Source organism: Vanellus vanellus (assembly GCF_965231255.1).
Source record: "Vanellus vanellus genome assembly, chromosome: 1".
In the NCBI taxonomy this organism is placed as follows: Eukaryota; Metazoa; Chordata; class Aves; order Charadriiformes; family Charadriidae; genus Vanellus; species Vanellus vanellus.
This window is the reverse complement of record NC_138905.1, coordinates 2,023,509-2,166,201: the sequence shown is the minus strand read 5'-3', so window position 1 is coordinate 2,166,201 and position 142,693 is coordinate 2,023,509. Positions and strand designations below refer to the sequence as shown.

Here is a 142,693-nt window from a genome sequence, read left to right as displayed (position 1 = left end):
CACAGTTGTGTTCTTTGAAGGCTTTTCTTTGGTTTATTTCCTCTTTTATTCGGTAAAAAAGGAAGAGGCAAATTTTGAGCAGGTTTTTGACTGACTGCAAATGGCTTGAAACAAACGGCTGCACGTGACTTTATTCTATTACAAAAGCAGGACGGGCAAAAATTGCTGCTGAATTGTAAGCGAAGGGTCACCCTGCTCTGCAATTACCGCCGTCCCTAATGCACTGAATTGCAAATCGTATCCGTTCCTGGAGCGTAATACTATCTGGCTCTGCGTGCCAGACTGAAATGAGCTCATAGAGCAAAGCAGCCTGAGAAAACAGCTTTCAGAAGAGATGGGAAAATGGTCTTAATCTCCAACCTGAGTGGGAAAGTAATCAGCCCGAGTTCCTTAACTCCGCAAGGAAGACCTTTGCACAACAGCAAGGGGCAAAGGTACCACTTGCAAATCGCGCTGTATTAACGGCTTCGCTGCTGGATGCTGCTGTGCCGCGGGAGGGTGTTTTCAGGGACTGGTATCCCGTTGGTTTCAGGATGGAGCAGCTTGCTGGGAACATCTACAAATGATAGATTTCCCTGTCCCGCACTCCAAAATGCGCTTTGAAATGGCAAGTGGAAATGCATCGCATGGATAAAAATTTAAATGTTTCGATTCTTTTGATTTTTTTTTCCAGCCAAACTAATTTTTTTTTTTTTTAAACAACAGAATTTTGCCCAAATTTGTCCTTCCCCCATGATGGAGTGACCCAAACTGAACAGCAACTAAGCTCCTGAACTGGACTGCTCACTGAAATGGGATGAGTCCAGACCTTGCTGCCACAGTGTGGCAACATCAGTGGTTTCTGCAACCACAATGCATAGCTGTCTCAAGAGCACAAAATCTCTTGAACTTCTCTTTTTTGGCATTTTGCTTCTGATAGGGGCTATTTTTGTGAGGAGGACTCCCCTGGGAGCGTGCACCAGGACTGAGGCCGGGACCTCTTGGCTTAAAAACCATTGCATAGTTGAGAGAAGAGGGTATGATTGTTGTGTTGGAAATTCGGAGCTCAGTCTGCTTTGGAGCTCAGTTACCAAAATGAGGTCATTTTTTCATCCCTGGCAATATTTTTGCCAAATTGCCCACCATGCCTGCTTGGTTCATGTCTCTGAATTGCAACGCGACTCTGTACCAGTATCCCCAGTTAGCTCTGGGACTGGCAGCAACACATCCCAACCTGGCAACTAGTGATGCAGATGTGCTGCTCCTGTTTCTGGAGTCGGGGCCTCTGGATGCTACCCTGTGATGTATCCACTGGTTCAGAGCTACCACGGGATTTGCCCCCGAGCTCTGCGTGGTGTGATATAGATTTCCCTTTATTTTCCTGGACACACATGTTTAAGGGTCCCCGGTGAAGTACTGTAACAGCTATTTCTGGTTCTTGAAAAGAAAAACCACTTTTCCTGTGAGATTTATGTCATCCTAAATTTAGAAGACCTAAAAGGTACTAATGGTCAAAAGGAGATAATTTGCATGATTTTTCTTTTTCTGTTTTTTTTTTTTCTTTTTTTTTTTTTTTCCCCTCTAAGTTGGTGAATAATAGAGTGGAAACATTTAAAGTTGTTTGCAATATATCCTGTACAGGGCACAGAATGAGGGTCACGCTTTGATAAGTACCGGTGTCACATACCAAACTTCTGCCTCCTTTAACTAATCCGCCTGTGCACGCTTGCCCTGATACCCCGTGGTGAGTGGCTGTGCTTGGTTTCACGCTGGAGATCAAATGCGGCTCATTGCTGCCGACTGTGTAGGGAAGTAGCTTTGGTCATATCGTCTTGTTCTGTAATTCTTTTTCCAAAGAGTTGAAACAAGCCCCTTCTTCCCCAAACCACATCACTGCTTTAAGGGGGGCTGCTGTTGTCTCCCCAGGTACTGGTTCAATCTTTTGGGTCGCTACTGGCATTTTTCTTTGCAAAATGAGCAAATCTGAGCATGGTAATAAATAAGTGAAGGGGTGAAAAGCGTCTGCAGGGAGAACCAGTTAAAACTGCACTGGTCAGGAGGACCCACTTCATGTAATCCCATTTCAAACTGGAAAAGGGGAGATTTAGATTAGATATTAGGAAGAAATTCTTGACTGTGAGGGTGGTGAGCCCCTGGCCCAGGTTGCCCAGAGAAGCTGTGGCTGCCCCATCCCTGGAGGTGTTCAAGGTCAGGTTGGACGGGGCCGTGAGCAACCTGGGCTGGTGGGAGTTGGAACTGGATGAGCCTTAAGGTCCCTTCCAACCCAAACCGTTCTATGATGTATGTACATGTATTTTTTTCTCTCTAAGCAATGCTCCATGTTCCACCTCTGTGTTTTTGGTTAAGAGACCTTGGTGCGCATCCAAAGGAAGTTAAATCATCTTTGTTCTATTCCTGGAGACATCAAGGTGTGGCAAAATGAGATGGTTTGTCCAAGCTGATACAGGACAGGGAGGTAAAGGTGGGCGCTGCTGCTTTCCCTCCATTCCAGTGCTATCTACCAACAGTGGGAGCACCGAACTGGCTACAAAACCCATGGCTGTTGTGACCTAGTAGGAGATGGGCATGGATATGAGCTGGTGCTTTCCACCCTCTCCACCCAGAAAACACCTTCACTCCACACCAAAAGTCAGTCTAAACCCTATCCTGCTTCCCATAGCATCTCATGGTTGTTGCCCTTCAGCCCCTGCCCATGGGTCTCAGAGCCTGCAAGATGTTTTAGAACAGGGTACATGGAGTGTTGTCTCCTGGTGACGTCACTGTGTGGTCACAATGAGGTCAGGCAGCTCCCCAGGCTTCTCATACATTTTTTTTTTTTTCAGCCTTGGTGCAAACTCTAGTGTTAACACTTGGGTCATTTCCAAAAGTACATGGGCTCAAGAAAGCCATGGGCAGCTGCTGGCTGCATTATGCTGGCTAAGGAGATCATCACATCTACTAAGCTTAAATAACAGGTTTTTGCAGAGCAGCTGTTTTTGATTGAAGAGGGCTAAAATTTACTTATATAGTAGCTCCTCTGAGAGGCTGGGGACAAAGAGGAGTGGTTAAAAGCAGGTGGGAGCGATTCGAGGTAACAGTTCTCCCAGGTGCTGGTGGAAGAGGATGGGAGCCGAGATGCAGCTGACCTGGGCATGGTCACTATAAAAGCGCCATAGCCTTCCTGCTAGCTTTGTTGAGGAGTTTGAGTGTCTGTGGGGTGTTTGGTGCCTCTCTTGCAGAAGTCCTAGGTCACCTCATGTCTCAGTGCAACCTTGTGCTTTGGAGGTGATCCCACAAGGCTTTATCCAGAAAGGAACAGACTTGTTCTCTGCAAGGTCAGATTTTTCTCTGTTTCTATGTCCCTTTTTGTTATGTAGTTTTTGTTGGCCCTTCTAGAGAGAGGAGTTGAGGCTGAAAAAAGAAAAAGGTTTATTTCTGTCCAGGTGCTTCTTAAAAGGTCTGGCTGTGCAGAAGTACAAAGACCTATGAAAGAAGTGACCAAGTCAATGTCCCAGATAGCTAAAGGCATCTCAGGTGTCCTTCACAGTATGCTAGGGATTGGAAGGGACCTCAAAAGATCATCTAGTCCAATCCCCCTGTTGGAGCAGGAACACCTAGATGAGGTTGCACAGGAAGGCGTCCAGGCGAGTTTTGAATGTCTCCAGAGAAGGAGACTCCACAACCTCCCCGGGCAGCCTGTTCCAGTGCTCTGTCACCCTCACTGAGAAGAAGTTTCTTCTCAAATTTAAGTGGAACCTCTTGTGTTCCAGCTTGAATCCATTACCCCTTGTCCTATCATATCCTTAGATGCCAGTGTGCTTTCATTTGAATCAAGCTCAGCATGTGTGACTCTCAAACAGGTGAAGTCAGTGGAGATGAGTCACCGAATGGTCAGGGTTGGAAGGCACCTTTGGAGATCATCTAGTCCAAACCCCCCTCCCCCCCCAAAGCAGGTTCCCCTAGAGCAGATTGGATAGGAATGCATCCAGGTGGGTTTTGAATGTCTCCAGAGAATGAGACTCCACAACCTCTCTGGGCAGCCTATGAGTCCCAGTGTTTGCAGTTGGTTTGCTCCTCATTTGGAGCTATGATGTGCCATCAGTGTCCTTGTCCTGGGGAAGTACTTCTACTGAGTTCAATGGAGACAAGAACACGTTAAACCATGGAGGGCCTTTCTGGAGGACTGTGCGGTTGGATGGAGTTGTTGAGGTGCCCTAGGAAACCGGGGAAAGGCAGTTAGAGAAGAGGAGGGAGAAGCCAAAGAAATGAAGCTGTTAAGGACTTTCATGTGAGAAGAGCAAAGTGGTGGATAAACAGAATGGATGGGGGAGATCTGCAAGAGGTGGTGGCGAAGTGGGAAAGCTCAGCAAGAAAAACAACTGGGATGATAATTTTGGTCCAGAGGAAAAGCTACTCCAGTGATTTTGGGGCTGGGTTTATCAAATGAGAGCATTTATCTTGAAGTGGGGGTGGTGATAAGAACCATCCTGGGAACTGTAAATCTTCCAGGCACAACTGGTCTGAACTAGACCTCACATAGCATCTTTATTCAAGCTCTTGTTTGCCTCCGGGGAGCATGTCTAGGCTCTCAGCCCCGTGAGGTGAGGGCACTGCTGTGTCTGCGCTGGCCCTACGGCTCCTGCCTAGGCCTCAGGCTAACGAAGAACAAGGGCATGAGAAACAAGGGCTGGATTCCTTTCTATAGGTTTTTCAAGACAAGAGGTGGTCGGGGATAAGAAAACACTGCTGAAGCTTTCCTGGCTTTTATCTGATGAATTATGTGTGGGTGCCGAGACATTTTGCTAAATATTAAGCTTGAACTTTAGAAAATGGAAAGTCTTTCCTCTCCAGAAATGGTTGGCATTAAGGCAAGTGACGATTGCACATGAATGATCCTCTTTGTTTGCCTTCCCTTACCCTCACTTGATTGCTTTAAAATATTGCTGATTGCTTGAGTAGCTGAGAAGCCTCTCTTGGAAACCTACCAAATAAGCTTCAGCACAGTTTATTTTTATGATTTGCATTTGGCCAGGGTTTGGTATTCCTCCCCCCCCCCCCCCCCCCCCCAGCCTTTTTTTGACAATTAAAGAACCAATTTCATTCTTCACCCCTGCCTTATCCTTTTGATGGAGGCTGTTTGGCTCTAGGGTTTGGTAACAACATATGGCACCATTCAGCTCCAGGTGTTCACATCACTCCCATCTACTGCTCAACAACCTAACATGAAGCTACCATGTGGCCTGAGACCAGTTCCTCAGGGAAAGGTGGCCCACCACACAAACAGGTTATAGGCTAAACAGGCCTCACCTCAACAGCCCCAACACCAAGTGGAGATGCTGGACGCTCTTGGCTTCTTCTCATTGCTCAGGGTGGTCCTCTTTGTGGATTAGGACAGAGGATGTGATGCAGGTACCTGCAGGGGTCCCTGAGCTAGTGCTGAGCAAATGAAGCTTGAGAATGGGAAAACTCTGTTGTCCTGGTGCAGTGCTGTGCTGGGATTAACTCTGCCACCTCGGATAGTGCCTATACGTAGCACATAGATCGATCAGGTCGTACAAGTTTGGGAGCTTCTTCCTTGGCCTTGCCATGCTTGAACACAAACCATGCTACCAGTACAATCCCCAAGACACTGGTTGAAGCCAGTGTAAGGCATGTGAGTGTTATGGGTCTGCTCCTGTGTTGAGTGCAGATTTGTATATCCAAAGCACTTAACTATGTCTCTTTTGAGGTGTAAATATGACTTAAGAAAATGGGAGTTTGTCTGCCCACCACTTGATTGTCATCCTCCTTGATCCCTGTTGTCACAGCCTGGTGGGTTATTTAGGCTGAGAGATCTCTGGCTGCCCGAAGGAACAAGCTCTATCTGATCAAAGTGGTGTGGGGGTATCTCTGCTTTAGAGCTTCATATCTGCATGATTTTGAGAGAATGAATTGGCTGAGTTTGAGGAGAAAAGGCCGGTAACTGAGGGAAAGCTCAACACTTTGCATATTGAAGAGGAATCTGCTGTAAGTGGTGCAACACGACATTGCGTTGTGTGTTCACTCTTTACTAGACAACTGAGAACCCAACCATGAGGTCTGGTGACTCTTGGTGCAGGTTGTAGATGAGACTGACCTCCATCACGCTGCAAACTGCCTCGTCATTAGTGATCCCGGAGACAGTGAAGGGCAAGAGAGCCCATTGAGTTGCTCCTTGCATTTCTACTGAACAAGCAAGAAGCCAAATATGCTCAGGAGAAACCTTGATGGACCTGGATTAAAACCACAACTCGGTGGTCTGACACCACTTTGGGCACCTCCACATGGCAATCAGAGCCCTGCTCATGCTGGAAATGCAGTTGAGCCGCATGGTACAAACATCTGATTGCCCCACTCTGGGGTTGTGAATAGATTTAATTGCTGAATGCAGATACAATTGCAATTAAGCCTATTCAGCTCCATAACGAGGCATTCAGGGATTTAGGAGTTTTATATGGTTCAATTAGATTCAATTGTTAAGCCTGAGCCTTATGGAGTGCTCCTCTGAAGTCTGCGATCTGCAGGCAGACTTGCAGGCAATCCTACTGCCTAAAACTGCGGTGGTGTAATTCTGGAGAGCTTTGGGTGATGTTTTCAGGTGGGAATAGTCTGAGTCGGGGGAAAAAAATGCCATAATACATGGACATGAAGCAGTTAATTCCTGGGATGTTTTGCTGGAGTGGGGAAACATCAGCCTAAGTGTTTTCCCTTCGGGCTCAAGCTGGTGCAGAGCGGTGGGAGGAGCTGTGCTGCACCTATCCTTACTTTGAAACCTGTGCCTAAACACCTGGAAACAGGGGCTGATTAATAATTTGAATATCTTTTAGCAGCCGTTTGAGATGACTCTTATTTATTAATGGGGCTGTGGTGGTCCCATAAGCAGTAATAAAAGGTGGAACCCTGAGGACACTTCGTCCTGTTCGCTCCCCCATCCCTTTTGGCTTCACCTGGACCTGCAGGGTCAGGATGGGGCTGGGATTCATGTTGCATCTCAAGCTGGTGTGATTCTGTTCACCCTTGGGCCTCCTGTCTTTCACTCTGCCTTTCTGTCTTTGACCTTTTTGGCCTGTTTATCTCTTGGCCAGAAGATCGCTAGCTGCAGGGATGGTTACGACCTTCCGCGGTGAGACCTGATCTTCACTGGGTCTGAAGTTCCCAGGACCCCGGGCACTGCAAAATAGCCATCGGTGTGGGGAGGAGACCCAGGAGCTCCCCTACTTTGAGCAGCAAAACTGCTTGCAGTTAGGGTTGTGAGGTCCCTGGTTCTTCCCCCGAGTGTCTTCTGAGCTGAAATCTCCTCTATTTTGTGTGGTATAAGCTCTAGGGGTGGCTGGAGGGGGGGTTCACCCTGCTGCTGGGCTGCTGTAGGGTGCAGCTCCTCTGGCTTTGGTGGGTGCAGGAGGTGGTTGGAGCTGGGGGTCTCTGTGCTCCCGTGAGGGTGAGATGTCAGATGTGCTCCTGGGACCCTGTTTGGGGTTGATTTCCCTCCCAGTAGCAGGGGACCTCATCTTTCATTGTCTCACCTATCTGCCCATCTCGCCCAGAGCTTTGTGGCCATCCCACCATCCCCATGCCAAGGAGGCAAGTGTGGCACTTGTGTCCATTTTAGGGTCATTTCCCAGATGTTGGAACGGAGAGACTGGACACCAAAGACACCTGTGTTCCCTTCCCTGTGCCTCAGTTTCTTGCTGCCTGTTAATACCAACGCTAATGTCCTCCATCTGAGAGACCACCCCTTAGAAAGCTCTCTGCTGGTGTGAGATAAGACAAATAAAGTGCAATCACAATTTTGTTTGAGATGTCTGGACTCATGCCCCTCCATACCATCCTAGCACCCACACAGCAATGTCAGACCCCTGTATTTGAACCATAAATTCATTTTGCACCCCACTTCTGGTGTTTCCTATCCTCTCCAGGGGCTGATAACCAGCCTATGCCCTTTGGCCCCCTGGAAACGGAGACTTTCTCTCCCCCTCCCAACCCTTTCCCCAAGCCGGCCCCTTCCTTTGCAAACATCCCAGTTATTTTATTATTATTTTGTGCCCACGAGGTAAAGATTTTTTTTTTTTTCCCCTCCATTTCGCTCCCACATTCCTGCCAAAAGCGCGCAGGGTGGCATCCCCCATCTCAGCCTCCCCTCCGCCACTTCGGTCCCAGCTGCCGGCCCGTAGAGAAGTCAGAGTCGGGGGGGGGGGGGGGGGGGGATGCCCGGCGCAGCCCCTCCTCCTGCCTCATAACTTCTTCTTCCAAGCGTGTGGGGAGTTTCACTGCAGCCCGGACGACACGGACGCCCGTTCCTGGGGCCGTCGGACCTTCTCGCCCACGGGGAGAAACCAACGCGTGGCAGCTTTGCCCAGGTAAGCAGCACTGGCCGCCTGTAGCTGTCCGTCTGTCCAGGAATCGGGTTTTGTGTGCTTCGTTGTGTTTTTTTTCCGCTTTCCCCATTCTCGGGTTGCAGTTAAATGAACCGCGGCATGAAAGATGTGAAAGCAGGCCGGGGGCGATGGGGAGGACGAGGAGGTGGCAGCCCCCAGGGCTGCAAATCGCCTCCTGGCTCCTCTGCTCATTGCACAGGTGAACCCCTCGGAAACTCTCAGAAGTGCCTGAGATGCCCCAAACCTGTCCGAAATCTGAATTTTGGGGGTGACTTTGCGTTTCCCGTGATGGGAGGTGGCTCCAGGGCATCAGCTGGTCTCGGAGGCAGGGAGAGGTTGTGAAGAAGTGTTGTCATGTGCAGCACATGGTGTGTTGTTTGGGGGCATTTTTTGAGGCTTTCTGGGAGGAAGCGGGTTCCTGTCACCTCCTTTGGTGCACCCAGGAGGTCCAATGGGCAGAATCTGGCCCCAGTAAACTTCCCACCGGCGGAATAAGGAGCTGTATTTTTCTTCTAATCTTGTTTCGTTGGGTTGTGTGAGGTGGATGCTGGTAAAATAGCAAGTGCTGAAAGCAAGTCATGGATCAAAGCTACAACAATAACGTAGAAAATTCCCCCCACCCTGCCCAGCGGCAGGGTGAACCCCCCCTCCAGCCACCCCTAGAGCTTATACCACACAAAATAGAGGAGATTTCAGCTCAGAAGACACTCGGGGGAAGAACCAGGGACCTCACAACCCTAACTGCAAGCAGTTTTGCTGCTCAAAGTAGGGGAGCGCCTGGGTCTCCTCCCCACACCGATGGCTATTTTGCAGTGCCCGGGGTCCTGGGAACTTCAGACCCAGTGAAGATCAGGTCTCACTGCGGTAGGTCCTAACCATCCAGACAAAATGAATATTTCGGCGGGTTGTGAGAGATGCAGCAGAAAAGGTTGGACTGGGGCCATTCTGGGCTGGGAAAGTCGGATCATTTCAAGCGGAGAAGTTACGTACTTCAGGGCTGGATTCCACCACTTTTCCTACAGCTGGACCGGGCTGGGTCTGCAAAGGATTGTGGCATCGCAATGAATGCAGTGACCGCTCGGGTGCAAACCACAGGTATGCAGCTCCAAGTTGTGGCTCCGCTCCTTTCCCGACCCAGCAACAAGTCGTGCAACCCATGTTGTCCTGCCTCAGTAGCACCAGCGGTTATGGTGACTGACGTCCTTCAGCATCAGTCCACCCATTCCCCCTTCCCCCTGTAACCACTGAAACGATGCCTCCTGGCTAACAGCGGTGATTAACAATTTTGTTTGGCTGCTATCCACCGTAGGCCCAAAATAATGCACTTTCTGCTTGCCATCAAGAATTACAAGAAAGTCCCTTTCTTCTGGGGAGAGAAGAAAATTAAGCCGCCAGGCAGATGGTTCATGGGGTGTCTGAAAAGTCTTTGTGGCTCTAACGAGGAGGTCAGTTCGGGGGATGAAGTCTGCAGAAATTGCTCCGTGCATCGCGCTGTTGCATGTGTCAAGAGGAGCAGAAAGGAGACAGATGATGCTGTTTTTTTTCAGCTCCCCAATGCTTCTGCAAAGTATCCCCTTCTGCAGACCTCTTGCTCTGTCTCTTCTCCGATCCCTCAAGCAGCGTCAGGTCAGGTTGTGCACGGGGAGGTGTGTCAGGCCAGGAGGAGCTCAGGGTTGTGTTTGAAGGGTTGGCACATGAATGTGGGGACCTGCAGGTCCTGGCACTGTCCTCAGCCTGGCTGAGGGTGTGATGTTTATACAGCACGGGACTGGGAATTGTTGGGGTGATATTTCCTCTCCGGAGGTTGTTTGAACAACAGTGCCTCAGGGGTTTCTCACTGGAGCAGCTCTGTCAGCTCTCCCCGGTCTTAAATACCGGGGCTCGCGGCTGAAAGAGGGTTTATGTGCAGGAAAGCTTGTCTGCTTTTTCCACCTAGCTTTCCTGAGCATGGCTTGTCTCATGTTTCAGCTGTTCTCAGATCCTCCTGTCTCAAACGGTGCCTCCCCGCCAGATTTGTTCCTCTGACCATGCTTCTTCCAGATAGTGGACAAGGGAAAGAGGAGGAGAATGCAGCAGGACATCTCCAACTCCCTTGTCTGGCTGTGTGGACCCCTGTCCCAGGCACGATGTCCCCTTGTCTATAGGGAAGGTCACCCTGTCACCACCCAAGGCTTTGCAGCCATGGTGGGGAGCAGACCTGCAACCACTGCTGGGGGGTGCCAGAGCAAAGATATAATCTGGGGACATTTCAGGTCTGTGTTTTGGGAAAGGACTTCTCCTGGAAACACCATGTCATAGCTGGGAAAGCCCGTGAGGCAAGCAGGGGAAGGATGGATGAGTGTAGCTGCGGAGTGCAACTGTTTGCTGGGACAAGTGATGTTTCGAGCTTGCTGCAGAGCCCGGGAGGTGGTGCAGGTGGTGGTGAAAGGTGGGTGATGTGTTCATCTCAGGTTTTGCCCTTGAGTGGAAGGAAGGCAATAAAGAAATAATGTCAAAAGTGAGAGATTTGGGCTCAAATCCTTCCACAGACTCTGGTTGGCTGCTGAGGGCTCCAGCTCGGGGACTGGATGCTCTTGCCCTGCCTGGGAGAAGGTGCTCTTGCCCTGGCTGGGGAGCGGGTGCTTCTGGCTCAGTCTCTCCAATTCTCTGTCCGTAAATCCTCTTTCCCCTGTGTCTTGAAAGAGCACAGACGCAGCAGGACTTCTGGGAGAGTGCGAGGAACAGAGAGAAACATCCAAAATGGGTTTAGCTGCATCCATGGGAGCTGCAGCAGGAGCATCTTCCAGTGTCCCAGAGGAGCGGATGGTGCAAGTGGGCCAGAGTCACCAGGATGTGCTGGTGGCAGGGGCCAAGTTGTGACCTTGTGCCACGGATAAGTGCTTTCTGGGAAGGTTTCACTGCTGCCACAGCCTGATCACAGAGTCACAGAATGGTAGGGATTGGAAGGGACCTCTGGAGATCATCCAGTCCCACCCCCTGCCAGAGCAGGGGCACCTCCAGCAGTGGCACAGGACACGTCCAGGCGGGTTTGGAATGGCTCCGGAGTGGGAGACTCCCCCACCTCTCTGGGCAGCTGTGCCAGTGCTCTGCAGCTCTCAAAGGAAAGAAGTTCCTCCTCATGTTAAGATGAAAGTTCCTGTCCCTCCTGTTTGTACAACTTGCCCATTGACGTACCCCTCGGCACCTCATTAACCGATTTTGTTTGTACAGTCAGTCCATAAAAGCCTGTCTAGATGGATATGGGGAGCCAGTTCTCTCTTCCTTAATCATTAACACCAGTTTATGGTGGGTATAAAATAAGATTGCACCAGGCGGCAGGTTTGTAGAGAGGTAAAAAAAAAAAAAAAAAAGGCATATAGTACAATGGCAAATTATGCCAGTGATGTCTGTTTAGGGAGATGTCACACCACACTCGCTCCAATGCCCCAGCAACTCAGCCAGTGCTGCATGTGAGGCCTGGGAGACCAAAATAGTTCAAATCCAGATTCCTACCTAGTTGTACCATCTCAGCAGCAAGAAAATGCCAGGGAAGTATGGGGAGGCATATTTGGGAAGGGGTTTCACTTGCCTGATAGAAACAGAAGCCAAGATTTATGGTGGCTCCAACCCTTTCAGCGGGGACTGTCAACACAAGAGGGCAGCTGGTATTTGCATCGTGATCGCGGCAAGAGACTGCAGGGAAGATTTGGGGCCCGTCCTTATCATAGGAGGCTTTGTACAAACGTAGCCCATAGGGTTCATCTTTTATGGTGGGCTTGTGGTACCCCACTGAGGAGGACTCCTGACCAGGGCAGGGGACATAGAGTTAGACTGTAGGTCCTGGGAGGTCTCTGTGGGATTGGAGGAGCAGATGGACAAGGTCAGGTTGCCCACAAGGGGTCCTGAGTGGGAGATGGGGGCAGACAAGTCCCATGCACAAGCCCTTCTTCCCTTGCTCGCTCCTGTCGTGCTCAGCCATGGTCGTTGTTCCGGCAGGAATGAATAGAAACGGCTGGAAGCAGTGAAATGGCATCAGCCCAGAGGCAGCAGGGCCCAGTTTGGAGAATTTATCCTGCCACAAAACCGAGAGGCTCCCAGGGGACGCAGGACCTCAGGCTGGGATCTTTATTTTCTTTGTCCCTGGCTCCCAGTCCCCTCAGCCGTGCCAAAGGGGCACGGCTTTGCAATGCGAATAACCTCCTGGAAAGGATCCAGCCCGAGCGTGAGTAACCTGAGAAACGCAGACCTGGCTGCCAGCCAAGCAGTCAATCTGTTGATCAATTGACTTCCTAACCATTTTTTATTATTATTTTCACTCCCCCACCACCATCTATTGATCTCTGTGTCGGTAACATCTGCCTGCCCACCTGGAAATACTGTCTTTGACTCCACGGATACATAATCCTGCAGGGGTAGACCTTTCACCTCCGTTGTGGGAAGACAGATTAACGAGCATCGTCTTGTGAATGCCCCAGATGGCAGTAGGGTGAAAAAACTGCAAATATCCTTAAAACTGTGATACCTGCTCGGTGGGCAGCTCACGTCTCCGTGCCACACACGGGGAAGGATCCCCCCTCGCCTCGCAGCCGGAAGTAGGATGGCTCATTTCAAAATTGAGCAATTAACTGGACAGAGGTGGCAGAAAGAAGTTGAAGTTGGTTTTGAGGTGTTCCTCAGTTCTGGGAATGTACCCAATGACTGTTTGACCATTATTACTTGCCCCTCTTTTAGCTTTTTCCCTTTCAACTGTATTATTCATTTTTTTAAGTAGGATTCGCATTGTGATGCTTCTCAGCTGGTGCATGCCCAGATGATGCTATCAAAGGCTGCATTAGGATCAGAAGCCCAGTGGGGAGGCCGCTGGGGTTGTTTCATGTAGACCTCTGACGAGCAGTGATCACCAGCAAAACTCTTCTTCAGTTATCCACTGCAAACCTTCACTGCGCTCGTGGTATCCTTGCAAGAAGGAGACCTCAGTGGTGGGCATCAAACCCTCCTTTGCTGTTTGCAACAGCAATGCAAGCAAAAACATCAATCCCCGCCCCCCAGACTAGGTCTCTTGGAGAGTAAGAGAGACTGGCTGGAGACAGTCTTCACAACCACCATCTGACTGTAACTTTCTGCTTGGAAAAGTTTCTAAGTTTAGCTAAGAAGGTATTTTTACTATTGTTAATGTGAAAACCTGATATGTGAGGAGTTACTGTGGTGTGGAGGAAAGGAGAGGGGGGCCTAGCTTTCATTTCCAGGACTCATAAGATGCTTCTCTGCTTTTCTCCTTGGTGATTCTAAGCTGAAATGCTTCATGCAGCGGTCCCAGATGCTGCTTGGATCGTTTCTGCAGGAGGTGGAAGATGGCAAAACAAACCCCAGTTGGACACGACTCTGCAAGTTGTCCCATACCAGGGAAAGAGGAATCACCTCCCAGTTATCTCCAGCGACTTGTCACCTTTGCATTGGTCTTGCTGCCCTCTCCTCAATTGGGAATGGCCAAAAACCCAAGGAGGTCTCTCCTCCATGAATTTTTTGCCCTTAACTGGCTGTTTCCATCAGATCTGAGCAAATCCTGACCTGTGCTTCGCTCCATGGTTTGTGACCCCGATGGGGACAACTGCAGGATTTGTGGAGGAGGGTATTGGAGCTGTGCTGGAGCCTGATGGATGAGGAGAGGATGGGGCAGAAAACTCCCTGTGCCTTGACTCCCACCCTGGAGGACAGTTGTAGCCAACCCTTGCCATGGTCTCAGAAGACCAACTGAGATGTTAATTCAGCTGCTTTTATACATGGCCCCCCATCTCCCCACCATGTTTCCTAGGGAAACAACAGCTCTGGGGTCTAAACCTCGAGTTGGTGGGACTGGGCAGCCAGCAGCTCTTGTGGGTCACTGCCTTTGAACAAGCCAGGCACGTTCAGCTGGGTGCCGAAGCGGAAAATAGGCTTCCTCCAGCTCTCACTTCATCTTATTTTATTGAGCAGCCTCACAAGATTTACCCCCCTTCTCTCTCCATCATCTCTGTTAAACATTACTATGCGGAGCAATCACTTTAAATCAGGAAATCAATGGTATTTATTAAAAAAAAAAAAAAAGATCCAACAAAACACTTTCTCAAAGCTCTTGCTCTGAAAGAGGGAGGGGAGCCATTTACCCATTCTGCAAGGAGCAGCAGTTTCTTGTGATTTGCTGACGCTGCTGTTTAAACAGGCTCCATGCTGCAGCGTGCGGGTGAAAATGCTCCTTGGAAAAGGTTTCCTTGCTTTAAAAATCCTTCCATTTCATGACAGAATTGCCTGGAGCTGAGAGGGAGGTTGTCCAGGTGAATCAATGCATCTTCAGAGGCGGAGGGGAGCTGCAGCTCTGAGGACGTGGTGTTTGCTGGCCCTCCAAGGGGGCCTGTTGGCTACCAGAGCTGTCACCCCTTGCCTCCAACACCATCACCCCACCACCGCCAACATCTTCTGCTGTGTGGGCACCCATGTGAGGAACATCCTAACCCATGCTCCTCTAGCTTATTCCTGGGTCTTCTGGCTTCCTTCTAGGATGTTCATTTTGGGCACACCTTGACCTTGATGGTGCTTAATCAGAATTCAAGCTTTGGTCTAAAAACCATGTGGCCAAATGCAGCCACCTGGGGCATCAAGGGATAGTTGTCATGTGGGCAAAATCACATTTAGCCCTTCATGGAGAGAACTGCAACCAGAAGCCTAGGGAGCTTTGTGGTCATCTTTGCCATGCAGGTACCATCGCGCTTCCTCCACCAAATCTGCATGATGGCTGAATGCCAGGGACCCAGCATGGCTCTTTGGAGAACTCAGCTTCCTTCTCTTCTGCCCAACCTACTAGCCCTGAGCAAGCCGGTAATGGGCAGAACTGGACTGTGCGTTGCCCAGATGCTATGGTAATAGGGGACATGGGGAGGGAAACCATGGGGGCTGTGCAAAATGCTCTCCTTAATGCACTGAGGATGCTTGTGTCCCTCTCTTAGCTGAAATGAAGTAGATTCTTGGATCCAACCTGCTTCACTGTGTCATTCCAGGAGGGCTAGTGAAGGTGTAGATACAAACACATCCTGGAGATGGAGCTTAAATTACCCAAAGTGTTATATACATAGGGTTTGGAAAGCCGTGTGGCAGCTCTGAGACTGGAGGAGTGTTTCTGGAGGATCCATCTACACTGGTCCTTCCTCTCAGCAACCAGAGTGAGAGTCCATCTGCAATACTGTGCTCCACGGTGTTAGCACCCTCATGTGCCAGCAAAGCACCTCCTGGCTCTGAGCCTGAGATTGCTGCTCCTTCATCTCCTGAGAGGTCCACACAGCATGTTCTGGGCAGGGATGCAAGTGGTCCCAGGGGACAGAGGTACCTTGGTTAGGGAACATTTATTGCTGCAGGGCTTGCTGGTTGCTTTTGGGGGCAAACAAAAATCAGACGGCTTCTCGGCAACCCCTTCTACTAGATGTTCTGATGTTGGGGATCTCAGGAACCAGAGCCACCCAGCGCTGCTTGGAGAGAGCCCAGTGCTGGGGTCGAGGCGCGTGTGGCACCTGGCACCCAAGATCTCAGAGCAGGAGAGTTGCATGGTATGGAGGAGACACTTGAGATGGGAATTAGCTGGGTGAGCATCATGTTGAGACAGATGAGCCAAAGGCCCACTGATTTTTCAGCTCTCTGCTCATCTAAGAGTTGCGTGAGATAGGAGCTTGCTTTCACGGTGTTGTAAAGTTGCTTGTGAGTGCTGGGCTGAGTCAACTGACTCCATAATGGGGATACAGACCCAAAAGCATCAGTGAGTGAGCAGGAAAGACAAATCACTTTCATGTACCACATAAGAGCTACCAAAATCTCTGCTGTCCACAAGACTGCTGGTTGGAGCCCGGTTTTGATGTGCTGACGATGGCCCAGTTGGGATGCGCTGTCCCGTTTTGATATCAGTTACTGGCATTGTTAAGAATTTAGGAAATCCCATTTTTCCTTTCCTTGTCATGTGGCCAAAACTTCACTGTAGTGAAAGGGATCTTCCAGAAAATGGAAAATCCCATATGAAAATGGCCCCAAAGGGGTGTGAATGGCATGAAACGGCAGGACATGGCCATTCCCGGCTCACACCACCTGAAGGACATATGTTCAGGTGGAGTTAGTGCTCCTGGTGCACATAATGAACTCTGAACACTTTCAACTGTGTCAGTATAACCCCAATTTAGCCTGAGAGGTGTCCAAGGGGCTTCCAAAAAGACAAGGGACAATCCCAGCCCATTTGAACTTAATTTGGGCTCTGGTACCATTTTGCACCTCTGCTTGCAAAGGGAGCATCTCCTCCCCATGGATCAACCCCTCCGGCTGCTCCTGGAGAGTCCCATGTGTTTCAGGAGTGTGCCTCCAGCTACCAACAAATCAGCGCATTCATATTTCTTTACAAAAAAAACAGCTTAAATTCTGTATTCGAGGGATTTAGAGAGAAATCAATTACCATAAAAATCTATTAACTCCATTAAAAAAGAAACTGTAAACTTTTGACCCCCCGAGGCTTATTTCTGTCAAGCGAGGAACAACCCGTGTTTAACCAGATTTTACCTCCCGTTCAAATCTACCGTTTTCCTTGAGGTTTGAAAAGGGCTTTAACTCCCCTGCAGCACGTGGTGCCGGATCACAGGAGAGGAGCTGCAGAAATGCCCCGACCACGTTCTGCCATGCGAGCATTTCAAAGCCGAAGGAGAGAACCGACATTTCCCCGGCAGCAAATTATGAACATGTTTGCTTGTGAAATGGACGGACCCTCTAACTGGCACCGGCTATCGCATCTCCATCCCGTCTCCTGAGTTTTTCTTACGTTGGAGATGACGTGCTGCTTTCAGATGGGCTGTTGATACCTTTTTGGAGCTGGCAGTGGTTGTGATCTTTGCTTTCCACCTCTGTGAGCCATTAGGTTTGACTCCATCCTTTGCCTCCTTGCTGCTGTCTTAAGCCTCAAGCCTTTTTTTTTCATTTTTCATCTTGCCTCCAAAATTCAATCGTTTGAACCCGTCCTTTGCTTTAGTCTGGCTTCAGTCTGTGCCTTGTTTTTTTCCAACTATCCTGCTAAATTGCATATAGATGTGCCTGGATCTCAGTGACCTGTTAATGCTGGTGCCGTCAATACCTGGACCATCTCCAAACTCTTCTCCTGCCAGTCTCTCTGGTGCTTCCACATCCTGACGTTCCCATCAATTCTCCGTTCAGGCCAATCTCTATATCACAGTCACGCATCTCAGCATGATCTCTTTGCGGGGCTGCTGGGATCTGTCTCCATAGGATTTTGTGGTGTACTGGGCTGGGTACAGTGATGTCTAGTGAGGTGAGATGTAGCTGCAGCCCTGTTGGGTTCTCCATTGGCTAATATAAGGTTGGGCTCAACCTGCGGTCTTTCAGAGAGGGCTGTAAATAGGCTATCCTTCCTCTGTCCAGCTGGCTGTTTTGGGGAGAAACATTTGAGAATGGAAATGTATGTAATGGAAATGTATGGAAACATTTGAGACCTGCTTCTCTTTGTGAGATTGGGCTGAAATTGTCAAGATTTTGCCAGTTGTAAGGCGGAGGGTCTGTTGTCTTGTGTGATATGTGCTGTGGCACAGTGGTGGGTGTTGGGACGTGGATCCACATGGCTCCCCTGGGAAGGCTATGCGATGCCCAGACGCAGCTCTGTAATGTAGTTCCTGTGTCTACATGCAACAGGGATAGATATTTGGTGGATGGAGTTGGCAGCATCTGGCATGGATGATCCTGGAGCAGGAGATGCGTGAGATCCAGCTGGAGCCGCAGGTGGGCACCAGCCAGATGGGACTGCAAATCCACAGGGTCTCATCCCTTTTAGACAGACCTAGCTGACAGAGTTTATTTATTTATCCCAAAATTTGTTTGGGAGAAATAAAAGGAAGAGGGGTTTATTGCAAACATACACACAGGCAGAATAAATGGTGGGGAACAGCCCAGCTTCTGACACTGCTCCAAGCGCGTAAGACCTGCTTGTTTTCCTCTCTTACCCTCTTGCATCTTGCCAGGCTTCCCATAGATCTCTCATCTGATCCAGGTGAGGTAAAGAGAGAAACTGGACCATCAGCTTTATGGGGTTTGGAGGCAATTTGTTCAAGGAACTGTAAAACCCAGAGAAGTTGCCCTTATAAATTATTTACCAGGGGCAGTAAAAGATCAAGGAAATTGCTGGGATTCCTTGCAAAACCCTGAAGTTTATGGGGTCGTTTCCCTAAAGAACTCCATAGCCGTTTTAGGAGGTCTTTGACAGGGGCTGGTGGCAGCCAGTGTCTGCAAAGATCATAGAATCACAGAATGGTTTAGGTTGGAAAGGCCCTTGAAGATCATCAAGTTTAACCCCCCTGCCATAGGCAGGGACACCTCCCACCAGACCAGGTTGCCCAAAGCCACATCCAGCCTGACCTTAAACACCTCCAGGGATGGAACCTCAACAACTTCTCTGGGCAACCTGTTCCAGTGCCTTACTACACCTCAAAGATCAGCTAAGACCTGCTGGATTGAAGCTTGTGAACACATAATGTATAAAATGAGCGTCACGGTGGCACCTGAGTGAACTGGTGGCTCTAAGTGACCTGAGCTGCCCCGAGTTGGACAGCGATGGTAGAGCAAATGGCAGTCCTCCATCAGCCTTGTTACCCAAAATATATCCTGAAAGATGGAGCGTGCGGAAGGAGCAAGCCCAGCTGTGATCTTGGTCCGCTGGTGAGCTGTGGATGGAGGGAGATGTTGAAGCAAGTGTCTGGAAGCTGCAGAGCAGCTCTTCACCCTGATATCCATGTCCCACACTGCCTTTTCTCACCTAGGGCTGGTATTTCATACCCAAGTGAACCCTTGAAGGCAGTGGGATTTTGGAAGGAATCAGGAGGGGGAAACCAAAAGAGAAAACGGCTCATTTTCCTTTCAAAGCCAGAAAAGAGCGCCCTGGAATTTGGGATCATCTGTAATCTCGATGTGCTGCAGTCATCCATCAAGGACCCGTGATGGCAACGCAGCAGCAGGAGTTGGGTGGGTTTTCACCCCCGAGTGAGCACTTGCAGCTCACTGCTAGAAGGCAGAGCACAGCTTTAACTAACATTTTTTAAATATATGTGATAAAATGTAGAAATACTCAATGCATTCAAAAATTGAACACGTAAAATTTCAACGTGCGTGCATGTGTGCATGTATGAATTCCTGTCTGCCAGGAAATTTGTTTAGTTTGTGGCATCCGGGTCATGAAACCCCTTTTGAATCCTTTTTCCTCCCCTTCGCAATGGGAATTCAAGGTGTGACTGTTCGGAGCTCGAGCCTTTCCGCACCCGCAGGGTCTTTGTGCTTTGTGAATGTTAACGCTTGCTCGCTGAAGGCCTGGGGCTCACCGCACTTTTTCTTTGCCTCTACAGCCTTCTAGGATTTATTCCTTATATGATTATTTTCCTATTTCTGTGTTATTGTGCATTTTTCACTGTATTTGTTCCGTGCTGAAGCTTTGAGCAATATCAGACCTGGGTAAAAAAAAAAAATAAATAGAAGAATCATATGTTAAATTTTTATCCGCAAAGACATGCATTGCCTTAGCTGCCCAAAGTGACTGCGCAAACTCAGACCTACGTTTTGTTGCTTAGGCCTGTTTTTTTCTCATTTCCTGCATATATGTGAATTTGGGTGACAAATGCTGAAGATCCAGAGGTGCTTTTTTTTTCCAGTCCTTTGTCCCTTGCCAGCTCCATATCCCTCTCAAGGTCTCACCACGACAGTACATACCCCTTTCCTGTGGGTCAGCGCTCTGGCCGGTGGTGCAAGGAAGCCAATGCTCTGGAGTAGACCTGCTGTAGGATGATGTTGGCACATGCCTTATCGTATCACACAGGCGTCTTAGAGGGACTCTCTTATTCTTTAAGAGTAAACCAGTATTTTCTGGGAATTACAAAGAGGAATGGAGATTTCTGTTAGCATTTAAGCTTTTTCGGAATGATTTTTTTTTCCATGCGTTTTGAGCTCAGTCTATCCCAAGGGGTCATGCAGCAAGGAAATTTCATCCTTGATATAGGGCAGGAATGGAGAGGATGGGGTGGGAGGGGATAAAATGTCACATTTGGAAAGGCAGGAGGTATGATTTAGCTTGAGTCCAACATCAAGCCTTGTGTCTGAAGGTAGAAGCTACTCACAAACCTGTTCTGCAGGCAATGAGTTTGGAGCTTGTTAATTTGCTGCCTGTCTTCTCTTAATTAGATGGGATGGATTGGTGACTGCCAAAGGCAATGAGGGCCATGAGCACTGGTGGCCTCCAGGGATGGTGTGTGTGCTAGAGGACCTCGACGCCAGGCAGGTCCCCATGGGGTGACACGTGGCAGTAGATGTGCTAACACGTGCAGGTTCCTTTGCCCTGGGTACAGCACCAGGGATCCACGAGGCACTTATGAAAATCAGCATTTTGGAGGATCTTCTATCTCAATGTGGCAGCTGGTATTTTTGGGGCAGGATTGGGTGAGCTGGTCACAGTGCCGTTTGCAAGAAATTGGGGAGCCTTCCCCATATAGACCAGTAAGACCATTAGGACAGGCTTCAGTGCCAGCTGTTGTGATGGACATGTGCTCTTGAAGGATCTACATTAGCTGTCCCAGAACATGTTATATCGCATTTCTGGTGTTATCTTAGGTATGGACATTATCAGAAGAGTGCGTTGTATTTACAAGCTAAGTTATCCTTCGCTTTGATTGTATTTTGGGCAGGTGTGAATGATGGGAGGAAGAGGAGAAGAGAGAATGGAAGGAGGCACTTTTTGAAAAACGTTGAAATAAGGGTCTCTGCAGGAACATTTCTGGAGGGACGTGTGGTCTTAATAATATTAACACAGAGCTCAGAAATCTAATCAAAGGTTTTGCTTTCTGCTCCATGAAGGGTTTGTTATGATCCCAGACAGACCCTGCCCTGCAGAGCTGAGGATTAAACGGGAAGGGAAAAGGGGATGCTGCCAGGTTGGTGTTGCAAGAAGGGTGCTGGGATCTGAGGGGCTATGGGGTGATCTTGCCAAAGCTCGTAACACAACTCTTGCAAAAGAGGTGGTGGTAAAACCTAGTGTTCTTGAGTCTCAGCTCTGCACTTCTCCTCCATTACTTGATTTTCTAGAAGCTTATTAACTTGTGTTGTTAAAAAGCCTGCATTTCCTTGGTTTGTTTTGATTTGGTTTTGTGGGGCGGGGGGGGAGATTATGTTTTTGCTTTGAAGCCATCTCCACAGCGACCAATGGTAGCACCACACAGAGGTTTTGACAGGAGTTACGAAGGAAGGATACAGCACAGGTTAACCGCTGCACAGCAGAGATCTTGATTACATCCACGTACACCCAGCAATTAGGAGAAGAGAGAGGGAAAATAAGAAACAGAAAACACATTAGGGGAACTTAAGTCCTGAGGGTCTCAGGGATGGTTGTACCTACATGATGGGCAAGGTGACCACGGCCCTGGCGCCCCTGCGGTCTAGACGCACACCAGGCTGCTCCAGGCACTTGACCTTCATCTTACTTGTTTGGGGATTCATTTAGGTGGGGTTGTTCCACGCTGTGCACAGGAACTCGGCTTTGTGTTCCAAGAGGGCCCTGATCTATAACCCAGTGTGACTTTTGAGGTTACATGTTTTTAACTGGAAGGAGCAATCCAGCCCTGGCAAAGAGCTAGGCTGGATGAAGTCATCGAGCTTGTCTCTTCGCCCCGTCTGTAATTTCCACCCTGGAAATCATCCATGTCTCCCTGTGAAATCTGCTCGGCCCGAGATGAGCAGGTGAGGCTCAGAATGGGAGAAGAACTTTTTATTGCTCATCAAAAAAGAATAAAACCCCTCCTGGCAACCCCATTTCTTCTGCAGTTGTTGCTTCTTAGAGATAGTCCGGCTTCACAGAGGAAGACTTCTGTAACAATTTTGGGGAGTCATTAAACCGTCCATAGGCAGTAACCAGAGCTTTCTGCACCTTTTGGCTGCTCCACGATGGTGGGCTGGATCTCCAGCACAAGGCTGGAGCCAGCGCAATCCTGCACAATCCTCCAGCACAATCAAGGCTAAATCCAGCACAATCCTGGATTTAGGAACCTCAAGGTTAATTGTAAAAAAGGCTAATAAAGACTCGAGTGCTGGTGATTGCTGTCTGCAGTGATCTTCTACTGACCTTTCCTCCCTCCGTAACTGAGGGTAGCAGATGTTTCCCTCTGCCATCACACCACTAATATTCACATTTAGGCTTAATTGCCTAAGGTGGTTGTTGCCTGAAGAAGGGCGCTGTTAGGGAACAGTGCTGGGGGAGCAAAGCTGAGCTCTCCCTTGTAGCCGGCATCAGCAAAGAGATGAAGGAATTAATGGGTTTATGGACTTTAATGTCGATTGCTTAAGCCAAGATGAGCCTTTGTAGCTGGAGAAAAGCTTTCCTTGCAACTGTAGGCAGGTGGGAGCATCATACACAGATGGCATGAGTTAAAGCCTCTTTCCCCTGCAGATGAATGACTCTCCAGACTGTGTGCTGACTCCAGGAACCAAGAAGGAGCTTCTTCCTAAAGGAAAGGAAAATGTTGTACGCTCAGATCCTTGCCCTGGCAGCGGCTGTGGTGCAGTACAGAGCCGTGGCCGTTCATGAAGGTATGTGACAAGTGGGCTACCATGAATGCAGAGCAACTGGGGGTGATGCTAAGACATATCAGGGAGAAAAAGACCTTTTCCAAGCAGCTGTTTCTGCTGATGTCGTGGATACACACAGAGATGCTGTAACGGTGGAGCTGTAGTGCTGATGCCTTTAAGTTCTGCATAGGGTCCTTTTAGGTTGGGATCATCTGGCTAACCGAGCATCTCAGCTGGGTCCAAAAGGCAGGCAGGACTTGAACTGGTCCACTAGGGTTTATGGGGAAATCAGGGCTCTGCTCCGTGTGCTGCCTCTAAGACTGTTCCACCTAACTGCTCCAGAGGAAGGTGGGGAGAAAGGGAAAATGTGTCCCCTCCTGATTCCTCTTCTGATATCCAAGAGTTGGGACAAGCCACCACACAGGGGATATGAGAGAGAAGACCTCAAGGCAGCCTTAAAACCTCCTGCTGCTGATTAGAGAGTCGAGATGGCACAAGGGCTCACCTCCTCCCTGGCTCCCTGTCACCTGTGCAAGCCCACAAAGAACTTTTGGGGAGGAGAAGCTGGGCCCAAAAGGCAGGAGACAAAAGGAACCCAGAGAAAATCCTCATGGAGTTACAGCACGATCCACAGCGTGTCTCTGTGGGCTCAGGGTCCTGCTAGGAGGGGGGGTTCCTTGTGAGCATCCTACAAAGCTAAGCCAGAGCTCCCAGGACTGTCATGGGGCTGGGTATGAGCCCGTGGGTCCCCTCTCTTCAAATTGTCCTGCAGCAACAAGCCCCCAGGCTTTGAAGGTATAAATTCACCTGGACTAACTCCAGTACATTCAACAAGGAGTTAATGGAAGCTTTGGCATCAGCTACAAAATTAACTTGATTAAGTTGCTGTCCGTCAATTAAGCCAATATACTTGACTATAATGCTATTTAATTCAAAGCTGGGAACAGCGCAATAAATCAACGTTTACAGATGTCTCTGGCAAACCTGTGATTGATGAAACATGGTAATTTTGGAGGTGCATGGAAAATTTCAAATAAAATCATATCCCCCTGTGATTAATATAGCTGTCTGTGTTGGTATTTTCTCCAGAAGGTACCAATCCAAATATGCTTAACGTCACATATTTGCAGACAGCTTCAGGTACCTGATCCAAGCAGCAAACGCTCTCGGGGTTTCATTGCCAGACTGGCCCCTCTGGAAAGGTGCTGAGGTCCTGGCCCAGCATCTCCAGGAATGGGCTCTGGTTGCCCCTTTATAGAGAAAGGAGCACCATCCTGCCCTTTTTAATCCTTAAACAGAGGCTCCTTAAACAGAGCTCTTGCTTGTTGTCTTTCTCCTCATTATCCCTGGATGCAAATGAGGGCAGGAGCATTCTGTAGGGTGAGCAAGACTCCCAGGGGCCAGGCACGGGTGGAGGACGCTCTCTGGGGTTTTGGGATGTGGAGAGGTAGGTAGCAAAGGTCCCCCTGATACCAATGGCATTTTGAGCGTGTTTTCCAGATCAGGGCCAAAAAATGCAAGTCTCCCAAGAAAAACTGTCTGCACTGCCTTGAATAGCTCCAAGAAGTGGTTGATTTTGGGAGGGCTGGTGGGTGGTCTTCTCCATCTTATTGAACGTTCCTTGGGATTTTCTTGTGATAATACAGGTTGTGGTTACCCTGGGAAGATGTTGAACAATTTCCACCAGTTCTGAGGTCAGAGCCAAGGACTGGCATTGCCTTTCCTCCAAGTCTTCTGGGGGAACAGGGATGTCAAGGTCAAAGCTAGGGAAAAGGGGTAGATCCAAAATAGAAGTGGCAGCTGGGAAAAGAGCTTATGGTGATCTGCTGTTAGCAGCTGAGCTGCCTCCAAGACACCCCTGACATCTCAGCTGAAAAGCACTTACGGAGGACTGAGAAGGGAAGGGAGATATCAACAGAGCGCTTCAGGAAGGAAAATTGAAATAATTGTCTCCCATTTTTGTTAAGGGAAAGGGCTTTATATTTCCAGCTGGGTACAAGTAAAAGCAAAAAGAGCCAGTCATTATTTTTCTGCAGTAAACATAACTGTTAAGTCGTGAAGAGCTCAGTGTCAGGAGGTACAAAGAAAGATGGAGAAAGCAAAAGCCTTGGGTAACAAAGACCCTTGGACTGCCACCCATCCATAGCTGGCAAACGATCCTCTGTCCTGCTGTGTGGCCAAAGGGGATTGATCAGGGGCACAGCAATGAAAGAGAGCATGAAACCTGCATCTTTCCAAGCCCTCTGGGGACCCTGCTTATAGAAATGGGGTAAAAGTCAGGTAAATTGAAGAGGCTGAGCTAAAAGCAGGCTTTCTGTTTGCAGCAGAAGCATGAGAAACCCACCTAGCGCATCTCCCCAGCAAACTGGAACAAATGCTGCAGCCCGGTTGGGTGCGAGTTGGATCTCCAGACCTGCAGCTGAAACTCAAGGCAGTGGCTGGGTAAAGTCCAAAGCAGCAGTGACACAAAATGAAAAAAATGTGAAGAGGTTGAGCCCAGTAGTGGTGAGCAAGACACAAAAAGCTCTCCTCCAGTAGTCAGCACGATCTGCTTTTTAGCAGCCCTACAGTAATAACTCAGCGTCTATCTGCAAGGGAGAGAAACACCGAAGAAAATATAAATTTTGAACACCCCTTGTAGAGCCGTCGTTAATTTAAGCATCCCTAAAAGTCATCAGATTTCAGTCCATGAAATATATTTATTGGAGGCCTAAGGAAAATTAAATTCAATTGAGACTGAACACCATATAGGGAAATATGCCTTGATGTTCGTTAAACAAATTTCCCTGTACACCTGTCCCTTCCCTGACAGCTGTCATCAGATAGCTCTGACTTGTACAGAAAAAAAAATGCTCAAATTGTTCGTTCTTCGCACAAGATACTTTTCACGCTCAGGGCCACTGGCAGCTGGGCAAGAGGGGAGTGTTGCAAAGCTGAATGCACGGAGCGTCCCGAGCTCGCTCTGTGCTAGACTGGAAGACTTGGTTGTTTTAGGGTTGGCAAAGCATGGGTGGCAAGGTGGCCCCGTGTCTGCACACGTGTCTCACATTGGCTCTGGAGACCCTGATGCAAGAAGTCCAGGATGATGTGGCAGAGCTGCCACATTCCCAAATTTCATTTGTGTATGGTTTAGGTGTCCGTGTCTACCTCCAGGCATATGAAACCCCGGGCATCCCATTGCTTCCAGCAGGTCCTACAGACCCGCATGCCTTGATGGATCTGTTTGTGCTTCAAATGAGAAACTTCCCCTGGGTAAGAACAGCAAAATGGGCAATTAGGAGGAAATTAAAGAGAACAAAGCAGCCTGTTGCTCTGGGAAGCCCATGATTACCCACTTCATTGGGCCGAAGCAATATTCCTTAGCTGCAATATCTTGGGGGTTCACCTGACTCAGAGGGGTTTAGCTCCTGGGTGGCTCATTGCATGGTGTGGGATGAGCCTTCTTGCCCTTCTTCTCCCTCAGCATGCAGGACGGCGGAGGTGGCTGATATTTTGTTCCTCGTGGGGCAGTCACTGGGCACAGGGAGGGAGAACTCCCGGCTGGTCAAGGACTTCATCAGCAGCATGGCCCGTTCCTTTGAGAACGTGGTGATGGGCAAAGGAGGCATCCGGCTGGCAGTGGCACTCTACGGGGAGAAACCAAGGTGGGTCAGTCCATCCTCTACCACCAGCACCTGGGTTTCTATAGCCCTATGGCTCTAGATGGGCAACCATGTCCCCATGGTTAAAGAGCTCTTCCTGCTCTGCTGGACCATTACAAGAGCAGAGCAAGAGTTCAACCTCCAGCAGTGTCACCAGAGTCTAGAGGTGCTCGGCCATGGGGAACTCTTTCAGGGCAGGGGGGCTGATATTTAATGCAGCCACAAGAAATTCCTCACCATCAAATTTTAGATAGTGTTTTGTGGTAACAGGGCTCTGTGGGGCTCACACCCTGGACTCCCTGACCAATGTGAAGAGGACCCCTTGCCTACATATAAGCCTAGTGTGACCAGCTAAATGTCAACATTATTGTAGACAGTAGATTATCCATGACCCAGCAATGTGCTCTTGTTGCCAAAAAGGACAATGGGATCCTGGGCTGCATAGGGAAGAGTGTGGCCAGTAGGTCCCTCTGCTCTGCACTGGTGAGGCCACAACTGGAATACTGTGTCCAGTTTTGGGCTCCCCAGTTCAAGAGGGACAGGGAACTGCTGGAGCGAGTCCAGCGAATGGCAACTAAGATGATTAAGGGCTTGGAGCATCTCCCTTATGAGGAAAGGCTGAGAGCACTGGGACTCTTTAGCCTGGGGAAGAGAAGGTTGAGGGGAGACCTTATTATGGCGTACGGGTATCTAAAGGGTGGGTTGAAGGAGGATGGAGCCAGGGTCTTTTCAATGGTTCCCAGTGACAGGACGAGGGGCAATGGGCACAAGTTGGAACATAGGAAGTTCTGTTCAAATACACGGAAAAACTTCTTTACGGTTCGGGTGCCAGAGCAGTGGCACAGGCTGCTGGGGGAGGTGGTGGAGTCCCCTTCTCTGGAGATTTTCAAAACCTGCCTGGATGCAGTCCTGAGTAATGTGCTCTGGGAAGTCCTGCTTTGGCAGGGGAGTTGGACTAGATGATCTCTAGAGGTCCCTTCCAACTCTGAAAACTGTGATTCCGTGATTGCTCGTCATTACTATTATCAATGCATCCTTGCTATACCAACAGTGTTTTCTTTCTCCTTATTCACCCGTATTCCCGTTTCTCATTCCCAGGATGAGTATTGAGCTCACGGATTATGTGACCATCGAAGAAATCCTGGTGGCAATTCAGGATCTCTCCCTCAAAGGCAGCAACTTAAAAACAGGGTCAGCCCTGGCGTTTGTGGCTCACGCCATGTCTCGCTTGGACATGCTGCGAGAGGATGCAGCAAAGGTAAGTGACCTCCTGTGATGACTTCCTTGGTGTCATCCTCAGTAGGGATCAGACTTCTAACTTATTCACCTGAAGGCATGAGTGAACCATTTGGTTTTTATTTATCCCATCTGATTTTTAGCTTGGAGTTGAGGTACCACATTTAGGAGCTCATTCAGCTTCAGGTCACTTTATCGGTGATAGAGGGAGGCAAGGCACCTCCAGATTTTCAAAGGACTGACTCTTTTAAAATGCTCATGTTTCCCCACGGATTGCAGAGGCACCCGGCATTCTAATCTTAAATGCCTCCAGCTGAGTACCCAAATTCGGGGCACTTACTGCATAAGCTAACTGAGCGGGCTCAGGGCATGATAAGGACAAGGCAAGAAGTTGTGGTGTTGGTGCACGTAACTCTGTTGCTAATATCTGCACCCATCCACCCTTGTTACAGAGAGTGGCAGCACAGTTAACATCTTGCTCGAAAAGCAGACATGTTGCTGTCTTTACCTATCAGACATCAGTTCCGGGTCATGGGTTTCTTCAGTTTGTTTGTTTTTTTTTTTTTAATTATTTTGTTCATAATTTCTAAGGGGTTCTGAGGATGCTAAAGAGAAGGTGCTGCATTCTGGGTTGCTCTGCAGGCTGCATGAAGCAGTTCACTCCACTCTGCTCTGATGGTAGACAGTCTTGAAATCAAGAAGGGGGCAGCCCCATGGGGAGTGGATACACCCCACGCATCGGGTCTGAAACGATCACAGCCAGCTTTCAACCTCCCATGGGCCTCCCACATTTGCAACTGAGTGCTGCACCTTCTCTTTTGCTTTGAGATCCTACGTGCCAAAGGTGGTCGGTGTGATCCGTGCTATCCATGTGGTCAATGAGACATGTTTTGGGTCACAGAGCAGGAGGGAGAACATGACGATACTGGTGGGATGTGTTAACCACCCCAACTGCCTGCCTAAAGGTGTTGCAGCAGGGTATGTCTTCATTATATCATCCCATGCACCAGCCACATCTCCTGCTGTGTGATCTGACATGGGGCTGCCCAAAAAGCTTGCAAGGTCTGGGGTTGCTGAGTTGGCTGTCATTGAAACCCAGGCTGTGGCTGAGAGACTTTCTTACCACCTGATAGCACCATCCAGGTGCCCATGGCCAAGTGTGTTGTCCAGAGCGCAGCTGCGTCCTCCCTTAAGAGCTGCTTTTGTGGACTTGTAGGGGTGAATCCTCTCTCTGCGCTGGCATTAATCTCCTTCTTGACCCAGAGTTACTGCCCCAAGCAGAGGTGAGACACAGTTGGGCAGGAGGAGACACGCAGAGAAGATGCTGACACGAGCATCAGCTTTTATACTCTGCTGCCTTCTCAGCTCATGCTTATTAAAGCTGATTTCCTGTGAGTTACCCCAGAAGTTATCAAAAGATTTATTTTCAAGTGCTCATCCCTTCAGAGAGATGGACTTCATCTGAGGTCTGACTTCTCAGTGTGAAAATCCTGCACCTGTCTCTGTGACCTCCTCATGTTGCGCTCTTCCATTCTCTGGCTCTTACGCCAATTTTTGTAGGTGGTTGTTTTGATCACGGATGGGAAGTCCGGCGACTCAGTTGAAGATGAAGCCCGGGTCCTGCAGGATGGGGGGGTGACGGTGTTTGCTGTAGGTACGTATGGACATGTTACGTTACATGGAGCATCACCACCAAATACTGTGTGTGCACCAACATTCAATCTACGCACTGGGGAAGGTTCCTGATGCACAGCACCCCCTCCTCTAAAAACTGCACCCATCCCGAGGCTCAACCACTAGCAACTACTGCAAGTACAGGAAAATCACTTCTATGCTGTGCTTGGGTATTTTTTGTGGTTGTCGATAGCTGATTTATTCAGTGGAAATCTGCGGTTTTGCATCTGTCAAAACTGCTTGCGGATGCAGGAGGAGTTCAATAAATAGTTCCATAAAAGTCAAAATGTTTTGATGTGACATTTTCAAAAATGAAATGTTTTTACTTTTGAACCTTTCTCTTAATGGGGTTCAGAGACCAACTTCAGCTACGTTAAACATGTCCATCAGAATAATTCCACAGGCAAGGAAAAGTTTTAGCACCTCCCTGCCCCCAAGAGCTAAATACAGCCATTTCTTACAAGTCAAATCCTTTGTTCACCAAACGTTTTGGGGGAGAAGATGGGGATGGTGGTGGTGTTTCATTATAGAGAGCAACCACGTCGATTTGGGCAAATGTGAGGTGAAAATTAGGGACAGTTGGTTTGTTGGGCTTTTTTTCCTGCCTTTTTCTAATTCACCCACAGGAAAACCCTGCAATTTTCACACAGCCTCCCAAAGTCCCATTGTCTGCTCATCCATCAGAAGGGCAGAAGTGTCTCTGTATCCCATGGGATGGATGAGGCCAGATCCTGCCCTGCTCCTTTTCACTCTCTGCCCCAAGAGAGCTTTTCACCTCGGCCCATTAGCAGCTGAATCCCCTGGGTCACTCTCTAACATGCCTCTGGAGAAAACCTTCACCTCTTTTCTTTGATGGCTTCATCTGCTTCACCACTGCCTGTCCAACATGAGTCTCCATTCCTTGTTTCATCCTTCACTGTGGGCAGCATGACTGCAAAGCTGGTGTGAAACTCGGAGGCCAGCACATTGCTCCGGCTTACTCTTGACAGCCCTTGCCAATCCTTGGCCTGCCTCAGGGATGGTGTTTGATGTCCTCCTTTCCTCTTCTTTTCTTCTTCTAGGAATTAAGGGTGCTGACAAGAATGAACTGAACAAAATAGCTTCAGAGCCCACTGCAGAGCACGTGCTTTACGTTGAAGATTTCCACCTGCTCCACAACGTGGCCCCCAAACTCTCTCGAAGGCTCTGTTTCACTGCCTCAGAGCCGCCACGACCCATCAAACAGACTGTACAAGGTGCGTCAGGGCTTTCCCTGTATCCTGCTTTCCACCTCCTTGAACTGGCCCCCTCCTAGTCCCTGGATGTGCCAGTCACACCGCTGAGGTGGACCTCCCGCATCCCTTCTGTTCATCATGAGGGAGCTTTAGGGGTTGGATGACCCTAGAGGAGCAGCCGGCTCATGGAGCATCTGTTGCTTGGGGGCAGTGGTCCTGTGTATTTCACTTGTGTCTGCATCTCCATGGTTTGTCTGGTGATACCAGATCCTGAAAGTCTTGCTGCTGATTCAAACAGAAGGAGCAGCAGTGGGCTGTGGCAGCAATTCTGCCCCTTAGGGGCTTTCATGATGGACCTCTCATGGTGAACTCTGGCAGCGGAGCTCAGGGTCTCAAGAAGGACTTAATTCCTTGCAGAAGATGCTAAAAGCAGCCAAGGAGATTTCCAAAGCCATCTAGATCTCTCCCCAAACAGACACTGATGTTGCAGCAAATCCAGAGGTGGTACCAATGAATTCCTGCCCCCCTTTTGGCACACAAAATCATGAGAAGATGAGTTAAAAGTTTAGGGCAGAGCTTGGGGGATCTTCACCCAAGCCGTTAGAGGGTTAGTTTTTTTTTCCTTTCTCTGTGGTTCTGTAACACTTCAGAGCTGCCTGTGATGTTTCACGGAGAGTTCAAGCTTTCTGGCCAAATATTCTCAGGTGGCAGTGAGGGGAAGGGCAGGAAGGAGCTGATGCCCTGTGCATTAAGCAGGCGTTCACAGGCGAAATGTAGCCAGAACCAGTTTTGTTTCCCCTTCTTGTGCTGTCAAGCAATTTGCCAAAAGAAAACCTGCTTGTGTGGCTCTGGCCCAGAAACAGGTCCCAGCAGCTCCTGCGCTCTCAGTCCGAGTGAGTGCCATCTATACCCAAGGCTCTCTCTGCATTGAATATGTTGACCATCAATGAACAACGTGCACATGTCCAACGCTGGTGCCATCACGGTCCAAACCAAAGGCTTTTCCTTTCTCTTTTTTTTTTTTTTTTTTTTTTTTTTTTTTGCAGCTGAGAAGATCATTGGCCCCCGGGACTTGTATGTCAGCGAGCACAGCCACAGCTCGCTGCGGCTCACGTGGATGCCAGCTACGGGGAAGGTGACGGGGTACCGTATCCATCTGCATCCCTTGCTGCCTTCAGGGCAGCCCATTTCAGAGGACCAGCGGCAGGTAGAGTTGCCTTACAGTTTTGTAGAGCACTGATTGCAGGTCCCGGCGTTAGGGGTTAGCCCTCTGCTGAGGTCGCTGATGGTATAGCCTGGGGTCGGAGGTGGCACCATGTCCCTCAGCCACCCTGGTCATGGCCCAGTGCATTGGCATAAATTCCTGAAGCCACTTGCTTGAAGCGAAGGTCTGTAGATAGAGTGTCAGATTTGCTGGTGTGTTGATTGATGATGCTAATTTTGGCATTGCTGTTGTGGTGAGATGGAGCTTCTGGGAGTGACAGGTGGGGGGAAGGTAGGGTGGAAGAAGGATGTGGCACAAATTGGCACAGACTCCATTGGGATCAATAAGAACAGGTCAATGGGAAGCACTTTTTCTCCCCTTAACCTCTATGATTCTACCTCTCAAATAAGCCCATCCAGCTTCCCTAGCAACATCCCCTGTTCCTCTTGCTGCCAAGATTGTTCATCTTGGTAAGACCTCTGCATGTTTTGGTTTTGCATTTGCTGTGTCCTTGGCGTGAGGGATGCTGCCATGTGCGCCAGCTCGCTCCAGTTCAGCTCAGTCACTGCACAAAGTCTGAGAGGATTCAAGGATATGCCTAAAAGCTTTGATTTCTAATAATAGAACAAAGCTATGAAAGCATAAATTATTAAGGTTAAGATTATTAATTGTATTAATTATTAAGATTGTATTTAACAAGAATGATCATCCTTGGCTGCTTCAGAGTCTCATAACAACACAGTGAAACACAGAAGTTGTCTCCACCTCTCTTGCCCTCAGGTTACATTGAAATCTCCCTCCATGAGCTTAAAAGAAACTTTCTTTGCCAAAGGTGGTCGGTTTTCCTCCATATTTTTTTTAAGGGGATTGGGAACCACCCTCACCCTTATGCACACTTTTGTTTTCATGGAGTTTTTTCTGGGCTAACTTGTGAAACCCACCCTTGGCACTGTCCGGTGTCAGCGCTATGTCCAGTGTGAAGCCAGACATGATTTGAGGATCGCATTGTTCTGAGTTAGTGTGTTTTAAGAGGCTTCTGCTCGTGGAAGTCACCTCGCATCAAATGTGAAGCCTCGTGCTCCCACCCTGTTGCAAACATGGGGGTCTTCTACTGCCGTGGAGGTGTAATGATGTCCTTTGTTCCCCTGTGTGACAGATTGTGGTGGATGGTGACAAAAGTACCGTGCTTGTGACTGATCTGAAACCCAACACCAAGTATGTCTTCGCGGTGAGGGCCGTCTATGCAGATGCCCTCGGGGAGTCAGCAGCTGTCAAGGGGAAAACAAGTGAGTGTCTCTTCTGCAGTCATCCCTGTGTGTTCCTTGTCTGTGTGGGCACAGGAAAAAACCACCCCAAAATGGTACGTGTGAGGAGTGAGGGATGGAGAGGTAGGAATGGGTAGGAGGAACATCTGTGCAAATGTCCATGGTGTGGGGTGCAGGGTCGTGAGTGGGTGCAGAGTAACCCGTGTGGTTAACCCACTTGAAAGCAGAGGGTGCAGCCTGCTGGATAACTCATGTCATCTGATTTAATAACCGGCGGGATTTAACAAATCCAGGCTGGGATTCAGTTAATGTAACACTCGTGTACCTGGGATGAGAAAGCTTTTGGAGACCATGGGCTGAGAAACACAGACATGAGTTTTGTGGAGAGATGTATATTCTAAACACCTTGTTTCAGAAGTGGGTGGCCCAAAAGGTTTGGGTTGGCACTGTGCGTGCACTTAGGGCTTCCTTTCACTCAAGGTGAACACCAAGGTGGTATGATCACGGCCTTTAGGAAATGCCCCTCGTGGAGACCTCTGGTGCCATGAAATGATCTCGGCTTCCTCTGAATTGCAATCTGCCATGCCACATTCCTCTGCTGTCACGTGGCTGGCTGTAATGACAAGGTTCTTGGAGCAAATTCACTCTTGGCCAAACCCAGGGGTGCAAGACACTGGGTTAAATGTGATGGATGGAGCAGGTTTCATCCCAAAATTCTCTGCGCTACTTTAAGAGGGTTCAAGGGGTGCACTAGTTCTGCTTCCCTCCCTATTTTGCATGAAGTGCCAAGACTGTGTTGCCCAATGCTTTTTGAAAAGAATTATTCCTTTCTTCCTTGTCTTTTGTTTCTTCCTTCACCCCCTGCAATGTCTTAAATTGTTTGTCTTTTTGAGGGAAGATCTCCAACAGGATGAATAAATAAAGCACCTCAATGAGGTTGATCCGTATGTACTTGCCAGGAATAAGATGGAATGTCTTTATGGGTGGAAATAAAGTCATTTGATCTCTTCTCTCATTATCCCCAACGTGAAGCCAGAGGCTGAAGATATAAATCTGTCTACCATGGCTGGCTGGATCAAAACGGGCTCCTCTTTGTAAGAGGTGCATCCATAGGCGCAAGTAGCATTTGATTCATGTGTCCACGCTCAGTCTGAACGAAACCACTGCAGAGTTTTCTCTGCTGAGGAGGAAATGCCTTGTGGGTAGTTATTTCACAGTTCCCAACACCATTCAAAGAGGAAGCCCACAAGCGCTCCGTCTTGGGGGTTTTCAGCTCGCTTTTCGAGCAGACAAGGGTTTGGTAGAGGGGTGGTGGTTTCTTCTGAGGATTCAGCTGAGAGAATAGGGAGAACTGGTGCTGCTTTGGCATTGCACCTTTGTGTCTTTTTGTCCCTGAAGACAAAAGATTTTCCAAGGGTCTTTGCCATGGCACTTTATGACAGCACTGTCGCATCAATTTCTGCAATGTTTTTGTACCCCAAAGCACCTGTGCCTCCGGTCACTAATTTCCGTGTGATAGAAGAAGGACTTTTTAGCTTGAAGGTGGCTTGGACACCTCCACTGGGCAAGCTGGAAGGCTACAAGATCTACATCCCCAGAGGTAAGTTCAGATTTTATCAATTTTTCTCAGAGTTTGCATTAAAAGGAGCGGTGACCTGAGGACAGGAAAGGTGCCATTTTGTCCAAGGAACAATGCACCACAAAGCTCCTGACATTACTCTGGAAGGAGACCAGGTTAGCCTCTTCCAGACAGTTTGTCTCCTCCAGGATGGAGGAGGAGAGTCCTTTGAAGGACTTCCTTTTGAAGAACAAGATGAGGATGGTGCTGTGGAGGCCTTGTACCCATTTGCACTGTCATGTCCAGACCTACCATGGATGTTTTTCGTACTCAAATGCCTGCTTTGCTGTGGATGGAGGGGTGAGTTCAAGCCTTCAGTATGGCTCCCACTCGCTTCTGTGTGATCTGGAGGGGTGGGACAGCATGGATATGTCAAGCCTTAGCTACAGACATAACTCTCAGCAACATCACATGGGTTGGGAGGACTTCAACGATGCACTTGAACCAGTTCCTGCACATGCTCTTCACCACGTTGTGAAGACATCATCGTGGGATGTAGACAGGCAGTGGGAAGGCTTCATCACTCTTCTCACTGATTTTGCAGCCAACAGACCAGGAATGACCTACGAGCAGGTTCTGCGGGGCGATGTCTCTTCCCACGTGCTGGATAACTTGCAGGAGGATAGGGAATACAGCATCAGCATCTACGCAGTGTACCCCCAGGGACCAAGCCAGCCTGTGGCTGCTACGGGAAGAACATGTAAGAGGTTTGACTCTGCGGCTGGTCCTTTCTTGCCCTGGGCACTGTCTTCACACCCTTTGCTGTTGATAAACACCTCACAGTTGGTGGGTGCTGCAGTATAGTTTGAGGAACCCACAACAATTTCTTGTCGTTTAGACAATTATCCTCTCACCCGATGACCCCTCTCCAGCTGGGGAGGGAAATTGAGAAAAGAACAAGGAAACCTGAGGGTTGAAATATAAACAGATTTAAGAGAATAAGACTAGATAAGTAACATTAATAGCACTAAAGAACCAGTATTGATCTCGATACCAATATAAAATATACAAGGATTATACTCAGCCCATTCTATCCGTAGGAAGCCATGCGCTCCCAGCAGTGACAGCGCATGTGGGACGCTGCGAGCGCTGTGGCTTCGGGAGGAAGGGAAGGGGAAGGGCTCAGGGCTCCGGCAGCGGGCCAAGGAGTTCTCAGGATGGCAGCCATCATGGGACAGAGAGAACTCCTCAGCAAACTTTCTAATTTATATTGACTGTGACGTTCATGGTGTGGAATAATCCTGTTGGCCAGTTTGGGTCAAGTGCCCGGGTCTCGCTCCTCCTCATCCCCACTTCTGGTGAGCAAAAAACCACAGAGACCTTGAAACCTGCATCCCATAGCTGGCTATAAAGTAAATACATTCACAAATTCAGACACTAGAGTATTCTAAAAATGCAGTTTTCCCAAACATCAGAAGAGACCTTACAACAAGGTAAGCAAGTAAAATTACTGAAAGAGAAATCAATCCTGTGTCACTCAAACCAGGACATGCAGCTACGTGTGCATCAAAGGGGCAAGGTTCAACAGGTCCTTCTGAACTCCAACCTCGAGCCCTGCTCTTCCCCCATCACATGCATGGGCATGGACACCCTAGAATTCCATCACACTGCTTGGGAGGAAGGGTGGGGGATCTGCCAGAGCTTGCCCTCCTGTTTCACACCCCCACTGCAAGCGAGGTAGTGCGTTAGAGGTGTTGATCCTGGAAAACTGGTCACAGGTATGGTTGTTTTCACCACTGCTTTTATGAGATGCCTTCAGCCTGTCAGGGAGGGCAGGAGCTCTTGTAAATCCCTCTCCTGCTGGCAGGTAGGTTGGAGGAACAGAGGTGCAGGGAGGGCAGCGTGCAACGTCCTCCACTGGCAAGTAGGTGCTCTGAAAAGTTTGTCCCCTGTCCTCCTTCCAGTGAAGCTCCTGCCTGTGAAAAGCATCTTGCTGCAGAACGAGACCACCGACACGCTCCAGGCAAGGTGGAGCCCCGTCCGGGGAGCAACAGGGTACAGACTCACCTGGACATCAGCAGGTAGAGACACGGGAATGGGGTGCATGCAACCAGCAGGGACATGGAGAGACAGGAGCTGTGAGGTTCCCAAGGCGTTGGGTGCACCCACACCTTCTGTGTCCAGACATGCAACAAGAAGCTGGAGGAAAACAGTGGTTTGGGGTCTGTGAATGGTGGAGTTTTCTGCGCGTGGGGCTAAATCAGCAGTTTGCGACAGAGAGCCGTACTATGGCTGTTGATGATAAACTCCGCCATGGATGCAGAAATACCTGCAGGCTAACGGGTATCCAGCCTTGTTAACGTGGCATTAGTGCCAGATTTAGTGGACCTGAGTAGCCTCTGGAAAGGATTAAAGGCTGGAGAGAAGCTGGTAAAGTACTCCATCCAGAGTTGTACATCCCATAGCCCCACGCCTCACTTTTTGGGGCGACAGGTGCCACATTACAGACTGGAAGCGCCTGAGCTTGTTGCTTTTCTCTCTGCAGCGCTAAGACCTGGCTTCATCCCCCAGCATCCCATAATGCATCCTCATTCTCAGACAAACTTTGGTGTCTGAAGACAGATTTGCCTTTGCAGCTGGAGCTTCTCCCCCTGCCCTGAACCCAAACATATTTTCATTGCTGGTGTGGGGGAGCAGAAGTTAGAAAAATCAGGTTTGATGGCATATTTTGGCCTCGGGAGGTGGATGTTTCTGTGGTTCAAAGACAAGATGGGATGTCAGGACACCTGGGCTCCATCACAGGCTTTGAATAAATAGCACACTCTCCTCTGGCTCGGTTCCCCTGGTTATGAAGTAAGGAAACATCTCCCACCAGGGGAGGGGGGGGGTTAGCTGGAGGACAGCTCTGAAGGTCGTCAGGAGGGAAAATTCTTTACAGGGAAGATATAAAACTGTTTTTATTGCTTTGTAATGAATGGTTCTCCAGAGAAAAAAAAAAAAAATCACAGCACCCCCCAAAAACTCAGCTGTTTACCCAGTCCTTGCTCGATACCCCAGCTAGGAATGAAGCATGCACGTCCTCAGCCTGACACATCTTTGGACAGTGGACACCCCTTCTTGAGGGGATGGTATGTGACAGCCTCCTACGAAGCAGCAAGGGCATCACCTCCACTGCAGGTTTGCTCTTTCTGAGCAGCTCTTTCACCTGATACTGGTTCACCCCAACTCCAAGGGTGCCAAAAATCCCAAGGGGCAGCCCACCCTCACTGCTGGACCCTCTGGGGTCCTCCTCCCATGCTCCATCCCGTCCCAGGGCCATGCCTTACAGTTGCATTGGTGTTGGGATGGAGACACCTTCTGCCCATCCCCACGCAGCACTGGAAAGGTTTGATTTTTCTTCTCTGAATTCTAAGACAGAGAATAAATAAACACAAACGAGCGACTGATGTGGAGAGAAGGTCCATGGCGTGGGGTGGGAGAAGGGGGATGGGGCTCAGGGTGCTGGTGGAGCAGAAGATGGGGACATGGCACCCTCCAGTGACCAAACTGCAAACGGCAGCTTTTCCCCCGAAAACCTCAACATACTGCTGCCTCCACCTCTCTGTCCCTCTGAAACGGGGTGTGACCCCCCGGGAGTAGGTTTTAACTCTTCTCCTGCCGTGCCGAGAGGTTTAGCCGAGCAGTTGCTAGTCCACAGCAAGGATACAGAAATGAGGAAAAGTCTTTTGTGGCATCAGTTGGGCTCCAGTGTCCTGTAGGGGAGGCAAGATGACTCCAGGATGGGGTCACCCAAGGCTGGGCAGAGCGTGGACCCTCTTACAGGACTGCTCGCAGACCCATACGTGGCCATTTGTGTGTTGCTACCTGATTGATTTTCTTTGGCCCGCAAAGCCCTGAGTTGCCTTGACCTACTGGTGATCACTGAGGTCTGCTCGAGCGGCTGTGGATTATTTCTACCTGCATATACATTAGCTCCTCAGCCAAGATTTGTTGAACTAAGCCCTCTCCCTACCATCTTTGGCTTGAGGACCTTGCCGACATGTGTACAAGCCAGAAGGATGAAATGGTGTTCAATCTTGCACAACTATGTAGTTCTCAAACAGTTGTTCGCGTGATTGCCCGCCGCCCTCCCAGGCAAGGAGACCCGAGGAGGGTGGTCCCCCCTCGGTCTGACCCAATGGAGCCCAGACATCATTTCCCTTTGCAGAGGGCAGCATCCAAGATGTGAACCTCAGCAACACCTACAGCTACTACATGATCCAGGGACTGCAGCCTGGCACAGAGTACACCGTCACCATCAACCCCATCTTTGGGGACGTCGAGGGGCCGGTGGTGAGCGGTAAAGCAACGACAGGTGAGTGCCCTGCAGCAGGGGTGGGAGCCAGCCCACATAGACACAGATGGGGGTCAGGCTGTGCTGGCAGCACAGAGCTGATGTTATTTGTAATCATCACCCTGCCTGTCATCTGGTGCAGAAAGCGGTCTGGGTCATTACAGTTTTGGGGGGCCACTTGGTCAACTTTGTTTGGGGGACCTCGGTCAACTTTGTTGTCTTGCAGTGGCATCGAGCACCGTTCAGATGCTGAAAGTGAGTGAGATATCCATCAACAGCGCTCTGGTCTCCTGGGACTCGGTTGCTGGGGCCACCGGGTACCGAGTGGCTTGGGGTCCTACACCAGGTAAGATCCAGCCTGCATCACCTCCACCTCCTTCTGTAGCATGGGAGATAAGGCCTGGGGAACCTCGGGGATGGTGGGCATCGGGGCAGGTCCAGCTCATTAAATGGTCTGAGCAGCCCCTCCCACAACTTCAGGGCATGAATTGAAACCAGAAATTATTCCTGGATCTGATCTGCAGTGCCAACAGACAGGGTCCCTGCAGCAACTATGTTCAGCCTGACCCCAGCCCAACACATATCCCAGTGGGTGCAAGAGTCTTGCAACACCTTGCCTGGTCATCCAGCCCAGGGGCTTTGCAACTCCCTGGAGATGCTGGGGAGGGGCAGAGCACATGTTGGAACTGCCCCTGGACAGCACCACATTACTGTGGGCCCTGGATGTGAGAGCTGGTTTTGTTCCTTCAGTTCTTCTCAGCTGGTTTGGGTGCTTTAGTCATTCAAATTCCCAAATAAGTAACCATAGGAAAACTCTCTCTTGTCTCAGTGCCCACATGGGTGTCCTACAACAGAGGTTCAACTGGGTCAGAGATGGACTGCTGGGGAAAACATAGTGTCTTTCCCAGTATGCAACAGAGCTGCTCTCCAGACTCTTCTGTTTTCATCTTCTTCTGTTTTGTTTTCTCCATTCCACAGAGTTCTTTGGCAAAGACCGTCCTCGCCAGCTCGCCCTCAACAGGTCAATCACAGCCTACCAGCTCCGCAACCTGGCCCATGACACCGAGTATGTGATTTCCCTCTATGTGCTCTTTGGCTCGGTGGAAGGACCAGGGATCACAACCTCAGCCAGGACATGTGAGTACAGGCAGGACGTTCAAGTAGCTACCACAGCACGCAACCCTTGTGTGGCTGATTCAACCTTGTCTACCCCTACGATGCCCTTACACCGTGCCTCCTGCTCCCCACTTCACTGGGGGTTGGTGTCAGGGGCACCGTGGTGGTGGTCCTTTGCCCTGTTGACTTGCTGTACCTGGTAGTGGAGACCATGAGTCCTAAAGGCTCTGGGTTTTCTGCCTGGGATGCTTCAGGTGCAAACTGGAGCCAATGTGCTCTGCAGTGGACCTGTTCATGTGCCCTGAGCTTGGGCAGAGCTTCAGATAAGAGCTGCCCAATCTGCGCACACTGAGCTTCCAGGCACCCCGAAATCCAGACCGATGACCAAAGTCTTCAACTCTGTCAAAGAGTCCAGCTGGAAAAGAGATGAGACCTGGGTAAATTCTGCTGTAGGGAGCCATAGGGAGATAAAGGGAGAGGAACATCTTAATGTGGTCCTTTCTGTCTGGTGACATAGGCTGTCCCCTGCCTCAAAGAAGGGGGGACTCCAAAGGGCTGTGCTGGAAGCTCAGGTTGCTGGACAAGAGGCAGCAGATGAAAACTCTTTATGTGAAATGAGGAAAGACGGTGGTCTAGTTGGTGGCCAGATCTTGTCCTTCTATGACAAACTTCGAGGTTGCTCCATCTCGGGGGGAGAAAGGCAGCAATGCTGAGCATGAGCATCAGAAAGCAGAGGCGAGATTTGTACGGTAACAGATATATCCTCAGAGAGGTTTAAAAGTGGCAGAAGGTGACTAGCAACCCTGCGATACAGTATGGAGATAATGGGCTGACCCTTGTGAAGAGTGGGCACAGGCAAACACTGATCAGCACCCATGGGAGGTCTGGGTAGATGTTTCACCCTGCAGGAAGCTTGGGAGCACTGGGGTTTGGATTTCACAGCTCCCTGGATCCCTGTACTGCCTGTCCTGGGCTTGCAGAGATGCTCCCACCTGGATCTAGGACAGAATACACTCCTCGGTGCTAAGGGAGGTAGGATGCACACATGTGGCCCAGACCTCAAGCAGTGCAAACAAGGTGAGGATGATCAGATGGTGAGGATGATCAGACACTGAGGATAAGCAGAGATGCAACTTTCAACTCTTTTACATAATTTTAGCCTTATTAAACTGACAGCAAGAAGCCCTGTTGGACGGTAGTCTAATGCTGTCTTCATCTTGCAGCTCCTCTTGGCTACGTCTCCAATTTCAAGGTGATGTCCTACACCAGCACAAGCTTGTCTCTGGTGTGGAGTGCCACCGCAGCTGCCACTAAATTCAAAGTCACCTGGAGCCCTGTGGGAGCAGGCAAAGGTGAGGAGAGAAAGGGTGCACATACTCATTCCCGGCACAGACCCATGCCACGGCCATGGGAGCCATCTTTCCAAACTTCCGATCTACAAGAGATCTATTGAGAAACAGGGTCCTCCGCCTGCATCTGTTGGTGATGGCTCCTTCCGTTTGTATTTGTGCACTTCTATTTATGAAGGTAATCCCCAAAGCTCTGAAACAGCAGTACAGCAAGGAATGGCTATTTTCCTTGGAGGGGATGCCACCAGCCTCACTGGTGAGTTACAGGCTCTTAAGTATCCCTTTTTTTTTACAGAAAAACAGGTTGCCAAGACTCAGTACCTGGGCAGTAGGGTATTGGCTTACCGGATTGACCACTTACTGCCCAACACCCTGTATAAAGTCAGTGTTCGGGCTGTCTTCAGCAAAGCGGAGGGGCCAGAGGTGACTCTGACTCACCACACAGGTATGTCCTGGTGGAACAACCCTCTTTATGTTGGGAAGCAAAGGTTGGATTCATGGTCCTGTGGCATTGCATGTTGATGATGGAGTGACATGAGTAGCCCCCATAGCTGGTAGCAATAATCCATGGCTGTTCCCATGGGTAGGAGGAAACGTGTTCTTCTGGTGTGTTAAACAGGCTTGGCATAGGTAGGCAACCCTGGACGTATTAACATGCTCCCCAGTGTTCATCACAGCCATCTCAGGAAGGTAGGAGCCTCTCTGCAGGCACCACTCAGAGTCAGCTCACCAGCACGCACTCTTGAGGTCCGCCATTCCTCGATTTGTGGCTCTGCCTCTTCAAACTTGGGGTCCCGGGTCCTTTCAGTGTCCTTTTCACATGAGTTCGTCCGAACCACGGTTCCCCACAGTGTTTGAAGATGCATCTGGATGATCTGTCCTCTCTTGGCACCCCTCCTCATGTCCCTGTGTTGTGTCACCGGAGTTTGGTGCAGGTGGGAAGAGATGTGGATGAGATCCCTCAGCTTAACTGCACAGAGCTCCTCTCCATGGATTCATTAGGACATGCAGCATGGCACCCCTGGATAATGCCTGGAAAGTAGATAGTGTATAAATATCCAAATCTTTCTTCAGTGCTGTAGCTTAGAGCCGTGAACTCTGCGTAACTTGGGCTGTTACTTCAGACGTCTCATCCTGGTGAATTTTTGCAGCGCCTCTTGCAGACTCCGACCCCATCCAGACCGTTCAAGATCTGAGGATTACTGACACTGGCGTCAATAGTTTGAAGCTGTCTTGGAGGAGGCTTCCTGGGGTAACTCATTATAAGATATCCTGGGTGCCATTCAATGGTAAGAATCCTGCTCTCTTAGCGAGGTGCTGTATGAGGACACAGAATGAGGAACCCCAGAAGACAGGAGCTTAGCTCAGCTCGTTCCTCATTTCCACAGATGATCGGGGTAGATGGCAACTGTAATGTCTACGGGAGTAGGTTGAAGCCCTGTAACTGAGCCAGGTTTTAGTCACAAATGAAGATATCCACTGGATATAGTCATAGTTGTGATTTGGGAAATCAGAGAAGTTGTTCCCTTCCGGCAGCATATGTGATGCCTTTGTGACCAGATCTCTCCCCTGACCGTGCCTCAGTTTCCCATATGCAAAATGAGCACATAACACTCCTCCCTGGCAAAGTCCCATAAGATATGTGGGAGGAAATGGAATCCTGCCAATGGAATCCTGGGCTGCATAGGGAAGAGTATGGCCAGTAGGTCAAAGGAGGTCATTCTCCCCCTCTCCTCTGCACTGGTGAGGCCACAACTGGAATCCTGTGTCCAGTTTTGAGCTCCCCAGTTCAAGAGGGACAGGGAACTGCTGGAGTGAGTCCAGCGAAGGGCAACTAAGATGACTAAGGGCTTGGAGCATCTCCCTTATGAGGAAAGGCTGAGAGCGCTGGGACTCTTTAGCCTGGGGAAGAGAAGGTTGAGGGGAGACCTTATTATGGCGTATGGGTATCTAAAGGGTGGGTTGAAGGAGGATGGAGCCAGGCTCTTTTCAATGGTTCCCAGTGACAGGACGAGGGGCAATGGGCACAAGTTGGAACAGGAAGTTCTGTTCAAATACACGGAAAAACTTCTTTATGGTCCGGGTGGCAGAGCAGTGGCACAGGCTGCCGGGGGAGGTGGTGGAGTCCCCTTCTCCGGAGATTTTCAAGACCCGCCTGGATGCAGTCCTGAGTAATGTGCTCTGGGAAGTCCTGCTTTGGCAGGAGAGTTGGACTAGATGATCTCTAGAGGTCCCTTCCAACTCTGAAAAATCCGTGATTCCGTGAAACTGCTGTAACAATAATTGTTAATAGCAATTACCCTGCCCTGTCTCTAACACTGGGGTTTTTTTGAATGGCTCCTCTTAGGTGGCTTGGAAACCTCCCAGGTGGTTGCAGCAGAGACAGTCTCCTTCACGATCCCCAAACTGAAGGAGAGCACCACCTACACCATCTGCATGTCTGCAATGATCGGAGGACGGCAGGGAAGCCCCACACTCCTCACAGCCAAAACTTGTGAGTACAGAACCACTGGGTGAGGACAAGAGCATCTCCATATTAGTGCTGGGGGCTGTCTCTTCCTAAGGGCTCTGATGGGAGGTGAGGATGGAAAAAGAGCAATATTGGCTGTTAGACACCTTGATACTTCTCATGTCCCACCAGCCAGCAAGCCAGAAAACATGCATTGGTCCTTTCTTATTATTATTAAGAAACACTGGGACTTTACCTGTCTTCCCTTGCCAATAAATCACTGCGAGATGCTATTTGTGCGACACATTATCTTGGAATTAGCTCTGTAGTTACAATATCTATATGTAGTTACAATTTATGTAGTTACAATTTCCAGTTATTCCAACTACAATTTATGTAGTTACAATTTCCAGTAGATAAAGGCAAACATCACTCATGACGCTGTGGCATCACACGACTTAATTGATGCTGCAGAATAGGCAGATTTGGAGATCAAGTGGCAGAGAAGATCAGGGGTGTGGAGCCAGCGCTGTGGTTGCAGGGAGCACAAGTGAGTGGGCAAAAACTTTATTGCCCATCTCAACAGCTCGGATTTTGAAATCAGTTTAGAGAAACACCCGGCAGTCCAGGCTGAAGATCTGCCAACAGTTATTTGCTAAAACTCCACCGATTCCCATCAGCTGAGGATCTGATCTGCTTCAGCTTTCTGGAAAGCCCCTGAAGTGCTGCGGGGACTTTTTCCTCTCACCAGAAACATGGTATTTTAGGAGGCAGAAGGTCTCCAAAGCTGTTTGCGGGTTCAGGTGTGTTTCCTGGCACACACATCTTTGCGCCCTGGGGTAGATATCATCCAAGAGATTCACCAGCAGCTGGAGCTGTGGACAAGCATAGCAGAGACATGCTTCATGCTCATCATTTCTATCTGGACTTTTTGCCTTTGATTTCAGTGGGGCCGGGATCTGAGCCTCCCAAGGGATGCATCGGCTTCCTTTCAGCTCGGGCAAGCTCTCGGTGGTAGCTTCTACCCACCCTAAGCTTTCTTTCTTTCTTCTCTAACAGTGGATTTACCCAAAGTGACTGAGTTCACACTGTGGGAGGCTGCGGAGACCAGCGTTTTGCTGACTTGGACGGCTGTTCCTGGGGCATCTACGTACCTATTAACGTGGCGCTTATCCTCAGGTAATGTTTTTTGGTGGGGGAAAGAAGGATGATATGTGATTTGGTCTCCTCCTATGTGAGCTGCCCTGTCACCCAAGGGCAACTGAGGATGGAGTGTGGACATGTCTGGCTTGCACTGTGGTCTTGTGGTCTGTTTGAATGGCTGGAAAGCTGCCGACAGAGAAGGACCTGGGGGTGTTGGTTGACAGCTGGCTGAATGTGAGCCAGCAGTGTGCCCACATGGCCCAAGAAGGCCAACGGCATCGTAGCCTGTATCAGGAATAGTGTGGTGAGCAGGACTAGGGAAGTGATTGTCGTCCTGTGCTTGGCACTTGTGAGGCCCCACCTCGAGTAGTGTTCAGTTTTGGCCCCCTCACGACAAGAAAAACATTGAGGTGCTGGAGCGTGTCCAGAGAAGGGCAGCGGAGCTGGTGAGGGGTCTGGAGGACATGTCTGATGAGGAACAACTGAGGGACCTGGGGGTGTTCAGCCTGGAGAAAATGAGGCTGAGGGGAGACCTTCTCACTCTCTACAGCTCCCTGAAAGGAGGGGGTAGCGAGGGGGGGTCGGGCTCTGTTGCCAAGTAACAGGAGATAGGACAAGAGGAAATGGCCTCAAGTTGTGCCAGGGGAGGTTTAGATTGGATATTAGGAAAAAATTCATCATGGAAAGAGTTGTCAAGCATTGGAACAGGCTGCCCAGGGAAGTGGTGGAGTCACCATCCCTGGATGTATTTAAAAGATGTGTAGACATGGTGCTGAGGGACATGGTTTAGTGGTAGTGTTGTCAGTGTTAGGTTGATGGTTGGACTTGATGATCTTAAAGGTCCCTTCCAACCTAGACAATTCTATGATTCTATGATTCAATACCTGGTCTTAGGGTGAGGTGATGCTGCAGAAAATGCAAGAGGCAGGTTTTAAAGGGGAAATTTCTTTCCACCACCAGCCTTAGGTGGCTGCTGTTTCTTTCAAGTGTCATGACTTGTGTCTCCAAGTGCTGCCCAGTTTGAGCTGAGGTAAAAGATGCCATCACTGATGGCACCAACACTCTTCCTATATTTGAATGGATCCGGACCCTGTTTAGCAGAAGAACAGAGGGTTGACCCTGGGGGCTTCCATGCATCATGTTCCTTCGTCTCAGCTTCTTCATTTGGGTGAAAAAGAGGGGGAAAATTGGAAGCTGGTCCACTGCGGAGGCTCATAAGGTGACCCTTTTGACCATTGCAAAATTCTAGTATGAAGAAAAAGGAGGTGTGAAAATTGCTTAGGAAAAAGCCTGCTGGTTGGCATTATCAGTGTCCCTTCCTCTAGAGTCACTACTTGTCCTACAGGGATAGTTGCAGTGAACAAAAAAAATGTTGGTTTTTGTCATCCATACAACCATAATTCTTATCTGTTTAAAAGCTTTGCTGTATAGTAAAGAGCTTTTAAAGCTTTCTTAGTCATTGCTCACAATTTCTAGTGTATATTTCTTTTTCCAATTGATTTGGCCGTACAGCGTTTGCCCTTTGAAAGCACCAGCTATATTTTTTTTTCCTGGAGTGGACTTAAACCTCTTTGAATATAGCAACTTTCCTGCCATTGTTGCTTTGGCCACTAACATTTTGCTAGGGATCACTTCATCTTCACAAGTCAATAAAGAAAACGAACCTGACACAATTCCCCGGCACTCCCTGCAGTGCTTTTTGAGTTACCAGGTTGTCAGCTTTAATTTTTTTTAATTCCAAGGACATTTTGGTATTGGCAGCTTAAGACTTGCAGCATATGTCACTGAGGATGAAGTCTCCTGTGGTAGCATCATTTTTTTGCTCTACATAATATGGATAAGTGATTAGGGAACTGAACATTTGCTTCTCTAGGGTGATTTAAGTGATCTAATGCAACTGTTCCCCTCCTGTGCCACGCTGTTAAAATATCGATCCGTAAGTATTCAAAAATCATTGGTTTCAGAGTTGTCAGGGGCTCAGAAATGGATAATACCATGTCTGACAGTCCCCCTGTGCCCTCACTCGATCGATCCTTCTGAAATAGGTTTATAACTATTGATTTAACATTCCAATCAGATTAATCTTGCCACCACATTTCAATAACACCAACAAGATCAAATTTATGCTCATAAGTGTGTAATTCCAATTTCTCTTGTTTAATTATCGAGGCTGCCAACATTAGTGTATAAAGGCAATTAAGAATTTTGTCCTTTTTTTTTTTTTTCTCTCTTGGTGCCTTGATAAATTTTCTTCTCCACAACATGACTTTTTCTCTAAATGAGTACTCATTCATTACCCATTTCTCTTGCCCCCGTTTTAGGCTCATTTAATGCCCTCCTCCCTGCCGGCTTACTCTAGCCAGCTCGCCCTGTAAAAGATCGTGTCCCCTTCTACGCAGCTTGAGGTGATCCCAGCTGTAGACCTCTTCTGTCCAGTGTCCCACAAAACCAAACCCATGTCAACAGGGCTCCCTCCAGAGCCAGCCTTCCCCGGCCACGCAGGAAGGACCTTGGAGAAGTTCAGCTGGACATCACCCTGCTATCTCTTCTTTCTACCTTCTCTTGACTGTTCTTGGAGCACCACAGTCATGGTTTTCCTATCCACCTAGTCAACAGAAGCTCATTTAGTCTTGCGCTTGCACCCTGAGCCTCACAGTCTCTTGTCCCTTGCGAAACATCAGCTTCATTCTTTGCAGAAAATTGTCCCCTGCTGTTATGGTTTGAGGAACCCACAACAATTTCTTGTCCTTTAGACCATTATTCTCTCACCTGATGACCACTCCCCAGCTGGGGAGGGAAATTGGGAAAAAAACAAGGAAACCTGAGGGTTGAAATATAAACAGATTTAAGAGAATAAGACTAGATAATTAACATTAGTAGCGCTAAAGAGCCAGTATTGATGCTGATACCAATATAAAATATACAAGGATTATACTCAGCCCATGGAAGCTGTGTGCTCCCAGCAGTGACAGCACATGTGGGACACTGCGAGCGCTGCAGCTTCAGGAGGAAGGGAAGGGCTCAGGGCTCCGGCAGTGGGCCAAGGAGTTCTCAGGATCACAGTCATCAAGGGAGAGAGAGAAGTCCTCAGCAAACTTTGTAATTTATATTGACTGTGACGTTCATGGTGTGGAATAATCCTGTTGGCCAGTTTGGGTCAAGTGCCCGGGTCTCGCTCCTCCTTGTCCCCACACCTGGCGAGCTCGACAACACTGAGACCTTGAAACCTGCACACCATAGCTGGCTATTGTCCCTATCCAGTATCAGGAAGGTTTCGTTATAGTCCCAAGGATGAGATTAAGACGCTGAAGTCGGTCAAATGTCGTACAACCTTTTACTTAATTCTCTTAACAAACCGCGAAGGAATGGTAAAAAGGGAGGCAAAGGGGAGGGAAAGGGGAAAGGAAAGGGGGTAAAGAGGAAAACAAAGAAAGAGGTAGAAAGTTCGCTACTACCACCCTGAGTCCAACGGTTTTCTGCTGATTCTGTCCAAAGCCTTCAGTCGTTACACGTTTCATATAGTCCGGGGTCCGGGGAGGCACACGGCAGGGAGGCGAGGAGAAGGGAAGAACAAAAGAGACCACCAAAGGACATGTGCTCTTTATATAGGGCTCTTGCTCATGTGCAGATCGACTGGAAGCGCTGTTCCCCTACAAGCCTCTTCCTGCTCTTTTCGTGCCCTTGGTACATGCGCAGGCGCACGACGTTGTCCACTTCCAAACTGTGAAGAAGATGGTCGTCCCAGAAGATGGCGGCATGGCGGCAATGTTGAGACAAAATCACATTTGGTATTGGTTCTCTACAGCAATAAAGTAAATACATTCACAAATTCAGACGTTGGAGTCTTCTAAAAGTACAGTTTTCCCAAGCATTAGAAAAGACTTTACTAACAAGTAAAATTACTGAGAGAGAAATCTGTATCGCTCAAACCAGGACACCAGCAAAGACCATCCTTCTTCTCCAAAGCTTGCAGACTTCTTCCTACGTGTGTTGTCAGTCTTGTTGCAGGCATCACTGCCTGGTTATGATCCAGGTACCTTCTACATCAGTCCCCCATGAAAGTCTTCTTTCTGTCCTAAGTACAAGTGTGGTAACCATGCACTTTCTTCTTGTGTGAAAGACCCATTATATGAAACAAAGGGGTTTAGTGCTACACAATGGTTTACTGCTACAAAAGGAAAAGTAGCTGAACTTGCCTGTTTGTGGGTCTAGGCAGGCGGGGCAGGGGGGGGAGTGGGCTGCCATAGAGGTGTGTTTCAGGAGAGCCACCAGCTTGTGTTTCCTACAGCAAATCCCTTCAGACAATGTAGCATGGCATCTAAACCTGTTATTACTATTTTGACTTGCCTACCCAAAAGGAGGGGACTAGAAGAGCTTGAGCCAAATTGCAAGAGGGTTTTGTTTTTTTTTTTAAAAGGAGCAAAACCCCCCTTCCGAAATTTTTTGGGAGTAACTGAGAATATCTAATGAAAATGAAACAGATTATTCACACCAATTTAATGTCTTTCTGCAGTAATGAAACATTTTTTTGTATTTTTCTAAAGGGAAAATGCTATTTCAGAATGCAAAGGTGCAAGTACCGCTTTGAGCAGGGTCAAAACTTATCATTCAGTATTTCCAAAATAAGACATTATAAAATGTCAAAACATTATGACATTTTTTGCAGATTTTTCCTGTCATTATTTTAGATCAAAAGTATCTATTGTATCTGACCAAATTTCTCAAGTAAGTTTGATTCTACTTTTCAGTAAATTTTTCATACATTAACAAAAAAGAATCCTGTTTCTGTACATGCTGACCGCTGCAAATCCCTGGTGTATCACAGAGCTCAGCCTTGGAGACCACCTGGACCAAATGCCCTCTCTAAACACTTGTACGATTTCCTGTTCATGTAGTCAAGAACTCCCTTGTCATATGCAAACATCGTCTGGTTTAGGACCTGACCATTGCAGTTTGCATGTCTTACCAAAAGCCTCCACGCCGAAGCCCAGGACTCATCTTGTCCCCAAGCTCCTCTTTGCCAAAGGTGGTGTCATTAGAAGATGGGATGCTACAGAAATGGGAGTTATTTTGAGTTTCTCTGGCTCCCAGTCAATGCATGTTTCTTCCTTTTTCACAGCTTCTGATCTTTCCCGGGAACTGTTATCAGCAGCTTCTAGATCGTACCGAGTGACAGGACTGAGCGCCAAAGAAATGTATTTGTTTTCTATAAGACCAGTCTTTGGAGCTACGGAGGGACCAGAGACAACGCTCCTTGGGCAAACAGGTATGAAGGCTGGAGACTTGTGTTGCAGTTTTACCTAGGTAACTGCTGTTGAAGCTAATTTCTTGACTTCTCTACTCTTCTGGCGCTTTGCTACATAGTGGCATCATAACTAAAAGAAGTTTGAAAAACACCTTTTCTGTTTGCCTCTTATAGCGGGACCTCCCGTAGAGTCACCTGCACCAATTGCTCCTGTGACTTCTACAAAATTGGATACGATGAGATCCCCATCCGTATTTCCCAGCAATGTGGGGACCACTCCTCTTCCACTGGCCACCACCACAACACTACCACCAACCCCAGAGACCCTGCTATCCACCACTGTAGTGTCCACACTGCTGACAACTCTCCCTGTGCCAAGTGAGTGTGTATCCATGTGTGATTTGATGACGATGTAGCAGCAGGTCAAAACCACCAAGGACCATGGTCTCCCCTGATCTCAGGAGCCAAAACTAGTCTTCATTCACTGGGTCGTGACAGTGGTCAATGTCAGGGAAGGGGAAGACAAAAAACTCATAAAAATGCAGTGAAGCTCTCAGCGCTACCCTGTGGGGTGAAGGTGCTCCCTGCTCACTCCCCAACACTTGAGATCGCAGGAGGTATTTGTGCTTGGGTTTGCTTTGTTGCTCCGAACACAAAGAAAGATGCTTCTGCTTTAGGACGCCCCAGCTTACAGAGATCCTCTCTTCCCTCTGCAGTCTGTGGCAAGTTCAAAGCCGATGTTGGGTTCCTGGTGGACGAGTCCTCGAGTATTGGCCAGAGCAACTTCAATAAAGTGAAGGATTTCCTCTTCCGGATCATTTCCTATTTCCCTAAGATTGGGCCTGAAGGGACACAGGCAAGATTTTGTTATTCTATTTCCTGAAGGTGTTTTCCTGCCAAGTGTTCACCTTTTGCTCACCCCTGCGATGACCGCAGCCTGCTCGCTCGCGTGCGGTGGCTCAGAAAGGTTAAGTGCTTTGCCTAAAGGCATGTGTGTGCCCAACAAAGACATGAATAAAAGTCTCCTAAATCTCAGCCTACTTGTTTGGATGTATTTCCACTTCTTGGTTATTTTTCCAAGAGTGAGTCATCAGGAATAAAACAAACCCCAGACCTACTGAAATGCTGTCTGGGTTATGGAGCCCAGGGAAGTATCAGGTGCGGGTGCCACTCTAGGACTTCTTTTCTGCCCACATCCAGACTGCTAATGGTTAGAGACCCAGGTGGGGGCCCAGATGGGAGATGCAGCACCCACCAGCAGCTGCAGCTGCCAGATAAGCAGAGGGCCAGATCCCCAGGCCATGCTGTGAAGAATCTCAAGAGCAAATAAAGCCTACAGTATTCAGCAACAATTCAACAAAGCCAACCGGAAGACTCAGTAGATAATTTTGGCGGGTCATTTCTGTTTAATTAATGTAATATTTGAACCAATCCTTTGAAAGGGAGACCTGCATAGCTTACTTTCACTAGGTCAGAAAACGGGGAGCTTCTTGCACTCTTTACTTACAGGTAGTCTTGAAGGTGTAGACATATGATGAAGTTACCCTGGGGTGACAAATAATTCTGGAGAAACAAAGATGTTTCAATTTAGATGGCTATAGTACAAGCTGAGTAGCTGGCCTCCTTTTGCACTCAATGGAGATCCAGGGTTTAATTCAGGAGGGATGGGTGCTGCCATGGGACCTCCTGCAGCAAGAGATGCTCCCACCCAACCGTGAGCTGCCTGAAGTGTGCAGGTCTTCCATCAGTCCTGTGCTGTATCCACCAGCCTGTGCAGAAACCTCTGATGCCCTAGAAAGTCTGAAAAAAAGTACCTTGCCCATGCTTAAACATATGGATTATGCCCTATATGCCTGCCAACCTGACAGCCATTTTTGTGCCTCTTTCCAGTCTTCAAGAAACACAACCTCTTTCCACTCCTGTTGCACTGCAACTAGTTGTATTATCCAACTCAAGGCATTTTATTGAGTGATGGCACATTTGCCGTGTACCTGCGCCCTCCACGTTTTTTAACCCCCTTTTCTTCGGCAGGTTGCTGTTGCGCAGTACAGCGAGGAGCCCAGGGCAGCCTTCCACTTCAACCAGCACCGGGACCGCAACGGTGCCTTGAAAGCCATCAAGGGACTGACCTATGCTGGAGGCAACACAAAAACAGGTCTGGATGGGTGAGCTGCACACATGGGGTGGACCTTCTGGACCAAGACAGAGGCTGGAGACCAGGGATGACATATGTCTGAGTGTTTTGAACCATTCACCTGGTTAGAAAGTTATGGCCCAAAGTTCTTCAAAATTTGAGAATGGAGGATTGAATTTAGTTTTATTTCCAGGGATAGTCTTCCCAGCTAGCCTGGTGTCCTTTATCCATGTCTTAGTTTTACTGCTGGGTTTCTCTTCATTATTTTATAACCTTATAACTTGAGGAAGGTTTTTATACCTGGCTTGGAGACCAAGCCCATAAACATTAGGTAAGGGTAGTTGATGCTGAAGCATCCTTATTGCCCATTGTATGCACATTTTAATCAACAAATTCCAACAGTTATTACCTTGCTACCCCTAACAACAAAACAATGTGCCCCGTCCTATTTTCACGGTGTGTCATCACGTAAATGTCATTTATTGACCTCTCTTGTACAAATAACAGAGCTCTTCATCACCAGAGCATCTCCAAAATTCACACATATTTGTCTCACATGGTTAAATGCTCAGAGACAAACAGCACTTTCTACCTACTCATTCCCAGCAGGACGGTAGGGTATACCTGGTTCCCTGAAGATACATGAGCAATAATATTAAATTAAAGGTAGTCAGTTTTAACTTTACCTTTCTTAAATAGCCCAATTACAAGGGGATCAAGTGCACCCTCAGGAAGTTTGCAAATGACTAAGTTGACCTGCTTGAAGGTAGGATAGCTCTACAGAGGGATCTGGATAGGCTGGATCAACGAGCTGAGGCCAATGGTATGAGGTTCAACAAGGCCAAGTGACGGGTCCTGCACTTGGGTCATAACAGCTCCATGGACACTACAGGCTTGCGGAGGAGTGGCTAGAAAGCTGCTGGCAGAGAAGAACCTGGGTGTGTTGTTGGACAGCTGGCAGAATGTGAGCCAGCAGTGTGCCCAGGTGGCCAAGAAGGCCAATGGCATCGTAGCCTGTATCAGGAATAGTGTGGTGAACAGGACTGGGGAAGTGATTGTTCCCCTGTACTTGGCACTGGTGAGGCCCCACCTTGACTACTGTGTTCAGTTTTGGGTCCCTCATGACAAGAAAGACATTGAGGTGCTGAAGCGTGTCCAGAGAAGGGCACCGGAGCTGGTGAGGGGTCTGGGGCACATGTCTGATGAGGAGCGGCTGAGGAAACTGGGTTTGTTCAGCCTGGAGAAAAGCAGGATCAGGGGAGATCTTATCGGTCTCTACAACTACTTGAAAGGAGGTTCTAGTGAGGTGGGGGTCAACCTCTTCTCACTAGTTACAAGTGATAGGACAAGCGGAAATGGCTTCAAGTTGTGCCAGGGGAGGTTTAGATTGGATATTAGGAAAAAATTCTTCACGGAAAGAGTTGTCAAGCATTGGAACAGGCTGCCCAGGGCAGTGGTGGAGTCACTGTCCCTGGATGTATTTAAAAGACATGTAGACATGGTGCTGAGGGACATGGTTACTGGTGGTTTTGGCAGTGTTAGGTTGATGGTCGCACTTAATGATCTTAAAGGTCCCTTCCAATCTAGACAATTCTATGATTCTATGTTTAATGTCTTCTAGTCAGACAACATAAAGGGCAGCCTTGAGGCACCCATGTTTGTTAATTGAAGGCTTATATACCTCATCCTGGCTCAGCAGTATTCGCCAGCAACATGGAAAAATTAGACTGATCAAAATACAAGAATTTTGATGGGACTGGTTAAGGAAAGCAGGCGTGAAACTGGTCAAACTGCAAATTCCTAGGTAATCTTGCCTCTAATCCTTCTTTTTATGGAGGTCATGTCAATAGAGGCATTTTACCCATCAAAGGAATCTTTCCATACTGTTTTGGGGCTTCTTAACCATTTCAGTTTCAGGGACAGTTCTTTGTGAAATTTTCCTGGTCTTTCTAAAGAAATTTGGAAATTGGAATTCTGTGGGGGTTTTTTCTAAAATGCAAGGAAAGTGGTTGAAATCTCCCAAATGTATTATTTTTTCCTTTCCAAAACTATCTGCTGAATTCAGCCTGAACCATTCCAGCCAACTTGTTTTACTGCTGTCTTCCCTCAAAAGACATTCCCCCATGCTAGGGGCTACTATCCATTTATGGGGCCACATTGAATGCCAGTTTTTCTCCATCTGTGGAAGGGGACCCACAGTTCCCACCTGCAGACCTACCAGGCAGATTTACACTATCCGTCTCTATGTTTGCCCAGGTCGTGGTATAACCTACATGCTAAAGGAGTTATTTCAGTCCTCCAGAGGGATGAGACCAGATTTTCCTCACGTGCTGGTGCTTGTGACTGATGGGCGATCGCAGGATGACGTGTTGCTACCAGCCAGAGCAGCCCATGCTTTGGGTAAGAGTTGCCCTGTCATGTTTCCCTGAGGCCTTGGTTCTCCATGAATTTCCAGGGGGTTGAGGGTGGTACGTTATGTGATGTGCACACTTTGAGTGCATTGCTGGCTTTCTTCACTCCTTTATCCTTTCTTCTTTCTGTTCCTAGCTTGAGTGTGTTGGTTTGCTGTAGCTCACAAATGCTGCTTCAGGTGAGCTCTTGTGTGGCTACCGGAGTACCTAATCCCAGCAGAGGTTATTAAGAGGAAGGTTGTGATGAGGGGTTTGAAAACTCTGATCTCAAACATTTTTGCTTCCATTGAGTGAGCGATGTGTTTCAGGGATCCGCGTCATTGCTGTGGGTGTCTCAGGAGCTGACCCCATTGAGCTCAACAGCATCTTGCTGCAGCAGAACCTCCAGAATGTTTTCTATGTCAGCACATTTGACGACTTCCCCCAGATCCTCCGAGAGCTGATAGAAGTCATTTGTTCTGACCTTCAGCCTTCGGGGGCCCAGCTACCATCCAGGGAGGTGAGCTGTTTCACAGCCCTTTGAATATAAGCCAGCTTGTTTGGCGCAGGTCTTGCACAGGGGCAATCTTCTTTCCTGAGCAAAGTTTTAAAGCAAAATCAGAACAGATTTAGGACACGGGGTCCAATCCTGACTTCACTTACTGTCCGACCCTCAAGATAAGGAACGAAATCTTTGAACTCAAGGGAGTGGAACTGGGGAAGCCAGAAAACAGCTTTGAAAGTTTTGTTGCATAAGGCCACTGCAAGGGCAGAGGACCTGAATGCATTATAAATTCATTTCCCCTTCCCAATTCTTGTTGATGTGTCATTGGTATGAATGTGAGCTCATCTACGGAGTATCTCCAACAATGATATTTTATGGCTGTTTCAATGAAAAGGTTGGTGATATAAAAGTGCAGTGACTTCTTGACACCCAACAGGTCTGAACAGTCTGTGTTAGATTCACTGGAGAAAATGAGTGTCTCCATAGTAGTTGGTGGACAGCTAGTCAGTGTGATCAGCAGTCAGGTCATGCTTCAGTTCATAGGTAGGTGTCCACATTGGCAGAATAGCTCAGATGGTGATGTCTATGCTATGGCAGTCTAAAATTAGATGAGATTAATGTTGTCCACGAATGGTTGAATTAGGCTCTTCATTTCATCTCTGCCAAACTCCTTTCCACAGTCTCTCCCATGGGGGAGAAGAATTGCATTGACACTACCATGAAGTCTTGCAGATGTATAATGAACAATATGTACAGTCTTTCTGAGCCAAAAAGAAGATCTTGAACTGTACGAGTAACATGGGCCAAGACTTCCTGAGTTATCAATACACTCCCTGACTGCATTTTGTCCTCACAGAACTCTTGGGTTCTCCATCCCATTCAAGACACAAGCTGGAAACATAATAAATAACACGTGACCTCCAAGGGACTTTAAATAGTCTGAAGATATGAACGGGTCTCCTGGATGGTCAACTTGCTTCTTTCTTCTGTTGCATAAGCCAAGGAGTGTTGTAGTCTGTGTTTCATGGTCACTCTGGTTTGGGTTTATTTGCCATCCTTTGACAGATAATAATTTCATTATCATTTGTTCTATTTTTGTTTTCCTTTCAAGAGCTTCAGGAGCTCACCAGCTCATGGAGGCTACGACCCATACAGCTTTACTACAAAGGGAGAGAAAGGAGAGAGGGTGAGTCCATCACCATGAACCATCCGCTTTGTTAATTAATATGTGACTAAATGAGTAGAACAAAGGAAGAGATCTAGCAAAGAATCTTTTTCACATCTTTTATGTTGGTGTTTTGATAAATCCTGCTCCATGCTGGCTTTGAAAATCGGGCAAAAGATAACTAACCTGCGTGTGTGTGCGCTGGCAATTGGGGATTCCCTCAAGTGGTATAGAAGGCTGGTGCTGCATGAAGCTGTTTTGAGTTTGTAGGTCTGGGGCCATAACGTGCACTCTGTTACTTTCCATATGTTTAGGGTCTACCTGGGAAGGATGGCATTCCCGGGCTGCCAGGCAGACCGGGGCGGACAGGTCCTCCTGGTCCCCCTGGACTCATGGTAAGTATTTGTTTTAGTAAACCTTGTCAAAATGCCATTCAAGAGAAAAGTGAGCATGGCTCTCAAATCTCTCCCTCTCACCTGTTTTGCAGGGACTCCCTGGCATCCAAGGTGATACTGTAAGTATTTTGAATGCAGCAAAGATCATCAATACAGTGGGACCCTAAAGTTTTGCTTTTCAAGCCTTGCAACGACCAGTTGTGCTGAGCAGGACAGGAGAACCAAGTGACCCATTTTGCCTTTGTGATGGACTATTGCTGTCACTGAATAGCTCTGAGTATAGAATCATAGAATCATAGAATGGTTTAAGTTGGAAGGGACCTTGAAGATCATCTAGTTCCAACCCCCCGGTCACAGGCGGGGGCACCTTCCACTAGACCAGGTTGCTTAAAGCCCTGTCCAACCTGGACTTGAACATCTCCAGGGGTGGAGTAGGTTTCCTTCTGTTCAGAGATCTGGCAAATAATGCAACACAACATGGGCACGTTTCTAGCTGAGTAACCCTCAATGAACCAGAGCTGTCCAGAAAAAGGCCAAGGACTATGAACTCTGCCTTCAGTCGTAGCTATCAGTCCTAATGCATAATCGTCAGCAGCGGCGTTTGCTCACAGCCTTCAAATACACAAATTGTTCACGCAACAGTTCGTAGCACTGCTTGGAAAACATGCATCTAGCTAGACCAGACAAGCCTCATGCGCCCTTGTTTTTGCTGTACTCATTGCTCCATGCTGTTGATGTCATTGGTGATGTCATGGCTTTGCACACTAGATCAGCAGTCACAAATGTCCCTCCCCTGCTTTTACCAAGGCTCTGTTAGTAGACAACTGCATTTGACCAGCTAAATCACCCTTGGTTCTGAGGGCTAAATTGATAAGGGGCTGGTACCAAGGTGTGTCCAGGTCATTGAAAGGCTGAGGGACCTGGGTCTTCTTAGTCTGGAGAAGAGAAGACTGAGGGGGGACCTTATCAACACTTATAAATACTTAATATAAATCCTTAAAGGGAGGGTACCAGGAGGATGGGAACAGTCTTTTTTCAGTGGTGCCCAGTGATAGGACAAGAGGGAATGGGCACAAACTGGAACACAGGAAGTTCCGTCTAAACCTGAGGAGGGACTTCTCTCCTGTGAGGGCGGCAGAGCGCTGGCACAGCTGCCCAGAGAGCGGGGGGAGTCTCCCACTCTGGAGCCATTCCAAACCCGCCTGGACGTGTCCTGTGCCACTGCTGGAGGTGCCCCTGCTCTGGCTGGGGTGGGACTGGGGGAGCTCCAGAGGGCCCTTCCAACCCTGACTATTCTGGGATTTGGGATGCCCTAGGATTTTCAAGGCAACCATGCAGCACTGATAAAATATGGGACTTGATGGACACTTCTGAAGTGAGAGCTGGAGGCCAGGCAGGCATCAGAGAGCATCACAAACGGCACAAGACACCAGTGCATGTGTAATTCAACTAAGTCCCAGACCTCCATTGGCTGCACCTGAGTGTAAACAGCCAGCTCCTGTGCAGAAACAACATTTCAGTGGCACCATCTTGAACTTGACTCTATCTTTTGGGCTCAATTCAGTTGCTTAAAGAGTCCTCTCATGTGATTTGAGATGCCCTGTTATCCCACTCCAGATGGTGCTCCAGAAGGACAGAGGTCTCTCATAATTCCTGCATCATGTCTGCCATTCAGCCCTATGCCTTGGGTACCTGATGATATCACCCATCTTTGGGCATCTGGATCAAACGGCCAGTGTCTGTGATGGGTTAGCATCTATAGCAAGGGCTGTGATGTTTGTGAGCCATGGTTTGCATGAATCACAGGGGTCCAACACAAACCACTGCACCCACTGAATGCTCCTTATGAATCCTTTACCTTCTCCTGGTGGATTAAATAAACAGCAACCCCTCATTCCTCACAGCTTCCCATGGTGCTTCAATGTACTACGCTGTCACTGCATCAGGTGTCCGTCCTACATGCACCCATCACTAGAGAGAGACACACACATGGGTGACATGTATTTCTCATCAATGTTGGGACCACTTCTAGGAACCTATTTTCATGACCACTTTAAAAGTGAATGAAATTTTATTAGATACCGGTCTTGCGGGTGCTTTCCCGTCTCATGCTGCAGGATTTGGTTTTAATTCCAGGGATCTCCTGGCTATCCTGGACCAGTGGGGCCAAAAGGAGACAGAGTGAGTTTCATTCCTGGGTTTCATTGGGCAAAAGCTGTTGTGTTGCTCTGATCTCTAATTTCTAAGCATTTGTACAGGGACCTTTGGTGAATATGAGCTTCTGAGCTATATGTAACTAGCCCTACGTGGACAGTCTCCAGCTTGGGGAGTTGTCCTGCAGCTTTGCTAGGAGGAATTTAACATCTTTACGGAGAAAAGTACCCAGTCCTTATCACAGGCCCTTGGCACATTTCAGTTGGTTATTTGCAGAAGGAGGTATTGCTTGGTTGGACCACTCTGCCTTTATGAGTTTCCACTGTGAACAAGCCTGTTTGCATCCATTTAGGACACAAAATGGTGAGGCTTCAGGATCAGTTGTGGGCAGATCCCAGGAGCAGGCATCCTGTCCTTCCCCCAGCCCCCAATGCACGTTCCTTCTCCTTCCTTGCATCCACCTGAGCCACCTGTATGGCTACAGATCAGGGAGTGGATCCTGCTGAAAGCCAACCTCCTTTTTTTCCCCATTTTCTCAATTTTCTGCCATGCCTGTAAGCAAAACTCGTGTCACGGCCATGTGGTTTCTGGTACCTCTGCAAAAGATTGGCTGCAAGCAACACAAGTTTTAGGTTTGTAGTGTAGGGAGGGGCTGTTTGGTTTTAAAGTCACTTACACTGTTCATGAAATTGCCCCTAAATTATGAAACTGCCTGATTGCACCTGGGCCTCCCAACGCAGCTAAGCACGTGTCTTCTTCCCCTTGTGTGCAGGGTGAACCAGGCTATGTCCTGGGAGGAGTGGAGGTGATTCCCGGACGAAATGGGCAGCCTGGCGCCCCCGTGAGTATCATACGCCAGGTTTGGTGGACCCTTCAGCCTCTCAAGGGCTGGCAGAGAAGGGAAGGGATCTGGGAGAGAGCCCGTGTACCTCCCTTTCCTGGTTTTTGTTGTTGCAGGGACAGAAAGGGCAGCCAGGGGTTCCTGGGGTAGCAGGACCACCAGGTTTACCAGGGCCACAGGGGCCACCAGGGATCTCCATCAAGGTGAGCATGGTTACTTGAAGCATGGTTCTGTGATGTTGTACTACAGAGAGAGGAGACCCAGCATAGTCCAGGGTTCCTGGATACTCTATTCATTCAAGAGTCCTGGCAACATTCATTTCTTGTCTCTGTCATGAGATTTTCCCATTGAGGCATACAAGGAGGAACTCTGCAAACATTCCCATCATCAGGGCCCTGCTGTTCAACACAGCGGGAATCAATGACAGAGCTTGAAAAGGTTACTTGTCTGACATAGAACCAGATTCAGTGGCCACTAAGACTTTTCCAGCTCCAGGTCCCAAGGAGGGTTGTTTGGTGGCTGGAGTGAAATACCCAGGATCACTTGTGCTGTGCACAGCCAAAACCCGACTGATGGTTGTCACCAAATGTCTCTTTGCACCAGGCTTGGGTCAGAAAGTCTCAGCAGAGACCAAGACACCTAAAACTCCCCTCCTCTACCCTAGGGGGATGTTGTCATCAGATTTTGCTGGTTGAGGTGTCTGGAGCATGCGAGATAGCAGAAACCTCTACTAAAGCTCTGTTTTCCCTTGGGGGTGGTGGGAGTTTTGGTCTCTGGGCTTGTCAGCCTGCAGGAGCTTTTTGCTGGGACTAAGTTTAGAGAGGACCCGCTCTCTAAATTACCACCCCATGGTAATGCTCCTTGTCCTTTGTGTTTCAGGGTGAACCAGGCGATTCAGGTGTCAGGGTAAGTACCTGAGATTGGCTTTCACTTTTGCATGTGGTGAGAAGCCTTTTATTTTCAGTATTTCTAAGCTGCCCGGTAAGACTGTCTTGTGCTTCATGCAGGGCCCTCGTGGGAGGAATGGCCTCAAGGGTGACAGAGGAGGTGTGGGAGAGCCGGTGAGTGGTCCATTGCTGGCCAGTTACTAAGGAAGAGCTGTTGGTCATGGTGGGAAGGGACGATTGGCCTCAAGACGCCCACTGCCACGTGGGGGTGGGTGTAGAGGGACAATGTCTACTGCCAGCTCTCGTCATCTGCCACTTTAGGATGCTTCACTCTGCTGATGAGGGCTGGCAGATTAACCAGGGCCAGTTAAGCGTTTCTCACTTTGTCAACTTCATCCTCTTGACCTGTCACTCAGGGACTGCCAAAAGGGAAATGTTAGAAACCCAGCAAAGACACGGGATAACAGCCATTCCTTTTGCCAAAGGCAAGGGCATGCTCTTCCTCACGGCACGGAGCAAAGCTGTGGGAAGTGCATCCATCACAGTGCTCACCATGACAATAAACCTCTGGCATAGTCAGTCATGTTGGCAGATGATAACAAACGTCACCTGACGAAGGCTACTCCAAAGCAACAGTGATTCGCCCTTGAGCCCCCTGTGTCTCCTTCACCCATGGAGCAGCTGAGTGCAACCCTCCTCCTTCCCACATCCCACCCCCCTGGTCTCAGCAGGACAGAGAAGACCTGGGGCAGGTCCAGAGGAGGGCAAGAAGGTGGATCAAAAGTGCGGGACAGCAAATGGACTGAGCTGGCAGCAGATTTGAAACAAAGAAAAGGCGGTGGTTCTTCACAGAAGAAGTCCCAGAAGGGTGTTTTGGGGTGTAGGAAGTTTGAATTCACAGGGAGATAAGAGAAGGACAAAAGTCCATGGAGCACTACTAGGAATAAAAGAATCCATGTCTGGTTTGGGAAGTCCGTGCATTACAAATGGCTCAAACCTGAAAGATTACTGAGGGACAGGGCAAGTCCTGTTCTTGCACCCTTCCCAAGGTGCCTTTTGCTGTCCACCATCATACATGGGTGCTTTTTTTCTTACCTTTGCCATACTGTAGAGCTATATCCCATGGAGCAGCCGTTTCCATATGTCAGTCTTCACCATTTCTACACCAGCAGCATTGCTGTGGTCACCCCCTTACAGCAACACAGCCATGAAGAGCCACTGTAGAAGACAGCCGCTGCCACATCGACATGGGTACCCGGGCTCTGTCTTCGCATGTAACAAGCAAACACATCTTTATGTTCCCTTCCTGAGTAAAGCCAGTGATCTATAGCTTATTTGTGGAGGAAAAGGAAATTTGGGAATACATAGATATCGCTATAAATCCTCAGTTGGACAGGAACCGTTAAGACGGGCACATCGGGATGTATATTTCTCTGCTTGTGTTTCTGCACACTTAAAAATAAACCTTTTTTTCAGTATGATTGGTAACAAAGAGTTTGGAAGAAAAAGATTTGATGATGTATCTTCCTTTTCAGGGGAAACCCGGCTTGCCAGGCCCTGTAGGACTAGATGGTGTTCCTGGACTGCCTGGACCAAGAGGAGAAAAGGTCATTACTCATGTCAGATGCTTGCAGGATCCATCAGCCCAAGGGGGAGCTGAGAATAGATGAGACAAAGTGATAGTAGGGTAGACATGTGGGGAGGCACGTTGGGATCTCCCACCATTCCCCTTCACTCCCTGCTTGTATGGGTTTGAGTTTGTGCATGGTAGAATAGATGTTGCAAGTCCATCCAAGTCCATTTTCCTCTCGGTCCTCTGGTTTCCACCCAGTGGAAGATCTCCTCTGCAGTTTCTGCTGCCAGGAGCAGTGTTTCCTCCCAAACGTGGCTCAAGCCCTGCATGCTCCCTCTCCCCTGGATAGGGCTACTTCACTGAATCCCCCACCCTGCTTCGAATGGTCCCTGAAAACACCTACAGAAAAGGTCACTGAAAACACCTACAGACCCTTGTTTTTAATTCTCCTCCAAGTCATAGTTTGCACCTTGCCTGAAGGTTACTGGCTAGACATGTGTCTTAGCCAAAAGTTTACAAAGCAAATTTCTCCCCTCCTGCTTTGTAGGTTGGCTAAGAGTAGAGCTCTGAAGCAGATATCTGGGTAGGACATATCATGCTCTGCAACTGGGGACCAGCTTTCTTGAGGGCAATGCTGTGCTTACCTTGCAGGGGATGGCAGGAACGGGCATTCCCGGCACTGCTGGCTTGAAGGGGGAAGAAGGAGAGCAGGTGGGTCAGCAATTTCAGAGTGAGATTTGCAGCTAAAGACCCATTGGAGGGTGCAGTGTCTCCAGAGTCTCCTCCAATACCTCTCTCTTATCTAGGTTTTCCTTGGAGGGCGCATCCTGTAGTTACAGATGGAAAGGGGAAGAGAGAAGGGAAGACATTGGGTTTTAAAGTCTGAGCTTTCGCTATTTCTTCTGGTTTTTTCAGGGGATGATGGGACCTCCAGGAGCACCAGGACCAAAGGTAGGTACTGAAATGCTAAACCTGAGTCCCTGTGCTTGGTAGTCAGGTGCCAATGAAAACACGTAGCTCTAACCATCATCATAGGCTGCGGGAATGTTGACCCCTTACTCAAAAGCAGCAAAAGAGAATAATTGTACACATCAGCAGTCACTGGCCTGTGGAAGTCATTGCTGCAGAGTGCTGTGGAGACCTGGAATGGCAGGAAGATGTGATATTTTAATAAAATAATAAATGGCATTTTTTGTGGCCATTAAGACTCTGGAGACTTGTAGTAGTTCATGTTAAATGTGTTTTGGGAGGAAGATGTAAGGAGCAGATTGTCTCATATCTGCATTTTAGACACCTTCCTCTGAACCATCCAGGCCCAGATTCATTCCCACGTTTCCAGTGGAGAAAGACCAGCCCTGTGAGAGCTGATATAGCCCATCCTGAAGTTTGAGTTTTCTTCTGGAAGTGCCCATCTTTTTCTAACTCTTGGGGGAAACCTTGACTTGACCAATTCTCTCAGCTTGCTTAAGAGGCTGAGGTTGGTGGGGAGGAATGATTTTGGCATCCTGGTGCTACCAGAGGAAAAGGACTGGACAAATGTAGCTCCAGTCCAAATCTTGCAATTCTGCTGGGAATACAGAGAAGATGAGGCATGGCAAGGACTGGTCAGGGAAGGACTCAGGGCAGGCAGGAAGGTTTTCTGGCAGACCACTGCCTATCTCCCACCTCTCACTACTCATGGAGATGTGGGGGTTCAACTCCAGGGCTTCTCCATGTGACAAAATACCTGGAAAGCTGCGGGTTGATGAGGAATCAGCTGATCTTGGCATGTACAGGGACAATTGCTGTAGGAGGAAGGAGACTTTCTCCTGAGCCTCTCAATTCAGGTTTGAGTGGATGTTTGCTTCTTCCTGAAGCACCTGGCTTGAGCTCCTGTTGAAGTCTGACACCGGAGAAAGACTAAGGTAGCCTGGATTTTCCCTGGTATGGAGAGTGCCAGGCGTGGGTTTAGGTGGTATGTGAGGCAAATCAGCATGGTCCCGGGTTGTTGTGGCTCTTGGTGGAGAACCACTTAGAATTGGGTTGTACGGCTCTCTGCACGTTGCCTTCTCCAGGTAACTCAGGATATACTCTTTGAGTTACTGCTCATGGCCAAATGGATCTGAGTCGCTGATTTATTTCATGTCCGTTAAGCTCAAAAAATGCCCATGTTGACCCCAAAATAAATTATTTTCATACTTCCAAGAGAGGTGGAAAATGAAGGGAAAAAATAATTTCCAAGGAAATGTTTCATTCAGCCTGAAACAAAGTGGTTTGCTTACCTGTGCAGTGGTGCTTTTTTTTATTTCATAAAATAGAAGAGGATCTTAAATCTGTAAAGTCTTTGCAAGTGCTAACAGTCAGTTTGCTGCTCGTGTCTTGCTTTTCGCAAGATCAAAGACCTCCTTGAATTGCTCAGTCCCGATCCACACAAATATGGGTCCATGGCAGGGTGTTTCATGGACTGCCCATGCCAAGCAATGGGGAGAAAGAGCAAAATTTGGCAGGGTGCTCACTGGTGAGGTAACTGTTGACGTAGCTCATGAGCTCTTTCTGAGTGGACAGCAGAAGGTGCAGGAGGCAATCACAGCTGCTCATTTTCATTTAGGGTGAACCAGGACCACCTGGGGAAGAAGAACTGGTTGGGCCAAGGGTGTGCCTCCAGTTGGATTAAATCAGAACAAAGTTTTAAAAATTAAGATTAAAAATATATGTAAAATAGAACCCACAGTAAATGGGCCCTGGACCAATATCTCACCTTGCTCCTCTTGGTTATGCTCAGCCTCTGAGCCTGGACCTACCCCACAACCCCAGACCTGCACATTATCTATGCTGTAAACTCTCAGCTTTTCCAAGAGACTGTCTCATCTTCAGCTCTCGAGCTCCTTGGGAGGAAACAGTCTGATCAAGCTCAGGGTAGTCCATATATACATATAGTAATGTGTATTATATTATATAGTAGATTATTATGATATAACTATATAGTAACTATTATAATATGCATGCAATTTAATATTAGGCATTCTATATAAAGTGTGTATGGCGATATGTTTCTTTATACAAGATATATATATTGGAGAAGAGGAGGCTGAGGGGAGACCTTATCACCCTCTACAACTACCTGAAAGGAGGTTTTAGAGAGATGGGAGCTGACCTCTTCTCCCTGGCAACAAGTGATAGGACAAGAGGAAATGGGTTCAAGTTATGTCAGGGCAGGTTTAGATTGGATATTAGGAAGCATTTTTTCACTGAAAGGGTTATTAAACATTGGAATAAGCTGCCCAGAGAGGTGGTGGATTCACCATCCCTGGAGGTGTTTAAGAAAAGGGTAGATGAGGTGCTTAGGGACATGGTTTAGGAGTGGTGGTGTTTTTATCAGGGTAGGTTAATGGTTGGACTTGATGATCTTAAAGGTCCCTTCCAACCTCACTGATTCTATGATTCTATGATTCTATATTATATAGTCTATATTATACAGGTAATTAATATGTAATGCACAATATATAAATGCATGGACTACATATGTAACATGTTATATATTATATATGACATACATGTAAAATACTTCATTTTTTCTTTTTTTATTTGCTTTCCACCCTGCTTTCACAGTCTCCAGCAGAGGGAATGTGCTCAGCGTGCTTTTCTGCAGGGTGCGAGCCTCCAGGCTCATCCTGCTCTGCCAGTGGAGCCTTGTCTTAACTAAAGTGTCTTCTGTCTTCCAGGGTAACAAAGGGCAAGGTGGTGTTAAAGGGGAAAAGGTGAGACTGGCCAGCGCTGGAGCGCAGAGTAGGAGGGGAAGAAGCACTAGCTCTGTTTTCAGGTTCAGGACAGAGTAGTTGAGGTATCTGGTTGGAGATCCAGAAGGAGAGAATTTGATGTCCCCCTCCAAAGGCTTCTCCCAGTCTGGCCAGATACAACTGGGCGACGTAGCTACGTAACTGCAAGGTTCAAGAGCTCCCTCCTGCTGAAGGTGCCGTCGTGCATGGGATAGACCTTGCACCGACGGTAAATCCCCAGGACAGTCTGCAGCTAGCAAACACGGACCTTGGATACTCCTTGCCAGTCCATACTGAGTATTCACAGGTTGCTTTTATTGAGCTGTATTTCAGGTTTGCTGGTTTTACAGCTCCCCAGGCTGCACTTGTTCTGCACACGCATTTGATTACAACATCAAAGATCAAAAGAGACGGCAGCATTTTTTCCTAAGAATAGCTACAGTAGTGAAAAATGGAAATAGGCTGTCGGTTTTCCTCGAGCCAGCACACTTTGCAGGAGCAAGGCTCTGCAAGCACAGTGGGTACATGTACTTGCAACTTCCAGGTCTGAGCAGAGTCCTGGGGCTGGCTTAGACAACGCACTGGTCTGGTCTGGTGGGTCTCATGCATCTTGTGGCCATCTCTGTACCTTTGCTTGCTTGCAAAGGACCATCTTTGATAGCTTTACCTGGGATGAGATCTTGCGGCTAGGCACTTGGTCTCCTGGTAGATGGCAACCAGGTGGGCTAGAGACAGGCATGGGGATTTCCATCTCTCACCCAAGAGCCCTTATAGCTGTTCAGAAGAGCTGTCTTGTACTTAGTGAAAAATTGGGCTGAAGAACTTCCTCACTTCCTCCCTCCCTCCCTCTGGCGAGGAGCTTCTCACTACAGCAGGGACCAAAAGTGCTGAATCTGTTTTCAGTCCAGCGGAAATTTTCTTTTGATGTCTTACAGGGACTCCCGGGACCTCCAGGGCCAAAGGGAGACCAAGTAAGTCAAACACTAATGGAACAACATGTTTGACTAGCTCAGACGAAGGTATCCTGACTTTCCCCAGCTTGTTCCATGTGTGCAGCTCTTGCAAGCACAGTTGAATGCATTTATGGGGGGGTTATGTGGAGATGAAGCCAGCAGGGACAATCTTGAACTCCATATCTCCTCTCTGTTTTGCTCTTGTGCATCTGAGATGAGTTTTGAACTGTTTTAGGAATGGATGGGGGAAAACAATAAGCAGAAATTTTTCATTGCCCTAGATTGTTCATTTTATGTCCTCTTGCCTTGCAGGGGAACCCTGGATTTCCCGGCGCTCCAGCTATGGGGGTAACTATGAGTGGATTGCAGCCCTTCTTGTGCTATAGCCATGCATTATCACCAGTAGTGGTGCCAGTAGACCAAGGACCATGAGATGTGTCCCACTGAACTGCAGGAAGAACTAACGGACCTTTTCCCTGACCTTCCAGCCAACTATGTCTTCTACCCTCTTGCTCCACTTGTATTCCCAGCCCTGCACCACAGTTGCCCACTGTCTCCCCAAAGGAGCAGGAAACAAGGATAAAAGCCTCCCCACAATTGAAGCCCTGTGCTCCAGGTTTAATCCACTGCTCAAGCTCCTCATTCACAATGGGGCTGCTCTGGTCCCTGCTGAAGAGACACTGCTCTTCATGTCCCTCCAAATGCTAGGGCAGCTTTAAGGAAGAACCTTGGTGGTGGCCACCTTTGGGTACCCCATGGCATTGCTGCAAGGGCTGTGGGAGCAGTTGGAGGTTGTATTAAGGACTGAGACCCACTACCAGGACAGACTGATGTGTCGTGGAGGATAGTTTAATGAGCAGGGACATTGCTGTCTGTGTGTTAGTGAAGGCTACAGCAGCTGTCTGCCAATAACACCTCGCATGAGTGACTGTTCAGTCCCATCCCTGGAGCCAAAACTACTGAAGTTGGTGGGATTCCTCACACACTTCACTGGATTTGGGATTTGGCTTGTAGCCCTTTTTAGCCATCGGTTCAGGTCATGGTTTTCCTATCCCATAACAAGGCTGAGATTCTCTTGCTTTGGAAAAGGCAACATGAATAGACCCTCCTTTGTAAGGGAGATCCTTTTTCCCAAATAAGAGAGCATTTCTGTGATTTCTTTTTATCCTCAGGTTTTGGGACCTCCAGGCAAGAAAGGTGTCAGGGTAAGTCCATTAATTAGCACTGCTTGAAACTCAGATGAGATCTTTGCCTGAAAAAGTGAAGGCTGTACCATGTTTCATCGTCTGAATCATATCTCCCTTGCGATTGACTGGAGAGGAGAGGTTGGAAAAAAAAACAATAGTCTTGCCCTGCTGATATTTCTTTTGCTTTTATTAACATTTTGTACCTGTCATTCTCTTTCTAACCTTAGTCTGTGGGGAAATTTGGGATTTCCATGTGTTAGTTTTAGAAGGGAGAGGTCACTGAAGTGCAGATCCAGCCCACTCACAGAAGCTACTTTCCAGCCAAGGGAGGTATTGACATAAAATGAAAGCACAGCTGAGGCTGGAAGGGACTTCTGAAGGTCTCTAGTCCCACCTCCGGCTCAAAACAGAGCCAACTTCAAAGCTGAGTCAGGTTGCTCAGGACCTTGTGTGCTGAGCATCTCCACGGATAGAGATTCCCCCATGTCTTTAGGCCCCTGACCCAGCATTTGGCCACCCCACGACTGGAGGAAATTGTGTTTCTCAAATCGAGGAGATCTCTGAGACAGAGCTGTTCTCTGACTATGTTGTCCATGTTGCACATCTGCTTTGTAGCACAGCAGATACAATTCACTTTTGCAATGGCCTCATGGTGGGACATAGCCTGAAATATCTGACTTTTTTTTTTTATTCTTAATAGCTCGCTGCCAACCTGTAAAGAAATACAAGATCTCCCTTATCACCCCTTAGAGACGATCAGTTTTGTCCTTTTCACTGGGCTTGGCTGTTGGAGCCACCTCCCTTCATTGGTCTCATTGTCCAGATTGCTTAACATTGGTGGGCAAAAATGTCTCTCTCCTTTTAGGCTGGCTGCGTTTAGGCAGTGGCCTGGGACGTGAATTTTATCCTGCTTATACCCCTATAAATGGATGCGTGGTGCTTTACAGTATACCGTTTCCATGGCTGGAGAGGGTATAACTACTGTGATGGGGTTTGTACAGCAGAAGCCCAGGTACCGAAGGGAAAGCTTCAGCATAAACCCAAAGATGGATGGATGGGTGGATTTGACAAGGGGGAATGGTTTTCAGAGTATATTAGAAGTGCAAAACGCAGCTCTAGGGAGCCACAAGAACGGGGCTTGGCTTCCTGCGTGATATTATTAGCTTTGGGGATGTCTTTTATTCACAGGGAGATACTGGACCAACGGGGGCCCTGGGACCACAAGGAGACAAAGGAATACAGGGAGACAAAGGAGAGAAGGTAATGCACTTGCTTTTCTCAGTGCATCCTTTATGGGTAAAAAGGTTTATTTTGTTTGTGTCCACAAAGGAAACTCTGAGGCAGATGGAATTCCTGCCCAAGTCACGCTAACAAGGAGCACCCATGTGCTGAACACTAATGGGAGTCTTGTCACATGGGGAAGTCAAAAGCACCTTGAATCACAGAATTGTAGAATGGTTTAGATTGGAAAGGACCTTGAAGATCATCAAGTTCCAAGCCCCCTGCCATAGGCAGGGACATCTCTCACTAGACCAGGTAGCCCAAGGCCACGTCCAGCCTGGCCTTGAACACCTCCAGGGATGGGGCCTCAACAACCTCTCTGGGCAACCTGTGCCAGTGCATCACCACCCTCACAGTGAAAAACTTCTTCCTAATGTCCAATCTGAACCTTCCCTCTTCCAGTTTAAAGCCAGAAGTCAGAGAGAGGTGCAGTTACCAATGCTTAGCTCACGCAGTTGCCCGTGGTTGAGGAAAATGCCTAGGAACTGCTCTGTCCTGCTAGCTCCATCTGTGGAGATTTATGTCCTGAGCTTGGAAGCTGCTCTGGAAAGACACTGTGTCTCCCTCTGCCTCCTGCTTAGCACCAAACACAGCATTGGCAACTAACTCCCAGTAGTTATGTGAGGATGGGAAGCAGCAGGCTGACCCTTGAGGGGACTACAAAGTGGTGGTGGACTGGAGACTGCTAACAGTGAGCATGGCACAGGACATGTTCCCAAGAGTGGCAACTTCATGCCACCACAGCTTGTGGATGGCAGCAGAATAACTGCAGCCAAGATCTGCAAGATCAGCATGGGGAAACCGAGGCACATACTGAGTTCCCCAAAGAGAGCTCTGGTGAAAGTTGGCTTTCCACAACAGCATCTCTCAGAGGTGGCAAGGAGAGTGGTTAGGAGGGGAGAGGGACTGTGTGGAGGCCGTAAGGACAAGATGAGAGGAGGTTACCAGCACAGGACTTAGTCCCAGCTGTCTCTGTCATACATAGAGGTGCAGAGAGGAAAAACTCTCCAAACATTACACTGAGACACACTTTATCATTGCTTTTTTTCAGGGAAGTCCAGGTTTTGGTATTCCTGGTCAACCTGGGCTGAAGGGAGACCCAGGCGACAGGGTGAGTGGGGCAACATACTGGCTTTGGAAAGGGGAGGGCTAAGAAGGCAAATCAGAAGGTTCAAAGACAAAATCTTTGTCACCTCCATGGACATGAATTTGCTGGCCTTCACCCCTGAGGCATGTCATCAGGCAATTAATAGTGGGATGGTGACAAGGAGCGAGGCTGTGACCCTGTGGTTGGTGATCCCATGTGGTCTTCTGTGGTGGGGTAGTTTGCACCTGACTGTGGAAGACAGTGCTAAAGGGGCGATCCTCCAAAATGCGGAGAGAGGATCACTTGTGAGTCTCGAAGAAAGCACTGATGGTCAACGCTCAGCTGGCAATTCAACGGCAAAACCAAGGAAGCCCCATTTCCAATGGCTTTGTGTCCTGAAGGTGAACTTGACTTCTAACTTCCTGACTTTTGTATCTAAGAAGGTGCAAGCTTTTGGTGGCTCCTACATGAGTTCACTGATGTCTAGTAAGGGTTGGGTTAATGCCTTGGTGTTCCCTCCTACTGGGATATTAATAGTTCCTTTCATTTTAAACTAGCAAAAACTTGCAAAACCTAACATCTTTGAGGTCCCCACCCCTCTATCAAAGCTACTCATCAAAGCATTAATGGTTTCAAAGTGGGGAAGACAGACTCATCTAGACAGTGTGTTCTTACAGCAGCCCCACTTAGGACACCATTTGTTTTCCCCTTCTCTGCATTTTACTAGACTGTTTCAGCTGCTAATACCTGCAATCAAAGAGCAGCTTTGCAGCATTGAGTCTGATGTTTATATCCTTTAGATACGACAGAGGACCCTCACCTGCAATTATTCTACCTGTATCGTTCTTGCCATGTGACTAATGGTCTGTATTTCCGCAGGGAAATGTGGGGTTATCTGGCAAACCCGGTCAGAAGGTGAGTCTATGCAGTGATTTGCAAGGTGTACAGCTTTGTCTCGTGACTGATGTCTGTGCCACCCAAAACAACTTGAGTCAGTGGGGTTTTATCTTTGCCACGGTGCTAGTGTCAAAACGTGGGGAGTGTTCAAAAGCCGAAAGGTCGGAACCATTCCTGCTTTGTTGGAGTCTCCATGTGACACTCAGAGCCCTGCATAGAAAAACAATGAAAAGGTGCTCTTGCATCTTTAAAAAAATCTACAAATCCTGGCTTGTAGGATTCCTCCTAGCAAAGGTTCAAAACTGGTCAAGAGAGGTCTGGAAAACATCCCAAATGTAGTGTTTGTTCAGTGAATCTGTCTCGCTGTCTACATTTCTTAAACAGCGTTGCTCCCCAGGCTTGGCTGAAAGAGCATATAGATTTGGGAAATGTTATACCATGACACGTAGCCCAGTGAAGGGAATATTTAGGCTGGATCAGCTTCATTGGCATGGAGAAATTAGATGTCAAAAGAGATAAATGAGATGCATCCCAGAGAGCATGTGTTAACAAGATGTGTTAATGCAGTTGCAAAATTGGAGAAGGCAGCGAGAGGTGGTTTGGGTTGGGAGAAGGCATGATGAGGTGGCTGAGTGATGAGGAAAGTCTCTGTTGTACAAACCTAAAGCAGAGTAGATGCATAAGTACTCATCCATGAGAGTTCAACTGATTTTACATGGGAATAGAAGTTAAAACATGGAGGGGGAACTGACCCTGTGTCCACACCGCTCTCTCAAGACCAGACCCATCTCCTGGGTCTCCGCTAATGGGCCACCTCGTTTGCACTGCAAAGCTTCCTGAAGGTGAGGAACCTCAGAGGAGTCTGTCCTGCAGTGTCTGCCAAGGCTGATCATGGAGTCTGGATGGACTAAATTAGAGATGGATGCTTTCCAGCCTATCCCACTAAGTAAATACTGTAAGCGCAGCCCTTCCTAGCACAGGGTAGATGCTCTGAGCTCAAGCTTGAGCCAAGAGTGTGGAGGCCATTGCATCTCCATGGGGCCTGGCATGCTGTTTGAATCTGCCCCGCAGTGTCTGAAGTGTGAGGACTATGAAACGCAGAAGAGGAATGTAATGACAGTTTTGCTTTCTTTAGGGGGATATAGGTCTGAAGGGAGAGAAAGGTGAACCAGGATTACCTGGGAAACCAGGCGAGACCGGACTAAGAGGTAAAGATGTAAGTAGAAGCTAACAATCCAGTCAGATGGTCGTGCTGAACCCCTCAGTACACCACTCTGTACCAAGTTAACAACCCCAGGTTATGCCTTTGCAAGAGAAAGTAGGAACAAGTGACAAGATGGGACCAGTCAGAAACATGCATGTTATACTGGTTGGGGAAAAGACAGGTCTCAGCACAACAATGGTCAACAAAAGAGAGTAGACAAACTACCTTTAATTAGGCACGATGGTTTGCTCATCAAGGGATCTAACTTCTCATTTCCTCTGTCTGCTGTTTCATTGCAAGTGAGGAGGTAGATCCTTCACAGGTTGTCATTAGGTCGCGCTTTCGGCTATGTTTCAGGGCAGAAACTCTTTACCCTTGGTCCAGGGTATGCGGCCCCATGGTGTTTGTGTTACAATGCCTGGACAAAGCATTTCTTGTTATTCAACATCATGCTTTCTTGTCCTTGAGTCACATCTGTCTGACGTGCAGGAAACTAGTACAGTGTGCAGCCACAACAGCCCTGAAGGGTTTACTTTTGGTTTTAGGGCATAATAGTTCCCTTTCATGATCAAACGAGGTGGCCCTTCACAAAAGCATCATAACTGGCTTCTGGAAAGCCTCTCCTAACCAGTCAGTGAAGATCTTTCTTCAGTTCAAAGGGATGAGTTGATTCCTGAACATTGAGTGGAATAGGATCACCAAGGGAAGGCTTAAAAAAAAGCAGCAGCCATGCTTCTGATCCTGAGGCGCTGCTGCCCAACAGCCCTCAATTCAGAGCCACCGGTGATTTCATAGGATCATAGAACAGTTAAAGTTCTAAGGATCCTTAAATATCATCTAGTTCCATCCCCCCTGCCATGGGCAGGGACACCTCCCACCAGCCCAGGTTGCTCCAAGCCCCGTCCAACCTGGCCTTGAACACCTCCAGGGATGGGGCAGCCACAGCTTCTCTGGGCAACCTGAGCCAGGGGCTCACCACCCTCACAGTCAAGAATTTCTTCCTAAGATCTAAATCTCCCCTCTTTCGGTTTAAAACCATTCTGTCTCATCCTCTGGCTCCCCTCCCTGATCAAGAGTCCCTCCCCAGCTTTCCTGGAGCCCCTTTAGGGACTGGAAAGGGCTCTAAGGTCTCCCTGGAGCCTTCTCTTCTCCAGGCTGAACAACCCCAACTCTCTCAGCCTTATTTCAAAATAAGACCTCTTAGCCTGAGTAGGAAATCAGGGTAGAAGAACTTGGTCACAGGTGGAAATGTAACCAAGCACTTTTGCATTGTGTTGTAGGGAGAACCAGGGGAGAAAGGCACCTGTGGGACCAAGGTAATCAATGGGGCCCCCACATCTTCTCGAGTTACACAGGTACCAAACACAGCAGGCTCACTCACAGCTGGAGGTCTGGGTACAGCAGTGTAGGAGAAGGTCTGCACTGAGTTAGAATGAAGGTCTATCCATCCTGGCATCTCACCTCCAAGAGTGGCCAACTTCCCTGGAAGTCTTGGGAACAATGCAAAAGCGGGATGTCCTGTGTGAGAGGTGGTGTCTTATGGGTTTGATAGCTCTTGGTCGATTTTCCTGCCATGAATTTAGTCACCCCACATAAACCTTTAACACCCTCAAACCCCCTAGGCAAGGCGTTGCACAAGTTAGTCCAGCAGCAGCTGGATAAACACCCCCTTTGATTTGGTTTGAAGCTGACCCCTGCTCATTTTATTTACTGTTGTCTTTGATGAGACTAGAAATAATCCTCTTCATCTTGCCCTTGGCTCTTCTTTCTCTTATTTTAGCTTTGGTTTCACTTTCCAAAGCTAAAGACTGAAAAAGAAAGGCCAGAAAAGAACTAAACTGTGGGGGTTTGGGGGTATCGTTCTTTATGCTCTGCAGCAGATGCAGAAAAGAGATTGCCACAAATAATAGTGGGGTGTGGTGGAAATAACCTCATTTTCTTCCTAAATATGAATACTCTACTGTCACCCTACTCCTTCTGCCCCATTTATTTCATTTACAGAATCACAGAATAGTCAGGGTTGGAAGGGACCTCTGGAGATCATCTAGTCAAACCCCCCTGACAGAGCAGGGTCACCTACAACAGGTTGCACAGGACAGCGTCCAGGCGGGTTTTGAATGTCTCCAGAGTGTGAGACTCCACAACCTCTCTGGGCATCCTGTTCCAGTGCTCCACTACCCTCAAAGTGAAGAAGTTCCTCCTCATGTTAAGATGGAACTTCCTATGTTCAAGCTTGTGCCCATTACCCCTCGTCCTATCAATGGGCACCACTGAAAAAAGACTCCTCCCACCCCTCTGGCATTTATGGGACTGTTCTAAAACACCGCCCACAATTTAAGACATCTCAGATGACCATAGGACTGCCTTTGTATTGCCTTTCCAAGCATTGCACAATGCCAAAGAGGAGACCTTACCTGCTTTAGAGACGCTAGAATGGTAGGTGGGCTTGGTTCCTTTCTTTTAAACTGGGTCCTCCAGATGTTAAGTGCGGTAGAGTTAGTATCCTTAATGAAGGTTCAACCTGACGGAAGCAAACTTTTAAAAGCTCCTACTCTTCTCTTTTAGGGAGAAACTGGTGTCCCTGGAGAGCCAGGAGAGAGAGGAATCAGGGTAATAACTGCTGTTATTATAATTTTCTGCCCAGGTGAGTGGTGGGGCATTAGGAGAGGCTGCTCTGCTGCTGCCCAGACACCCCTGGTCTGTGCAGGAGGAGAAGACTTCCTTCCTCATCCCAATGAGAGTCCCCACTTAGAAATGTCCATGTGCAAATATTTATTTCCTAGGTGAAAAATCATAGGGGGACGTAGCATTTTTTTTTTTCTTGTTTGCTTTACTTTTTGAGCTTCTGGACATGCTCTATTTCTGATTGCTTCTCCAAATCCTTTCTTGCAGGGGCCGCCTGGACTCCCAGGACGGCCTGGAGAGCAGGGGATAAAAGGCGACACAGGACAACCTGGAAAGGATGTAAGGCAATCCCTAAAGGAGCAGTGGAGAGAGGGAGAACTTGGGATAGCTCAATGCCAATCAAAGCAACAACCATCTTTTTTTTCTGCCTTACAGCCTGCGAGGCATAGAAAGCTCCCTCCTCCTCTCCTGGGGAGGGGGGGTCTCCTCTTCAAAGGGAGGATTAGGGCTGTTTCTCCCTTCTTGTTTGATTAGCTGGAGCACAAAATTAGTAGGACTGTGGGCTGAGGGGTTCTGAGTGTGCAAAACTTCCCCAGCCCCACACTGCTGGAAACAAAAAGCTTAATACTGTCTCAGTCTGGTGAGGAAGGAAGGAAAATGGTGGAGATCAGTGTGATCTCCCTCTAATAGCTTTGGAAAACACTGGCTAACATCAGCTACGTTGTCAGAGGTCTCAAAGACATGGTGTTGCCACAAACTTTGTGAAACTGAGCAGCTGACTGTGGGAAAATCTCTAACGAGCGTACCCACTGAGGAAGAGGCTAATAATCTCACCCCTTATTAAATATCAGAGAACTCCTCCGCAGGAGAGATGTTGAAATCCAGATTTCATTAGCTCAGCTGCTCAAGGATGGGCTTGTTAGTCCGTCGGATGCTGAGCTGGCAAGAAGAGGGGAGACAGCTGAGACCCCCTCCCATACCACAGCTCGTTCTCATCCTGACTCTCTCTCCACCTCCTAGGGAACCACTGGAGAGAAGGGAGACAAGGGCGAATCTGTAGGTTTGCACATTCCCATTTATAACCTTGCATGAGAGAAAGTCTCCTTGGGGGCTAAAATGTTGAATTGCACCACTGACTATTTTTTTTGGGGGGGTGGGGGGGGTTATGGTGGTGGTGCATCTTCATAGGGTGAGCCTGGGCTGCCTGGGACTCCTGGAAGCATTGTGAGTAATGCCTAATTCTGTTGTCTTGCACATTTGTTCGGGGAAGGGATATATTGAGATTTATCATGAATCCTGGGTACCACGGGGGACACGTTGCCGGAACTTGCTGGTTTCAACAGTGCGTGTTGTAGAGTGGATTTCCCTCCTAGCCTTAGCAAAGGTGCAAAGCAGTGTATCTAGCTCCTCTACAGATATATGCATGAATCCCTCACAATTGACTTGTCACTGATGGTGCAAGAAGACTGTGACACAGAAGGGACTAACACCTAGCTATGAACCCATCCAATACCTTTAATCGCTCATTGTTGTGTAATTGAGGCATCTGGGCTCCTTCTATAGTGAAGGCAGAAATGGATGCCTCCTAGGAAAGGTGCTTAGGCACATGAGATGACTCGTGCTCAGGACTCTTCTGTGCCTTTGCCTAGACTTTTTCTTTAGATAAGATGCTTAACACCAAGTTGTATCAGATTAACAGAGAGAAACCCAACTCAGGTTCATCAAAAATAAGGCTGGAAGAGATTTTGAAAGGTCATTTAGGTGATCAGGAAGGTGTTTTAGTACAAGAATGTGCAATGAGACATTTTTTCACCCCATTGGCTTCAGTGGAGGTAAAGCCACCCCAGTGCAAAACCAAATGACTACCTCAGGACCAGGAGCCACAGCCTCTTGGGAGAGCTGTTGTCTTCCATTCCCAGGGATGAGGCATTGGCAAGATCTGAATAAGAGGCTGCTTCAAAGTGGGCAAAATGCTACTGACCACCTTCAGCAGTATCATTCCTCGATAAGACAGTGGTTTCTGCTGACTCTGGAACTTGGGACAAGCCAGTACCAAGGAGTCATTGCCTTCTGGTGATGCTTCTCTCCATATATCGCAGCTCTCTGCTTCCAACCCTACCAACATGCTGTTTGAAACCACCCCATTTTGCGGTCCCAGCCCCATTTTCAGTTGTTGTTATCTACTGGGGCTCCTGTTCACTTGCGTTCACTTGCCTCCTGTATAGTCTGCATTACTTGGACTCCGGTGTGTTTGGGAGTGGGACATGGGGATACCAATTCAAAATTCCTTTCAATGTTCCTTTCAAAACTGGGAAGAGCCTTGTTGCTCCAGGGTATGGCAAGATCCCTCTCTGCTAATGCATAACCATCTTGCTCCATCACCCAGCCAGGCAGTCTTAGTGTTCAAAAGACTTATTCTCACTAATGCAGTTACCCTACTGGCTACTAAACCATCACACTAAATGCCCATGTCAGAGGGGGACCCAAGCAATGTCTTGAGCACCAGGGGAGTGGTGTCTCCGTGAGACAAGTTCCCTCTGAGAGGGCCTTCATTAGAAATGCAGATGTTGACACCAGCATCACAGCCACCCCGAATCTCTTACCTGTGAGAGCAAAGACACTGCACCAGCTCCCTCTTGGCTTGAGTCCAAACATAGCGGGTTCAGGTTGCTGGCTGATTTGGGAGGAAGCAGCGGGCTCTGTGCCCGTGGATAAGGGCTAAGGGGGATAAAAGGCACATGGAGGTGAGAGCTTGTATCAAAGACATCATCCTTCACTTTGTGAGCAAGGTTTCTTCCTTTTGCAGATGTCTTCCCTGGAGAGCACCATCGCCCTGAAAGGCGACAAGGTAAGACGTCCTCCTTGCTGGAGATGTGTGTTGAAGAAGAATGTGTGATTATTTTGCACATGTTGTGTATTGTGTAGCTTCATTACTTTTATAAGTCAAAGTCTGCAAATGTAGCCCAAAACTCAGAAGTTCCTCAATCAAATTGTTGCTTTTCCCACCTCCAACAACAAAGGTGCTCTAAATGCAATGCATCATTGTTGATCATGCCAAGGCAAGGTGAGTTTCAGTTGTCCTTCCAAGTCTTCATGTTTCTGCAGAGCAAACCAGAGTGAATGGTTCATCCCAGAAATCAGAGGGATCCCTTCAGAGGCTGAAGTTCACTGAGAGCCTGACTGCTTTGCTGAAAGAGAATAAGATTACCTGGATGCTGGAATAACTCCAGTAGTTTATCCAGACCAACAAGCCTATGGCTATTACAGAAGCTCCTTGTTATAGCAATAGCTCCAATTGTGGGTAGGTTTGGAAGAACTTTTATTTAGTCCCAGCACTCAGATGGATCGCGGTAGCATGGATCCAGCACAGGTGAAAATTCTGGTGATAGGAAAGAGCAGAGACTGATTCACTCCATCCTTTTTTTGGCCCTGTGAAAATAATCACTGACAATATTACTGGGGCCCTCATGACTTCGTGCTAATCTGCTTAAGTCCTATCTGAGGGATGCCCAAGTAGTTTAGCAAAGCAAATGGCAAAGATATTACAGAATCATAGATTGGTTTGGGACCTTGAAGATCATCAAGTTCCAACCCCTCTGCCATGGGCAGGGACACCTCCCACCAGCCCAGGTTGCTCAAAGCCCCATCCAGCCTGGCCTTGAACACCTTCAGGGATGGAGATTCCACAACTCCTCTGGGCAACCTGGGCCAGTGTCTCACCACCCTCAAAGTGAAATAGTATCTTCCTAATATCTAATGTAAATCTCCCTTCTTCCAGTTTGAATCTATTACCCCTTGTCCTATCACTACACACCCTTGTAAAAAGTCCCTCCCCAGCTCTCCTGTAGGCCCCCCTTAGGGACTGGAAGGCCACAATAAGGTCTCCCCGGAGCCTTCTCTTCTCAAGGCTGAACAACCCCAACTCTCTCAGCCTTTCTTCATAGGAGAGGTGCTCCAGGCCTCGGATCATCTTCATGGCCTCCTCTGGACCTGTTCCCACAGGTCCATGTCTTTCCTATGTTGGGAACTCCAGAGTTGGACGCAGTACTCCAGGTGGGGTCTCACCAAAGTAGAGGGGCAGAATCACCTCCTTTGACATGCTGGCCAACACTTCTGATGCAGCCCAGGATGGAGTTGGCCTTCTGGGCCGCAATCACACATTGCCAGCTCATGTTGAGCTTCTTATCAATCAGCACCCCCAGGTTCTTTGCATGCAGCTTTGGCTGCACACAAACCACAGTGCCACATGCAGCACCAGATCCAACCCAGTGCAGGAACAGAGGTGGAGTCATGGAGTAAATTGAGTCATCAAAGAGCCCAATAAGATGAAAAATGTATTTAATTGCCTTCTCCCCCTCCTTCAGTTTAAAAAATGTTTGTGAGTTGGCCATTTGTTTTCTGCACTTTGCAACTGGACACAGGGAAGAACGTGAGGCAGATGTGGAGAAGGCAGACTAGCAGCAGCATCGATTTCTACTACATTTCGCTGTGCTGGGAGAAAAGGCTCATTCAGAGAGGTACAGAGTGTATATCTAGGTGGGTCCTTTGCAGGCAGACCTGGGCTCACCCTGCCAGTTTTCTGATTTGCCTGCAGGTCTGTTGCCTCCCCAGGCCCCACTTAAAGCATCCAGTCCCAGGATTTACTAAAGAAATGCTGTTGCTTCATCAGTCAAGCTGTGATGGCAGGGAAATAGAGGCAAAATTTGGTTTTCAAGGAGAGGTAATACCATTATTAGCTCAGGTGGGGTAGCAGGGGAGAAAGGAAAAGCAAAAAAGCTCTCAGGAACATGAGCCCATCTTTAGGTCCAAACCAGAAGCAGCATGTTTCAAGTGAAGAACGGAGTTGCTCCGCATTTAACTTAATTATGTGAATCACTGAGATTGTGATGAGAAAACTAGGTTGGTCCATCTGGAAAAGAAGTTGATAGTCTGGGGCCAGCATGGGCCAGCACACGAGAAATGCCACAATGCATAATGAAATCCACTGGGAATTTTAGAGGGGACAAAGAACTAACGTGTTCCTGCTGGCTTACAGGGGGATCGCGGGAAGGATGGCTTGAAAGGTGAACGGGGTCCTCCAGGCCCAAAGGTATGTCGTGAACACATGGAGGCATCTTTGTGTTGGTGCCATTATGCCAGAGGCCAACATGGGCTGGCCAGAGGGGAAGAGCACCCATCTCAGATCTCTTCTGACCCCCAAAAAGTTTGGGCTTTCAAAGCTGAGTTTCTGAGATAGGCTCATAGACTTGTGGCCACAATGATGTTGTAGTCCTGCAACTCAATTAAGCAGGTACACAACATTTAGGCGGGAAGATGTTGTTCAGGAGTCAGATGGGATAAATTTCTAAAATGATCAGGGATGTTTCCTTCCTTTCCTCCTCCCTGCAAGTTGAAGAGCATATCAGAAAGGGATGGAAGGAGAAATGGCTTCTGATATCACGCACATCTAGAGATCTTTAGAGGTGGGACCAACTCCTTCACTTAATGGCGAGGAAAATGCTGCAGAAAGCAACATCAGCGGGTACAGGTAGATCTCCTGATTGGCATGAGATCCAGGTCTGTGAAAAGGACTTCTCTGGGTGACATGCACAGGCTGTGCCTCAGAGGTACCCAGTTCAGCCAATGCACCAGCTGCATTGCAGCTCCTTCACCCTGGCACACCTTGGCATGGAGAGGCAGCGCTGTTGGGGCCTTCCTGGCGCCCTTCATTCCACCGGAATCTGTCAATACAGAAACCAGATTTCAGTGAAATGAAGCCCGTCAGAGAGGCAGGTCAGCCCCACCTCAGTAGATGTTCCTCACCCCAGTGCTGGACTTCCCAAGCTGTTCCAGCTCATCTGTAGTTTCATCTGTGGCCGGGACCCAAGATCACCTACCTGGAGAGCGTCGCCATGCCAGGCAAGGAGTGATGGACAGCCCATCTGTGCAACTTGCTGTTAGGAGTCCAACCCATTGGAGATATTTGACCCAGACTGCATGTGGCAGTAGGGAGGGCCACCAGCTCCATGGCCACCTCCAGAAGGGACCACCCACCATGGGGGCACCTTAGCCATCCTCCTCCTTGCTGCTACCTCTGCACAGCTGCTACAGCATTGCTGGCATCAAGAGGCCTCAAAAACCTTTTCTTTTTCACACGTTGTCCATGGCCAAGAAATGGAGAAGGGGGTGGTGCAAAGCTCTGGTTCAAACCTCACTTTGATAATGCTTGTGTCTGGATCTGGTCCAGGCCTGCCCTATGAAATGCAGCCATGTGTCCAATGGAGGAGCGAAGGACCCCATTGAGCAGGGTGGGATTCAGACCCCCTCTCTAAGCTGACAGGGATTTTTCTGGGGGTCACAATGTGGGCTGGTAGCAGAGTAAGGGCCAGAGATGTGACTCTCACCCCTCCTCAGAGCTCCTCTTCTTGCTGCTCATCGGGGTAATGACTTAATTAATGATTTTTTTCTTGTTCATCTGAAGGGAGAACCAGGTCCACCAGGCAAAGGAGTGGAAATGAAGGTAAATAAAATAAAAATTATAGAGCATATTAATGTTGGAAGCACCTCCCTTTCTATCTGGGGTTGGGATGGCAGAGGGGACCCAGTGTGTGCCCCCAGGTTTAGCCATCAACCACCTGCAGGACCAGCTTCTTGTGCTGGAGGAGAGAGGAGGAGAAGTTCTGACCCTTCTTTCCTCTTGCAGGATCTGGAGAGGCTTTTTGAAGCAAATGGTATCAAGGTAGGTAACGCTTTGACCATCCTTCTTACAAGGGGATTGTAATTAAGCTTTTCCATGTAGATGCCCCATCCCTGGAGGTGTTCAAGGCCAGGTTGGACAGGACTTTGAGCAACCTGGTCTAGTGGGAGGTGTCCCTGCCCATGGCAGGGGGGTTGGAACTAGGTGATCTTTAAGGTCCCTTCCAACTCTAACCATTCTATGATTCTGTAATCTAAACCCTCTGGCCTTCTGGAGTTGATGTGTGCTCCCCCAGGTCCGGCACTGACACTCACAAGAAGGCAAGATTACTACATTTCCTTTTACAGCTTACCATATATCTTTAAATGCTTCTTGGACAGCTGTTCTGCTGCTATGTTATGGGGCGGATGGTGGGTTTGAGGCCCAAGTGACATTGAGACTTGGCAAATACCCATTCAGAGGTTGGTGCTACCACCTGGGTTGGCTTGTACTTCAGCACTGGGTCTGCACAGCCAACAAGAGGAGACCCATCCAACCCTCTGGGTGCTCTGGCTGTTCCGTGTGTCCTGTTTAGCACAAAGTCCAGTTCAGGTTGTTCCTTAGCTCATAACACAAATAGTAATGAATAATCCCTGTGCAATACAGCAGTGCTAGACTGGTGGCCACCCTCTCCACTCTCAAGTTTGCCATCAAGCTCATGAAACGTGATGCAGTATCTACCAGGCAGGTACTTAGAGTTGTGCTTGTTACCTTCAGCTCCTTTCTGTAAGCTCTGGAGATGTGGCCAGGGGAGGTGAGGCACTGACTGAACTGATTAAATGTAGAGGTTTTATGTAGGATGGGAAAAGCCACCACATAAGCTCCATCGATCAGCTCCTAGATGTCCAAATCATAGACACCTGTATTTAAATCAGCCGTTGGCTGTTGGGACACATCGCTTCACCGGGTGTCCAGTGAACCCCAGTGGAAATGCATTGGTCGTTTTTTGGGGTGGCTGCACTTGCACTGTGGTTTGTCGGGAACAGGAGGGTGGCACTGGGCTACTGCCTTAATGGTCTCCGCTGGTTGCAGCTGGCACTGCTGAAGGACCTCTCCGATGCGCTCCTGAGGGATGGGCTGGATGGGCTGGTGCAGCAGCTGGGTGGCTCCAGGACAAGCAAGACTTCCAGGAGAAAGCAGGCAGCTCTGCACGCCACCGAGCATGGCGTGAGTGTTGTCATCTGTCATCCTCAAGGGGCAAACAGACCTGGAAGGAAATGAGAGAGGGACAAAAATGAATCATTGAAGGCTTCAGGGTCACCTCTCTCATCAAGCAGGTTACGGTGACTTGCAGCCGCTGTAAGAAACAGTTAAGGTGGAAGAGGCTGATGGCTCGCACCAGGATCTTGGCTAAACTGATGGGATTGCAAAGCACTCTTTATTCACCGGAAATAAAGGAATCAGTCAACCCTTGTTGAAGGAGGTAGCTAGAAGCCATCCTCCAAAGCCATCGGCCTCTGTGAGCCCTTTGGGGGCTGGGGTTTGTTGGAGTGGTGGGTGTGCGAGGGGAGCAAAGCAGCTGAAAGCATGAGAAGCAATCACAAGGGGAGCCTGAAAAGCAAGTGGGATCCAGGGAGGTAGGATTAGCTTAGAAGGAAGGCTTGGAGGTGGCCAGCAGGGAACTGCTGACTACTCACTCCATCCTGGTTCGGAAAGGCCACCAGGTTGGACAGAGCACGCTGGAGGGATGGGGCAGTGGGCAGAAATAACCCGTCAGGATCCAGCACATCGCATGTGTGGATCCTGGGAGCTCAGGTTTGTCATCACCACAGCAACCCACTTTTTTTGATGTTACAGAATTCACTGGTGTTTGATACTTCTCCTGATGCCCTGGCCAGCACCGAAGTGACAGAAGAAGCACAGAGCCAGGAGGTGGAGGCTCAGTTTAGGGTGCCGGTGTCTGGAGGACTCCTTAAGGTGCAAATCAACAGCGGAGCAGATGAAGTGTAGTTATGCAGATCTGTGCTCCTCTCCACCTGGTCTGCTGCAGCAATAATATTAAGAGATTGCACATCAAATGTGTACTGGCTGCCTGTGAGCTCCCGGTCTATGCTCCAGTGATGCCTCCTGCTGATCCTCATCCTCCCTTCCTTTCCACCCAACCACAACTCCTTCTTGCCCTCTGAACAAAAAAAAACAGCACAGATTGGGCTGATTTCAAGCTATCCCCATTCTGGTTCTCTGTTAAACTTGCCCTGCGACTTCTCCTCGCTTGGAGGCTGTAATCTAGATGCATCTCTCCTGCCCTGGCAGGGATGGATCCAATCCTGCTGTCAGGTTGGATTGAGATTGCCCAAGAGAGGAGTCCACGTGACTCCACAGCCCTCGTTTGCTTGAGCAACCAGGCTAATTGCTAGAGATAATTTAGTCACCCGCATCCTCTGCAATTGCAAGTAACAGATAGTTTGCAGTTATGGGAATTAGGAATTTATTAGCAATGTTAAGGCTTAATCTCCATACTGGACCCAAGTTCTAATGTGGTACAGCACATCTCCAGGAATAACATCAGAGAGCTGTATCCAGGTCACCTCTCATAGCTGCTGGAGGAGTCATGGATCATAATTTGCCCGTACTAGACAGTCCTCATAAGAGATAGCCCAGGAAATCGTCCCTGCTGCTGCGGCGGGGCTTTTCTAGTCCTCTTTTTAGCAGTCGAGAAGCAACTCACTCTCCATAAACCCTTGTTGGCCACCGGTAGGAGATGTCTCTAACTGGAGCGCAAAATCTGTGGGGATGTTTGGAGCCAGCTCCTGATGATTTTATCTTCCTCTGTGATTGGTTCAGTGATGACCCAGTGGCTCAGGCACTTAGACAGGGTAAGACAGGCTTATCCCCTCTCAGCTCCAGGTTCCTGCTGTCGTCTCAGGTGAGACGTGTTGCTTTTCCACATCATTGCAACCTGAATGATAGCATTTTAGGGGCCTGAAAGAGGATGAAGTGCTCACTGGTAGATGCATTTGCACCAAAAGGTGCAAACTGGATGTTGTGCCAGCAACCCTGGGGCCAGCAATGGTGGGATTTGGGGTACAGAGACACCAAATCTGTCTCTGTTGGACTGTGGGAGCCCAACCCAATCCAGAAGAAAGTGTTGGAAACCTCTCTGCTCATCTGGGCCAGCCTGTCTAGGCTGGATTTCAACCAGAGAGTTGGGAGTGAAAGTGTCAAAGCAGCCCCTCCAACCCACCAGGGCTCCTTGCAGTCTTCCCCAGCCCATCCTTGTTGGCACTTCCCAAGAAATGAGCAAAAGAGGTCCTTGGTTCTCCAGCCTTGTCGTGCTGTCTCTGAGCATGCTATCGAATAAATGGCAGAGTTGATAAAGCAGTGTATTGTGGATGATGTCTTGACTTAAAAAAGCTGTAACTTTCTTTGATCTCTACAGGGTCCGTCTGTTGGTGGTTCTGAACCTGAGTACCAGCCCCGAGGAAACCCTCCTGAGTCCTTGGAGAAAACATCTGAGGAAGGAAGGAAGGAGAGAGACTCAAGAGGGACAACCACTTCTCTCAGCAGCGTATGTAAATGCCTGTTCAGTGACTTTTAATTACTTTTCCATTTGTGCTGATTTAATAGATGCAAAGTGGTTACGTTTCTCAAAGCTTGATTGGACAAATCCTTGAATTCTGTGAGTTTTGCCCCTATTTTACTGAAGTGAAAAAACAAGTTAGAGAAAGGGTAAGGATGTCTGTGTGAATTGGTGTCAGAGTCCAGAAAAGGGTCTTGCTTTCCATCTTCCACTCTGGTAAATAGCAAGACTGTGTTGTCGCTCATCTACCACCCTCTGCAGAGCTTGGCTGCGCTCCCACCAAACCCAGAAGATGGTCTGCAAGGAAACCAGTCCATGGAGCCTCTTGAGTCCTTGGAGGAGAGGGTGGAAGGACCACCACAGGAGGACACCAGCCACGTACGTCTTCCCCAGCAGTGCTGGGCAGTAGACCAGCGTGGAGATAAGTGGTAGACTGGAAGGGACTGGGATGCACATCTCAGCCAGTGCTCTGAGACCTGGGGTATCTTCCCCTGCAGCCCCAGAGGACACCACTGCTCAGACGTGGGATCTGGGCAGCAGGCTGGTGGCCAACCTTGTCCTCTGCATACAGGTGGGGGAAGTGGGAACCCCCCAGAGCCCTTGGCAAATGTTTTGTTGGTTAATTACCCACTTTGTTGGGGAAAAAAAAGGACAAACTTCCTAATCTGGATCCATCTGACCTCAGCATCTGTCCTGTTCTTTGGGGCTTGGTTGATTGAATAGGCAATGAGTCTCAATACTTTTTTTAGTCAGACTTGTAATACTCCAGGGACAATGCAGACCCCAGACAGTGAGTTTAAGATATTGCCCCAACAAGATATTTCCTTTTCCTTCTTACTTTTCACAGATGTCTGAGAATAGTCCACAGACCCTCAGGTTTCCCTGCATGGTGTTTGTCTTTTAGACCCTGGTATGCATCCTCCTGAGCCCAGCTCTGGAGTGCAGCGTCTAACTCCCTAAAAGAGGAGGATTTGGGGGTCTGAGCAGGAATTTGGAGACTTTCTTCTTTTTAAGGACTCAACGACAAGAGCAAATTGTAATTTAATGAGCTTTTGTAGATCAGCTGAGCCAAGGCGTCTGTCCCAGAGGAAACATGATGCAGGGTGACCCACCTAACTTCTTCCTTCAAGGTCTGCCTCTTACAAAGTTGAAGTGGTTTGTTACTGCACTTCAGCTGAAGGACAGTAGCAAAGTAGAGGTTTCTTCTATAGCCAGGAGTTAGAATTGCTTTAAAAGCACATGTGTACGTACCCTCTAAGACACATTATATCATTTTCAGCAAAGTTGGAGGGTACATCCAGGCTGGTGGCAGCAGTTACCACAGCTCAGCTGCTGGGCAATAAGTTGTGGTGTTGCTGCAGTGTGGTTGTCTGAGCCCTAACAGCCCGTTTCACTCTTTTTTTTTTTTTTTCCTGCCCTCCTGGGCATGCATTTTCTTCTGAGAACCCAAACCATGCTCCATTGCCGCATACCAAACCCAGCACCCTCCAGTTTGAACATCATTGTAACCAGAAGTGCACAGCGCAGTCCGGCTGGGAGACCCTACCCCCACACAACACATAGAGTGACACCAGCCCAAGGGATGGAGAGAGGGAAAATGCATTCCTCCAGTGTTGTTTCCACACCTTTCCATACTGATGTGCTCCTGGGGGGAGGGGGGGGGGGGGAAGCTCCTTTTGAAAATACTCGGAGATGGGATGCCCACAGCCTTAAAAAGTGAAACAAAAAATAAATCCCTTGGATATTTGCTTGCAGCACAGTTACTGCTAGGGACGGTGTTAGCAAGGATATTTCTAGGAACAGCAACGGGAGGGGTAGCTCAAAGGCCCGGTCGGAGAAAATCTCGCTCTGATTTAAGTAATCTGCTGAACACTTGCTTCTGCTCCCATGGCTTTTAGTTAGCTGGCTCTGCAAATGAACACCACGCTGAATCACGAAGCTGGAACAACTTTTGTTGCAGCAGCCACGAGAGGGCTCCCGGCACAAACACACGTGTGTATGTGTGTAACTTGCAGCTCTGGAGACGTGGCCTGTGCCACGAGCATCCATCAGTTTTGTTTCTCCTCCTGGATGCACTGTTTCCCCTTATTGGGCATGGTTAAACTGCAGAGAGACCTGAAAGCACAGAGGATGGAGCCCAAACCCCCTCATTTCTTGTGGGATTGGGCTGCATGACACGGGCTGATGCGCGAGCGTTTTGGTGTCCTACTCTTGAAAGCAGGTAGAGCTCAGTCCCGATGGACCTGCACCCAGAGATCATGAAAGTGGGGGAGTCCCAAATCTGTGGCTCCATTTGAGCCATGCTGGATGCTGTCTGTGAGCAGACTCCTCAAGGCTTCGCACATGCCCCTGTGTGGAGTCATTTAATAAATCAGACCCACGCCAGACACAGCATCTTCTTCCTCAATGAAATGGGAGTGAACCCTGTTTGTTCGGTGTCGGGGAGCTGAGTGCATCCATGTGCCCGGACACTGTGGCCATGGCACCGGGAAGGAAAACGGACAGTGTGACCATGACAAGTGTGACATTTGGGCAGAAGGAAGAACTGTCCTCAGTCACCAGGGGCTTGGAAGGGACCTTAAAGCTCATCAAGTTCCAACCCCCCTGCCATGGGCAGGGACACCTCCCACCAGCCCAGGTTGCTCCAAGCCCCGTCCAACCTGGCCTTGAACACCTCCAGGGATGGGGCAGCCACAGCTTCTCTGGGCAACCTGAGCCAGGGGCTCACCACCCTCACAGTCAAGAATTTCGTCCTAAAATCTAATCCGAATCTCCACTCTTTCAGTATAAAACCATTCTGTCTCATCCTCTGGCTCCCCTCCCTGATCAAGAGTCCCTCCCCAGCTTTCCTGGAGCCCCTTTAGGGACTGGAAGGGGCTCTAAGGTCTCCCTGGAGCCTTCTCTTCTCCAGGCTGAACGCCCCCAACTCTTCCAGCCTGTCCTCCCAGCAGAAGGGCTCCAGCCCTCGCAGCATCTCAGTGGCCTCCTCTGGACTTGCTCCAACAGGTCCATGTCCACTACATTTATTAATTTAATCCCGGCATCTCAAGGACCAAAAGCAATCTCTGTATCCTGTTTGTGATGCCACTTTTTTTTTTTTTTAAGCCCCATGGGAAGTGTAGAGCGGAGCCACAAATCTGATTTGCAGGTGGCTGCAGGATGGTTTCTCACAAGAGACCTAAAACTGGACTTTTTTTAGCCGAACTCAAGGTCCTTGAGATGACTTGATTTCTGCATGGAAGATTTTTCACAGGGAGGAGATACTGAATATTAAAGGGCTGTTTCATCTTGCAGTGAAAGGCAGGAGGAGAGCCGGAGGGAGGAAACCGGAGACTTATAATTCAAACGGGAAATCAGAGCTCAAGCTGATTAACCCCAGGGGTGGGCTGTAGGGAGATGGGACGAGGCAGCAATTCCCCGTCTGTCGCTGCCTGAGTTAGCAGGAGCAGAGCACAGGGGGCTGGGGAGGGAAAAAGTTTGCACTTTGGGTTTATAGAGATGATCTCCTGCCCTGTTGGGGCTGATGTTCAAGAGCCCTGTGGATTAGTACAATTAGTGCAATATAAGCGCCATCCAACAGCGATGCTGCAGTTGGGTGTTTGGCAATAATCGCGGGTGTAATCCTGCAACCCGGCATTGCCAAACACCTTTTTCTGAATCCCAGCCCAGAGGATTCCCCATCTCATGAAGAGCTGTTTGAGAGATGGGCAGATAGCACCACCCTTCCTGCTCTCATGTCTGATGAGCCTCATTTTGTTAGGGACGTTGGTAAAAGTGGAGCAGCTGCCACAAGTTTTGGGTTTTTTTAGGGCCCCAGCAAGATGGGATCTGCACCCCAAGGATGTTTTCCTCCTTGGGAGGAGGAAAAAGTGTGGTCCAAAGGCAGGGAAACAGCAGCAGCCCCTCTCCCCCTGCAGCTCCTGTGTGCTCCCATCCCTGGTGGCTCCCGCAGCCAAGCTGGGCTCAGCGGAGGGCGATGCAAAGGGAGTGAAACAGAGCCGGCTGTTTTCCCGTCAGCAGCAGCCGTAATCGCAAATTTTACCTGTTAAAAGGTTCATGGGGCCTCAGAGAGAAGCAGCCTGTAATAGCCCAAGAGCTTCATCTCGGAGGTGCAATTTCTGGCTGGCAGGAGTTAATGGGGGAAGCAAATTAACTGACAGAAAGAGGCAGGATGAGCCCAGGTACACGTGCCCATGCGAGAAGCGGTGGCCGCTTACTCTTTCCGCGGATGAGCCACTTCTTTGGTGTTACGGGACCGTACCAGCCAATTCCTGCCTCCTCCATCGCCCAACTCCCCTGCAGTTCAGCTTACTCATTTTCAGAGTTAATTCTGGTAAATGCCCCTGGTTGTCTCCGTGTGAATAAATCTATAGTCACTTAATTTTCCTACCTGCTGTCTCCTTGGCCTTTTCTATTTCTCTCTTTCCTGCACCTCTTTCTTTGCAGGAATATTTGGGTTTTTTGCTCCCCCTTTTATTTCCATTTTTCTCTTTCCTGTCCTAATTTTATCAATTCTTTCCTCCTATTCTCCTTTTTCCCTTTTCCTTTCTTCTTTTTTTTTTATTTTTTTTTATGCTGCCACCTGCCATCAGTAAATCATTCCTTTAGAAAGCAGCAGCCTCTCTACTTTCCTTTGAGGTGCCTTATTGCCGGCGTCTCAGAGCAGGAAAATGCTAAAATTGCGGAGGAATTACAGAATGAAGGAGAGTTATTACCCCCTGCAATTTCCCACCACCCCAGTAAATGGCAGCTTTATGAGATCGCATGCATACGGGTGGCCTTCCAAACCTCGCCGAGGTCTTGGCAACCCATGGGCTTGCCTCGCCGCTGCCTTGTGACGCTGTGCGCACGTCTGCGAATCGAAAATGGACTTGTGCTAAAGAGCAGTGGTGTTTTACGGCCAGTCTGTACGCAAATGAGCTGTGACCCAGTGCAGGATGGATGGGAACGTCCACATGGCCTCATCTGATGGTGCCCTCTGACCCACCCAGGTCACCTCTGCGTAAGCCTGGGAGATGTTTCTCTACCTGGTCCCACAAAAACCATCCGAGATGGGCACTCCTCTGAACAATCTGTGCCAGCACATCACTAACCTGTCTTATATTCCTTATACTGTCATCCTCATCATCTTTCAGCAAAGAATTTCAATTTTAATTGGACCAAAAGAACTTATTTTTTTCCCCTCATGTATTTTGGTGAGTCAGAAACTTCCGGGGTTCATTAGCCACGAGGTGAAATTATCATCCGGCTGGTTAAAATACAGCAAAAACAGGACTATCACCCCTGCAAACCTGACAGCGTAATGTCCAGGGCTGGACTAACCAGCGTTTCTTGGAAGTCCTTCATTTAGGATTTACTTTCCCTTAACTTCAACCATCTAAAAGTCTTGACTCATACTTCTAGGTGAAGTTAATTGAGATGCATTTGGATCTTTGTCGCTACAACACAAAATGTGGGAATAGTGCTAAATAACTGCACCCCATCTTGATTTTACCTTCTCCTTCATGTGCTTCCGGCAGGTCTCAGGGTTGGGTTTGGGTGCAAGGAGGTGCCCAGCTTGCTTTCATTGTAAATAAATTCACTACTTCTTTGCTTTCATATCAAAATATTCACCAAAGCTACACTGCAGTGCTTCCACTCTGTGGTTCAAGGAATAATTGCTGTACGCTGCAATATCCAGCAGCTAGGAATATTATATTTTTTACAACAGCAAGTCGATAATTTACCATCTCTAAGATGGAAAAGAACCAACAATTTCTGAGCCAGGCCAGTAACTATTTGTACAAGTTTTACTGTGTTTGCCTTAAATATATATCAGCCAAAATCATGAGCACGACAAACATCACCAAGTGGCAGATTAACATGTAGCCCTTAATAGGCATTAATAGTTGCCTTATTCCAATCGGATACACCGGGGACATTAATTGCATAGCAGGTGTGTTACTCAGGCATTGCTGGTGCAGGGAGGGATTTAAAGTTCAAAGTTGCAATATTTTAGGTGGGTTTTATTTCTTTGAAATAGCAGTAAATTAATTGCACAGTGCTAAATAATACATATATTATTCTATATTATTATTATTATTACTATTATTATCATCATCATCATCTATATATAATATTAGGTGCTCAGCAGGATGCTACTTCCCTTCCCACAGGAAAATGTGAATTTAGAGGCCGGCTCTGCACTCCCAGGGCAAGTTCGAGCCAGGAGATCTGCTGAGCACCAGAGACACGTGGTAAAGACCCTGTTTCACCGTGACAGCTTCGGGCTGACCTGTGTGCAAGAGCAGAGCCACCAGTGTGATCCAGGAGGAAACGGTGACCCTTCCTTGTTGGCTCCATCACAGGTTCATCCCCCTGGTGCCCCAGGAGCTCGGAAATCTCCATCTGGATCCACGGTGAGTAAACACCCCACACAAGGGTGTCTTATCTTCAAGCCCATGGGCGCAGGGGGAACCCCACTTGCCTCCTCTCACTTGTGTAAAGTCACAATGAATGGGGGGTGGGATGGGGTGTGGTGTGTGAAAGGTTAGTGGTAAATATTAATAAATAAAGCAAGAAACAGCTGCAGAAAAAGCTGTTTTTCTTGGCAGAGCAGATTGTTCTCCCTGTACTGGCAAGGGAAATGTGGTGCTCGGAAAACAGAAGTGGGGGAAATCAAACTTAATCAACGAGGGAACACGTTAACCTGGTTCGTGGGGAAAGCAGCATAGCTGAAGGATGTTTTGTGTCCCGCGAGTATAGAAGATATTTGTATGTGCATGTAAATGTGTAAATATATGTGTGTGTTTATAAACACAAACATCTCTGACATACCTGCACAATTACGTTACCGACTTTAATGCAATATGCCAGAAATGGACAGTGCAAAGAGTTGATTTTTACAAAATTTAAGAGAGAAAGATCTATTGCCAGGGGTTAAGGATGAAAAAATCTGAACAACAGATTTCCCCTAAGTTTGAATGAATTTCTTGGAAAGTGGTGAGTGATCCTCGCCCCACATTCCCAGGAGGAACGGCAGCACTGAGCTGAGCTCATCCACACTGGGAGAAAACGCAACTCTTCTCATAGCCCTCTTTAAAGGGTTAAGGTGGGACATCTGTGGCATTGCCAAAAGCCCGGTACTGAGGCATCTCTTGGTTCACAAACCCTGGCAGCCCATATGTAATGGGCAACACCAGCTCTCAGATGTTCCATCTGGGCTGGAGGAGATCAGAAGGAACATGGAGGCCACTCCATATCCCACCAGGAGCCCTTCATTGGGGTTCTTGTGATCCCTGGCAACACACGGCTTCCCTGTGAGATGCCTTCAGCCCCCCCCCTCCACATGCTGCCTAACATCTCGCTCCTCAGAGATGTCTTTTCCATGGTTCAAGGGTGAAAAGTTTCTCCAACTGCTCTTACACTTTCTTCTTTTCTTTTTCGACTCAAGGCATACCCAGGCCCTCATCACCGGAGGAGAATTAAGGTACAGCATTCATGTTGTACTCCTCTTATCACAGCTGCCTGTGGTGAGGATGCAGCTGATCTTTCCCCCATCACAGTACAACCCAGCCCTGTTCTGTACGTGCATATTTTTTCTTATAGAAGGAGGAAACTGGCCCACCAGATTCACCCTCCTGCGGCCAGAAGGTCAGTGCTTTTGTTCCACCTTTTAACGCAGGTACCCAACAGCACCTGAGGGTCACCAGGATAGCGATCCATCTCCCAGAGCAGTCTCATTTGGAAGCTGAGGAGTCACGGGTGAAAATTTGCCAGGCTAGTAGGTTCAAGAGGTTGTAATCAACAGCTTTTGGTCATTAGTAACAAGCAGAGATTCCAGGCTTGAACCTCTCACAGCTGACCCAAACAAGGTTTTTGTGTTTTGGGGATCCTCAATAGTTTTGTCCTCTGTGGACTTCTCCTCCTTCTCCCTCAAACTCATGGCATCCTTTAACATCTGCAGTGTCCTGGGGCAGGGAGACCCTCAGCTTACCACTCGTATCTGGCAATTTATGTTTTCTTTCTCTGCATTTCTGTTGCCCAGGATGGAAGGGGCGAGGTCAGGGACGTCCCCAATCTGGTCTGGGAATGCAAGTGATGGTAATGAGGGGTTCCTGCGTAGACGTTTGCCAAAAGCTGATGCAGGAACGAAGGCAGCACCCACCTGGTACAGAGAGGGAAGGAAAAATTCCTCGTGGCAATGTATGTTTGCAATTGAAGGGGTCGCCTGTTGTTTTCCAGGGAGAAATGGGAGCTCCGGGAGTCCGTGGAGACAAAGGAGAAAAGGTAGTGATATCGCTTTTCTGGCCTGAGCCTCTGAGACCAGGAGAAGGCTCTCTATGCTAATAGGGTCTGGAAGGGGAGAGGCAGCGGGGGACACGCTGGTGGAGAGGACATTCAGGGTCTATGGGAGACTGTCCCCATGTAAATTGGGATTGCCACAGTCCCACCTTTATTCCTGATAAAGGTTTCTGTTCCCTCCCTTCCAGCAAGGCTAACGTGCATCTGCCATGCACTCCGGAGTAAATGCAAAAATTCGGGGGGGTTTTCTGATGTTCATCTTCTGCTGGATCAGTGAACTGAACCAGCAAAAGCCAGTCCTGGCACAAGGACAGGGCTGGAAGAAGGGCCACACAAAACACCATTTCATGAACCCTTTGGGCAGTAAAGGCTTATAGGGACCAAGTGGCAGATCTGGGGTGGTGGGACCCAGATATTCAGGAGAAAGGCAAACACGGCAAGGTTGTTGAAAAGGTTTCACATGATGGGCGAGGTGTACTTTGCATGGGCTACCGTTTATACACATGTAGAGTGTAGGGGCAGCATCCCGGGGACACAGACATGAGAAGGGAGGAAGGGAGAGGAGGTGGCTGGAAGGTGGATGGTTTTTGTCTTGCAGGGGCAGCCTGGGGAGATGGGGGAGCCTGGAGAAAAGGTGAGCTGTGAAGTCGGTATCGGCAGCTGGAGCAGGACAACGTTACCAGCTAAGTAGCCCAAATCCAGCACACGAGATTCCCATAGGAAAGTCAAAATCTACTAGGTCCACCCAGTACTCCATCTCCGTCCTGGGAGCACTGTGGCTCTGTGTTGGCTCTTTCCCAGTCACGCAACCACTGCCCACCTCCTCTGGGGAAAAGAGGTAGAGGTCAGAGGGGCCAGTTGCTCCACACTGCCATAGGCTATGAGCACAACTGGAAGCCTTTGCTCTCGCTCAGAGTTGCACTGAGGTGGTATTTCACATGACCTCTTGCACAGGGTTGGTTACTCTCTCTTTATTTCATAGGGAACCAAAGGAGACAGAGGTGAAAATGGTCAAAAGGTAAAGAGCAACATTGGTACTGCAGTCGGGGTGTCTCTTCTTACACCATGAGAGCTTGCCTCCTGCTTCCCCTCCTCCTTTTGCCAAACCTAACCTTCCCATCTCAGGGGGAAATGTCCAGGTAACTTCCTGAGATATGGGCTCAATGTGCCCAGTCACTTGCTGGGGACCCAGCGTCTCTCTTTTGACTAGGGGAGCACTCCAGAGGACTCACATAGACAGGACAGCCACCTTATAAATGAGTAATGTCAGAATATATGAGTCTCACCCAGAGTCCTCTGACACCATCTCCTGCAACTAAACTCCCTCTCTTCTAAAGCTGTTTAAATGCTCTCAGCAGCTTTGTCTCTCCAGATCAGATAAGAATTCCCACTATCTAGAGGAGATGTGATGGTCAGTGAGGGCTCTGTAGAAACCCTCAATGTAGGATCAACACCGAGGGACTTCAGCTGGGTGTCCAAGGAGCAGCATGAAGCAAGCTCTCATTTTGATGGCCCACACTGGAAGGAGTGATCTTGATTTATCCTGACCTTCTCTTCATAGGGAGAACCAGGAATTGGGTTCAGAGGCCCTGTTGGTCAGGCTGGACCACCTGGATTTAAGGTAAGCCTTTCTTCTCTTCTAGATAGGACCTCACTTGTTTTGTCTGGGTCTTGCTCTTTGTAGTCCTTCCTGATCTTTCCACCACTGGGTGTGGAGCTACAGAGCTGGCTGGGAGACTGCAAATATAAAGCACCAAAACCCGTCCCAGCCTGGGAAGACAGGGACGTGGGTATGGGACAGAGGCAATGCTCTGTGTCCTCCAAAGGGCCATTTCAAAGCAGGTGGGGTCCAGAGGATAAATATGGCTGTGAAAATATCAAGGGAATGGTGGTCTCAGCAGGCAGGTTTCTGCAATGCCTTGGATTGTTGCAGGTCTGCAAGATTTGAATTCACTGCAGAGCTCTGAAGGTCTGCTGGTAAGGGCTTCTCACCTAGAAAGCCATGGCACAGCCCTTTCTGCAGCCCTAGGATGTCTCTTATGGACCTGGGCTGGAGGGGGTGGCCCCAATTCTGTGTACTCATCATGTGAATTCAAGAATACACCCCAGGCTTTCTCCAGGACCTTGGCAGGGGCACAGTTAATTCCTTCTAAGAGCCAAATTCCTTGTGATTCACTCAACAGGGTGAGCCAGGGGCCCCAGGCCCTCCAGGAGCTCAGGGCATCCAGGGCATTCGTGGCAACGCTGGCACCCCTGGGTCACAGGGGGACAGAGGGGCTCCAGGTCTGCCTGGGATGCCAGGACAGAAGGTAGGTGGTGTGCGGTGAGGCAACTGCATGTGTTGTGTTAGCCACCTCAAGCTGAGAACAATGATGGTCCTACTGAGACTGCCTACACCAGGTGTCCACTGTGTGTCAAGCCCCCACCTATGCAGGTCTCCAGACCCTAAATATATATGTAGCCAGTGAAGAGGATATGAACACATTTGGGGTTTGGGGGTCATTAGCCTCTGGGAACAGAGGGAGCAATGCGTAAGTCTCATTGCAGGGGCATGGCGGCTTAGCTGGAGGTGGGGTGGTGGACAGCAATGTGCCTAAACTCAGGGTCTCGGTGTAGCTGGAGTCCCTTCTCCTCAACAAGAGGCCCATCTGGGGAGCACCCCAACGGCTATTCCTCCTGCTCACAGCCAGCTCAGGGAACACGTCGGGCCACCAGCTCCCACTTTCTGGCTGGGTGGGGTAAAGCAGGACATTTCCATCAGGGTGTTCTCCTCCTTAAAAGATTTTGTTTTCAAGGGGGAGCGAGGGAAGAGAGGACGGAATGGATTTGCTGGGCCTTCAGGACCATCGGGATCCCCAGGAAAAGAGGTGACTTTTGTACATCACTCCAGTGTCTTTTGAGCAGCAGAGGAATGGTTGGGGAGAGAGGTTGAGGGTCTGGTACCCGGGCTGGGTGTGCTTTCCCCCTCTTGGAGCACTGGAACAGGAGGTCATCGAGGACGTACTAAGCAAAGTCCTCCATTCTATTTTGTTTTCCTCATCCTACAGGGGATTTCTGGGACACCCGGACCCAAAGGCAACAAGGTCAGTGCCAACCTGCCAGGCAGATCGCAAGCAGCTGAGATCCTGGAGTGGCAATGGGACAGCCCACTGCCCTCCCCTGGGCTCCTTATCCCTGACCCCATCCAGCCACTTCATCCCTCTTTTACCCTCATGCCCTTCTTCCCATGGTTGCTGGAGCATCCTCCAGAGAAAGCAGCAGAAAGTCAATGGAAGTGAGTCTCCTGACTCTTTCCATGACTTTTAAATCGTGGCCAAACACATCAGCAATCATGCGATGTGGTGTCCTTGCTCCGAATGAGACATCTGGGATTCTCTGTTCTGCAGGGAGAAATCGGCATTGGAGCACCTGGCCCAAGAGGTCCTCGCGGACTGCCTGGCCCTCGGGTAGGTCCCTCCATAAATATTCTTGGCTTGGCTTCATACAGCCTAAACTCTTTTGAAAGCAGCTTTATACCATCACCTCTCATTCACCCATCTTCAAAGATGCCTAAAGGGCTAATTTCAGAGCCCTACTAAGTTTTTCACCAGCCAGATTTGGAGGTGATGGACACTGCTATACCCAGAATCTGTCTACAGGTTCCAATTAGCATATCCTCCATAGTTAGACAACCAGGTTGCACTGGCCAACTTTGTGGCCAAGTGAATCCTTCCCTGCTGACTGTGGTGGCTGTGCTCTCACTGGCTAGATGGGAGTGTTGAAAGCAATACCTACACCCCTACATCTGCATATTGTAATCCTAGCAGCTCAGTGAGGAACATCCTCAGTTTTGTATGCTTTGGGGATGCTACCTGCAAGCTCGTTCCTTTAGAAATCTGCCTCCAGCTTTTTTATCCTCGTTCCCCTCTTCCTTCCTGTTGTCCTGGCAGAGGGAAACCAGTCCCCATCATCCTTGGGGCAGCAACGTTCAATGTTTTCTTGATGCTGCTGAGAAATTTTGGTCTGCTTCTGGCAAAGACCCCAGGGAGACCCTCTTGAGTCGTAATCAGAGGCCGTGTTTCAATTTGCTGCTTCTGTGGCTGTTTCACGAATAAACTGATTTTATGCGGCAATCCATTTAGACAAACACCCCATCTGCCAGCAGAACTGTTCGATGAGGCCCCTGAGACAAAACACTTAATGAGAATGTCAACAGCTGTGAAAGGTCTGGGGTAAACCTCACTCAAGCTTCATTATCTGAAGGAAATGATGAAATAATGTTTCTGCTCTTCTGACTCCAGCATAAATCTAAAGTGAATCACAGAACCTCAAATTACATTGGCTTTATATGAAAGATCTAAATTTGGCCTCACAGGACAATGCCTAAGTCTGGGCATCTTAAAGACAGGTAAGTCTTGTAGGATCTACCTAGGGAGGTCATAAAAGGACTTCGTAGACCCACCAGTGCAGCTATCCCTTGTAGCAAGGTTTCTAAGGAGCCGGTAGCACACTTAAAGGGCAGCTCAGAACAAGGTCTTCAGCATGTGGAAACCACAGCTGGGCATGAAGATAAACCTCCCGTTCGTCTCTAAAGGCTCAAGTTACCATTGACTGGTAGCCTCTTCCTTCTGAAAGTCAATGGTATGAGTTCCAGGTGAGTTCCTGGCTGCCTTATTTATTGTGGTGAGTCCTGCTGAAATCATGTTCAGGGGGAAGAAATCTCTCTGTCCCAGGAACATCTCAGAACTCTGTCCATTGTTGCACACGCCTTTGTCAGATGTAAGTACATCCTGGGGAGGGACACACCAGGTCATCCAGCCTCAGATGACTTCTTCTGAGCTAGTCCTACCAGGGCCTCTCTATACCAACAGAGAGGAAGAGAAACCTTTTTGGAGTGATGTATATTGTGCTAAATCAGGTGCAAATCATCTCACAGATGCCTGTTTCTCTCAGGAACTGAGAAGAAGCTGAAGGTTGAAACTTCAATCTGACTGAAGCATTATTCTCTAAACACTGCAGTGTCTACCTGCGGTGACATGTGGACTATCTCAAGCCCTTTAGGCTCTTTGATCCAGATCCATAGGAGCATTAAGGCACCTAATCCTGATGGAGGTATAAGTGAAGAGGTTGGACAACTCCTTCGAGGATCTGGGCTTCTGCATGTTGAACAATTCCTGTTGTCCCCAGTGGGGGGGGGTTGCAGAGTTGGGACTGTGCATGTTGCAATTGTCTTTACTGATGACCATTGCTACCCCTCTCCATCCTAACAGGGTGATGAGGGCATCGTGGGAGTCCGGGGCCCCAGTGGCATGATGGTGAGTGGTAAAAGGGCGTGGAGAGCTGTTTTTACAGCACGGACAACAGTGGGCTCAGGCCTGGCAAAATCCCCACGAGCAATGAAAAAAATAAAATAGGTTGATGCTTTCAGTGGGAAATAGAGACTTTGGGAACTTGAATTCTGATGTTGTGTTGACATGAGTGCCTGTAAATCCTGAAGGCAGCTGTGAGATGTAAGGTGTCATGCAGAGCACAATCTCTTTATGCTCTTGTCCATTTGGCTGACTCATCTACACACTGCTTTTGAAGTCCTCCCAAAATATCACTCCTTCTCTGTTCTTCTATATCAGGTCTGCTTGCCTGCATCAACTTCCGTGTCTTGTTTTGTTGTAAATTCATTGATAGGGGATTGAGTCAGGAGAGGCGCAGATCCCAGCCTGTATTTCGACAAAAACATGTTTATTTATTAGGCTGTTATATGTAATGGAATTAATCTGTTATTACGAGCAGGATAGGCCTTTATGAAGTTCCTCAGAAGGCCAAGGATGGTTGCAGTACCAGGTTTCCCCCTGGGATCTCATCCCTGAAGGGCTGATTCTCTGGCCTTTTCACCATAAGAGCTTGCAAGTTGATGTGTCCCAGTGGTCAGAGCAGCAGCGCAGGGCAAAGGGCATGGCAAAACCCAGGTTTTGAGCCCTTTGGGAAATCATAGAATGCTTTAGGTTAGAAGGGATGTTGAAGATCATCGAGTTCCAACCCCCTGCCCTGGGCAGGGACACCTCCCACCAGCCCGGGTTGCTCCAAGCCCCGTCCAACCTGGCCTTGAACGCCTCCAGGGATGGGGCAGCCACAGCTTCTCTGGGCAACCTGAGCCAGGGGCTCACCACCCTCAGAGTGAAAAGTTTCTTCCTGATATCCAATCTAAATCTCCCCTCATCCAGTTTGAAGCCATTCCTCCTCATCCTATCACTACATGTCCTTGTAAAAAGTCCCTCTCCAGCTTTCTTGTAGGCCCCCTTCAGATACTGGAAGGCCGCAATAAGGTCTCCCCGGAGCCTTCTCTTCTCTCTCAGCCTTTCCACGTAGGAGAGGTGCTCCAGCCCTTGGATCATTTTTGTGGCTCTCCTCTGGACCTGCTCCAACAGGTCCACGTCCTTCTTATGTTGGGGGCCCCCAAGGTGGAGGCAGCGCTGCAGGTGGGGTCTCACGAGAGCGCAGCAGTGGGGCAAAATCCCCTCCCTCGCCCTGCTGGCCACACTGCTGGGGATGCAGCCCAGGATGCCAGTAGCTTTCTGGGCTGCCAGCGCACATTGCCAGCTCATGCTGAGCTTCTCATCATCCAACATCCCCAAGTCCTTCTCCTTAGGGCTGCTCTCCATCCATTCTCCACCCAGCCTGGATTTGTGTATGGGATTGCCCTGACCTACATGCAGAACCTTGCACTTGTGCTCTGTCTCCTCCCATCCATCCTGTCCATGCCCACCCCTGTGATGAGCTGCCAGTTCTGCAGGTGGAAAGTGCCACCTCTCTGTGTAGTCATGGGAGGTCACCAGTCCCCGGTTTTTCAAATGGGTTACACCTGGGGTGACCACCATGGTTTTTCAGGTCTCCAGGTGTGTTTCACATCCTGACTCTGTCTCCGGGGACTCCAACCTGCCATGGTGGACATCTGGGGATCCTCATCACCTCCATCTAGGAGGGGCCCTCAGGAGTACCCCTTCCCCCATGCTCTCTGAGTGGGGGCTGCATCTCATTAATGTTAAGGGTATGAAAAGCACAGTACATGGCTTACAAAATGGGGGAGGCTGGCTAAATTTATACACCTGCCGAGAGATCCTAAGTTGTGCCAGTGGCGGGCAGAAGCTTAAGGGTAAATATTGTCTTTACGCCCCTGTGATTCACTTGTCCTCAAATTGCTCTTGGGAGGAAGGAAAGGAGAGTAGAGGTTATTGCACTGGTCCTATCAGCAGCTTCTCCGAGATGGACTCCGTCCTTGGAGGCAGCTCTTCGAGGATGCTATTTCCTAACACCTTCCCCTGATGGTATTTAACTTCACGTGTTGTTTTATATTCTTGCAGGGTCCAAAAGGCTTCCCAGGTGTGAAAGGCGAAAGAGTAAGCAACAGTCCTCTTATCCACACAGTGCCTGTGGCAGAAGGCATCATTGTGGGGAGCCTTTCTCTGCAGCAGCCCACATTGCTGATGCCCCTGTTAAAGCAGTGGGAATAATTCCATCATCTTCTGGGGTGGACTGGGAGGGGACCTCAATACGTGTGTGGAAGTGTGAAGTGGCATTAGCAGCCCCCTGTTATGGTTGGGCTGTGGTGAGGGTGCATGCTGTCTTTGTGTATGCCTAGTTCTTTTTGGAAGAAAATTCAGGAGTTTGGATAGAAGGAGACCCCTGGAATGCTCTGATTGACCCCCAAATGTACAGGGTTGGGGGAAGATGGCTAGGGAGCAGATGTCCTATGGCATCAGCAGGACAATGCCTGTCCTACCAGGCAACACATACCCTTTCATTTGTATCGGTGAGGAGAAGTCCCCTCGGTCTCCTTCTGCTACCTCCCACTTGTGACCCTTGGAAAGTGTAGTACTGAGAAGGGCAGATTTTGTCCCAAATGTCAGGGGTGTGCAATGGGACACTGGGGGAGGGATCCCCATACAGCTCTGCCACTCACAAGCAGTTCAAATGCTGTTTTAAAGCCTGTCTCTACCCTCCTGTCCCCTCCTGGTCTTTGCAGCTTCCCCCTTCTGCTGCTGTCACCACACCAGTCTTGAGCACTGGAGAAGGTTATGAGGAATGAGTCCTGCCCGTCAGCCTCATGTCCCATGCCCATTATCAAAAACTTCCAAGAACAGCTAATATTTCATGGACTATCAGTAAAGCACGCTAGATTTGAGGTTGAAATTTGGGAAATCCTGTACTATATAGGATGCCTTCCCACCCTAGAAGAAGCGTCGGCCCATCTCTGCAGCATGGAGATGCTACATCCCGTTGGGAGGTCGAAATCCTCCACATCATGGATGTGTTGAGCACGGGGTCAGGCAAACCACTTCAGTCCCCTGGGTCTTTATTTTATTTTATTTTTTTGTCAATGCAATAAATTCTAGTTGTACGCAATCTCTTGTAGTAAGCTAATAATTTTGCAGAGTGCCCAGAGGAACTGTCTTCCAGCTGTGATAGGTCTTAGTGGCTTGGCATGCAAATCAGCGCATGGAGCAATATAAGAAGAGTGAGTAAAAAAGGGAATCACTCACTGTCTTTTTTTTTTTTTTCTTTCCTGTGTTCAGGGTGATCGGGGACTTCTGGGACCGAAGGGAGAAAGAGTAAGGACATTCCAGATTGTCACTTTCTGGGGCAGATGGGGTAAAAGGCTTTCAGGATTTTATAGTTACCAGTGAGCAGATGGACAGTTATTTAAATGAGTCAGTGATCTGACAAGGTAGAGGCACAAATGGTAAAAAATATTTATGTGTGTTTTCAAATATCTGGGGTCTTAGTGATTTGATAAGATCCGTATCGTTACATGTGGGTGAGCACAGCTCACCCAGCATGGAGCACTGAGCAAGGATCCCAGATGATGGGGTGCAAATGCCCTTCGTCAAAGAGGACTTAAAATCCTACCTTCGACTCATGGTGTTGCCTGCAGTGCCATCCATGTGTCTGGATCAAGATCCCATTGCCAATAACACCTTCAGGATTTGAGGCTCGGGGCCTCATGTGTGCTCCTCTGTGTCCCTGCTCAGGCATCTGGCCACCCCGCAGGGTGAAGGAGTTTTTCCTTCTATCTAACCGGAGTTTCCCTTGTCGCAACTTGCCCTTTCACTGTGTGCCTCCAAGAAGAGCCTGGATCCATCCTCTCTACGTTGTACACCCATGTAGGTAGTGGAAGACAACACGTAGATGCCCACCTCCTTCTTGAGGGTCTCCACCAGGTTCCATCCACTTTGTCGATGCCATCCTTGCACTGGACACACCGCTTTGGGTTGAGTTTGTGTGGTAGTTTTGTTGGGATCCTACAAAACAACAAAAAAAAAGTCATTTTGGCAACTTTTGCTGGGGCATAAAATGCCTCCTGGGAATTAAGGGAGGGAGATGATTTCCCCTGATTTTGGTATAACCAGTTCACCCCAAAGCATACTGCAATCTTAAAAAGCCTGAGCTGGCTCATAGCAGGTAATGAGAAAATAACTCCCCAAGCACTTCTGGAAAATACACAGAAAATGCTGAACTTCTGCCCAGTGTTTTGTTAACTTCCTTCCTGGCTGAAATAACTTGTTAGAAAATGAGTTTTAGAAAACCTACATGATGATTCTGCCTTTGAGTCATGCGGTATTAAATGATTAAGGCCGATTTGTCTCTGAGGAAGCTACTTTCAAAGGGGACTTGCTCCAGAGACAAATCAATTCTTAATCCGCTTCGTGAAGAGGCCCCAAAACACCTTCCAAGCTGAAGGAATGTGTAATGCGTTTTCCGAAGAATACCTTAATAAAATATAAAGCAGAGTTCAAGATGAAACGGGGGGGGGGGGGGGGATAATTGGCTTGAGTTTGTTCCACATGATTGAGGCTTAACTTTCTTTCTAACTCTCCCTTCAACAGTACAGGAGTACCTGCGTGGATCCCAGGGCCTGTCCTATGTATTGGATCGAACTACAGGGTCTTTACTCTCCCTTTTGTCCCCAAAATTGATTGAGCCCCATCCTGTCTCCATTAGAGACCCTCCAGAGCAGGGAAGCAGAAGGATATGTTAAGCCAGAATTTGAACAGGGTCCTGTGGTGATGGTGATAGTTGAATAAACTGCAAAAGATTGTGAAAGTTTAGGGAATATTGATTGATGTGTGGTTGTTAAGACTCCAGCAGCAAGGCACAATCACCCTGAACTGAAGAGAGCTGGTGTAAAGGGACTCCTTTTCAAGTGGGCTACAACTGCCCATTAGAAGGTGGCTTCAGCCCTCCTCCCTCTGAACTATGGACAGCCTCACTTTGGAGAGACAATCATCACTTCACCAGAGCAGAGCCATGTCTTGCATGGGAATAGCCTTGTCACAGCTTCTGCACTCTCTGAGGAGCAAAATGTCCCTCCTCAGCTGCTGAGCTGATAAATAGACTTGGCACAGATGTGTCCATGGGGTTACTGTGTGCCTGTAGCTACTGTCTCTCTTGGGAGGACAGTTTAGGGGTCTGACCCTCTAAAAACTTGGGTACCCCGAGTGCCACTCCCCTTCCCTAGCTCCAACTCTGTGTCCATAAATCAGGACACCATGAGTAGACCCGTTCATTACCCTGCCCATGGGCAGCTCCCACACCTGGAGAGAGATCAAACCTTGACATCCTGAGTGACATACAGTGACAAAGGAGCCAAGCCACCATGTCAGATATGAATCTGTCCCACCACTGACAGCCTTGGATCAGGAGTTCAACCTCAGGGTCATGCCGTGCACAGCTCCATTTCCAGCTGAGAACTCTAGACTGGGGTAATTCCAGTGGGCCCCAACATTTTTTGGAGCAAGAGGTTGTACAATTACAACTTTTTGTAGTTTTTTTGTGCATGTTCATCGTCCAGCTTTTAGCTAAGACTCTTAACAATTAATGTTGTGCTGTGGAGCATATGTGCCTTCCCCAGCATATGGGCCACAGTTTGGGAAATGCTTACCTTCATTGCACATGTGTGAATTACCATTTTGCCCATCATAGAAAGTGTGGTTCCATCCAGTGAGACCCATGAGTTCATGTATCACCGGGTGTCTACATCTCTCCGTGTCTCCTTTCTCTAGGGTGAGCCCATGACTATTTTTGGACCTCAGGGCTATAAAGGCAGTAAAGGAGATCCCGTAAGTTTGACTCTCATTGACTGTTTAAGCTGTCCTTTTCCAGCTGTTGGTGGCATCCGCCCCAAGCACAGCTTGGGATGAGCACTGAGAACCAGCACTTTGGTCCAGGGCCAGTGGCTGAGAGCTGGGTCCTTCCAGGAGAAAGGCACAATCCACTAATTTCTGTCTTACCTTTCAGGGTGAACGGGGCCTGCCAGGTTTTGATGGAGACAAAGGCGAGAAGGGAGAGGATGGGCCTGTAGGAGAAAAGGTAAGAACTTCCCGATGCAACTGAGAGAGACAGCAAAAGGTCACCAGTTGTGGGAGGAAGGGACTGATATCTCTCCATGGTCCCTTCCCATGTGCCTGCTGGAGAACACAGTGCAAGGACACACTCACCCAGAAAGGGAGAGGAGGATGCTGGGCTGGGGCTTGGGAACGTGATACACATCCATTTTACCAGGTGTCACATCTGTAGTTTTGGGACCATGTCTGCAGCACAGGATCACTCCAGGAAAAGTGACCATTCCGTTGCTGCAGCACTGTAAGCGTCCCGCGTCTCCCTCTCCCTCCAAGAGCTGGCCATGCTCCTTCAAACCCTGCAGCTCTTGTGACATTCTTGTTGAGGCTTGGTTGGCTCCTCTGTTCCTGTTCGTCACACAGGGCTGTCCCCTGGGTGGTGGCAGAGCGAGTCGCCTGCTCCTCACTCTGCCTTTGCTCTTTGAGAGCACCCTGTGGAGGTCTCAGGTCTCAACCCATCACCACTCCACTGGGAGGAACCCCATTAACTCTCCCACTCTCAAACTGAGTCACAGACTAAATCTCCATGTACTAATCGTACCTATTTTCATATTATGTTAATGCTTTTTGCTCCAGTCTGACCCAGGACGGGGTGTCTGCTGAATAAATATAAGAACCTACAACAGCAGCATCCCTGTCTGAGCAAGTCATCCAGCTCCCGTTGTTTCCCATGGGGACCTGTATAATCAGTGTAGTTCAGGGTGGGAATTGCCTGACCCAGTGTGCGCACCTCCCTTGTGAAGAGGCAAATTGTGTCCTTACCGCAACGTTTTGCACTGATTAGGTCTCCAGTGACTGTAAAGGAAACCTGTGGAGATGCTCCCATGGGTGGTACCTGGTTTTTGTAAGTCAGATGAAAGCCCATACATGATATCTGTCACATTACTTTCTAATAAAAAAATAACATGTAAGCATCTCCTAAAGCAAGAACATGTCTCAGCCAAATATCTGAGTGACTCTGGACAGAGACCCAGAGTAGTATCTCCACCACCAGTAAGTCCAACAGGGTCTTGTCCTTGAGTGTTTGCAAGGAGGAAGCTCATCCAGAGGCTTTGAGACCCTTTTCTGCTTGTTTTCCTTCAATCCCCATCACTGGGCATCAACTCTTTTCCAGGACAGTTCACTGAGGTTTCTGCCAAGCCATTCCACAGCTGGTGGCTTTCGTCCCCAGCACTGCCACCATACAGACCTTTGGGCTTCCTGGGGCTGAAGTCTGCTATGAAAATGGTGCTTTTTGTCATCCTCTCTGCCATCTCCACGGGTTCTTCTGCTGGTGTCTCTCAGGGAGGGTCAATTCAAGAGCAGTAGGTACTCAAAATGTGTTTGACAGGGATTTTAAAATTTTAGGGAGTCAAAGGTGAAGCTGGCTCCAAGGGAGTGATGGGGCTTTTCGGAACAAGAGGACCAGTGGGACAGAAGGTGAGTACAGTGAACACCTATGTTAAGGCATCTCCTGCAAGAATTGGTGTGTAAAATCCTGTCACGGTTTTCTCACAGAATATAATTCTGCATTCCCTTTCCAAAATTGCTGACTGAAATGTTATGGGGCTACCAAAGAGCAGAAATAGCTGCGCTTTTCCAGGAGAGCCCTAAAGATTTCTCCCATTTTGTAAAGCAGCAGAGTGCTCTGGCGTCTTCCCTGGGATGAAATGGTCAATAATGACTCACTGAAATGTCAATATTCAGGCGTGAGGTGTGAACTGCTGTCTAAGCTCCAGTTATAGTCACTGGAGATGTAGGGCTCCATTCAGCTGTCCAGCTGAGATGTTTGGGGTACCCTACCTGCCCATTCCAGCTGCCTCTGCAGAGGGGTCCCCAGAGGTCCCCTTGTCTCCTCTTCCACAGCTGTAGGTATCTCCTACAGCAACCCCCATTTCCAGAGGAAATGCAGCGCTTCACCACAGTAACTTGTCACCGCTTTCCTTGCAGGGGGAACCAGGAGAACCAGGCTTGCCGGGCTCTGCCGTGAGTTGGAGCATGTTTCTCTGCCTTTACAAGTCTTGGGCATGGAGGTGGGCTTGCACTGCTGATCCTCTCCCCCACAGTCACGTGTGGGGGTTGCGGGGTGGGATGCGACAAGGCTGGCTCGGTGCTGCTCCACAGAGCCCACGTTCAAAGAGGCTTTGCTGGAAAACCAGCTGTGGGCAGGGGGACCACAGCCAGAGGTATGTTTTAAAAGGATGTTGAGTTTTGCATGAAGGAACATGTGAAATATGCATTTATTTACTATTTTTTAATGCCTTTGGTGTATTAGGGGGCATCACCAGACATGAACAGATGATGTTTCACGTTCAAGTGGCTTAAGAATTGTGACTATAGGTTGTATATTCCATGAGAAATGTATATATTCTTCAGAGATTTGACTACAAGTGGGTATTCTCAGAACTCAGTGGGTGTGTGTTGCTGGCCAGAGGGAAAACCATTAATCTGGATAATCCCTGAGTTCACCTTGTGTCCTGACAAACTGCAATTGGGAAAAAAAAAAGGGGGGGGGAGGAAAGCAATTTTGGTTTGCAAAAGTGTTTACATGCCTTTGAGTTTCACTGTTTCATGTGGAAGAAACCCCAAGTGAAAAAATGGTCTGCAAGATTGTCCAAAGTGAAAAAAAAGTCCCTGCTGATTTCTTTTCATCTGGGAAAGGAAGGAACAGGAGGGGAGGGAACACTAAAAGGTGACGGACTTTTTATCAAGTCATGGAAATACAAGTGTGTTCAATTGCTTTATTGCAATATGAAATATCAGTATTTTCTTAACCTATTCCTCAATTATGCCTCTTTGTGTGGGGAAGGGCGATTCTCAGCAACTATCTGTTGCTGTGAAGGCTCCACAACCACTCAGCGCTGCCCATTGATTACTGGTCACGGCTGTGTAACTATTTACAAGCCTGTAATCCAGACTGGTAATTGCTCACTGAGTAAAAGGCCCTCATTCAATTAAATATTTCAAACCCTGCCTAATTGTAAACAACCTTCTGAGTGCTTTGCCAAAGCGATGAGGCTGTGACGTGCTGTAAGACTGCTGCATCTGGGATCAGCGCACGTAGGCATTGGATGGAGCGCGTTTTGGAAATTGCTTTGAGGTGAACACCTGAATCCCCAGGTGGCAACCAGTAGTAGCGCAGGAGTAGAGCGAAAATGTTTGTTGAGGGTGCTGCCTGCAAAGGAAGCACAGCTGGACACCACCATCCTGACCAGCAACGAAGTCATGGTTGGATGACGTGTTGTTTTCTACTAGCACCCACAGGGACTGGCACATAACAGACTTAACTATCGGAAAGTGGTATCTTGTCCATCAATATTCGAAGGAAACTAAGTAATCTTTCTTTTGGAAATATTTAAAGATTCTGCTGGTGCAGGTTAATGCTCTCTGTGCTGTGCTTGGAGCTAGACTGAGATAATAGAGCTTGGTTTTGGTCCTTCATTTAATTTCTAAAATTGCAAAAGTCAGATCAGAGCTGGGGCCTTGTTGGAAGAGCCATGACATACAACATCCTGGATGAAATTCATCTGACCTCAGGTTAGATGTCTGCCATGTTCACTTTCCACATCTGAGTGAGCCGTGCTCAGACTTGTTTTATTGGCAGCTTTAGGGTACCCTTGGAACATGATTCACGTCATCTATTTCAGAAACCCGTGTCAGGACGGAACATCCTGATGTGACTTGTTCTCCACAAGCCCAGGTCTCACTTTATCTTCTAACTGCTCACAGATACTTTTGATTATTTTTCCCCCAAGTTATCTTGGAGAGGTAAGCTAGGCTGTCTCATGTATCATTCCCCAAGTCCTCTTCTCCCCTTTTCTTGAAAACACACTACTTGGTCCAGTCTACCTGTACCAAATCTGTCCTACGCAAAGTCTCGAAGGTAATGGTTAGCAGTTCTCATTTTCCTTCAGCTCCCTCTAATTCCATCTTTCATATCCACAAATTGCCAGTAACTCGTTGCAAAAATTTGCTGGTCCCTTTCTGTCCTGCTGAATTCACTCTGAGTAATTTAACCAGCTTGTAAAAAATCTCATCCATTTACTCTTTTGATTTGGTGACCTGTAGGAGTTCCCAACCAAGTGACAGCATTTGTATCTTCTTCCTGTAATCATTGCCTGGAGAATTTCAATGGATCTAACTTTACAATTGGACCTCAAGGCAAATGAGTGTGTTCTTGGTATTCAAGACACCTTTTCCTCCTTTTTCCTCTTTTCTAAAGGCACTACGCTCTTTTACATTGATATTCCTGCCATGCTTCACCCTTTCATATTAATATTGCAGTCTGTTATGCCTATTAAGTTGCGATCTTGATCATGTATTAAGGCTTCCAGTTCCTCTTCTTTGTTTCCCATGCTTTGTGCATTAATATACTGGCAGATTAACCCATTATTCTCCCTAAAGCTCTATTCTGAATACTCCTCTCTTGCTGTTATGCCCTATTTTGGATTTCCAGGGTCTACAATTACCAGTGTGCCTTGGCCCTCTCCATCCTGGTTTGCAGTCCTCCTCACTAGGTGTACAGATGAGAGCAGCTCAGAGATGTTCTTCACCTCCTCTTGTGAACTGGGCTCTATAGTTGACCAGCAGCTCATGGGTCCTTGCCCTATAACTGAGGAAGACAGGGTCTGCGTGGTAACACCATCTGCACAGCCATGTGCTTATTTCCTGGGTGTTCTGCTTAAACTTCTCTGGAAAGTGGAAGACCCACCCTGGACATTCTGCTTTTGCTCTCAGACCCATTTCTGATGCGCTTCATTCTTCAGCGCTTGCCATCTGCCAAAGCCCACACTGGAGCAGAGCCTCCAGCATCTGCGTGAGAGGAAGTGTGGGAGAAATCCGGGAGGTTTTGGAGTATTTTTTTTGTCTCCATTGAAAGCAATGGAGTTTATAAGGCGTGAAATCAAAGCTGTACACCTGAAGACAAAGCAAGAAGTGAGACCAAGTCAGGGGATTCTGGGTAACACTGGGACAATCAGATGCTAAATATGGCCAGTCCAGGAAGGCTAACAGAAGGCTAAAGGACACTTTTTTGCCACCATTACACAGCACAGTGCTATAGTCAAAACCAGACAGTTCTCTGCAGGGTCTGAAAACTAAATGATAACCAAGGCCCAATAACCCAGAGTATGGTAGGTGTGAGAATGGTTATAAGCAGGAATTTAACTTTACCATAGATATCAAGAGCACAAGAGGTCTTGATATAGATAAGGGTGCAGGGCAGACAACTCTTAAGAGCTGTTCAGGGTCTCAACAGGAGAGCTCTACCTCCCTTCATTGGCTGCATGGAGACTTCAGTGAACCCATACAGCACCTCAATTCCCCTGCCTGCTGAGCAGTGGGCCCACTTCAAGCCAAAGAAGGAGAAAGATGGGGTGTAGGGATCTGTCCTGGGCTTGACAAGAGGTGTCCCTGGCCACTAAGAGTGGAAAAAGCCACCTCCTAAGAAGTTCTTGCCCTGAGAGCTTGCCCTTGTGCTCTAGGCAATCCTGCTTTAGCAGGGGAGTTGGACTAGATGATCTCTAGAGGTCCCATCCAACTCTGAAAATTCCGTGATTCCATGATTCCGTGAGAGTGTGACCTGATGAGTTGCTGAGCACTGAGATGAGTCTCAGGGCACTGAGAGAAGTGCCCTGAGCACTTCTGATGAGTCCAGGCTGGTCAAAGGGAAGTTAGTCAGCCATATCTTCTGGCCACGGGTGGAAATCTCTGCCCAGATACTTTGGAGGCTTTGGAGCAGGCTGACCCGCGTCTGAGATGTAATGCCTGAGAACAGATGCTCATTACATCTGTGAGGACCAGTGGCAGCTCCCGTTGGCCCAGAAATCCAAGAAAGGATTTTTTGGGAAGGATGTTCAGGACTGCAGCAAATAATTGTGGGCAGGACAGTCTAGACACAAGGAACAGCAGGGAAGGAATAAAAACAGATGAAACTCTCTCAGGTTGAGACTCCCAGCTGCTTAATATGCATCATCCCATCAAATATTGAGCACTGAAGCCCAGGAGGTGGGAAACCTTTTAGCAGAGGTTTCAGCCTACACCATGGTTTGGAAATGCACGAGCGCTTTGATGTGTGTCTTCAAGCAGGTTGATCCTTTTGGGGCGCGCCGCTGGGGTAACGTTTCTGCTGATAGGTTCCACGCTTTCCCAGGGTGACCCAGCCAATTTCCCAGCTCGTTCATCTGAGTGCGAACCATAAGCCAGGAGACAAGGCAGGCTCCTCCCTGGCTCCAAGCCCAAAGCTTCGCAGGAATTCGTGCCCAGAAGCAGAGACCTTCGGCTGCTCAAAGACGTCTTTGCGTCACAGCCGGCGCTCAGGACTTATGACTAAGCTTCTGCGTTGCTCTGCCTTCGTGGTACCTGGTGTCTTTGCAGTTAAATGAAACCTGTTCCAGCAACGCTTTAATAACAGAACCAAATAGCAAGAGCCATTTCCAGTACTCCACCAGTAATTGCCTTTAAACTGTCATTTTACTAGCTTTTATTGCCCAGCCTTTATTTGCCTGGCAGAATGCAGAATGTAAATCTGAGGGAACAAATTTCCATTCAGCTTCTTTCCCTTGCCTAGTGCTCAAACATTTGCCTCTCCCTCTCTTTCCCCCCCCCCCCCCCCCTCCTATTCCAACTTTTTCTTGTCCTGGGTGCAGAAGGCCTTGAAAAGCATCACCTCATGCTTCCCCCTGCTCAGCTGAAGCAGGGACAGACCTGCTGTCATGTCCAAGCCTTATTATAAACCTTCTAATCCATATGACAAAGTCTCTTCAGCCCACGATGAGTAGGAGTCCACCTACGGTGAGATAAGACCCAGGTCAAAAACTTACTTATCTTTACCAGACCGAGTAGGCATAGCTTAGACCCAGCTGCCATTCAGCCCACCAGCACAAATTGTGAGCTTAACTCTTCCTAAAGCCATTTGGGCTCCTTCCAGGTCAAGAGCAGGCAAGAAGCATCTCATGATCTAAGGCAGACAGAAGACATGAGAGATGGGCACGGGCAGGTGGGGAAGCACAGGAAAACAAGGAAAGGTCCCTCCTTGACACAGGAGACACTAAGGACTACTAAAAGAGATATTAAAACTAATTGGGAAATCTCTAACTAGTGTCAGGTTCCTTCAGGATCGGGCAGTGCTCCAGAATAATTTTTAGCCCATCCCTTTGGATCCAGGTTTGTTAATCCCTGTCCAGATGGATCTGTACCCAGTTCAAAGCCATCTCAAAAACACCAGGCACTTGAAGGTATCCCGGGCTTGTGAGATTTAACCATCAAACCAAAAGGTTTATTGCCCTCCAAGCAAGCAATCTGTCCTAGCAAACAGAGAAACTCTAGTTAGCTGGGGGTTTTATGGTCCATTTACTTCCTCAGATGGAACTTTATATTGATTGTGTCAATAAATAACTACTAGTAAATAAAGGGCTTGCGTGAGATGTTTGTGCCTGATAGTGTAGGCAGAGCTTGAGGAACGTGGACTTTACCTGATCCAGACATGACCGGCAAGAGCCGTGGAGGAGCACCTGGTTGGGTCCCAAATACTCCTCTTACTCTGAAATGCAAAATGTGCCGAGGCCTGGGGAGGGGTTTGAAGAAGCAACACGGTCCCCAGAGGAGAAGCTGAATTTTTATATCTGGGGATGAAAAGGTAATGAAATGGGTCTGACCCAACATCAGGGACAGCACCTTCCCACCTGTGTGTCTCTGGGATGTTTGCTTGTCACTGCGATCGTGTTTGAAGTGTCTATTCATCACTGAGAGGAGGAGTAATTGGAGAGGTGACGAGTCTGCTTGGCATACAAATCTAGTGGCTGATTTTTTTGTATTTCTTTTTAATAAATGTGTTTCCTTTCAACAACCTGCTGCTGATTCCAAGGAGAGAATGCCACTTGTTCATCTCCTGATCTGCTTAAACAGCCAATTCATTCTCCTCTGAGTGAGCTGAGCCCTGTGCAATCGGTGTCTCAAGTGGGGATAAATCCAATTTCATCTCACATCCAGGTTCTGAAAACTGCCATCTAAATTGGCCAGAATGGATGAGTAGAAGTAGACTGTGTCAGCCTTGTAAAAAAAAAAAAAAAAAAAAAAAAAAAAATGAAAAAGGGCATTTCCAGTAGCTTTTAGTACGCTACTGAACCAGTGGGAGACACCATGCAAAGAGGCCTCGATTCTGGAGGTGGATCCCATGTCCCACACTGAGCTGAGCTGCAAAGTAGCTCCACAAGCAGAGAACCTCCAAAGTGTGGCAAAAAGGTGTCTTCTTGGAGAAGCACCTCTGTCCAGCATTGCCCACATGTCTGGGCTGGATGAGGATCTCTATTTTGGCTCTCAATTCCTCTGAACTGTAGCTGTGGGCAATCCCATGCCTGGACCTGCTCGTTCACGAAACCAAATTCCACCGCCCAGTGCTGCTTTCCTTTGCCTGGGTCTGAAACTGCAGACCCGGTGCCCAGGGTTCTGTGCATCCTTCTATGTGTGTGCAATGCTGCCTGCTTAATGCCCTTTGCTCCTATTTTCAACCACAGCCATCACCACCTAAATTTTCTTGGCCCAGGACTACCCTTTAGCTGCTGCGTGCCTCTATTTCCCGAGCTGTAATATAAATAAATAGCTGTAATTATAAATAAATCAACTCACAGGTCGCATTTGCCGATGGCTTACAAGCCCACGAGGAATGGGTGCTACATCCCAGCCTCAGGTCTTGGTGCTAGTACTAGGGTAGCTTCTGACCTCTGACTGTGGGAACTCACAACCCGGGCTCTTACTGTTGAGTTTCCATCCTGATGACTGTCCTCAGCCACCTTAAAATTAATTTTTCTTCTCTTTCTGGCAGGGTGCGGCAGGTCTTAATGGGAAGAATGGAAACAAGGGAGCCAAAGGTGACAGAGGTCTTCAGGGGCAGAAGGGGAATCCGGTGAGTAGCTGGAAAAGACGTGGTTTGTTTGGCAGGTAGAAAGAGGCTCTGTGCCTATCTCAACCCTGAGTTCATTTCTCCTCCCATACCCTACATGCCTCGTTACTGGAGTCAGGTTCTTGCTCAGGGTAAGTCTTTCCAAAAGGGAGATGAAATTGCTCTCTAAACCTCCTAGAGAAGTCTCTAATGTAAATCCTGGCCTGATTTTTAGGAGGAGCCATTCTCTAGATGCCAGCAGAGAACCTGTCGATGTCTCTAGTGATAGACTTCTAAATTTTCCCATGTTTACCAGCGTGACTTTTCCTTTGTTACTTACCAAGGCCCAAATTTCAAGTTCCTTCATGTTCATGTCCATTCCTCCTTGATGCTGACCTGCCTGATGGAGACAGCAGGGAACAAAGCAATCACTTGCTAAAGCCCTTATGGACCTTATTTTCCTGGGACAAGCTAGTTCTCTGTCAACACAGGATGCCTTCCTTGCCCCCAGATAATTCCTGCACGTGGATGGGACTTCAACCCATTATTACTGAAAACACATCTCCAAAGTGATGCTCAATGGGAACATGTCTTCACTTTACTTGCTGGAAACAAGCTGAAGTCTGCTGGTGGTTCTTCTCTTTTGTTTTCCCATGAGAGAAAAAAAAAAAAAAACAATAAAAAAATAAAATCAGTAGAAAAATTTGGGAGGGAGCAGGAAAGGAAGACCTCACTGAAATTAATGAGCATCCTCTAGATCATTCAGGTAGTGCCTGACTTTGAATGACAAACTCAGTCTCCAGGGGCAGTGACCAACACAAGAGCTGAGCGAGACCACGTAACATCTCCACGGTGCAGGTCCTCCTGATAGTCGCCACTCCATTAGCACTCAAACCTCAGTAACATTTGTTGCAACACGCAGGTCCCCAAGGGTCATTTTCCAAATATTGCCCAGCGTAAGCTATGGGCCCTGTGGTGACTCATCACAGCATTTTTTCCCACTTCGCTAGCAGCTGTGTCACAGTCACCCATCTTCTACAAGGTCATTCCCTGTCCCACCCCAGAGCTGGCTGCATTTCTAGCAGCAAGTTGACCATGATCTGCAGATTTTCAAGGAGCCCCTGGTGGTTAAAAGCACAATATAAACACAAGGTGATGCTATACTTTACCTTTCAGGCTATGTGTGATGTTTGTCTATTGCATGTTGGGTTTTTTTTTTTATGTAGGGAGGGAAAGGTGATCCTGGGACCACTGGTGACATTGGGCAGAAAGGAACAAAGGTAAGAGATGGGTGAGATCCTGTGAAATCTCCATCTTAGTAGATATTCAAAAGCTGTCTAGACATGGTCCTGATCAACCAGCTTTAGGTGGCCCTGCTTGAGGACAAAATGACCTCCAGAGCTCCCTTCCAACCTCAACCACCGCATGATTCTGTGAAGGTTGGGACAAGCAGAGAAGAGAGCTTAGGCTCCAGGCTGGAGTAAGGCTGGTGGGGAAGGATGCTGCAAGCAAGGGAAGAGGTTGCAGCACCCAGTGGGGTTAGCCCTGTGCACGTGCAGAGTTCCTCCCTCCTTCCCTCACCTTGATTTAACATCACCACCTGTGATCTGCTTTATCCTCAGGGCTTACGAGGGCTTCCAGGACGCATCGGCGCTCCCGGAGCTGCAGGCATCAAGGTGAGCTAAGCCTGGCTTTCTGTCCTGCTCTACCTGCTCCACTTCCAGCACTCAAGCCCAAGATAGCATCATGCATGAAGCAAGGCCAAGTTGGACAGGGCTTTGAGCAACCTGGTCTGGTGGAAGGTGTCCCTACCCATGGCAGGGGGGGTGGAACTGGATGATCTTTAAGGTCCCTTTCAACCTAAACCATTCTATGATTCTAAGCCACCCTAAGTCTGGCAAGGAAAGTCCCTCTTGGTGGCATGTGGCTGTAGCCTGCAGCACTGGGGGACATGGCCACGCAGAGCAGGGAGCCATGGATGGGAAGGTTTTATGGCTTGCAGGGAACATTTTGTTAAAAAAAAACCCAGACCCTGACCAAACCTCCTCCAGGTCTGTGGCTTAGCAACTGCCTGGACTCAATTCACAATTACTGCTGGGAACATTGCTCCAATTGTCAGCACCATTGGTCCTTCCTCGATAAACAGGGATAATGACCCTTAATGGTCTTTTTATGAAGGGTTTTGAAAAGCTTGGTAAGAAGTAAGGGAACTGTTGATGGCTGAGCCAATGGGATATGTTATTATTGTTGTTGTTATTAATATTTTCCTTCATCAGCCTTGGCCTATTGGGTAAATTAAGTACTGTTCAGTGAATTTCCCACCTACTTTCATGTAGATGGGCTTGGAGTCGGAGCAGTCTAGAATTTACATTGGTCTGAAGTAGGACTTTGCCAATACTTAGGCTTTCTGTTACCAGGAGTCTCATGATGGTCCCCCTCAAGTACCACTTACCTTGGTGTTTCGGAGCCAGTTTTCCCAATGTTTTAGGGGCTCTGTGCACTTACAGCCCATTCACTGCTTTTCCATTGACAGGGAGAAATTGGCAGTCCTGGAAAACCAGGAATCCCAGGATCAGATGGACCACACGGACCAAAGGTGAATATCTAAATTCTGCATCTGCCCAGAAGTAGGAGGTTTCCTAAAAGCTCTCCAGATGCTGCAAATCCACCTCTGCAATGTGATTCTTTCTTTCAAAGGGCACAAATGGGGTTATTCTGAATCTGTTCCTATAAGCCGGCACAGACCTAGCTGAAGATGCTTGGACATCTGGGGTGAGGACCTCTTCTTTTGCCTCTGCAAGACTCAACCAGGTTCATCCACCCCAGTCCTGATGCTCCACAGGCGCTATTGCACGTGTCAAGTAACGGGGCTTTTTAATGAAATTTCTTTAAGTCTCCTTGAGTACCACTAATGTGCAAGCAGAGAGACCCTGCTGGGTCCCACTCAATAAATAATATTGTAATCTGAAGAAGAGCCAGTTCATTCCACAAATTGCAACCTTGCCAAGTCCGCATTGACCATGATTATATCTTGGCTCTTTCCAGGGTGAACAGGGAGCATCAGGGGACGATGGCGCTTCGGGGGTTCCTGGGGAGAAAGGAGAAAAGGTTAGTACTCGTCAGACTGCATCGACCTGCCATTTATAAAGGAATAAATCCCACATCCATCAGGTCAAGTTAACAAAATTATATACTTTCTACATCATAGGTACCCTTTCCAGTGGGCAAATGTCAACTGTCTGGAGCATTAAGCCTGGGACTGCAGTTGGAAAGGGCAGGAGACGGAGGTCTCCTTAAATTCACCCTCTACTGATGTGCAAAACCCCAGGAGGGTGCCTGTTTAGAATGAGGAAAAGCCAGCCAAACCCTTGAAGTGGGATTAATTGTCAGAGTTTATTCACCACCACCGTGCCCAGGGTAGAGGGTGCGTGGGGTGCTGTGGGGCAGAAGTGGATAACGCTGCTGCCTCCTGGGCAGGTTGGCCATGGGAGTGGGAAAGGTCTCCAGACTGGCCTGCTCCTGGACTCTGCTCTCAGCTCCCTGAGGAGACACCACCTTGATCGCTCCCTACCAATTTTGACTCTCCATTGCTTAATTTTCCTTTTTCTTCTCTAAAAGAAAAAATAAAAAATTTTTACCATCCCATGGGGGAAAATAATGGGTTTTCAGTTAAAACAGAGACTGTTTTGAAAAAAAAAAGAAAACCACACAGTAATCCCAGCAGCCTCCGTGAAGTCTTTTGGCATTTTCCAACCCCTCCTGCCCTTCTCACTTTCAGTTCCACTATCTGGTCTCCAGCTGATTTGGGGTCTTAAAGAATTTGTTGCTTTTATTGATAACAGCTTTTCTGGTCCTCATCCCCTGATGGTCATCTGTGTCAAACACTGAGTCCTCTTGTCAAACAACACCCCTGGCTCACTCTCTGAGCTGTGAAAGGTTGGAGGCTGGGAGATTAGTTCTGGGGAAATATCATCCTTTCCTCTCTTGTTGTTCTCTTCTCCCACAAACATCTGCTTTTGGCCACTGCTGGAGGTTGGGCTGACTGGAGGTTTTCCTTCTGCTGTGTTTCATGGGAGCCTTTTTGGTTCATGGCAGCTCCAGGAGAAAGCTCAATGGTGCAGATGAGTAGGAAATTCATAGGCCAGCTCTTGTTAACTCCCATTCTCCTCCTCAGGAGTCATTGTTTTTTCCACAGTTACAGACTAAAGGACTCTGCTTGCATATGGAGGGAGAGTTGGGCATTAGAAATTATTGGGCATCGTCCCAGAGAGGGGGGTGTGCAAAAGAAAAGCCACAGTTTTAGCTCTGAACTGCTCTCTGTCGGTGATTCTCAGGGGGCCAAAGGAGTTCCTGGCTTGGGAGGCTTCAAAGGACAAATGGGATGGCCTGGAAAGACTGGAGTCACTGGACCAGATGGACCTCAAGGGCCACAGGGCGAACCAGGGCCACAGGTGAGTAGCAAGTGGTCCGTAGCGTGCCCTAAACCCTGCTGAGATCTGCACTTCACATCTGCATGTGATATAGCACCCCAGATGTGTTCCCATATGTCACCATATACACATACATCTCCCCACCTCTTACAAGTTGGCACCTGAGGCCTCCCATTTGAGATGGCTGCAAAGTCTGCTGTCTTTCTGCAGGATCTTTGTCAACTTACTTCATCTCTTAGTGCATTTATCACTGGAGACTCTTTTCTTCCCTTTCCTCTCTTCCTATCTGCAGTGTAGCGACGTGACCTCTCAGTGAAGAAAGGAAGGATGATAATTTCAAGTTATCAGGGCATCAAGTGCACCCCTCCTGTTACTAATTATCTGGGGAGCAGGATGCCAAGGTTTCGGAAGGAGCTGGTGGCTTTCAGACCCCATTTGTGGGCCATACTTAATAAGTGTCTTTGCATGCAAGACATGCTGGGCACCTTTTGAAATCTAACAAAAAGACTTGGAAATGAGACATGCTAATACTGTTTATGAGCAGGAACATGCTGCCCCCAGATTCTATGGTAATGAAGAGTGTCTTGCTGCTGCCAACACAATGCGGAGGGACGATACTAGAGATTAATGCTAATCACCCGCCCTTAGACAGCATCCATTAAGTAACGAAGAACTTTTCAAGTGAAGGAGGACTGGAAATGAAAATACCCTTCTCAGTTGTGCTGGTGGGACTGGCTGAGTTTCAGGCTTGCATAAGAGAATACGTGAATTAACATGAAAGAACGGAGAACAAAAGAAAAGCTAAAGTTGGGTGACTACCTGAAAGACCAACTGTTTCCCATAAGCTTCTCTCAGGGATAGCACTGTTTTAACTCCCGCCAGCCCATGAGTCTGGCAAACATCTGGCGTGCCGTGTTTCACCCTTGAGTGATGTATCCTTATACAACTATGTGTAAGGATTTAATCTGCGCGCGCGCGTGTGTGTGTGCAGAGACTGAGAGACTGCGTGTACACACATCCACACATACGGTTTGTAAAATACTGGAGTTTTCTGCTAAATGGGAATTGGATTGTGCTGCTGCTTTGCAAACAAGGGAAGGAGGCAGAGACTCTGGCAGGATTCTTGTCTATAATCTGGTATGCTCTGCTGAATTATTTCAGACAAATAATCCAAAATCCAATCACCAATGATTATCCTTCACCCAGAGAGAAGCACATTCAATAGCATAGAGAATTTAGTCGATGCGTAGCTGCATCTGACAGTTCAGGGCTGTGCTGGTAAAGGTACACTGGTGAAAATTGCTTTGGTTTTTGAGGATAGAAGTCAGGACAATTCAGACCCAATTTTGTGTGAAAGTCTGAATGAGTCTGGACCTCATTAGATCAGCTCTTTGTTCTTGCTCAGTGAAAGATTGCATTTTCTAAAGTGCATCATTGTCTCAGGGGTCTCGAAGATCTCCCTGTCCTAGAGCCCCTTGCAGGACTTCTGACTCGGAGGGTATAAAGGTGTCTATGTAGGCTTTAGTGATGCCTAACCTGGTTTCCCCCCATACAGAGGAAGAGCATCACATGTTGGGAAAGTCTGCTTTTTGGAGACATAAACCAAAAAATACCCAGCAGCAAGTGTTAAGTCTTAGAGAAGATGTGATTAAGGAAGGGAAAATGCAGGTGGTGCAGCAAGGTTCACATTGCACTGATGGTCAGATGGAACATCTGTGTTGTGTTTCGAGATGTCGTCAAATAAAAGCTTGACCTAGAGCAATCCTGTCCATGGTCCAAGGGCACAGAGGGTGCTCTGGGATTCGTGCGTTGTTCAGGAACCTATACTACAGCTAAATCCCACCCAGTGCTTCACCAATGACAGGGTGATTATAGGAAGGACTGCCCCTGAGCCTTTCCCTAAAGGGCTGCAGGTGTAGAAAAACCCTTCCAGAACAATAAAAAATGGACTAGACCCAGCTTCAGACCATAGCAGCAACATTATCCTTCTTTCCCTTGCTCCCCAGGCTGTAGCTTACAATGAAAAATGTATCAAAAGAATCACAGAAGGGAGGAAGGAGCTGAAAGTACGAGGTCCCCTCATGTATGTTTAAAAAGGCTGAAAGTTTTTATATTAGCAGTTACAAGCACTGCATGCTTAGAAAGCCGTGTATGAGATAATGAATGGCTTTCGTTTGGACGCTGATTAAAGAGAGGCTGTGAGATGCCACTTTCTACACCCACACTGCTACTTGTCTTTTCCCTAAATTAAAAGAGAAAGTCCCCGGGTCTGAACCGCAGCAGCGAGGCCACCCTCATGCCTAGTGTGGGAGGGTATTCTCTCCTTCTGCAAGCCCTTCTGCTCCTGCTGAGACCATTTCTTAAATTAGTGCCAGGACAGACAGAGTGTCAGGGAGAGAAAACTGCCTTCTACCCCCGCAGCATCCATCCTTTCTGCAGCGGGGGACCATAGGAAACTCCTTGTGGTTGCCCAGGGCAGAGGGTGCAAAGCCCAGGGCTCTGACCCATCCCATCTGATCTGTCCAAGGAGCATCCGAAATCCAGAGAGCTCTGAGTATCTTCTCCTACTGATGCCCAGGTTGGGCTGTAGGGGGAAAACCCCAACTGGTGGTGTGGGATGTCTCTGGAGGGTACTTGGGCACTGCTAACTGAGCTCTACTCTTCCTCTCTAGGGTCCACGAGGGAAAAGAGGGAGACCTCAGCTCTGCCTCAGGGGACCCCCAGGCATGGATGGCAGAAAAGGAGAAAGGGTCAGTATGGGGGTGAGCCAACCTCGCCTCCCAGTGAGGTTCCGCACCACCCCGCAGCAGTGCAGAGCTCTGCACTGGGGCCGGCTGAACCCTGGCTGTTCTGGGTTGCATTTCTTGGCTCTCCAAATATTGTAACAGCAAAAGCATAGAGACAATTTTACCCCCACGCACCAGACACTGGGCACAGGCAGTGCTGCCTACACTTCTGCCTGAAGGTCTCTCCAACTGAGACAACTGCTGCGAGCCCTGTGGGCTGACTGTTGTTTTATATAAGACTTCTTTGCGAAAACATCATATTTTGGGACAGCACATCCTCAGCTGGGCTTGGCACGGCAGACCAGGAGCGAAACAATACTCAGTGCAGTCCTTCAGTACAGAGGGGTAATGCTCAGCCTTATAATGCACATCAGAATACACAAATAAGAGCTCAATCTCAAGATCCCAACCTACAACCCATGTTCTGGATCAGCCCCTACACACTGCAGGTCCTGCCAACACTGGGTCAATGGGCTTTTTGCTTCAGGAGTTGGCATTGCATTAGCTCCACGTGTCGGTGGAGGGTAATGCAATTTCTCCCCCGTGCTCCAGCCCCTGTAAGCGATCGTGGATTTAGAAAAATTACCATCGCAGTTTTAATTTAGATTGTTCTTCCTGTGGTCCTTTTCCTTTAATAGTTTTAAGTATTTTGAATCAAGGAATACAATTTTCACCAGTTCTGATCAGAAAAATTTTCAAGGTATTTTCTCCTGACAGGCAGAAAGCCCTGTTGGCAAACCTCAGAGTCTCCCTCTGTTTCATCTTTTCAGCACTGGGATTGCAATCCCGGTTGCAATCTTCTGCTTCGTCTGGTTCCCAGAGGTTCTCTGGAGGCCACATCCCCTTCACACCTCCACCTCAGCTTTTGTGGTCCCTTACAAATTGCAAAGAAACCTGATTTAAACTGTAGCTGTTGTTTGGATAAGGCAGAGTTCCCCCAAAAAATCTGGGAGCTTGCACCCAGCGCTCCGATACACACTTCTGTTCTTGCTTGCTTGCACGTGGATGAGTCCGTTCCTTCCTGCTCAGTGATTTACTCACAGATATCCTGAGAATTTATGGGAAAACATGTAAGCCTTCTTCCCTAACTCCCTTCCTAGTGCATCCTTTCCTCTGTAAGGTGCAACTTATTCTTGGAGCATTTAATGGTCAATATCTAGTGAGATTTTGTAATGACTTAAGTGTTTTTAACAGGGTGAAAATGGTCCAGCTGGCCAGAAAGGAGAAAAGGGAGATCCTGGTCTTTCTGTGAGTACTTTAGCCCAAGATCACATCCCATTACACGGGCCTGAATAGAGAAAATAGGGCAAACTACCCCTAAGAGGTGTAGAGGAGGAGGGAAATGCTGAGAAACAGATTCATTCAGAGAATATCCGGGAAATGAGAGTGTTGGCCATTACCCAGAGACGTCAGACGTGCACAGGCTGGGGTGGGAGAAGTGCTGGGCTGTACGATGCCAACCCCAAACAACAACCCGGAGCCCAAGGGACATTTCCCCTCTCCCATCCTCCCCGTGATGCTCCAAACCCATGCTTGGCAGATAGGAACAGTGCCAATGCCACGGGGCTGATCAAATACAAAGAAAGAGCAGGAGAGAGCAACAGTGCCCCATTTTCCAAGCGATTAGGGAGCTGGCGTTACTGCAAAAGCTGCTGCTCTGGATTTATAAATCCTGAAGAAGAAGGAGTGGCTGACCTATGTGGGTCAGGGCAAAATCCCTGTTGCAGCTCCCCTAACGTTAGGATCTCCATCCCGTTGCCTGAGCAAATATGCTTTGTGCCTCTTGGCTGATAGGACGGGGTACTTTCATGTCTCCAGTGTGTAGAGGCCAGGCAGGATTAGTTTTAGCATGGGTGTTATGGGCAAGGGTGCCGTATGTGTGGGCTGCTGAAGAGTCCAGCTCCCTGCGTAGTAAGTGCCCCAAAAATTGTCATCCCCACAAGGGAAAAGAGTTAGTGACCACATGAAGTGCAGTAGGATACCTGCTGTTGCACGTGGAAGATGCTCAACTGAAACAGTGATGGTTGGCTGGCCCAAGGGTCAGAGATAGACTCAAAGTCCATGAGACCAGATGTTTCCTTCTGTGGGGAACACCATTAGCTGGTAAAAAGACAGAGGAGAACAAAATGTGGTGGAGCTACATCTCATCTAAATCTAGTTCTACAGCCCACCTCCATGGGTCAAGCCTGCAGTATGATTTGAGCAGCCCCTTCACATGGATGCAGGTGGCTTGACGAAGCTTGTCAGAGGTGAGGGACATCTGCAAGACCATGGCTTCAGGCACAGTACCTAAAGGGCGGGGACCCTCACTGGAAAGCCAACCCAGACTTGAGGCATGTTGTGGTCCTCACGTTGGGCTCGGGATCTCAGCTCCTTGGGGCAAGAGGAGCTGGCTTCAGGGTGGCCATGAATTTGCAAAGGGAATCATTTCCCTGATGAGCCACAAATCTTGAACCAAGGTCCCTGTGACACCAAACATACATCTCTGATCTCGGCCACACCCAAGCTGAGATGGTTTCACCTGTGGTCCCAGAAGCCACCTCCGGTGGGGCGAGCAGAATCGGGACAGGGCACAGAGCAGAGGGAGATGGTGCTGGTGTAGAAAATCACCACTAACCTCTGGTTTTCCCTCACTGCACAGGAGGAAGAGGTGAAGGAGGTGGTGAGGAGCGAAATGAGAAGTAGATGCGGTAAGTCGGCCGGTGAGCCGCCGCGCTGAGGGCCACCGCTCTGACACCTGCCAGTGACTAAATTGGAGCAATTTGAGTGCCAGCACATGCTGGCTGGGCAGAGCAAATATCACCCCATTAGCAGCTAAGCGGAGACGCGTCGCCTCTCCATCCTTGGAGACGAGTGCGAGCTTCTGGGCCGCAAGGTCTCTGCCATAGTCCTGACCTCCTATTCAAACTCTTAATTTTTTCCCTTTAAACCCTCTCTCTTCCCATTTCTTCCCCCGGGGTTTTGTCAGCAAAGCTTTCCTCCTTGGTCATGTCCATTTCCCCGCTGATTGGCGAAAGGCGCTGGGTCACAGGGGAAAGTTTGGAGCTGCGTTTTGCCTAATAACAACCTTTTAATTCCTGTCTACTTCGTGGCACCTCTTGACACGCAGACCTCTCCTCTCCGATGGTGAATAACTGCCAACTAGTGCCACACCAGTAACAAAAAACACTGCATTTGGGGATGTTTTTACCCCAGAATCCCAACATCACGAGGGTGTCAGGCTTTGGGGTCTTGCTTTCCTTGCCCTGCCGAGATCCAGGTACTTGAAGAGAGAGCTGCCCCACTCCTGCCCCACTCCGTGGGGTCTGCCTGTGGCCAAGGAGGGTTTGGGTTCACCACCACTTGCCAAGATGCTTCAGCTATTAAGCTGGAGTTGCACTCATTTCTGCCTAGAGATGTTAGGGGGCATTTGAATGCTTGGAAGGGGGGGGAGGGGGTATGAAAAATAGTCCATGAAAGTATTTGCTGCCTGTAAAAATAATGATTTCATTGAAAAATCTTATTTACATAGGGGAAAAAGAGGTAGCAAACAAACTATGCCCTGTCTGTCTTACGTTTGCAGATTGTGGAGGTGAGTTGGGAAGGATGCCCATGGAAAGGGGTAAGGCTGCTGTTGTCTACATAGAAATGCACGTGAATTCATGCAGCAGAGTAAAGGATGTTCTCCTTGCCCCAAAACAGCCTAAAACTGCAAGTGAAAAGATGTTAAGAATAAGTGCTTTTTCCTGTGATTCAGTGCAGAAAATGACCCTGGGTCACCGACTGCTTTTAGGCCCTGGGTCTGGGTGCGGGTATTTCTTAGAAGAATCTGAGAAAACAGGGTTGAGAGGGACACCAAGAGGTATCCTGCTTCCACCTTCTACTGCAGGACAGGAACAAAGCTATTCCTGACACCCAGCTTTAAAAGCTGCACCCACGGGAACACTTCTCCCTGCCCATGAAACAGATCCTGTTGCTCCACCATCCCAAACCATCAATACGATAAACTCCAGTGAGGTGTCTACAGTGCAGGTGCCTGTTGATAGAATCACAGAATCATAGAATGGTTTAGGTTGCAAGAGACCTTAAAGATCATCTAGTTCCAACCGCCCTGCCATGGGCAGGGACAGACACTTAAATTCATCATTTAAGCTCCCATTGTGGAGATCTAATCCATATGGTCCATGGAGTCTGGAGGGACAATCTGCCAACCCCAAGGTAGACCCCCACATTCAGTCAGGAACTCATCCTCTGTGCTTCAGGGAGGACTTGGTTCCTCTATGTCTTTGCCTACATGTGGGCAAGAGATTTAGGGTCTACACTTTCTGCTGGAGATGCTGAACCAGGTTCTGTATCTCAGCTGGCCATAATAGGTTTTGAAGGCACCCAGCTCACATGAAGGCACCTAGAGGAAAGTTCCAGCTGTGGATCTGATCCCCATCCCTGTGTGTTGATCTAGATACCAACATATAAACCAGATTACATATCCTGTTGGATCTTCTCTATGGGCACGGGAGTCTCCTAGATTCATGTCTTATCCGTCAACCCAGCTTTCATGCCTTGGTTGCCCTGGGGCATCTCATCTAACTTGAATATTTCCTACCACACTTCAAGACCATCATTAGACCTGGAAAGGGTCCCTCACCACAGCTTATTTTTAATAGATTAAACAGGAATAGACAAAGGAGGAACTGCAGAGCAGCAATTTGCCTCTAAATTGCAGTGAACTCATGTTCTCCAGGAATGGATTTGCTTTAATTTTTCCTTCATAACTGCTAATATATATATATAATTTTTTTTAGCCTTCATAACACAGTGTTTCGTAGTGTACAAAAGCAGGGCATTTTACAAAGCAAAGACTTTCTAAACAGAGAGGTGGGCCAAGAAGCAGTGTCCTTGCCCTGGACGTGAGAAGCCAGTACGGTCATAGGTGCCTGGAGTAGCTGGGAACTCTCTTGGTGTGGGATATTCCCAATTACACTAGACATGAGATAGTCCTTTCCAGGCTCTGTTTCCCTTCCTGCTCTGTGTTTAGAAAGCAAATCTGTCAGGGTAGAGAACATCTGTCCCTGATGTCTATCCATGGTCCCATACCTGGCATCCTGCCCTTGCCCCAGCCTTCGTTTCCTTCTGTAATGTAAATAAATCAGAGCAAATTAATCCTGCACAGTGAATGCTCTTGGACACAGCAGCCTTCGTGCTCCTGCATAGGACAGCCATCGCTGAAGTGTTTTGCCTCCATGACTCGGGTGTTACCCAAGGGCCCTGCTTGTTATCTGGCTGGTCGGTTCTTCAGCCAGGAGCATGTGGTCCTCTGCATCACTCACGCTCAGATCATTTTTAAATAAAACTGTAAGTTAGTGGAGGAAATACATAATATATAAGAATATAATATATAAGATATATAAGAATATAATATATAAGAATATAATATATAAGAACATAGGAAGTTCCATCTAAACCTGAGGAGGAATTTCTTTCCTGTGAGGGCGGCAGAGCACTGGCACAGCTGCCCAGAGAGGGGGGGGAGTCTCCCACTCTGGAGACATTCCAAACCCGCCTGGACGTGTCCTGTGCCACTGCTGTAGGTGACCCTGCTCTGGCGGAGGGTGGGACTGGGGGAGCTCCAGAAGGCCCTTCCAACCCTGACCAGTCTGGGATTGATTCTGTGAAAGCAAAGCCAGATCAAACCCACAGTGGACATGCCACAGAGCATTAATCTGAGACGGACCAGTCTGCAGGTCCACATTGCTTCAAAAGAGGTTTTGGGGTTAATTTTGTACAGCCAGGCTCCACTAGATCTACTATCCTCTACCTGCAAACTCTGTACAGCCACCATAAAACCAGAACTCCTAGAACGTTTGCTCCACCAAAGTGGCTGCCAGCCTGGTCCAGATCACATTTGTCCCACAAGGCACTGGGCATCAGCCATATCCAGTCTGAAGGATGATGGAGCCGCAGCCTCACGTGCATCCAGACATGGAGCTGGACACGCATTACTTAGCCAGCTCTTTTCATGGATTCCCAGCCTTTTAGTAGACAAGTTTTATCTGAGAAGACTGGCAGTGCTCAGCGCTTCAGGGGATCTCTCTCATGGAGATGCTGATCCATCAAAATTTAATTATCTGTGTAGTTTTGATTACAGCTCTATCCCAACTGCCACTGGGAACATGTCCATGCAGTCGTGGAGGTCCCAAGGAGGCCCAGCACACTGCTTGGGAACCGCTTTCCTAAAACTAGCTTTTATTTTGAACAAGTTTAGCATATCCCCTGCTGCACAGTAGACAGTACGATCTCTCCTTAATTTCTTGCCCTTCTCTAGAGTATATGTGATTTGGAAATAGGTTTCCTACCTTAATTACATACCGCAATGGTCTGTAGCCTTTGGCCAACAAAACATTGTGTTGTGACTTGTCTCCCACATTGTGTTGTGCAGTGGCAGTAATTTTATCAAGCTGCAACTATTTTTCAAAGCATGGTGGCTTTCAAACAGTGGCACCAGGTTTCACCACCATCACTGACCCAGCAATTAAACCCGCAGGTCTGGAGGCAACTGAAATCAACAGGCAGCTCCAAGAGTTCCAAAAGCTCCAGCTTTGGGAACACACCAGAAAGGATGGTGAAAGCCAGGAAGAAATGCTTAACAAAACCCAGAGGATGACCACGTTGGTGACATTGGTGAAGCCCTTCATAGAACCACCTTCACTTATTGCAGGTAAGTGTGGGTGCGTGGCTGCATGCTTTCCATCTTTCCAACCATGGCAGATGGTGTCTTCTGGAGCACCCCGTGAACCCACTACTAAATCCTCTTCCCTGGGACTGGGCAGAAAGTAGTCAGCAATGGGATTTCCAGTGAGGGCTCCCACGCTGCAATCCCCTGTGCCGAAAAGGGCTGGTCTGTGCCTCAGAGGTGAGGTGAGCTGATGCCCCTGGAAGGGGTGGCAGGTGAGGAAAAAGCCAAATATGTGCGGCCCCAGTGTCGATCACCACCTGCAGAAAGATGTATTTCAAAAGGCTGGAAAGAGACAGCCAATTTCGGGCTGATTTTGTTCCCCGCTGTGTCCATTGCAACTTCTAGTAAAGCTTCCTACCAGGCCAGAAATTATATCTCTGAGACCAAATACTCAAGCTGTTACAGACTATTTCTGCCCAGAGCCTCACGAACCCTTTAATGGGTAAAGCTACTGATTACTGCTAATGGGAAAACAACCAGCTCTATTTCTGTCCCTTTGCGTTGCCCAAGAGGGGGAGAGAAGGGCCGAGGTCAGGACAAATGTCATACAGACCTGCCTGTACACAAACACCAGTGGGTTTGTGGCATCTGCTCACACTGCACCTACCTCTACACCAGGCAACTGGACAGGGCAAGAGGCATGATCCAAGACTGGCCACGCTTTTAGGTATTATCAAGCTCCCAGTAGGATCTTGAGCATCACCAGGCAGCCAAGGTGCAACCATCATTTTTCTGGATGAAGGCTGCTCCGCCAGAGGGAGGTGAACGATGTCCTGTTACTCGCCCATGGGCTGGAGCAAGATTCCTGGCCCACACTGTAGGCACAGCCAATGGGGTGGTTCCCCAGGAGACTCCAGGACCACCTTGGGATGCACTGGGACAGTGTCCCAGTGGAAAAGCCCAGGATTTCAGCCTGATGGATACAGGGAAATCCATTAATGCTTGGCTGAGAGTGACCATCTTTCCAGGGAGAGGATGAAATGGGGCAGTTTTGGGTGCATTTTAGATCATCTACCCTTTCTTCTGACTGTGAACCACTGTAGTGAGCATTATGGTGATTTTGGTGGCATATTTGCCATATTTGCCATATTTGCCATATTTGCCATATTTGCCATATTTGGTGGCATATTTGCCATATTTGGTGATTGTGGTGGCATATTACTGCCACTGCAGGTCTGCATCATGCAGACCTGATGAGCAATACGGTCCCCTTGGCACAGAAGAGCTACCAGTGGGATATGCTCCTTCTCCTGTCCCCATGGAATAACGGCTCATGGGTGGCTTTTCTGGGCCTTGTGGGCCTGCCCATCCCTGGGACTCTGATGGAGGCAACCAGGAGCCTTTGACGTGACTGGCTTGGGTTTCTGGGTAGCCCTAAGTTTTAGCAGCAACCTGGAAATTACCTTCACCCAGAAGGACTCATATGAGCTGCTCTTGTCCAGGTCCATCGCATCTTCAAATCCATGCCACAGCCACCCATGGACCCTCTGACCTCCTCGTGAGGGCTTGGCTTTGAATCTTGACTTATGGGAGACAGAGAGTGAAAACATGATGCAGAAGGGTTGGTGGGAAGGGATAGGGGATTATGGACTTGCTTGTGGAGGGCTGTCTGCACTCAGTGCTCAAAGTCCAAACACACTGCAAGATGGGACAGGACTCATAAGGAGGGAGAGTTCAGGCTCATTTCTTACAATTTGGCAAGTCAGAAATTAAGATGTGGCTTAGATTTTGTCACCAGGAGGAAGAGGGTTGGGTAGCATGGACGGAGCTGCCGTTGACATGGGCAGAGGGGCAGCATCAGTACTTCGTCTCGGAGAAATGGGTACTCGCAGGGCCAGATGCATCTCAGCAGAAGGGAACCATCCAGAAACGCAACATCCCGTGCCCCTACAACAGTCCGGCCCAAACTCTGGTCCCCCAGCATCTATGGGACAAAGCTTTCTGCAGACTGGCCGTGCAGCAGATCTCCATTTTTTTCCCCATGTAATCTCCTAAGGACCAAACAAAGCCCCCAAATCCTAGCTGAGCCGAGGACCGCACCCCAACCATCACCGCCTTCCTCAAGCACTCTCCTGACGTCTGTGTCGTACATCGAAGACATCATCCATCTGGGTTTAAACTCACTTTACATCAAGGCAGCATTTGGGATCTGGGCGGTTTCAGATCGATGGGGCGTACCACATGTTATTGAATCACAGCCGCAGCCGTCGCCAGCTGACAATCCCATTAAAGCCCGGGTCTGAGGCAGGAGGGCTCATAAATCGCTCTGCTAAGCGATGAGTGCGGATAGGCGCTCTAAATGTTAACAGGATTCTGCAATCGGAGGGTTATTACTGCCAGATTACAATCGCTCCTGGCTTTTCAAAGCTCGCAGATTTACAAAACTCCGGCCTGACATTTATCTCCTGCAAACAACCACAAATACTTCCATTTTCTCTGACTAACACCCAACCTTTCTGACGGAGTTGTTTAACACCATTAAGAATTTTATTGCCGCCGGTTTCTCCCTCCCCTCGCCAATTGCTCTGTGACATTTATTAAGAGAACTTGTTAGCCGGCGGAAAGCCATGTAAGGCTCCAATGATCTATATTTAAATGGTGGCTAATTTGTTTGCGTGCCCTCGTTACGTGTGATTTCCATTTGCTTCCCCAGCGGCTCCCCGGGCGCAGCAGATAACGGGTCCCTCTCAGCACAAGCGCCGAGAAGCCCACAGTCAATTACCAGGTGAAATGCACTGAATTAAGTGACATTTAGGGAAGTCACTTCCCGGGTGGGAAGTGCTTTTTGGCATTGAGACCGAGGGGACGTGGTGCTCAAAGACTCACCCGTGCCAGCAAGCCGCGGCTCAAATCTCGAGTCTGGACTTGGCTTAAAGCAGCTGCTTTTGCCCCAGGATGCTGAGCGGGTTTTGAACAAACTGGAGGGTGTTTTCACCCGACCCTGTGTTCTCCAGCCTCACCAGCAAAAGGCACAGTGAGAGTCCCCCAAACAACACCCCAAATGCAACCACCCCTGCAAAGACCCACCTCCCAAGTCTCAGGGGTTAATTGCCCCCTTGCAAAGGTCAGAGACCACCATGATGGGCACCACAGGGGTGGATGGTGCCATGGAGCAATGAGGACCCTCATGCTCATCCCACTATGGAAAGCCACTGCTGGGTGCCCCCCCTTGACCTTTGCTGCCCCTTTTTCTCTGACAGCCCCATTGCTTTGGGGTAAGGTGCTGACCCTGGGGTGGTGGGAGTCCCTGGACCAGCCCCACACATTTGCCCAGGGCAAGAAATGGGGGCCAGAGTGTGGCCTTTTCCCACCTGGGACCAACGTACGAGTTTGGGGGCGGGGGGGGGGGTGTTTCCCTGCAGCCCCCTGCCTGCAGCCGATGGATGAGGGCTCCTGCCGGCACTACGCCCTGCTCTGGTACTACCACCCTGAGGCAAACGCCTGCCGGCCCTTCATCTTTGGGGGATGCCGAGGGAACAGCAACCGCTTCGAAACCAAGTGGAAATGCGAGCGGCGATGCAAAACCTCAACAGGTAAGGCAGCCCCTGAGCCCTCCAACCCTCCTCTTCCTCCAACCAGGAGTGAGGTCAAAGCAGGAAAAACCCATCCACAATCTGCCCACCTCCATTGCCCTGTGGTGCCCTACCAGGACCAAGCAAGGACTTGGAGGGATGTTTCTGGTTTGCAAGGCCCCTCCCACTCTCAGCTCACTTTGGTCACCTCCAGTACCTCTTAGGAGTTCCTGGACACCTCCTCCCTTGGCCACGTCTGCTTATGGGATGCAGGTGCACATGTGGGTGATAAGGAGGGTCCCTGTGGGCACCGGTAGTGGGTCCTGATAGTTTGCACGCCCTCAGCTCAGTCACCTCATGCATTCTGAGAGCTGAGGTTTGCAGGAATTTAGGGGCTAGTGGCCTCTGAACCATGGACTGGTCCATCCAAGCACCTCTCTGGTTTCTCTAGCCACTAAGGACTCCAGGCAGAACCTGAAGCTGGTAGAGCTGCCCTGATCTATACCATGAGCAGGCCCAAAGACCCCTGCATTGGGGTAACAACTCATCCAGGGTTTCAATGGGTAAAACTCACTCCTGGACGCCCATCTGGGCTCCTGTTGCCTGATCTAGGGTTTGTGGGGTCAGCCTGTGTGGGTCTTCCTCCTCTCCAGGCACATGGTAGCTCACTGCAGGGAAAATGGGCTTCTTCTGGCCCTGACAGTAATGCAAACTGCCGAGCAGTGCACGAGCCACGGCTGAAACCAGCCTTCCTAGAAAGATACTCCTCTCTCAGCCTTTCCTATGCATGGAGACAACCCCTCTGGCCATCAGGAGAAATGCATTAGTTCTCAACAATACATTTTAAAAAAAAAAGCCCTGCTGAGATTCATCTGCTCTGTCTTCAAAGGCATTTTAAAAGAGAAAGTCTTTGCGCAGCCTGGGCTTCCTATTCTGCAAGGAAGAAGGCAATAAAAATATTCAATAAAAATATTCATTGGTCTAAGCCCAGTTTAGGACAGACAAGGACATCCTGGAGAGCTGAAGTGCTCTTTGGGGAGAAGGAGTATGTGTTGACTGGCCAGGAAAGAGGGATTTTGCTGCCCCAAGTGCAGCTAGCCCAAACTGGGTGCCCCCTTCTGTTGTCCCCACCACAAGGGTTAGCAACACTCCTTGGGGAGCCCATCTTTGTTGACCATAAGGGCAGCCATGGTAGACCAGTTGGCCCATTTAGCCCGGTCAGTGCCCATGTTTGGTGGCCTGCTCCTTTGCAATGTACTGCATGAGGAGAAGCCACTCTCAACGCTCTAAATCCAGTCCCAGCAGCACCAGGTAATAAATAAACCTCTTCCCTGCCAACACATTTACCCCTGGGCATTAAGAGGTAGTGGAGGCTTCACAGAGCAGGTGTAGATAAATCCAGCACTGTGTCTGCACTCCCTTTGCGGGGAGAGCAACCACTGGGGAGTGGGAGTCATCCAAAATGAAGCCAGGTCCATGTGTCCTCTTTCTGCCTATTTCCCCTTGCTACCTCTAAATGGTGCCCAGATCGGGACATTTGCTTTATGGATGTCTGATGTGTTGTGACATGACCTGGCATAAGCAATCCCATTGTGTCAGGGACTTCCCAAGCTACTGTAAGCATAGGACGTCCAAGAAGAAGCTCAAGCTCTAGCCAACCTCCAACATCCCCTTTGTTTTCTCTTTCCTTGGTTTCAAAAACCAGTCAGAGGGAGGTGATCAGCTGCAATTGCCATGTTTAAATGGAAAAGAAATGGAGCTGCGAGAAGTGTCTCCAGAACATCCCAGAGACTGGACAAGCAAGACAAACCATTTAATGCGAAGAGGCGAAGAATGTTTGAAAAAAGATATTGGAAAACTGTAATTATGAGGAGGAAATGAAGTGGTATGAGGAGAGAGAAATACCTGGTTGCTTAGGAAATCAGAGATGTCCAGAGGCTCATGTCTGAACCACTTGGCCCATAGGACTACTGTGCAAAACCAGGCAACACGTACTCCTGAGTTTATTTTTGTAAAATAAAAGTGTGTTAATGCTGCTGTGTATAATTCTAGTTCATAATTCACTTGGAAGCAGTAACCCTTTGAGAAAGGCAGAGAGAGATCTGGGAACTTCCATCGCCCCGTGTTGGACAGGGTGTGCAGGTTGAGCCCCGTCCCATAGCAGACTTTTCAGCTCGTCCCTAAACTCCCCATGGCCTTTAGCAAGTCCCACCTTCTGCTTCACTCGACCATTCCCTGGGCAGGTGAAGAGGAGCCATCCCAAACTGTACAGTGAGGAAAAAACACGGTTCAAAACCAGACACGGCTTCTCCCTGCGAAATGCAACCCCCAGTTCTTCGAGGCGTTTGGAGCTGCTGCCCAGAGAGGTGTGGAAATGCAACAAGTGGGAGGGTAAATCTCTGGGTTTTGGTGGCCACATGGACCCAGATGAGAGGGGTCCTATCTGACAACATCTCCTCTGAGCGCACGTCATGGGCGAGCGTGGCAGCCCCTGGGAAGTGTCACAGCAGCTCGGATGGCACAGAAATCTCTCCCAGCTTTTTAAATATTTGCAATTTGCCAAAGAAACAGCAGAAGCAAAAGACTCTGCCTCCCCCAGGAGCGAGGAATTTGCTGTTGTGTTGCAACCAGGTAGGAAACATGGTGTCTAAAAAGGACACGTCTCAGATGCAGTGTGGGTTGGTTCACCACATCATCGTTAGTTGGTGGACCATGCTATTGGCTTGGCAGGGCTTCCCCAAAACATTTTGATGTTGGCATTTTGAGCTCCCAGTCCAAAACGAGCCTCCATTCCTCTCTCCATAACAGGTTCCGAATACACATGCCCAAGACGTCTAGAAATGGTCACTTCTCTGTCCCATATAGACAAAAAATATTTTCATTAAAGAATGCACATTGCATTGTGTCTTCAAGGATTGCACTGGGAATTGCCTCTGCTCCTCCAAACTCCTTTGGTGGGAACATAATGGCTAAATGAGGATTCATGCTGGCATGGGATGGGGCAGGGGGGACGGACACAGTTGGGAAATTAGTGGGTTTTATTAAAAGTTTCGCTGCACAATTTGGTAAGGTTGAGCTCAGGTTTCCCCGGCCCAGCAGGGTTGACTCATTGCTACTGGTAGCATAGGCAGAAGAAAGTTTTCCCTTATCCACAATATCCCAAGCCCCAGGGAGGGACCAGCAGATGTTTGGGGATTTTTATTCCCCCCACAGCTAAAATATTTTTTATGAAAAAAAAAAAAAAAATTTGGTAAATGTTGGCAATGAGACAAGTGCCATTTTCAGACTGACATTTCCAGCCTCTTATCCTGAAGTGTTGTTCTGTATCGAAATGTACTTTGGCAAGAAAAACATTCAGGTATTGTATCATGGCAAGAAAAATATCCCCTCGGAAAAGAAACAAAACGTTCCCATCTAAGCAAAACAGCGGGTACAGCGTCACCGAAAAGAACGCATTTCTGCATTTCCAGGTGAGGCCACAGCGTTGAAAAACAGGTGTTTTTCTGAGGAAACACCCCACGTTTTCACATTTCCCCAGCATCACAGCGATGGGGGACACTTTGTAAGAGAGGTGGCAGAATGCCGATGTCTGCAGAGCCATGGACAGGCTGGGGAGCTCGCAAGGTGCCCGGCTGTGCAGATGTCACAGCCTCTGGTCCTCAGCAGCCCAGGAGACACGAAGTGACTCCAACTCCATCTCCTGCATCAGCCCAGGAGAGTTGAGACCATCCAGAGGAGCAAAGCATTTGCAACCAGCAGGAAAAAAAAGCCTTCATTCCTAAATTGCACTGACAAAAATAATCACTGTGCCCAAGAAAACAGGGACCTGATGGAGTGCACAACCCACAGGGTCATTTGGCACACTGGTATGAAAAGCTTTATTTAGGTGGGACCTTGCCAAGGTGCGCAAGTCACTGAATTGTGCAAACTAAACATGTCGGAGCATTAAAAGAGGAGGGAGGAAGGGGAAAGTTGCTCGGAAACGTGAAGGGCTGGGGTTGCACCTCCGGAAAGGTTCACCCACATTGATCTGATTTTGGACATCTCTGCTTGCGAGCCCCTGTTCCCCAAATAATCCTTCCTGATGCAAACCAGCTCACGGCCGGACTGGAACAAAAATATTTGTATGGGCAAAATGGGACCCTCTGTAAACAGTTCTCGCTATTTAATTAATACAGAAAAAATCATTAAATATTTATTATTACAAAAAAAAACCCTCCTACTCTCTCCCTTTTCTCTGGTGCAGTGCTGACCCTGCCAGCATCCCTTCAGTGAAGGCACCAGTGGCCTTCAGCAGAAATCTGGGGTTGCCATACTCAAGTGGCCGCCACCACTTGACCCAGGGTGTCAGGTCAATGCAAAGCCTGTAGTGTTTTACTACCAATAGCAAAAAAAAAAAAAAAAAAAGAAAAAAAAAAAAAAGAATAATTATATTTATGGGGCTGCAGTAGCTTTGGACCGGCTCAGTTCTGACCCAGTTCAGAATGTCCCCACAAACCAGCCTCCCTGCCCTTGGTTCCTCTTGGGCTGCCCGAGACTGCGTGTTGCCCAGGGTCCAGCATTTGGCCAGCCCTGCCCAGGGCTGTGGGGTTTGACCCAGCAAGGTAGGGAGGTTTTTCCCAAGGAAGGGGATTTGAGAAGAAAGGCTTCAGGTTGGCCATCAGATGAAATACCGGACTGCTCATTTCTGCCTCGTGCTACCAAGCCAGCCCGCATGCGGCTGCACCATCTCTGGTGATATGGTAATGTATGGGGCATATCTCCACCCTACAGACCAGACGTTTGTGTGGATTTGGGGTGCAAATCACCCAATGTCCCCAGCACACAGCTCAGGGTCACCAGGTGGCCTGTCCCTATCCTACAGCCGGGGTCTCATTGCAGTGCCCTGCAGAGCGTACGTTCCCCATGCCTCCTTCGGCTCCCTAAAGCCTCGCAGCACATCTCCTCTTGGGCATCTGCCCCCATGTCCTGTCTCTGCCCACCCTGTGTGCCACAATGTTGGGTTCCCACCAAAAGAAAATGGAGATGCTCCCAGGAGCCTTTCTGTAATTCAGGGTGCAACAGCTTCCCTCCTGGGGACGATTGCCACCAGGCAGCTCACGAGTAACTCAAAGTGGCACTTATTTGCCAAAACCCAGAGGAGAAAGCCTTCCTCCACTCCATGGTTGCTCTCCCAGGGACCCTGCATTTCACTGCCCCCCTCCAACTCCAACTGCACCAGGGCATTAGGGAAGAGGAGGGTGCATTGCTGGGGACTGGTGAATCCCTTGGTGGGCATGTTAAGTTGACATCAAGCCTGAGAGGATGATAAGCAATAGTAATTGCATGAAGATCATTTTTATAGCTGTGAATCAGCAGTACAGTGAGGGTCCGGAGGCAGCAGTAGGTGAGCAAATGGACTTGGGGGACCTGGGACCTCCCGGCGAACATGAGCAATTTCTCTTTCTGCCTCTTTATTCCCAGATACCACACAAATGGGGACAACACCTTCATTTTTCCTTTTAAGTCCAGTGCCATCACTTAAAATAGGGCTTCCCCTCCCCACATGCAGAATTTCTTGGCACCTTTTGGCTCCAAGCTTGGCGAGGAGCGCACGTATCCCAAAGCCAAGTCTGGGAGACAAATTTGGCCACCTGGTCTCATGGTCAAGGTGTAGCCAAAGGAGGGGGGCAGAGGCTCTCGGGGAAGGTGATTTGGCTCAAGACCCTTCACCATAAATTGTGTTTATGGCACAGGCCAAAGCAGCAGCTCACCAGGGAGCCAGGTGACTTAATTCAGATTGTCAAAGCGGCTGGAATACTTGAGAAGTGAAAACCAATATTGTGGGCAAGGATATAAGATCAAGCTGTTCAGTCCTCTGCTAGGTGTATTAAATGCAGCTTGAATTTCCCATCAGTGCTCTGGGAGCTTAGGCATAATGGGAAATTGATAACTTGATTTTTTTTTAATACATCTAGCCTTAAATCTTTACTATTGATTTGCCATCTGAACCACTTTGGCAGGGCCAAAACATTACCGGAATGCAACCTCGGTGTTTCCTTGGAAATGGCATGTCACTCTAATTGAGTTTCTTGAAATTATTTCATTGCAGGCTGGGGGAGACTTTTAGGGCTGAACGATTTGCTGGCGAGTCAACCGCTTTCCAGGCGCGGGGAGCGGAGGCTGCTCCAAACAGGGCGAAGCCAGAAGATTCCTGAACATACACGTTGGCGAACAGCCTTAGAAAGCAAAGAGCATAGCTACGAGCGGTCAGCCCCAAGCACGTGAAAAGCTGCGGGGGGGCTTTAATGCACGTAAAACCAGCTTCCCAAATCCTCATGGAGTTTGCGAAGTGGAGGGCAATTTTGGAGCACAAAGTGACCCCATCACTCATTTTGCACGGATCACGCGGCTCCAGAGCTGAGCCCGCGGGTCTGTATCTATAGATATACACGCACCTATAGCTTGAGCACGCTCAGCCCCTTTGCAGGAGGGGGGTTTCTTGTGCATCCAGCCAGCGAAGTCTTGCAAGGAGGTGCAGAGAGGAGAAACTCGCCTCATCGCGGCATCCGATGTCCACGAGCAGTTCCTTAGCAACCCCGACAAAAGAAAATGGATCGCAAGAGATGAAGAGGCTGGGCCAGTGTAATTTAGTAATTTGATAATGATACGGTCCCTGGAATGGCCGCCAGCGCTGACAGCTGGGCCCCGAGCATCATCCAGCATCCTCTGGCTGCGCCCGGCAGATTGGAACGGACAGGCTGTTTGGGAGGGAGCTGACAAAAGCCACTGTCTTCACTCCTGCCGGAGTCAAAAGCAACAAAAAAGTCCATCGCCATGTCACCAGACTGATTTGTGCTCTGCTAGGTTAATTAATTATGCGGTATTTTTAGAGCAGTAATTTAGGCTCTGGACATGCCATGGAGGCAAATGGTGGTGAGTTAATACAGGGCTGGACCTGAGCACCGGCAAGTCCATCCTGCAAAACCCTCCACCGCATCCTCCATGCTCGGGCTCTGCGGGAGGCAGTGGAGGTTTGCGTGCTGTCCACAGCCCTTTTGGGTGATATCCATCGCTTTTTGCAGCAATAGTAATTGTATTGGTATATGGAGACTCTTGCCAGCGTTGCTGGGAGGCCACTGGTGAACACTGTCTCCTGCCCACTGCAAGGGTGAAATTGCAACCCAACAGACACAACACCCTCGAGAAGGAGGGGATACGTTGAAAAAGTCCAAAAAAACTTCTGTGCCAGGAAGGCAGCTCTGCCCATCTGAGCTGGGACAAGCAGGAGCAAAAATGGGGATGGATTTGCCCTTGACATCATTGCCGTGTGGGTTGGGAGGAAAACCAAGGAGAAACTCTTCCCATCCGGAAGCCGGTGCTCCTGCGGGAGCTGCCTCAGGCTGCCCATCCTGCCCCATTTTGCAGCCCAAACTGCCCCCGTAAATCCTATTTGATCCCTCAGGCTTCCTCTGGATGGCTGCTCACCCATCCCCTGCCTTGGGCATCCCTTAGCCCAGCACCCTGAGCCCCACCGGTGGGCCCTGCATCTCCCAGACGTGTCCCACCCTGTCCCTGAAACCACCTCAAACACCTCCCCATGGATCGTGAAGCCAAAGGGCCAACCCATGGCCATGATCCCCGTGGCAAAGAAATGCTGGAGGAGCAACATAACCCATCTGTAGAGAAGCAACCATCGCATTTCTTGAGCAACATCTCTCCCACCCGCCTCATCCAGGTGCTGCAGCCTCACCAGTGGGAGCGATCCCTGCTTACGGAGGCAGGAAAAAGGAGAAGCAGCTCTTTTTGTACTTCACTCCATGGGGTATGAATAGGTTTTATGCATAGACCCACTGTCAGGATAGACTCCCTGAGGCCAGCACCACTCTGGCACATGGATCCAGGCTCCGGCTGCCTCCCTTTACATTTTTTCTTGGTTTTAGATGTTTCCTTCCAATGGGAGATGTGATGTCTAGGTAGCTGCAGGCACAGACCATGGGTACAGGTAGGTACAAACACCTCTTTGGAGAAGGGGTAGGAGGTGCAACAGAGAGCAGATAAGAACATCGCAGAAAACAATTGGGGAAGACAATTTGGAGGACTTAAGATTATTTTTTCTTCTCAATTGCCTTTTTTTTTTTCTTCCTTTGGAGGGAAAGCATCAAGAACCAAGCTTTATTTCATGCCTGAAGGCTGTCAGCGGGGAAGTTGGTCTTTGGGTTTGGCCCAAGTGATTCTTGGAGAAGCGTATGCAGCAATCTGCATAATAGCCCCAGCCCATTTTGTCCCGAAGAGGTTTTCTGATATTACGTTTGCACCAAAAGCTCAAAGCAGAGCTAATTAATTGCCAGGAACATGAAACACTGAAGGTGGGGTGAGTAACTGCTCCTTACAGGCAGCCAAGTGCTTTGCATACGACCGGGGCTGTAAATCCCCTGTGACCCTGCAGCAGCAGCAGGAGACTCGGGGCTGAAGAAGGTGAAAAAAAGAGCAAGAAAGGCAAAAGAATAGTTTAACCCCTGCAAAATTAACAAACTCCATGTGCCCAGCTCCTCTTCTCTCTCTACCGAGGTCCTGGCTCAAAGCTTTCCAAGCCCTCAGCTCACACTATACAGCCACCTTGCAGAGACATGCAGGGACATGCCGCTGCTGAGCTGTCGGAAGGAGTGAAAATCATCCCCAAAATGGGGTTACGGGGCAGAGAAACCCATCAAAAATCAGCCTCAGGGGAGAGGAAGGGCCATTCGTTGTAGGGTTACGGAGAGATGGGCAATCTGGTATCACAGCATGGTCCTCCTCCCTCTGCAGCCTTGCAAACGCTGATTGAGTCTTAGAGATAATTAAAGAAGGGACAAAGCAAACCAGAAAACTCCCTTCTGCCCCTCTATGGACCTACAGTGCATTCGCATCTGACACCTCTATGCAATTCTGGTGCTGGAAGCCACAAACAGGACCTCGCATGGCATTGCCTTTGCCTCCCCAGGTCAGGCAAAACTTCTCTGCTGGTATTTGGGACGTGTTTTTGGCTTTCAGGTCTTCTGGTGTGATACGACCACGAGTCACTGCGTCTTATTTTTCCCAGTAGAGGAATGGTTGTAGTGATGAAACTTTAATAAGATCCTTTTCTGCTGCCCACATTTGGGCCTTAAACGATGATTCACAGAAGGAAATTGAGCTGGGCAAGAGGGAGGGCAGGCTGCGGAGAGGTGGGAAGGTGTCCTGCTCCTGGAGAGACAGACGCACGAGGGAGACGCGCGAGGACACTCATGACAAAAACCTGCATTTTTCATAAGTTTGGTAATTTTTGGAGAAACTTTTTAGGCGTTTGAGTCCCCCTCTGCTGCCAGCCAGCTCCCATGGGTGCCCCAGGCTCTTTGTAGGGTGGCTCCCTCCTTCCCCAGGGTCAGCTGGGGTTGTTTTCATGCCGTGATATTTTCAGTTTTGCAGCCAAATCTCCTCTCCGATCCCCTGCAATAGCAGAGCAGGGATCTGCGAGCCACGGTAGCCAGACGGTGACGGCTAAAACAGTCCGGTTTGCTTTTAAAGCAGACTGATAGGGATGAACCAGGCAGTTTGCCTTCTTTCATCTTTCTTTCTTAGGCGCTGCCTTCTCTTTCCTATTTTCCCCTAATAAAATCACAGTGAAGACTCCGTGTCTGGCATGCGGATTTGCATCCTGAAAGGACTTTGTCCTGCACCAACCCTTCCCAACAGCAAAGCGTTTAATGGGTAAATAAAACACAGAACTGCGCCCTAGTATCTGCTCAGGAGACGGAGATGAGTTTCACCTCCTGGCTCAGTGTTCGCATGCCGGATGACGAGAAAGGCATTCGCCTCCGTGCTACAGCTTTGCTCTCGGGTAGATTTTTGCCTGCAAGAAACAAATAAATAGACTCACACCTACATGGGTCATTCTGGCAGCAGGATTGACTTTTCAGGAGATGTCACGTCTATACCCCATTCTTTAAAATTCCTTAAAACTCCCTATCTTTAGGGTCATTTTGATTGCTTTTCACCTTTGCAGCCACAGGGATGATTTGCCTCAAGCCTGGCTGCCCAGGAAAGCAGTTTGTTAAGTATTGAAGTCCCTCCTTGCCTTTCAGTCTTGTGCCCTGGTCCCCTGAGACCTTTGCGATCCACTGCCACCCAACTGAGTCAAACAGAAGAAGGTTCAACCCCAACTGTGTGAAGACAAACCTACGGTAGAGGTGGGTAACTGCACTTGTCACCCTTCGTGCTGCAGTAGCTGCAGACACCGAAGAGCCCAGGTGGGAGTTGGCACTGACCAACACCCCCTCAGGGTCTTATAGGACCTCCTGGCATGTGATTCCACCCTTCTCCAATGTCCCCAAGTCATCTCGTTGCAGTCACCATCCAGGAAGGGCTGAACATCCCATTTCCAACCATTCAGAGAATGCACCACCCATGGGGGACAGCCTGAAATGGTGGCAATGGATGAAAACTACACGCTCACACCTTCTCCCTCCATCACACGTGCTCTCCTCTCAACACTAGGAAAGCGTCAGTGAGAGAGGACCACCACCCCTCCACATGGGATGGGATGGTTGCAAAGGTGGAGCAGCCACCACTTGTGTGGATGCAGCTAAATAGACCTTACCCCATCCCAACCAATGGTCTTCATATAGTTTAATTCACTTTGGAGATGCACTGAAATAAGTTAAAGACCTCATCACCTCTGGAAGAGAGGGGGTTTTAGGAGGGCTTAATTAATCTACTTTGACATCACACCTTTCCCTAGCCTACGTTCCCTTCCTCAAGCACCTGAATCCCAGGTTCCCTATGATTTTGACAGTAGCAGAGCCTCAGTTTTGGCCTGAAGACCTGAAACTCCTGAAGGTGATCAGGGACACCAGGTCCTTGCATCAGAGGGCTGCACCAGGCCTTGATTTCTGGAGTACCAGTTTTGCCCTACCTTCGGGGCCAGGGGATGCCAAACTCACACCCCATGCCAAAAGCAACAACCTTTCCACATCTTTTATATTCCCTGGCTGATCTCCTCTGAGCAGGTGACAACTAAGCCCAAAATGCCACCGGAGACATTTTCAACGGTTTCCCAGCCCTTTTAAAGCACTCCTCAACCCCAAAGGGACGTGA

At 48.7% G+C, this 142,693-nt stretch overlaps 1 protein-coding gene across 1 annotated transcript; it reads left to right on the top strand.

Annotated features, from left to right (window-relative positions):
* Window positions 1-22,906: 22,906 nt before the first annotated feature.
* On the top strand, window positions 22,907-133,645 carry LOC309678427 (uncharacterized protein; the record flags this gene model as incomplete). Its single annotated transcript, XM_082491452.1, has 86 exons — window positions 22,907-22,976; window positions 26,419-26,599; window positions 27,695-27,854; window positions 29,393-29,486; window positions 30,568-30,741; window positions 31,767-31,927; window positions 33,081-33,210; window positions 34,673-34,789; window positions 35,352-35,507; window positions 36,712-36,828; window positions 38,955-39,101; window positions 39,307-39,426; window positions 40,059-40,217; window positions 41,420-41,548; window positions 41,841-41,990; window positions 42,697-42,834; window positions 43,893-44,039; window positions 45,054-45,173; window positions 50,257-50,403; window positions 50,557-50,760; window positions 51,099-51,238; window positions 52,414-52,537; window positions 54,773-54,916; window positions 55,236-55,426; window positions 56,523-56,597; window positions 56,891-56,971; window positions 57,064-57,090; window positions 59,108-59,152; window positions 59,898-59,966; window positions 60,083-60,169; window positions 60,846-60,872; window positions 60,974-61,027; window positions 62,389-62,460; window positions 63,078-63,137; window positions 63,342-63,377; window positions 67,117-67,152; window positions 68,307-68,339; window positions 69,510-69,581; window positions 70,654-70,713; window positions 71,569-71,604; window positions 72,722-72,802; window positions 74,071-74,106; window positions 75,356-75,400; window positions 75,683-75,754; window positions 76,436-76,471; window positions 76,604-76,639; window positions 78,222-78,263; window positions 80,451-80,504; window positions 81,876-81,914; window positions 82,098-82,133; window positions 83,163-83,297; window positions 83,928-84,047; window positions 85,510-85,638; window positions 85,912-86,028; window positions 91,806-91,886; window positions 91,998-92,048; window positions 93,083-93,118; window positions 93,238-93,282; window positions 93,874-93,918; window positions 94,532-94,567; window positions 94,916-94,951; window positions 95,495-95,554; window positions 96,117-96,242; window positions 96,729-96,800; window positions 96,981-97,016; window positions 97,320-97,379; window positions 99,183-99,227; window positions 101,268-101,303; window positions 102,480-102,515; window positions 104,967-105,023; window positions 105,202-105,273; window positions 106,650-106,721; window positions 107,232-107,267; window positions 114,103-114,183; window positions 115,386-115,439; window positions 115,782-115,835; window positions 116,693-116,755; window positions 117,205-117,267; window positions 118,494-118,610; window positions 121,262-121,339; window positions 122,570-122,623; window positions 124,017-124,065; window positions 127,896-128,069; window positions 130,741-130,812; window positions 131,450-131,620; window positions 133,305-133,645. The coding sequence occupies 86 exons, from the start codon at window positions 22,907-22,909 to the stop codon at window positions 133,316-133,318; spliced, it is 7,350 nt and encodes a 2,449-aa protein (XP_082347578.1). The 3' UTR covers window positions 133,319-133,645.
* Window positions 133,646-142,693: the final 9,048 nt, after the last annotated feature.